The sequence below is a fragment of the Meriones unguiculatus genome, chromosome 16, assembly GCF_030254825.1.
Source record: "Meriones unguiculatus strain TT.TT164.6M chromosome 16, Bangor_MerUng_6.1, whole genome shotgun sequence".
Classification (NCBI taxonomy): Eukaryota; Metazoa; Chordata; class Mammalia; order Rodentia; family Muridae; genus Meriones; species Meriones unguiculatus.
Genome location: NC_083363.1, coordinates 23,870,303 through 24,010,161, shown reverse-complemented (window position 1 = coordinate 24,010,161; position 139,859 = coordinate 23,870,303). Strand labels below are relative to the sequence as shown.

At 50.6% G+C, this 139,859-nt stretch overlaps 2 protein-coding genes across 2 annotated transcripts in view; both read right to left on the bottom strand.

Annotated features, from left to right (window-relative positions):
- Window positions 1–18,342: 18,342 nt before the first annotated feature.
- On the bottom strand, window positions 18,343–90,014 carry Col13a1 (collagen type XIII alpha 1 chain). Its single transcript, XM_060369474.1, has 39 exons — window positions 89,994–90,014; window positions 86,914–86,949; window positions 83,579–83,605; window positions 81,473–81,523; window positions 74,990–75,025; window positions 74,428–74,454; window positions 73,912–73,938; window positions 72,560–72,586; window positions 72,440–72,466; window positions 71,711–71,737; window positions 70,054–70,110; window positions 68,890–68,955; window positions 66,138–66,245; window positions 64,543–64,569; window positions 63,538–63,573; window positions 54,934–54,978; window positions 53,667–53,699; window positions 52,921–52,947; window positions 50,094–50,147; window positions 49,003–49,089; window positions 48,397–48,450; window positions 47,265–47,309; window positions 46,871–46,939; window positions 46,031–46,054; window positions 43,601–43,663; window positions 42,665–42,709; window positions 42,238–42,381; window positions 41,604–41,702; window positions 40,025–40,069; window positions 37,361–37,402; window positions 36,603–36,629; window positions 36,162–36,242; window positions 32,685–32,720; window positions 30,434–30,487; window positions 29,656–29,709; window positions 28,731–28,766; window positions 22,640–22,717; window positions 19,991–20,029; window positions 18,343–18,621 (listed from the first exon to the last, which is right to left on the bottom strand). Exons 2-39 carry the CDS (start codon window positions 86,926–86,928, stop codon window positions 18,619–18,621), a joined length of 1,842 nt encoding a protein of 613 aa, XP_060225457.1. The 5' UTR covers window positions 86,929–86,949; window positions 89,994–90,014; the 3' UTR covers window positions 18,343–18,618.
- Window positions 90,015–132,102: 42,088 nt separating this feature from the next.
- The window catches only part of LOC132648258 (collagen alpha-1(XIII) chain-like), a 20,084-nt gene continuing 12,327 nt past the window's right edge, over window positions 132,103–139,859 (bottom strand). Inside the window, exons 2-3 of the mRNA XM_060368946.1 lie at window positions 135,665–135,734; window positions 132,103–132,410 (exon numbers count right to left, since the gene is read on the bottom strand). Coding sequence (XP_060224929.1) covers window positions 132,103–132,410; window positions 135,665–135,734 — 378 coding nt within the window. The remainder of the gene's footprint in view (window positions 132,411–135,664; window positions 135,735–139,859) is intronic.

Here is a 139,859-nt window from a genome sequence, read left to right as displayed (position 1 = left end):
AAAAGAGGACCGTCTATCCCACCCTTAGGTTTACCATCCATACGTCTGGATGGCTTTGGCATCTTCTTGTGTTGTTTTCCCAGGGACCAAGAAGAACATGATTCTGTCCCTCAGAGCCCTATGCATTATGTTTTCTGATCTCCCCCAAGGAGGGGAAAGGTCCCTGACAATTCCTTTGGGAACCTAATTATCATGAGATCACAATGCTCTTTTAGATTTCCTATCCCCAGATCTGACAAGAAAATCCCTCCCCCTCTACACTGGGAGGTATTCACCGGGAAATAGAAAAGAGATGCTGTAATGTGTACAAGCAGGTGAGCATCACACTCCCCAAACCCCCCCTCTTCACGCCCTAAGCACACACAGAGCCCACGCACCACAGTCCCCACAGACCCCCCCCATATTCCTCTATGTCATTGGTTCTCTGGGGGGATTAAATGGCCCTTTCATGGGGGAGTCAGGTCACATAGCAGATATTTTTATTACAATCCATAACAGGAGCAAAATTACAGTGATGAAGTAGCAACAAAATAACTTTATGGTTGGGGGTCGCCACATGAGAAGCTGTATTAAAGTGTCACAGACAGTTGTGAGCTATCATGTGGTTGCTGGGAATTGAACAGGGGGCCTCTGGAAGAACAGTCAGTGCTCTTAACCACTGGGCCCTCTCTCCAGCCTCCATGCTGGAACTTTCAACTGGCTCGGTTTGCACACCTCACACAAGCTCATGTGTATAGTATCCATGTCACGTCCAAGGACAGCATTTCACACACCCTCCCTCTTCGATGGCTCAAAGGGGCTTTTGCTTCCTCCTTAGACATCATCCCTGCATTTCAGGGAAGCTGATTTCCATTTGCTTCCAGCCCGTTTCCTTCCCCAGCCCTTTGATTAAGATGAAAATCTATTCTTGTTAAAATTTATTTATTTTAACAATAAAATAAATACAATTTATTTATTTATTTATTTAACCATGTATAACGGTTTTGCCTTCATGTTTGCCTGTGCCACCACATGCACTCCTGGTGCTGGCAGAGGCCAGAAGCGGGCATTGGATGTTGTGGGTGTTTTGGTTTATGATAAGTAAACATGTTTTTGTTAAATTCCAAATTGGGGAATTTAGTTTGCCCACACCTGTTAAGTGTCCTGTGTGCAGCGTGATGGTCTTTGCCGGGTGGAATTAGTTGAACCCTGAGGGCTTTGAGGGGTGTTACTATGACAGCCCAGAGGAAGAAGGTACAGCTGCTTGGAGGAGGACTGTTTGCTGCTGGTTTGTCCTGCTGCTGCATTTGCTGTTTGCTGATTTGCTGGTTACCTGGATTTCGGGATTTCTGGACGACTGATAGTGGTTTTGCTCCCAACAGAATCCTAAGACCCCACCCAGCGGGAAGTAGCAGAGAGAACTCCACCCTCTGTCCCCACTAACCTTCTCTCCCTCCTACCCAGTGTTGGGGGTTTGGAAGGGAAGTGAAAGCATTTAAGAACCCTAAATAAGGTAGGTTTGTTAAAAAAAAAACAAGGTCAACAATTGAATTTCTTGTGTCTGCAGTGCTCTTGGAGGCCAGAAGAGGGCACCAGATCTTCTGGACTGGTAGTTACAGACAGCTGTGAGCGACCAAGTGGGTGCTAGGTACTCTGCAAGAGCAACAGTACTTTAACTGCGTAGCCAGGCCCCGTCTTTATTTTTATAAAATGGCTCCATATGCTTGAGGGCTGAGCCATTTTACCACTGAGTCATCTCCCCATCTTGTATTTATTGCATACATCCTCATTCCATTTTTTTTCTCCTTTTTTTGGTCACTTGTTCTTTAAAAAACAAAAACAACAACAACAAAAAAACCAAAACTCTTACTGAAACGTTAGTCAGTTTATAATGTGTTTTACTGCTAGTGTCATGTTAGTGCAAGATCATTTTCTCCCTAATATAATTTATGTGATTGTTTGGAGATAGTGTCTCACTAGGGAGCTGACCTCAAGCTGACCCTCCTCTTGCCTTAGCCACCTGCCTCCTGGGATTAGAGGTCTACACCATCTCCCCATCTCTTATGTTACTTTATTTCCAGTCATTTTTGCACACTGTAGATGGGTTCATGTCAGAGTTTGAAGACATTTCTGTGACTTATAACAACTTATTCTCCCTCTAGCAGACAATGCTGGGTAAATACTCTTGTTCATTCTCTTTCAGAACAAGGGAAAGAATTCCTCTGTGGGAAGCCAGTGTGACAGAATTTCAAGTTCACAAGTAGCTATATTAAGTTTGATAGATCTTATACTGTCTTGAATTCATACTTTTTCCAGTCGTGTACAGGGCACCTGCTTCCCTTTGTTATCAAATTTCAGATTGTATAAAACTTCACAGTTTTGACAATATGGCTGTCAATGCTTTCTTATTCCTTATTTCTTCACTTTTATTTCTGGGGGAAAAAAGCCCAGGCTGACCTTGAACTCAGGAACCCCTTTGGACCTCTAGAGTCCTGGAGTTACGGATGTACACCACCACATCCAGCTGGTACATAACAAGCTTCATTACAGTTGGAAACTTAACCCGGGAAGGTGTCCCTGACAGTGAAGATGAGAACATCCATCTATCATCTATTTATCTACCTATCTATCAATCATCTATCTGTCATTTATTTATCTATCTTTCTACCTGACTATCAATCTATCAATCATCTATATCTATCAATGATCTATCTAGCTATTATCTATCTATCCATCCATACATCTCCCTCCTTTCTTTTTCTCTGAGACAGAGTTTCTCTGTGTAGCCCTGGCTGTCCTGGAACTCACTGTGTAGACCTGGCTGTCCTGGAACTCAGAGATCCACCTGCCTCTGCTTTCCCAGTTCTGGGATTAAAGGTGTGTGCCACCATGCCCAGCATGAGAAATACATCTTTTAAACAAAACTGAAAATTCTGTTTTCCATAGGCCTCTAAGAACACTTCCACTTGGCCTTTTTGTTTTCTGTATACTGTTGGGCAGTATGCCAAAAAGATTTTTTTTTTTTTTTACAATGGCTGCTGAGAATTTTGTTTGTTCTGGATTCTACACAAAACAAACAAACAAAAAACCAAAATCCTAAAAACAAAAACAAAACCAACAACAAAACCTGAAGAACAGTAATTAGTTAGACTTGGCCATATGTTTTACTATGTCCACAATGGGTTTCAGGGCCAATGTTTTTCTTTCCACATGATTATAATTTCTTTTACTAATTTGAATGAGAGTTTAATGACTGAAGAAAACATTCTGGGTTCCCCAATCTTGAATATATATTTATTTTAATAACTGAATAATTGTTAGAACACAGAATAGAAGTTCAAAATTATTATTTTTGTTCATTTGCATATGTGTGGATGTCAGAAGAAACTCGAGGTAGTTCGTTCTCTTCCTCCACCACAGGGGCCTCAGGAATCAAACTCAGGTCATCAGCCTTCATGGCAAGTGCTTTTACCTGATAAGCCACTTAACTGGCCCCCAAATTATTTTGTTTTAGAACGCTGAAATTATCTTGAAATTGTCTTCTTTTAAATATATATTTGACCTACTAGCAACCATTAGGAAAAACCATAATATAAAAGCTAGTCTATCCTCTCACTTAGACTTATACTCATTTTAGTATTTCCCACATTTGTCTTATTGGTGATTTTCTCTTTATCCCACTCTGTTTTTAATCATCTGAGAACAAGTTATTGCCACTTTCTCTTCTCTTCTAAATACATGGTGTGTGTTTTGTTTTTTAAACAATGCTTTCTTTATTACATTTTTATGTATTTCATGAGTGTGTGGACAAGCATGTGTGGAATTTGTGGAGGTCAGAGGCCAACCTGACGGAGGTGCTTCTCTTACCAAGTGGGTCCGGGGGATCGAATTCAGGTTGTTAGGCTTGTAGGAAGGTACCTTTAGTTCTGAACCATCTCTGAGTACTTTTTCTTTATTGTTGTTTTTATTGTTATTTTGAGACAGGGTTTTTCTGCATAGCCCTGGTTCTTCTGGAACTCTATAAACCAGACTGGCACGAAACCATAGAGATCTGTCTGCCTCTGTCTCCTGAGTACTGGGATTAAAGGCCTGTGACAGCATACCCGGCCCTTGTGTAATTCCTAAGAACGCAAGATACATCTTGCTGACTTTGGGTATGTTCAGGGGTTGCCAGCTGCACTTATTCTAGCTCCGGGTCCATTCTATTTTCATGCCTCCTTGTTGGTTTCATTGTTTGGGATCAGTTCTTCAGTCTTTCATGGCACTGATTATTAGAAAGAACAGGAGAACTTTCCATAGACCTATCCTAGGACAGGCCCTTCAGATGTCTAATGTCACTAGCATGGATTTGGAGGTTGGTGGGGCTGCACACAAGTGGGCTTAACTCGGCTTCTTCCATCTTTGCTTCTGCAAAGCTAGAGCAATGAACAATCTGCTTTGACAGTGTCTGATCCTGTCAAGCTTGCCTGTCCAAGCTTGGAATCCCTGGGAATGACCTTCGGCAGCTTACGGGTGGAGGGATATGGGGAATGGGGACAACTGATCTCAGTCCAGCTTGAGCCATCCAGGTCTGTTCCTACATAGATGTCTGAGGGACTGTGTATTCTGCCTTTTCTCAACCATGTTCACAGCTGTCAGCAGCAACTACAGTTACATCATAGTAAAAAGCCAATGGTCATACGGTGTGTCCAGCCATCGCGGTAGATATGGGAAGAAATTTAGAGTTCAGCCTTGGGAAGTAAAGGGCTGGGGGAAGGTTCCTTGCTTGTTAGTACGTGGCTACATCTTGAATTAATATTTTGATTTTTTATTTAATATGCTAAGGAAACTACTGTTTAGGTATGGTAAGAATACAGTGGCCACAGTAACTGATAACTAAGGCAGGAGGCTGGGGGAGACACGGCTCCTGTCTCCAGGCACTCAGCTGCCGCCATTCCTCACCAGACTAACTACAAACCCAAGAGAACGAGCTACAGGAAGTAGCATCAGATGGGATTCTTAAGGTCAAAAGAGAGACACTGCAATTCATTATCTCAGAGCATCCTGACTGTCAGCACATTGAATCAAGGGGTCAGAGGCAAAGAGGTTCTTTCCCAGTTAACAGCCCCCCCATGTGAAGAGTTAGTGGTGTTTAATTCAGAGGAATGACTCCGGTGGTATAAACTGAGAGATTTACTGCTCAGCCAGGAATGAGCACAGTGGAATCTAGGGCCGAAGTCCTTTACCACATCTGCTTTTGATCAGTCCTACAGATCTAGTTATTTATGTCAAGAGTTCTTAGCCTTAAGCACAGTGGGGGTGGGGATGGGAGTGTGGGTGAAACAGTGAACAGAGAGAGCGGAAGGGCTCGGAGGTCAGAGGTCAGAAGGTTCACATACATATAGGGCTCTATCAATATCTGCCCAGGGCTTTTTTCCTGATTGCTCACTTACCAGCAAGAGTTGAAAATAATGTGTGTTAACGTGTATGAAACAGGCTCGGGCACTGAGTAAAGCAGAGAGAGCTTTCCAGTAGTAGAGAGAAGACACAGTTTGGGTTTTCGTGGAAGGCCATGTACCTCTGGCGCAGCCTCTTGGCTTGCCTGCTTCAGGAACTGCTAGTTGGCCCTTGAGTCCTCCACTGTATAAAGTGCAGATTGCTGGTAGAGCTCTCCATCCAGTCTCGGCTGATTGGAGTAATAAGCGTTTCTATTGTGGTTCATCTCAATGTTCATGACTCCATATACACTGTGCTTTTTGACTGTTCTTCTGAATAAGCTTTAAAACGTGTATCTTGTCATATAATTCGGATAAAATCTTGAACATACATTCGCATTTACCTCTTCTTGAACATCCTTGTTGAATACTAAATTCTTTCAGATCCTGCTGACTTTCATGGAAAGGCTCAACTCTTTCTTTTCTTGTCTTCTGAGTTATGGCATCAAGTATCATCAAGTATCAAGTTTCTGGAGACTGTTTTTTTTTTGAGACCAATCTCATGTAGCTCAGGCTGGCCTCACATTTGCTATGTCGCTGAACTCCTGATTTTCCTGTCTCTGTCTGTTGAGCTGTTGGGATTATAGACAGCAGTCACACAAATTGTCAGTTTCTCTTCTGCAAGATGTGAGGGGTGCTGACATATTTGAAGGCTCTAATCCTACTCTAAAATGGCAAATATCCACAACCAAGTTGATGTGGGAAGTACCTTGACTTTCTTTTGAATTGTATGGCTTCAGTTTGTTCCTCTGAATGGGCTAAGAAGGTACTTCTTGATTCTGTTTGCCTGGGCTGTTCTATGAGATTCCCACTCACATTGGCTGGATTGTCAGTTTTAGACCTTTTTTTTTTTTTTAATTCTGGTTCAAACTGTTCTTCAAGGTATGGTAGAAACAGGTACATTTTTTGTTAAACCAAGAACATTTTCAAATTCTAAGTATTTAAAAAAATTATTAAAACTTACTTCTTGGGGCTGAATTGATGGATGAGCAGTTAAGAACACTGGCTGCTCTTCCAGAGGACCCATGTTCAATCCCAGCACCCACAGGGCAGCTCACAACCCAGAGGTTCCAACTGCATGTAGCACACAGACACAGACACTCACACAGACACACACACACACAGGAAAAGAGAGAGAGGCAACCCCCCAAAGCCCGTATTTCTTCTCCAAGTACTTTTAAAGTCTGTAAGATAATTTTGACTGTTAACCATGAATCTTTAAAAGTAGTAGCAGAAATTAATTATACACTCAATTTCTTATTGGTTTTGTTCCAAAATCAAGTTCAAGCAAAAACATAACACAAAATAGGTGAAGATTTCCCATCTCTGAAATACCTACCTCCCAACCAAATAGAGGCCCTGACAGTTGAGACTTAGCAGTTTGGTGTTTTTGAACACAATTTTTAACTTTCAAAGTATTTTGCATTCGCCACTCTGCTGTGTTTTAAAAGCCCAGCAGCTGTTTTTGCTTTTAGATGAAACCCCGAGAGGTTAAGAGGCTCAGTCAGGGTCCCACACCTGTTAATGAAAGACTCAGAGCTCATCTGTACCCCAACCCCTAATCCCCCGCTCCTTAGCTGGCGCCATCTTCCTTCCATTAGTCAGGAATGAAGGCCCTCTTTAATCAGCCTTTGCCTCCTGAAAGATATTAAAGTATATGATTTCTAAGAAGAAGAAAAAAAAAAAAGGAAAAGGAACAAGATGCAGATGATAAGTGATTTATTACCCAGATCAACTTCCACTTTAGAAAAGACAAGAACAAAATATACAATCAGTATTTACATTTTTTTTTACAGTGGAATATATTTACACCAGAGAGAATATAAAATTGGTAATGTGAAACTCTAGGATGATACAGAAAGCAAGGAGTGGGGTCCCAGGAAGGAGCTCCCAGGGTTGGCTTTTTTTGCCTCTTCTAAACTCTAGACTGACTTGGTGAGACCCCTGCTTGCTGGGTTAGGCAGTTCATGTTCTCTCTCGGTATTCCTAGGCCTTTCCCAAACTCGGTGGTTCTCAACCTGTCAAACGCTGCAGCACTTGAATACAGCTCATGTTGTGGTGACCCCCAACCACAAAACCATTTTGTTGCTACTTCATAACTGTAATTTTGCTACAAAAATAGTTATAAATTGTAATGTAAATACCTGATATGTGACCCTAAGGGGGTCACGATCCTCTGGTTGAGAATCATTTCTCTGGATGGTTCATCTTTGTCATTTGTGACACTGATGAACATTGTTGTGGTTGGAGTCACTACCCTCCTGTGGGTTTACCCCACCTGGAGGTGGGTAGGATTTCTCTCTTCTTCTTTTTTTAAATTTTCTTTTGGCAGTGTTGGGGGTTGAACCCATGGCCTTGAGCAGCAAGCACTCAACCACTCAACTATGTACTGAGCCCAAATACAGTTTTTCTTCCTTCTTTTCTTTCAGGATCCCCTTACTTAAAAGAATGGTGTGCTTATCTGGGCAGCATGCCAAGGCATATTTCAAAGAACAAGTTAATTTTCACGGTGAGGTTTTTCCATTTGGAACATTCCAGTTGCCGTGAACTTTGATTCCTGCCCTTTGTAAAGCTGAGGGTTGGAACAGAGTGGGAGATACAAGCCCCAGCTCTCCGGGAGGACTTTAGACCCACAGCACACTTCTGGGGCTGGTAGAGACCACACAGCTGGCCCTTCCCTGTCGCAGGCAGTAGAGTGCTAAGTTGAAGCCTGCCTTCCTTCCTCCATCCAGTAGGGAAGAGAGGAAGCAGGTAGTTTTAAACAGGAGAGGCTGTGTAGTACCTGGGGGTTTGTGCAGCGCTGACCCTGGCCACTTGGTGTTTCCCCCTAGGGCCACTCAGCCTGGAAGTTATTGAACAGAGGAAAGGGATGTGTCTGTCTTAGACCTGGAGCATTCAGGCACTGGCCAAATGAACCACTGATAAACATAAATCAAGGCAGAGATGGAGAGGGGAAACCCATCAGAGAGCCCAGGATTTTGAAACAGCACCTGATAACGGTGGGTGGTCCTTGAGAAGGACCAGTCCTGGAAGTCAGGATCTATCAGCAAAGTGCTTTCCTTCCTCAATGCAAAAAATGAACCAACTATCAATGTATCCCAGGGGATTAAAAAAACATGTTGAGTACACTAAGAGAAAAAAATGAAGAGTATACTAAAACCATACTGAAGATGATCCGAATAAAACAAAATAAAAGAAAGAAACGGAACTGAAAACGTCAAGACAGGTGAAAAGGTGCTGGTAAGCACCGCAACAGATATGAGATGGGTATGGAGAGAGTTAAAATCCCAACTCGCCAAGTCCGTGAGGAACAATGGAAAGGTCTATGTCACAGTTAGTTCACCAAGGAAGTGAAACGCTGGTTTAAATACCGTACCAAATGCACCAGATAGGAAAATGAACATTTCGACAAGAAGGTTCTTCTGCTGTGTAGCGTCAGCATGCTTCAGCGCTAGGCAGACATGCTGCCCGCAGCTGGGCGGACCTGCCTGGGGCGCCGGGTCCTGCGCAGTTTGCCGAGGGACTGTTGGGAACCATCACCCTTCTCTGGTGCTGCTTGCCTGCTGGAATGGCCTTCTCGCTAACTCACTGAAGTACAGGATGTGAAAACCTGGGCGAGGACTCACACGACCCCTGCTTTCACCTGGTCTACATCCGCTCTTACTCTCCGAGACGTCACACATGACGTGGACACGTGGACCAGTGGCAACACCTCTCCTTGGCCCAGAAAGCACAAGAATCTCAGCCGTTTTCTCAAGCATAAACGGTTTTCTTTCACCGTGGAGTGCACGCGCCGAGCTCTAAGGGCGGTGACGCCAAGAATGCTGCAGAATCCCGGTGGTTCATGAGAGACACCGGGGACTTCAGAGGGGACTCGATGGCCACGGTGCTCGCTTGTTTAGCATTGTTTCTTCAGTCTTCTCGTTATTAGAGACCTAATGCCCGATCCCAGTAGCGGGTGCACGGAAGGGAAGCTAGGTGCAGCCCCAAGAGAAAACAAAGAACACGTCTGGCTTTCCAGCGTGGGAGACGGTCGGTCTCCCTTTGTTCAGTCCTCCATCCTGCTTTGGCGGGCGTAAGCCGAGTTACGCGCTGCTTTAAGTCAGAAGGCGCAGGTGATCGCCTGGTTCTCAATAGTGAAACTTGCAGGCCCAAGGACAAATACGAACGAACCAAGGGAAAACTTCCTGAATCTTACATCCGGTGTCATTGTTTCACCGACGCTCTGCTTGAAGTTAGCCACCCTCTTCTGCGGAGATAGTGTCACAGGCCTAGGTTCTGTTTCCATGACAACTGAGCTAAACTCTAGATAGACTCCGCTTTTAATCACGAAGCCAAAATAAAGACAAGGCGGAGCGCCTCTTCACCAATCACAACAGGTCAGACTGAGAATGGACACCCAGCACAAAGCAAATACTAGGGTCTGGTTTTCTCTCCGGTGGGGGACAAATTGCAATAGATCGGTCAGTCTGTCTGAACTCAAGGAACCAGGAAAAAAACCAGTCAAGGTCAGACAACTTTCAAACATTGTAGCTTCTTTCTCCAAACCTTGCAGAACATCCACACTGAGGCTGAATTGAACGGAGTGGGGAAGAGAATGGGAAGGCCCAAAGTGACGCAGATGGAGGCGGGGCATAGGACCAAATGATCTTGGGGTGAGAGGAGAGAATTAGAAAAAGAAAAAGAAAAGGAGCAAAGGAGGTGCTAAGGTGAAGCATGAAAGCATCGGGAAGCTGAGGGGAGCAGAGGCAGAGCTGGCAAGAGTAAGGACTGAAGGACAGAAGAGACCGTTGAGCTGAGGGCCAGGGAGTGACCCTCCTTGGGGTGTGTGGAGGGGAGCGGATTGCTGAGGGTTTTGGAAACCATTTGGTGAAGTCCCAGAACAGCAGGAAGACGCAGGCCCTCTTAGCTCTCCCACCAACTGTTCTCTTGAAACAAGAGGCAAGCTCTGCATGGATGTCAAAACAAAGTATGGCGTCCAGGTACCTGACAGCCTGGAGGGGTCCCGGGTGCTGGCGAGCAAACTCTTGTGGGTAAGCATTGGGGTATTGATGCAGTTCTGCAAGGGACAGCAGCTCAGGTGCTGGGGTGCCATCAGTGAGGAGGTGCCATGGGGATTCAGTACCAGTGGCCTCAAAGGTGGCTTAGTCGATGAAAGCGGGGTTCAGAGGAGAAATTGTTCAAGGAGCAAATGAAAGGATATTTTGCTTGAGTGTCAAAATGGAAACACAGAAGGTGCCAGAAAACTGGATTGAAGTGAATGTTTTCTTCATTTACATAAAAGACCCACTGTCTGAAGTATGGGTGGATCCGCAGGAAAAGCAAAAACAACGAATAGTTCATCTTCTGTCTGGGTCCAACCTGCAGCTCTGGGCAGCTTGTGGCCCAGGAGAGTTATGAGTTCTGCCCAACACAAAATCATAAACTTACTTAAAATATTATGAGAACTTTTGCTTTTTTTTTTTTTTGAACTGACAGCATGGTTTTCCTATTTGAATTTTACAGTTGATAATATGCCACAAGGTCAGAAGTTTGGACCTGCCTGTGACTTTCAAAGCCTTTTTATTCCTGCAAACTGACTTATGGAACCATCCAGACTGATGCCATTCTGAAAATTAGTTTCTGATTTTTAGAAAATATACCCAATCCTCAGTTAACCGCATTGCAGAGGCAACGGAACCTGCTCCACAGACACTCTGGTGACAGGTTTTTAGCCTGAAGGTATTGGTTGGCCTTATGGAGAGTGTGCCCAGGTGTATGAAGAGGGCACAGACAGGCAGCAGAAAGGGGAAGCTGCAGGCAAGAAGGAAGCAGTGTCCTTATTCTCACCATAAAACAGCCTGGCGGCTGGTGTGATGTGGTGGGTGTTGTAGGTGAGGATGGGGGCTGGGCTAGCCAGGGATAAAAACCTCATTTCACCGGATAACTAGAATTTTAAAGCAAGAGGTTTTTTTGTTTGTTTTAAGTCACTTACTTTTCTCTTTCAGGAAAAGGAAAACAAAAACCCTATGGACATTTGTGGGATCCACTTTTAGAAAGCAGCTTCTTAGGGGCCAGTCCATCCTCATATCTGACCTATAACTGGCCCTGCTATTTCTATAGCCCAGTTACTCAGCATCCAAATGACTCACCCCCAAGCTTTAGCGCAGGTGTGAGGGGGAACCTCTTTGAATCTAATTTCACCAGAAAATGTAATGACCCTTCCTTGATGATTCTAGTTAAGTCAAGTTGCCTCCAAAGAAGAAAATTTTATTTTTCTTCCTGAACACCAGAACACCGGTGTTTCCTGCCCAGCCCCGCCCTCCCTGGACAGCTCTTTCATCTCCCACAGGCTCTTCCAGTGCTTCCATTTGTCACTTGAAGGCAGGTAGCCTGGGAGATGATGAGGCTTGTACTCAGGCTGTGCAGCCTCTTGGCCAGTGCCCCTCAGATAGCAAGCTGCTCCTGGGGCAAATACAGGACACTGGCGGGAGGAGTCTAGGGGCCGCTTACCTTGACAGATGCCCCCGTAAAAAACACTGTCTTTGGAATGAATGGAGTGCAAGTAAAAGGTCTCTTTAAAAACAGTTTCACAGTCTTTCTTACAAGGAGCCGTGGAACCCAGCTGGAAAGGAGGCCAGGAGGACGTGTGTGTGTTTCTCCACGGCGGCTGGTGTGGAGCTGGTGGCCGGTCGCCGGCTGGCGCACTACCTAGCTCGGACTCCCAAGCCCATTGGCATCGTATTGGATGCTTTCGCTTCTTACATGCCCTGGGGACGGCGGGAAGGCTGGAAAGCCGGCGGCAATCCTAGCATACCCACTAAGCCCCATGTCCTATGTAGACAGATCTACACCTGGGACTGTTGCCATGCCCAGTTACACTCAGGTGCCCTTGACCCCAAAAGGAATCCAAGACGGACCCATGTGATTTTTCTGTAGCCCTAGTCATGTTAAAAAAAAGAAAAAAAAAGGCATTGTTCTTACTGGGCAAAAGGATCCCCCAAAATGGGGGGAAAAGGAAGCTGCCACATGAAGATCAGAGTGGCACCCCTCAAGTTCAGACATGCATTTGTGAGGGGAAACCCCCTAAATGTGTTCGAAAGCATCAAAGAAAGATGCTGTCATGGGTTCAAAGCCAGAATCCTCAGAACCCCCTGCTGCCTCAGCCTCCATCCTGAGTCTCGGGCTGAGGCTCCTTTGAGATGGTAATTGATTCCAGATGGAGTCTCTTCCCTTTGAGTGCTGCTGCCCCTCAGACAGCCTTCCTGTGGTCTTCACTCCCTGGCTGGGGAGTGTATTCTAGTTTGACTTCCCTGTCAGAGGTGAGGAGACCTTTGACCTCTATGCAATGTCCGTCTGCTGTCTGGACACCTGAGGCCATCAATTCTGATTGTGGCTCTAAGAAAGAGGGGGTGCTGGAGGCTGGAGTTGTGTTTGGGTGATCGTCAGTATGACTCTCACATCTGTAGTCACTGTATAGTTAGTGACACTCCCCTCCTTCACTGGAAAGCATCGTGGACTGGTGAAGCAGGGAGACAACGGGGAACTGTAAGGTAGTCCATTGCTTCCAACAGTTTTGCCAGAGGAGTGGAGCTTATTCCAGACCACCTTGAAATGATGCCGATTGCAGCCTTGTTCCTTTGGTGTTGGCTCAGTAGCAGCTGGGGCATTGCACCATGTTACACAGAGGTGCCTGTGTGAGGTGACTGGCTCTGAGGGTCAGGCCAGGCAGCTGCCATGACTGTTTACCCTTTCTCATGAGTGTTTTTCTTCTATATCCCTGCTGCTTCTCTCCCGAGGCCTTTGTTCCTCTGATTTGGAAACACATGACATTTGAGAGAACCCAGGAACTGACAGGGTTTTTGGAGGCAGACTCCAAAGACGCATAAAGGGCCCTGTGGAGTTGAGGAAGACTATAGGACTCAGGCCACAGCCTCCTAGAAAGGGTTCTCCAGGCTCAGGACAGGAAGCAGCCAACCCGCCCCTCCTGTAAGATGTTGCTCAAAGACCAGAGTTCTTGCTGGAAAGGAGACTCTTGGTGCCCTTGACACCACAGCGCCCCCAGCCCACCTGGCTGCAGAGAGCACCAGGGACCTCTGCAGGTCTGGAGGCCTGAGGTCCAGTCGAGCTCCTGTGTGCGGGGAGGGCAGAGGCCTTGCTTTCCTGTGGTCACGTTCCTGTCAGCTCCTCAAACCAGGCTTTTAGGGAGGCTTCCGAAGATGACCCTCTGTGCAGGGCAGATCCTCCATCTTGGTCCTCCTCCGCAGCTAGGTGCTTTCCCCGTGGCTCAGGGCTGCCTTCACTTCTTGGCCACTAGCCAAGGACTCTGGCCCTTGAGGAGGCATAGAGAGGGGGATATTTGAGGAGGAAGGAGCCTGGCTGAGCACTGGCATATTTTATGGGTACCTTCTAGAGCCACAGATCCCCCCAGCCCAGCCACCAGCTCCTCACAGCTGGGATGGGCCCTCTCTGCCTCTCTCTTCTGCTGCAATCTCACGGGCACTTTTTGACTTAAGAACTGAGAGGCATCGGGCTCACGCTCATTCAAAGATTCTGCCACAGAAATGAACCAAGGTGGAGGGGACCACCTTCAGGAAGCTACTAGCTCCTCTCTCCCTGCTTTGAAAATCCTTGCTAAAGACATCAGCCTCTCCTTCCTGACCACGCTGGCACCTGGTGTCCTCTGTCCTCAGGAGCCACGAGCCCTGGTTAGCTGTGACTCTCAGTTAGTATTCAGCACGTGTCCTTGCCTTAAAGACTGTTTAACTCCTGGAGAATGGGTCTGTGCCTTCCACAGGGGCCCCTCCCTTCCAGAGTTAGGAACACACGCATGCTGCAAGCTTGCAAAGCCAGCTTCATGCAAGATGCTATTGTAGTCAAAAGACCCCAGGCAGTGTGTGTGGGGGGTCACAGGGTGCCCCAGTCATCCTGGGAGCTGCCCTGGTAGTGGAGCCAGAGCGCTTCAGGCTGTTAGAGATGATAGGGCCTAACTTCCTCACTTGAAGCTTGGACATACCATGGCCTAGAACTTCCTAAGACCAGTCAGTGAATGCTAGAGAAAAGGGCCAGAAGCCCAGTCTGTGGACCAGTCCATCTCGGTCATGTCCCGTTCTAGCTGTCAGGACATTGGGAAGGTGGTAAGCAGGATGCGTCAGAGATGGGGGTGGGGTGGGCACGTGAGAAGGGGCCAGCCATTCCTTGACCAACATGTGGCTTCTTTCAGCCTTCTGCTCAAGTTGCCAGTCATGGGGAGAGTCATTATCCCAGTCTTTGTTGATCTGCTTGCATGGCATCGCACACCAATGGTTCTCAACCTGTGGGTCACGACCCCTCTGTGGGCTGCATATCAGATCTTTACATTATGATTCATAACTAGCAAAATTACAGTTATGAGTAGCAACAAGAATAATTTTATGGTTGGGGGGTTCAGCACAACATACATTCAAGGGTTGCAGCATCAGGAAGGCTGAGGACCACTGACTTAGATGGTGCTGGGTTATATGTCCCCTGTGCCAGAGCATTGAGCAAAGGCACTGGGCAGGCAGCAGCTGGAGCTGCCCGTTAGCCCTGAGAATAGAGTATCTGGAGCGCTGCTTTTTGCTTGTCTATTTATTTATTGGGCAGGGTCTCATGTCATCTAGGCTATTCTCCGACTCACCACGTGGCTGAAGATGAGCCTGAATTTCTGAGTTCCTTTCCTGCCTCCACCCTCCCAAGTTCCAAGATTCCAGTTGTGCACCAACCAGGTTGGTTTAGACAGTTGTAGGGCTGGGCCCCAGGGTGTTGCACACACTCGGCAAATGCTCTACAGCTGAGCTAACCCCCAGGCCCAGAATCACGCCTTCCTCACGGCACCTGCACCTGCCCCTCTCCTGATGGCGCTCATCTGCGGGGAGTCAGGGCTGCTGCCTGGTGCCCTTCGAACCTTCGCTCACTGCGCTCAACCCAGTTAAGATCCAAGTGCAGAATGTAGGGTGAGGGAGGGGGCTGAGGTCAGGGCTCAGGTGCAGCTCGATGCCCTGTGTGAGATTAGGGGGTTCCTGGCTGAGGGGTGCAGGGGCACACAAGGACGTGGGAAGATAGTGTGCCTATGTGTACAGGACCGTGACCCGCTGGCCAGGAAGGAGGGGACTCCACAGCTAGGCTAGGCGACGTTCTTGTTTCCTGCCACTGTTGTTTCCTTCACTCAGATTTCTCTCTCTTTATGCGGAGCTGGGGATGGAACCCTGGGTCTCTCAAGTGCTGGGCAAGTGTCCTACCATTGAGATACAGCCCTGGCTCTACTCTTTTTACACACAGTTACATTGTTTGTCTTGTTTGTTCTTTTGTTTTTGAGAAAGAAACTGTAACCCATGCTGGCCTCTGATTCTTTATCTCTATACAGCCTAGTGATGTGATGAATGCCCCGTCTAAGGCCACAGTAGCCTTTCTGTGTCCCGGTGGGTGACTGGAATTCTCCTGGTGTTGTTAAGTGGGTGAAAAGCACAAGTTTGAAACAGTCCCGCTGTCCCCAGAGGACTGAGTTGATGTCGGTCTTGGATGGTAATGGTGTTCCTGTGTGGATTCACTCTGACTCTGATGACGTCATCGCTGAACTGTGACTACATTCAGAACCTGGTGGCACCCTGAGTTCCCGGATCCTCACTCAGGAGTAGGGAAGTTGGCACTGGAGGCAGGTAACTCCCAAGTCAGGGTGAGGGCCAGTTTCACAATCTTAGGCTGTGTGACTTTGGAGGGCCGGGCACACCTGCCTATGTGGATTCCTTCCTCCATAAAAATGTAGAACATTCTATTTTGCAGCTGCTGGTAGAAAGACATTTTGCAGTTGCTGTTACATTTCTCTTCTGAGAGTAAAGAGTGGAATTAAAATGTGTCCAGAGTCCCTGCCACTGGGTCAGATGGGAAGATGATGGGGTGGGGTCATGGGGCCATCCTGAGAGGGTTCATCAGAGCAGCTGGAGGCTTGGGCCTGGGTGGCTGCACACTAATTCTCCATGAGAAGGGGACAGAGAAATGCTACTGTGTCCACTGGGATTTGCTCTAGATCAGCAGCCAAGGTTTCTTTCTTTTCTTTCAAAACAGGGCTTTACTATGTAGCCCAAGATGGCCCCAAATTTGCCTTCTGCTTCAGCCTCTTGACAGCTTTATTTTGTGTGTGTGTGTGTTATGTGTATGTATCTGTGTGTATATGTATGTGTGTTATATGTGTGTGTTTGTATGCGTGTATATGTATGGGTTTATATATATGTGTCTATGTGATGTATGTACATATATGTGTATATTTATGTGTCTGTGGACACACGTGTTGCACTAGAAGACAACCTCAGGCATTGGTCCTCAGGACCCACCCACCTTGTTCTTTTGAGTCAGGGTCTCTCAGTAGCCTGAGGCTTCTTGATTAGGCTGGTTGGCTGGCTGTCTGGCTGTCTGGCTGTCTGTCTGTCTGTCTGTCTGTCTGGCTGGCTGTCTGTCTGTCTGGCTGTCTGTCTGTCTGGCTGTCTGGCTGTCTGTCTGGCTGTCTGTCTGTCTGTCTGTCTGGCTGGCTAGGGGATCTACGTGCTGAGCACTGGGATTCCAAGCAGGTACCCCTGCACTTAACCTTTTTACGTGGGTTCCGAGGACTGAGTCAGGCCCTCAGGCTTGTGCAGCACGCACATTACTGACTGATCCGTCTTTCAGCCCAACAACTCCGTTTCTTTAAAAATATTTCAATATTCTCATTTACTTGTATGCATGCTTGTACGTATGGGGCTACATTTGTGCTTGGTTCCCACAGTGGTCAGAGGAGGCATCAAATCTCCTGGAACTTGAGTTACAGATGGTTGCACACTGTGTGGGTACTGAGAACCAAACCATGATCCTTTGCAAGAGTGCCAAGTGAGCTAAGCACTGGGTCATCCTTTCAGTCTTCTTCCCCCAACTCTATTTCTCACAAAGTAAAACAACTCAAGCTTGTTGACTGTGGTTGGGGGTGGGATGAGGTGATTCTTCTTTCCTGGAGTAGGACAGCACAGGAGGCAAAGCCCCCTCCTTCAGCTAGCTGTGCTTGGACCTGCAGATTTCTATACAGTCAACAACACGCTCTGCAGTAACCCTTACTAGTGGTAATGACTCAAACGAGGGCACAGAAGTTGGAATGAGAAATGTCCTCCAGAGGCTAGAACCCTTAGTCTCCAGTTGGTGTGGCTGTTCCGAGAGGTTACAGAACATTTAGGAACCGTGCTGAGGGAAGTCCCTCACTGGAGGCCAGCCCTGACTCTGAGGTTTTAAAGCCTGGCCCCACTTCCTGTTCTCCTCTGTTTCCTGGGTGGGGCTGAAATGTGAACTGCCAGCTTCCTGTTCCAATGGCCATGCCTTCCCTAACAAGGAATTGAGAGCCCAAATCAACCCTTTGCTGCTCTAGGTTGCTTCTGGTTATGGTATTTTACCACAGCAACAGAAACAGTAACTGATACAGAAGGTAGAGAAACTAAAACAAATGAAGAAAAGCCCTACCCAAACCCTGAAGCAACATAATCGCCCTTGCAGCCCCCTGGAGGGGGGGGTGTCCCCCCATATTGCTGCATCCTCAGTGCTCAAGTGATGAATTTGGGCTATGACATAAGGACCAAGTCACCATCCTCCTTTCGTTGAGACTAACATTTCCCGGTATTGCCCCACACTTCTGACTGAGGGCTCTTGCTTCTGAGACTTCCTGCTTACACAAGACAGGATAGACTTAATTTAGAGATTAATCAGGATCATGAATTGTCACATTTCATTTTTTTAATAATGAAAGTTAAAGTTTAAAATATTGTTAGACACATCTAGTCTGGCAAGCATCACAGACCTCCACATTTTTGTGAATTCACACGTGAGCTTGCAGCACCTCTGTGCTGGCGGACCCCCCTTTGGCACCGGAACACAATAATTTATTAAGCTGTGGTATTTAATAAGTGTGCACAAATATCATGCAACATTAGGAGCAGACTCACAGACAGAAAGTGTATTAGAAACAGATTTATACAAAAATGTCTTGTAAACAAAAGGGAAAGGGTTATTATCTGTACAAAATATGCGGGCTTTCCTCTCTCTCTTAATGATCTGTAAGATGCATCATACTTTGGGCATTTTCAAAAGGTGAAAACTGTATAAAAATAAATATCCTATGTACAAACACACACAGGCCAATCCGAGGTTAGAGGCGTCACTGCAAAACAAAACCAGAACAATGGACAGTTAGTGTCAGGGAACCTGAAGGCTGACCCCCCTGGAGGACAGGAGGTGGATTTGTCTTTGGCTCCTCAGAAATTCGGATAGGGAAGCGTGGAACTCTAAAGGGAACACTAAAGGCTAAAGGGAAAACCCTCCTGTTCCTGTGGACTTCAAGACACGCCCACCCCCAGGGGGGAAAACCCGACTTTCACTTTGAAGCTACTCAGTGCTGCGGCCACTAGAGGGCACTCTCTCTATGCTGTCTTGGAAACAGCGCTCTTCACCACCTCCGTCCAGACACCACTTCTGGTTGTGAACCAGCCAATGAGGGCTTCTTTGATTGCTCCTGCAACATGTTGTAGCTCTGGACAGCAGCTGTGGCCCCCTTGCTAAGCTCAACATGTTCCATGTCCCGCCCACCAGCAACAACCTTGGAGGAGAATCTTTCTTTGGGGTTAGGGGATGGTCTTATTTAGGGTCCTCTGACAGCTCCTGGATGAGGCTGAGTGTGGTGTGGATTCACGGGGAGGCATCACCCCCTGTGCTGAGCTCTTCCTTTCTTTGGCTCGTGAGCGTTTTAGGTCCCCAGGTGGTTAGTCTAGGTCTGATGGATTGCTTGTCTCCCTCCTTTTTCCAGTCCTGTCCATTGCAAGATTTGGGGCACAGGGACGCCGAGTGCCATCTCTTTGTGCAGTTCTGACTTACACGTGACTGAACTGGCTAAGCACAAACTCTGGTGGGGTCTTGAGTCTTACTCTGGGGACATACGGATAACCTTGGGCGGTTGTGGGGCTGAGAAGATGCGGAGGGGGAGCTGAGGTGAAGGGAGACTGCGCATGCGTGGGGCTGCCCACCCGCCGCAGACTGCTGAGGACAAAGGTTGGCTTCTGCCCCTGTGCTGGGGAGTCCTGTGACTCGGGAGCTGTGGCTGAGAGGGATGGCCTTGTTGCCTAAGGCTGACTGCTTTAATGATGGCAAATGATAACGGCAGTGTTAGCCGGTGGTAGCTTGGTGTTCCGGATAGCTGACCCTCCTGGATGAGTGGGTGCCGAGATGACCCACACCATGCAGGATTTATGCAGGGCCAGGGATCAGGCCTGGGGCGTTGTGCATGCTAAGCACAATTCATCTATGTACCTAGCACCTTCAAAAGCCTCTAAGTGCTCTGCAGGTGGTGCCGTGAGGGGCTGTTTAATGGGTTTCCCCCCTCCCTCGTCAACTGCTGGTGAGGTAGCACCTTTTTTTGACCCACATCTAGCTGTCACATCTGCAGAAAAGCAGGCAGGAAACTGCCAGCTTTACGGCACCGTTGGGAAAGAGCTGCACCTTTGACCCTGAGCTGCACGGCTCTCTGGGAATCTTACCTTGTTCCAGCAGCCTTGGACTGGTAAGCCGTCTTCTCCCTGCAAGGAGGCAGAGAATGCTTAGACACTTGAAATGGTTGGCTGAGCAAACAGGTGACAAAGCACAACATTTCTATAGCTTTGCTGGGACACGGCCTACCCACTGTTGTCTGCTTCCGTTCTTGCTCTGGGTCAGAATCTTAGATGAGGGTGAGAAGCATTTAGATGCTACTGTTTTTCCCTTTGGCTAATGCTGAGTATAAGGCCTAGAGAGACCGCTACGGCCTGTTGGATGAGCCAGCACAGATGTCCATGAACAGCATGGAGGACCATCTTTTCTCTGATGGTGGAGTGCTCTTGGCACTGGGGCCTCCTGGTCTTCCTCCCCAAGCCTGGTGGGGATGGGATGATGTGCTGTGGCCCTCAGCTTGCCTGAGCTTGTTTCCCTTCCTCAGCAATGGCAGGTGCCATCCAAACAGTCCTAGGTAATGGTCAGGTGGTGGGAGGGACAGACAGCCTCAGGCTTTGATATTCTGGCCCTGCCTCAGACACTTCCCCCAACCTGGAGGGAAATAAAGCATCAGGGTGGGAAGTGGCTGGGTGCTGTCTAAGGCAAAGCCTCGGGATAGTGGGCCTGTGTGAGGAACCCTCACAAGACTTCTTGGGCCTAACATTCTGGCCTCTGTGGCATACCTAGAGGAAATCCAGTAACCTTCCTGAGGCCAGGGCTGGGGGTGGGAGGGGCAGGCAGAACCAGGAGCAGAGTTCTCCTGGTTCTCTGTCTAGGTATAGCCTAAGGACAGCCCCATCCTAGAACTGCAGCCTCTAGGTCTCCTCCATCCACCCCAGCAGGGAACCTCCCAATCATCCAGCATGCAGCAGCTATTGCTCCACCCCCGAAAATCCGAGCATCTGCTAAAGTCATGTCAATAGCTCCTGTATCCCGGTCCTGCCAGTCCAAGACAAAGAACACATCATTACTGGAGCAGATACCATTTTGAATAGTCAAATACTATGTTTCCCCTCTGGGCTTGGGTAAGGACTGTAGGGGGTGATGCATTCCAGTTTCATGGTGACCTTCAGTCCCTTTTGCATCCATCATGCCATGCCAAGTCACTGCCACAGCGTGGCACACTGCACACAAACTCTGGGAAGGAGAGGGGCCTTTGAGGCCACAGTAGCATTTCCATGGGTCCACGGATGGTGTCAGGGCGCAGTGGAAAAGTAGGCAGAGAGCGGAAGGGTCAAGGTGCCTTTGCAGAACTAAGGGTGTTCAGATGGGACGGGGGGATGGGAATGTGGGGGTGGAGGGCAACTGTGGTCCAGGAAAGACCCAGTTTTAATTAATGGAAGCGCTTTGGAAGTCAGGGTTGAGAAAGGCACCCATGCATGCCACAGGCTAAGGATGAGGAGGCAGGCCAGCTGTGTCAACAGGCTTGCTATTCTGTGTGTCTGGTCTGTGCTGGCTCCATTGCACTTACGCTCTAAGACATCTCTGGTCCCCTTCAAGGAACGGTATGATCACCCATACTTTCTAATGCCATTTTTCATCCAAAGAGAATTCCTGAGTGACAGGGTGGAAAGTTGAGGCTGGGAATTCTGTGGTGAGAGCGAGGGGAACAGAAGGCCAGCAGGAATGCCTAGACCAGTGCCTGCGCGGTCAAGTGTTGCCCTCTTTTTTTTTAATTTTAAAAAATGTTTTATGTTTTTATTTATAATGTACTCACTTTGTGTCCCAGCTATAGCCCCTCCCTTGTCCCCTTCCACTCCTGCCCTCCCTCCCTCTTCTCCTCCCATGTCACAGAGGAAGACCATGCAGCCTTCCATTTCTTTTACAGTTAGCTGAGAAGGTCATGCAGATACTCAGAAGTTAACACCTGGAGCAAGACTGGGCCTGGGGGAAGCCAGCTCTCAAGTTTCAGCTCCAGACATCTCAGGGTTACTTGGCCAACACCCACCTCCTCCTAACTATATTCTAGACCTTTCCACTTCTCTCTTCATAGTGAGCTTCCTTAAGATGAAGGACAGAGACACCGAGGAGTGCCTTCTGTGTCTTTAGCATCCAACACCTGATCCTGGACCATACTCTGGTTCTGGTGATGTCACCCAGGATCCAGTTTGGAAGAATGGACCCTACTGCCACCTTAATTATGAAAGTTTCCTGTCTAGAAGCAAGCCCTATTTTCCTTGCTAAACTGTGGGGTAGGGTGGATCTGGGTTTGGGCTGGGGAGGCAGGTGACTGGCAGCTCATTCCTGTGTTTTGCTAGTTCGCTTAGCTTGTGTATTGAGGGCTACATGTACTGGGGTGGAGGGAAAACAATTAGTTCTGAAAACCTGCCCGACTCGTGTGCTTCCCCAGCTTCCAGAATGGTCTCGAAGCCATCAGGCAATGAGGACACGATGTAGCCAGGACTGGCTCTGGGGTGGGCTGGTTGATGTTACAAGGGTGCTTCAGAAGCTGGAGCAGGGAGCTGGCCACCTCACATGCAAGGGGGGGACAAGGCTGGGAGCCACTAAAGCTCTAGGAGGCGAGCCTTGGTGTCTACAGAGTGAAGAAGCAGTAAGCCGAGCTGGGAGAGTGGAGCACGAGGACCGGGAGGCACACTGGAACACCACACACGTGGGGTAGCCCACACTGGCCACGCAGGCAAGGGAGGGAAGTGCCGTACCAGTGGGCATGGGGCATCCAGTCCGTCCAACCCTGGTAGCCCCGGCTCCCCTTTCTCTCCTTTAAAACCTCGGTGGCCCTGTTCATAAAATCAACCATGATGATTACTGAGGTCAGAGTCAGCCATCTCCAACGGGGCAGTGAACACGCCGAGTCCTACCCCGGCCAGGATGCAGCCCCTCAGGGACTCACTACAGGGGAAGGTGCAGCAATGGAACACAGCCAACCCTTTCTGTACTGAGACCACTGCTTGGCGTAACCACAGACACCCCCTGCCTGAGAGAGGCATGGCTTTCAGAGCCTTCCAGTGCTCTGAGGGTCCCTTAAGAAGCCAGACTTGGGGCTCTCTACTGATTTGTGGTCTGCAGATTTCTGGGTCTTAGCTGGGCTACTGGCAAGTGCATGACACGCCCCTTGTTTGGCCTGGTTCTGCCCAGTACTGCTTCAATGGCCCTCAGGAGACTAACCTTGGGGTTGTGCATCCTGACCGAGTGAGGACTCAAGATGGCCAGAGCTGCAGACCACAGAGGTGGCCATGAAACAAAGGATGCAAATCTGTGTGCCATAAACACTATACAGGTTTGCAAAGCATGCTGGGGCCAGAGCCTAAGACCTTCTACCCAAACCCTGTGGGTTCTCTCCTTCCACCCATCCATTGTTCTGAATCTTCAAAGGACAGGGACTCAAAGGCAAGGGATTTAGCAGAATGGCTTGCAGCTGTGGCTCTGAGGCCCACCCTCTGCAGACAGGACTGCCAAGGCACAGACAGCTCGCTGGCATCTGCAGAGCTCCGCCCCTCCTCTAGTGCATTTGCTTCCTTTGTTTCCAACCTGCAGCCTGTGGAAAAAACTCAGAACAATGCAAACAAGAAACGAAAACATACCAGTGGGCAGGGGGCGTCTAGTCCAGGTGCTCCTTGGTCCCCCTTATCCCCTTTAGGCCCCCTAGAGCCTTTCTTCCCCCTCTCCCCCTGTGAGCAATGGTTTAGTCCGAGGTAAGGGGAAAAAAAAAACATCATCAAAACGTTAGGATCATTCACATGTTAAGATCAGAGATAAAAAATGATACATAAAAGGGCAGAGGGAAAAGCAGTTTCCTAATTAAGTAAGGGTTCTGGACACACCCACCTCCTGGCTCTAGGTACCTAAGATTATGACAGAGGAGGAGGACGGGGAGGGAGGAGAGTGATTCGGGAGCAGGGGCATCTCTGAGCTGAAGTGAAAGACCCCAGTAAGGACAGCGGTGCCCAGTTTTGCTGATGTGAGGCAGGCATGACTACAGCCTGTACACACGAATGCAGGATGGTGTGTGTGTGTGTGTGTGTGTGTGTGTGTGTGTGTGTGTGTGTGTGCGCGCGCGCACCCTTGCACCTGTGCATTCTCAGCTCGATCCTCCCATATGCTGTATTTCTCTGGTTTATTTTTGCCTCACATCACTATTTAAAATTGTACTGTTGGGCTGTCATTGTGGCCCAGCAGGTAAAGGTGCTTGCCACTTAGCCTGAAGACTTGAGTTCAACTGCATATGGCAGAGAAGAGAAGTGAGTCCCACAGTGACTCCTCTGACCTCCCCAGTGCATGGCACACTTTATTCCAGCTAACTCAGGGAATTCACTTGTTTCTGAAACATCCTCCTCCCAAGTGAACCCCGTTTTGATGTGCTGGGGTTCATCAAAAGAAGGGCTCTGGGACATGTGGAAATGAAGTCAACTGGAAATAAATTTGCAGTTAAATTTTTATGTGTCTCAGTCCTTGAAAACGGGCCATGTGTGTCCTTAGGTGTCTCCTCAGCCACTCTCCTCTGTGGAAAGCAGGTTTATCTCAAGCCTGGGGACTTGTTATATTGCTGCTCCATCGTGGCAAGGCCAAAGGCTCAGCTAGTTCTGCCAGTAAACAACTTTTCATCCCTCTGAGCCTCAGGTTTTTTTTTTTTAACCTGTTAAATGGGTGCATCTCACTTGCTTCCCAAATTATTGCATGACCTTGTGTACAAGAAATGCTCACTGGTGGGGTATGGTATTACTCAGTGAGGCAGGGTTCTGCCAACTGTGGTGATTATTTTCTCCTCCTGCCTAGTGTGGGAACAAGTGTTCCCTGAGAGGGTCTTGCCCTGTCTGTAGTGTTCCTGAAGTTGTGGTCTGCTGTGTCTTAGACAGCAGGGGTGAGAAACAGTTCTGATGTTTCCTCAGATCTTTGAACATGATCCCAATTTTTCAGATTCCAGAGCTGTTTATAATTTCTCTGTCTATAATTTACACATTTCTCTGAACAGCTTTTCAGAATGATGGACGTTGAAGAGGAAATGTATGCATATGCAGTGATATCGCTTGAGTCAAAGACAAGCCCACCAGTGAAAAGGTCTGGGCATAAAGATTCCCTTAGCATGGACAAGCCAAGTCACCAGCTGTTTGGAATGAAAAGACCCACATAAGTGTCCTTACGAGAGTGGCCCTCATCCTCTGCATCATGAGTACAGTTTTCCAGCAAGGAATATGGGCAGGGTTGCTGAAGCATTGGTTCCAGGTCTCAGAAGATTTGCCCATAGGTCACAGAGTGTGGGAGCTACCCACACTAGGCATCACCCCACATCAGGTGTTCTGGAAGATTCTAGAGCTAATGCTTTACCTACATGTCCCCTACTGTCCACCCCAGAGTGGGACATACAAGAGGGGGGCAGGCAGTGACCCACAGAGGTCCCTTAAACATTCCTAAAGAATGTGGAAAATTGACTTCAGGAGGCATAAGCCTGAAGGTGGGTGAAGGAAGGGCATGGGGTTTTAGTGGGTACATATGTTCAGGGAAAGGCAGAAGGAACAAAAGAGGCTAGAGAGACTGGAGGAGGAAGAGGAGGAGGGGACAAAAGGACTCAGAAAGCAGGCCATGCACACACCCTATACCTCCCCCATCCCCAAGCATGGATGAGAAGAGGGGAAGCCGGTTCAGCGTGCTTGGACCTTTGCCACTGGCTAGCTTGCAGGCAGCTCTATGCTATGATAACATATTGTTACAATCTTGTGTGTAACCTTAGATACAAATAACAATATGGCAACAACCAATCAACCAGTGTCTTGATACATTGCCGGAGTAATGGTATCCTTATATTGACTCTTTTTTTGTTGTTTCAACTGAGTCTTCTATAACTAAGACTAGCCTCACACTTGCTGCAGTTGAGGATGATTCTAAACTCCTGACCCTTCTGCCTTCAACTCCCAAATATCAGGATTACAGGCCTGGGGAGCCATGTCTGGCTTCGACCAGTGTTTTTGTTGTAAATATGGTTCCTGGGCCAAGCCCACTGAGCCACTTAGAGACAAGGTGGGGCATAGGTTGAAGAAGTGTTCTCCTAGGGACAAGAGCAGAGCGCCCTTTCAGTGGTCTTATGTATACTGAGCCAGTTTCTTGTTTTGGATTTTGAGTCTTTGCCCATCATAACAAGGACCTTCCTCATTCCATGAACAGGGAAGAGGTGTGGGGCCATTTGGGGACACGACATGCGACAGGATAATTTTGTGTGTGTGGTGGTGGGGGGTGGTCAGGAAACAACTATAGCGGGCGTCACTTCTCTCCTACCACATGAGAACTGAATGCAGCTTATCAGGCTTGGTGGCAGGCGCCTCTGCGCGTGAGGCCATGCTACCACCCCAACAGTGTAATTTTAGGGTTGTGTCTTGGTTCAAGTAAGGTGGAACAAATTTCCAATGGATTCCCCAGGCATGATAAAGGAAGAGTTTACTGAGGGTGAATTCTGAGGGATGTCTGTGGAGTTTTGGAGTTTGGAGTTCCTCCGAAACTCAGGCAAATGGGTAGGGGGCACTAGATATCTCCTGTGGCACCTTCCCATGGGGCAACAAAGGCACTTTGAACATTACCTTAGCCTCTGACAGGCCACCTGGATCAAAGTGTCAATATCCTACATCTCCTTCTAGGCTTTTTTAGGGCTGGTGGCTCAGAGGCCTGAACGAGGTGGAGAGCTTTGTGGTGCCTTTTCCCAGCACATTCAGCCTCCCGAGAGCTGAATCTCTTGGGTGAGAAAATAAGTTCCTCCTTGATTTGGAACCTGGCTGTTTGGGACAGTTTGTCTGGTCCTTGTGTGCCTCATTGCTTTCTGAACTTGGCTTTCTTTTTCTTGGCTCTCTGAGGTAAGGTCCCAGGCTGGCCCCAGACAATATATAGCCCGAGACAGGCTTAACTTCCCGATCCTCCTGTCCTGTACCTCTCCTGAGTGCTCAGATCACAGGCGTGTGCCACTTGCCAAGCTTTGTGCAGTATTAAACTGGATCCTGGAGCTTTAAGCAAGCAAGGCTACCAACTGAGCTACACCCTCAGGCCCTGAAATTGACTCTGATGAAGATACATATTCTAACTTATATATAGGATTCAGGAAGGCAATCAAAAGAGCAGGAGGGAAAGCAGAGGAGAAAGATTTCCCCCACATTTCCTAGGACCTCCACGGATGATGAGTTAGTGTCAGAGACACTGGCCTGATCTATTTTCTCATCCTCCCCCATCTGTGACAAGGGTACCTCGCTGGCCCTGCCTTCCCTCTACACCACAAGCATTACCTTTATTTCAAGCGACCCAGTGCCTCTAGCCAACGGAAAAAGTCTTAAGAAACAGGCTTGAGAAATGTTAACTGAGTGTAATAAGGAAAGCCGGAACACATTAGAAATGAGTTAGGAAGGTTTGTGTGCCAATGAAGAAATGGAATGACCAGGTTCTGTAGACTCGGAGACCAGCCACACAGCGGAAGTGGGTCAGTTTGTTGTAGTGGATTCCACACACAGACTTTGTGGTAGACAGTTTGGTAGGGGTGGCTCTGCCTTCTCTCACTTGTTCATAGATTTTAGGAAACGAGTTGAGCTGCTTTTCTGTGGCTGCCAGTGAGGTGACTCTAGGTGTTTGGAAGTGCCCTACAAATACTTCTTAAATTGAGGAGAATGGATTTAATTGGGGCCGGATAGAAATATACAAATTCTGACATGTTCTATTCCTGGCGACACTATCAGTGGCCAGAGATTAGCCAGGTTCTGGAATCCACATGCTCTGCTTCTGTCTCACGGGGGGAACTCAGTTCAGCACATCTCACTGTCTGGACGCTGGCTCTTCGCCTGTTCTTCCCACTCCTTGAGATGTAAGGTCCCCGAGCTTTACTGCCTGTTAGCGGATGCTTTTAGTCCTCTAGGGCAGTGGGTCTTGATCTCCCTGATGCTGCGTCCCTTTACTATAGTTTCTTATATTGTGCTGACTCCCCAGCCATACTCATTTTTTTGTTGCTACTTCATAACTGCGATTTTGCTACTGTTAAAAATCATAATGTAAATATCTGTGTTTTCTGATAGTCTTAGGCCCTTGAAAAGATTGCCTGACCCCCAAATGGGCCGTGACCCACAGGTTGAGAACTGTTGCTCTAGGGTTTATGCACTTCGCACAGATGGGCACTGAAGGAGGTGATGGCCAGCTATAGTTAGATTATTGCTGCTGGGCCCGAACACCCAAGGCCATGACCAGTATATGGCTATGGTGCTGGGGATACTTAAAGTGTCCTGCTGAAGACTGCAGGAGCCAAGGGGAGGAGGGAGAACTGGAGGGTGCAGTTCCCTCCATCCCCTGCCAAGTCTCCAAGAGAAACAGCAGCTGGGATACTTTTTTTTTTTTTTTTTTTAAGGGCTTGGCTGTCTGTTCTTGGAGCAGGAATGTATTTTCTTGGTCACCAGTGGACTGGAATGCCTGACAAATCTTAGTTTCAGGAGGCAAAGATGAGGTGACGATGGATCTAAAAATATCACTAAGGGGCTAGTTATCAGGGCAACACAAAGAGGGCCGGGTAAGGGGCTCCTGTTACTGGAAGGCCACGCTAATCTGCCGGCTGCTGTGGGACTCACTCAGCCTTCTCTGGAAATGAGGAGAAATGCTGGCTTCAACCGCAGGACCGGGCTCTGGGCTCTCGGCATGTACGGCATGGAGCCCCTCAATTTAGGATGATTTATAAGGAAAGACTATTTGTCCTGTTAGGTCAGGAGTCTCCAACTGATCGTTCCATCTCATCATGAAGACATTAGTAACCAGATCCCCAGTGCAAGGGCTTAGACTCACCCGGTTCCCTTTGTCCCCGGGTGGTCCGTGTAAACCCTGTGTTAAATCAGAGAAATGAAGACACGTTAATGAGAAAACATGAAAACGGCCAGAAGGTCCTTCCTTTGGGCTCAGAAAACGTCGCTGATGCGTTTCAGTCCAGTGGAGATGGGCTTCATTACTCCCATTTTGCAGAAGGGGAACAAGGAAGCAAATGCATCAAGGAACTTGACCGAGAGGCTCATGGATTTATGAGCAAACACATGGACAAGGTTCTTGGTTTTCTTGCCCTGGAGCCCATCTCCTGGCTGGTAGTTGTGTTCTTCTGGGAATCATTCATGGGGTGAAGGGTGGGCATGGGTACTGTGGGCTGAATATTCCCATGGTCCGCTCACTCCACAGCTTCTTGGACCATCTTTTAAGGTGCAGAACACTCTAGGGGAAGAAGCATTGAGCCTTGAGTGGTGCAGACATGCTTGTTTAGTCAGTGTGCACATGAACCTCAGGTGGACGGGAAACGAAATCCAGGCTCCTGACACAGCCGTTTGGCTTTTGTAACAAAGCTACAGGCAAATTCATTGCAGACGGAAAGACGAGCTCATTCCGAAGGCCGGCACCTCCCGTCTCTGCTGTGGGGACTGGGATCTGAGGCTGTCCCCTGGACAGCACGAGTGGTGGCACAGCCACCATGAGACCCTACTGCACAGCACCAGGGCTAACGTGGAAGGTTCCAGACATGCGACTACACATGTGAGATGGTCCCTGTGATGAGCATCTGTCCCCTGAGATGCCACCCAGGGACTTCTAGCTCATTCCCCAGGTAACTCTGACGGCTTCTCCTTTAGCCTCAGGGATGGGCTACAGGCTCTGGGCTGGGTGTTTTGATCTGGCTTCTAGCTAGGGAGAGATGGACGGAAGGGGAAGCCTCTAGTTCCGGGAGACTCACAGGCAGCCCAGCTGCTCCCATTGGTCCTGTCATCCCTGGGTCTCCTTTGCTTCCCTGAAAGAGAGAAAGATGCCCCGTGAGCCCTTCCTGCTGCAATGACTTCCTTCCACGACCGTGCCATCACCTGCAGTGGCTCTCCTGGTTTCCCCAGGGACCAGCGATCTCAGAGAGGCTCTTGATCTCTGTAGAAGCCACCCATTTCCCCACCACAAGCCTGTCCTGGGACGGTAAGGAGCAGGGGTGGATGGGGAGCTCCAGAGACGCTGTGTGGGGGTGGATCGGCACGGAGCTTGCCCACTGGGATGAGCATCCTGGGTGTGTGAGAACCTGGCTGGCTGAGAGGAACAGATCCTTGCCACCTCCAACCTCTTGCACACCCATCCTGTGAGGAGTGTGGTTGGACTTCCGATACTGTGTGACTTGGTGACGGCCACTCGACACTAACTGTGGGACCCCTGCCCGATGCCCTGGCTTTCTGATGTCCTCTGGGTACTTTCTAAGTTTCCCACCCCAACCCTGGCCTCCTGTCCTGCACTGTTTCTCTAAATGAGCATCCCTCAGAGACTAAATGGTGACATGTGTCCAGGCACTGTTGGATAGAGGGAGCTTTCCCATCTTTCCTAAGTATCTGACTCCTTATAGCTATGCAGTGGTTTTCTTCTCCTCCAGACTGCTATGAGGGAAACCAGCAGTGATAAACAGAAGAAGGAGACCCTGGGGCTGGGTCCTAGGCACAGGGGATGAACAAGCCTGAACTCATGGTTCACTGAGCACTCACCCTCTCGCCCTTTGGTCCGGCTGGGCCTGGAACTCCAATTGGTCCTGGAGTACCCTAGAGAGGTGAAAGAAAGCAGAGTTAAAGGGCCAGTTGCTTGGAGGAAGCCCTGAGAATCCCACCTAAGCCCTGAAGATGTGCAAAGCCTGAGCCCCGGTTTTCAGGATTGGCAAAGTCAGGCTTATTTAAGGAGGCCATTTGACCGAACCATGATCCATTTTGTACTTAGGGGCCTTGAAGGAGAGTTTTCCTTCCCCCTCCTCAGAGCCAGATTCATGGAATGAAAACCTCTAGAATCACAGCCACGCTTGCCAAGGCTGAAAACTGTACAACGGTTGCTTGGTTTGCCACCAACAAGCACTGGAGAGGAAGGTGACCCCATCGGGAGTGGGGGCTTAGAGCTGGCACCCCTTGATGTCACAGCTCCACATGCAGCGGGAGGGTCTTCATGCCACAGAGACCGATGCGGAGACACACTTAGAGGCAGGTGTGAGAGGGCCATCCAGCACCCCTCCCCCAACCCACTGCAGACCCCACAAAGCTCCAGGCCTGAGGAGCAGGCAAAATAGTCATGAGTTAGTACCCTCCAATGTCAGAACCACACTGGCTTTCAGGGAGTAGGGACAGGTTCTCGCCTAAATTGGGGTCCCAGGGAGCTGGGAGCCACTGCAGTAAGCTGGGGTTGCTATAGAATCAGCAAGCATTTCTGCCAGGTTCCCATCTGCATGCCAACTAGACCAACTCCTGGTTATTAGCCTGTCGGTATTTGTGTGTCACTACTCAGATCAGACTGTAGGGCTGGGCCTAGGAGGATGCTGCCTGGTATCAGACTGTAGGGCTGGGCCTAGGAGGATGCTGCCTGGTATCAGACTGTAGGCTGGGCCTAGGAGGGTGCTGCCTGGTATCAGACTGTGGCTGGGGAAGGCCGGGCATGAGCCTGTGGGAGACAACAGAGCCAGAAGAAGGTCTTGGTGTCCTCTGTGTATGAGGAGGAAGAGAGTACGGACCGCAGTAGTGGCTCACGCAGAGCAGAACTGGGGACCAGCTCTCTGCCTCTGCAACCCACAGACTCCTCAGTACTGAAAGGGTACCACAGACCGACCCAGGCTTCAGTTTCCCCTCTGTAAATCTAAAAGTCAACTAGGGAGCCTGTTCCAAGGCCTCTGGGGATAGAAAAATGTGCAAATGCTGGGCCTGACCCCCAGCTGCTGGTGAGACAGGCCACTCCTTGGCTCTTCCGTATAAGGAGACAGAACTGGCGTTTGGTAGGATGTGGCTCAAGTGGGTCACCTGGGCACCACGCTACCTCTGAAAGCTCTAGGCTGTGTCCCACAACCTGCCTGAATGTCTCCTCCTCCGTAAAGGGACCCACCTGGTTTTCTTCTCTCCCACTTGGCGCTCTAGCCAGGTAACAATAGCCTTGACTATGGGGTGACAGATGTTAGAAACAGCCATCAAGGCATAGCTGGTTGGATACAAGTGGCCAGGCACACAGCCCTGGCATGGCTTCCACACTGGGAAGTCCTGTGCCCTGGTCTCAGAACCAATGCTGGCAACTCGGCGGGGTATTCTCTGCATGTAACATGGAGGGGTGTTTCCTATGGCCCTTGGGGACTTTGTGTTTGCAGAAAAGATAGTGAGACATCTTTTTTGGAATCAGGAGGAGAGGCATAAAAGAGGGTACAGGCGTCCCTCGTCTGTTCTCTTACAGACCTCTTGTTTGAGCAGTGAAAGGTGTGGTTAGAGTATACCACAGGACTCTGAGCTGAGACTGGCCTCCAAGCTCCTACATACTGCTCCCATCCTGACCCTCCATGCTCCCACCCAAAAACTCTGAAAGGGGTGGCTACATGTGACCGGGAGGCCCTCACGGGCAGACAGGAGATGGACAGAGTTCACAGCATGACAACACAGCGTGAAGGTCACACACAGACACTTGTGTTTGCCAGGGACACATCTTGGCTCAAGCCCCAGGGCAGGGTTCCCAGGCTGGAGCCAGCATCAGCATCACTGTTGCTAGAGTGACTTCTGCTGCCCCAGGCTTGGCATGTCTGGGGTCCCCGAGGGCTCACTCAGCGTGGCCTCTGGAAGGGCAGAGACGGGGCTTTCTGTGTCTATGGCAGGACAAAGCATGGTCACTATCACTGCAGGGGTGGGGAGCGGGGAGGGAACAAGGCCACGGCAGGATAGACAAGAGGTATCATAGGCCAGACAGGGATGGGCAGGGGAGGGGCAAGGGAGTAATGACACTCACCGGTGGCCCAGGCCTGCCGTCCAAACCTGAAGCTCCCTGGATCAAGGGCACAGTGTGACCAAAAGAAAGGGAAGGGAGGAGAGGGAGGGAGAAAAAGGAGACAATGGGGAGGGCAGAGGTGAGTAAAGCGGTGACTCTGGACAGACACAAATGCCATAAACACGACGAGGGGAGTAAGCTTGGGAGGACAGGGGTGTGTTTACACGCAAACCGACACGAACACGGAGACACCCAGGGCTGTGGCTGGCTGCTGAGCTGAGCTGACGTGAACCGTGAGGACAAACACTCTGACTCTCTACAGTTTCTGTCCCCTTCTCTCCCTTCACCCTACAGGAACCCCATTTACCAGGGTGCTTTAATGCTCCAGGAAGAGGCTACAGAAAGGAATTCCTGGAGGGACATGTGGACACAGAGCTGTGCTTCCTCCCCAGGGAAGGCTGCACGGAGGGTATCCTGAGGGTGTGCTATCCCAGCTTCTTTTAGAGGCAGGCCGTTCTGCACATCATAACCCCAGGAGCAAGTTTAGAAATTGCTCTGTGTGTGTGTGTGTGTGTGTGTGTGTGTGTGTGTGCGCGTGTGCAACTTATGAGAGTTGGTTCTCTTCTGCCATGTGGGTTCCAGAAACCGAATTCAGGTTTGTAGGCTCAGCAGCAATTACTTTCTCCCACTTAACCCTCTCACTGGCCCCAGCACTGGCTTTTAAGCCCAAGTAGAAGCGGACTTAGTTCTGCTCCGTCTGGGCAGGCGGAGGCAGTGCAGCCTGAGCGACGATGATACTGACGACGCCTGACATTTCTCTGGCACTTTACAGCTAGACACAAACTCGGCCCATTCACGTGCTTGCAAGCAAGTGTTCCTTTACAGACGCAGGTTTTGGAGGCAGCTGGTGGGATCACAGCTCTAAAGCTGCAAATCTGTGGCAAATTCAGCCTTGGTGCCCTGTGGCCTCATTATTCCCTACTGACCGATGACGCACTTGGTGGGAATGGGGCCTTTTGGCTAGTGCCAGGCTCTGAAGTGGTCTTTGGGGCTGACAGCAGGGGACACCGAACCAGTAAGAACAGAGTTCTTGAAAACTGCTTTCGACTGAGACTAAGAAATTAGCCTCTGTCGCCGGGTTAGGGAGGTGAGGGGAGAGAGCAGGAGATGATGAGCACGGAGATCGTCCTGGAAAAGGGTACCAGTGGGATGAGGCTGCAGGGCTTTGTACTCAGTGTTAAGACCACCGGTCCAGGGACTGACTTTGACCCCAAGCTAGAGCAGAGGGGCCCAACTTTGGCTGCACACATAGCGTCACTCCGGGGGCTCCATGCTGGTCTAGTTGCACAGCTCTCCAAGCATGAGGACCCTGGGTCAAGGCCTGTTTGGAGAGCTCCCAGTAGACTCCACAGGGCAGCACCAATGGCTAATGGGAGTGGGGAAGCCGGCAGGACCCTGGAGGTGAGTCTGCTACCTGCCTCACAGGGATGCTGACACCCAGCTGCAGCCTAGAGGCGTCCTGGAGCAGAGCAGCCACAGTTTTGCAGATGCAACAATTCAACATCTTTGCCAAGTGCACTTGAAAAGTCTGAGTCAGGGGGCATGGACCACAGCTCTCAGGCCCTTGGTGAGCCCCTGGCAACACCCTCCCAGAGCTATAAATGCTCATAAGATACAGAAACTGCCTACAAAATGTCAGGCATCCAGCGGAAAGATTCAAACCTACTGGGCTCTTCTCTGTCCAAGGCCAAGGTCACCTGAGCTAAGAGACCCATCCCCCTAGGAAGGGTCATATGTTCTCCAGGGCGCCACAATCACCGCCACTCCCTACTGCCTCCCCCAAAGTCCTCGTGAACGGCTTTCTGAAAACAGGCTTGCTGTTTCTGTTTGGTTTGTTTCTGTAGGTGTGAGCATGGAGACATTCACGCACTCACAGAGGTGAGGGCGAGCACATGCTTGGATATGGAGGTCAGAAGACAACCTCCAGTGCCATTCCTTAGGCACCTTCCTTCTTTTGTGTGAGACAGAGCCTCTCATGGGCCTAGAACCTCTCTACATAGCCTGGGCTAATGGGTCTGTGAGCTTCTGGGAATCTGTGGTCACACATTGTGGGGGGATTACAGGTACACACCATCACTGCCCAGCTTTTAGCCTGGCTTCTAGGGATCTGAACTCAGGCCTCACTCTTGCAAAGCAAGCACTTGACTAAGTCACCGACCTCAGGCCTCCTGTCCTATTTTTCAAGCTAAGGAAAGGATTTCTCTGTCCACATGCCTCTACCAGACAGTGTCGGAGAGACAAACACAGAAGGGCTTCTCTGTCACTCATCCAGCACTGTCTTTGTTTATGTCACCCGTTGGGTCGCTGGGTTATTGGCATGGGTACCCCTAACTGAAGCCTCTCACGTTCACTGGGCGCAGTGAAGGTGAACAACAGGTGATCTGTGGTGGAGGGGGGTCAGGAAGGTGCTTCCGTGTGTGCTCAAGTCATTAGAGTCACGGCTTCTGACGTGGGAACACATCTGCTGAAGCCATTGCTTTTCTGTGCTCTGTCAAGTGAATCAGCTCTTCAGCTCTTCCTACACTCGCTGCACCAGTGAGAGGGAAACAGTCGCTTTGACCTCTGCCGTGCGTCTGCTGTGACTGCACTGGTTTCCCATGGCCCCTCCGCTGCACACAGCTACCTGGGGTTAGGTGCTGGCTTGGAGCTGGAAACAGAGGAAGCCCCCTGTGGCTTCAACAGAAGAGCAGCCTGTGGCTCAGTCTAGCCTCCAACTTCATCTGTGACCTCAGTAAATGACAAGATGGCTTGCTTGCCTGAGTTTTTCTAGCTCTTGAGAAGCAGATTCAGAGAGTGACCTGTGAAGAGCTACCAGGCCACCGGGAGGATGGGACAGAGACTCACTCAGCCTGGTCAATATGTCTAGACAAGCAGAAGCCTGGCTGCAGGCCTCAGAGGCCGATGGGGGTGTGGGAACTTTTAGCTCTGGAAGGCTGAGAACGCTGGCTGGTGGGGCAGCCTTAGCCTGCTGAGACCACAGAGCCGGCTCTGTACATGCCTGGGTGCTGCGACTACTGTGTAAGAGGAGAGAGCTGGGGTCTCCCTTGGGGTTACTCAGGGGAGGTAGAGGAGAGAGTGAGAACAGCCATGGCCGTGCCAGCTCAAGTGTTCCACGCTTGCCACCTCAGGGCACACCTTTAAGGCTCTGAGCCAGGCCCCAGAAGACCGTGAGGCTGCTTTTAGGCCGGTCTGGCTCTTTATCAGGTTGTTCCTCAGGTGTGGACACTATTCAGTTAGCGTCACATCAGAGTTGCAACACTAAGTGGAGGCTTAGGAAAGATGCTGAGGGCCCGCACCCCTCCCCACTATGAAAGTGGCAACGTTCAGAACTTGGGATGCACAACTGTTGTCCTCCCTGGTCCCTGCCCAGCAATGAAGCCTGGGGAGGGCTACCTAGGGCAGCTCCTCCCAGGAGACCCATGGCTCCGAGGTACTTACAGGCAATCCCAGAGGCCCCCGGTCTCCTTTTTCTCCCTGGGAGCCCTTTTCTCCTTTGGTGCCATCTAGGCCTGCTTCTCCCTGCAGGAAAGGAAGATGGGAGGTGACAATGAAGGCCCTGCCACAGACATCCTAGTCTTTTGCCCTGGGGTCTTGGTGGCATGGCGGTCTTGTCATATTTTAGGATGAGGGAAGGGTCTGGAGAGATGGAGCAAAGGGCTTGACCATTTGCAAAGCTAGTCACTTCATATAGTTCAAGAAGTGGATGGGGAATTCCAAAGCAGGCCAGGTGTTGGTGGTGATGTCAGAGGGACTATGGGACCTCATTCTGCCCTGATGGCCTGGCTGTGCCTAAAGGGTGGTACCATTTAGGGAGACGGATCAGCTGGCTCTCAGAAGTGTGTCCCACCCCATAGCATCTGTCACATGACCTTTCCTTACCTTTGGTCCAGGAACACCTTGGAGGCCCTGCATTTGGGATCAGAATAAGGAGCATTAGAACCAAGTATGTAGGTGATCACAGAAAAGCAAGGGTTTGGGGTGCTTAGGTTCAGGACTCTGGTCCTGAGAGGCAGAAGGGAATGTGGAGGAGGTTTCAGCTTGGGGCTCCCTGGGGTGGAATCAGAACCATCTGCCTAGCCAGGGGCTGATATAAAATCTCTCTGTGGCTGACTTGGAGTCTCATGAAGGGAAGGAAGTGAAAATGGGGTGAATCGAAGTATGCAGAGCACTTAGTGTGGGACACGGGAACTTTCATTAAATGGTGTCGACTATCATTATTGTTGCTAGTGCAATGAATGACCCGGAATGTAAGGAGCACCGTGGACCATGAAGAGGCACAGACCAACAGCTGCTCATTTGAGGTGTTTGGGGACCATCTATTTGCATCCGCCTGAACTGGTTTTAGTGGGTCACTTTCTTAAAAAATCACCTTCTTGTAACTGGAAGGAGGAAAGTGCAAAGACAGACATATAGCTTCCATGCCAGTCAACCAGGCAGTGTCCGTGTTCCCTGGTGTGTGCAATGGGATGGCATGTTTAAGATGAGAGGGAAGAAGGTGAGGAAGGTTTGTGGAACTTAAAATCCCCCCTCCCAGGGAACTGGGGGGGAGGGATAAAGCTGAGCTCAGCGACTGTCAGAGGAGGGGACACTGTAGGTCCAACCACAATGACTGAAATGACCGAGTCCTTGACACTTACCGGAGGTCCTGGAGGACCCTCTGGCCCTGGCAGCCCAGGAACCTAGAAGCCAAAGGAAAGCTTTGTTATGGTCCAGCTAAGGTCCTGGAAGGACAGGATTGCCATGCAGGTCAGGCCAGTACACACCCTAAAGGAGACTTAGGACAAGAACTCAGGGCAAACTGCTGGCCTCACAGTGTTGGCCTGAAAACATTTTCAGAACACCTACTCCTCCAGGTTGCCCTGAGACACTGCTTAGCTTGGCAATGGATTCATGCCATGTTGTGCACAATAAGTACTACCCAGGAAAGCAATAAAAGCTCTGTCCGCTAGCTGGGGCATGCTTTCCAGTCTGCCCAGACTCCATCCCCTGCTGTCTTGAACTCTGACCTCTTGGCATTCATCTGTCTCCTGGACCTGGTAGACACATGAGTTTGAGATCCTCAACTTAAGGGAGCTGAGGCTGGCTATCTGAAGACAGGGGAATCTGAGATGTCTTTGAAGAATATTCTTCAAGACTAGCTCTACCCCAGGTTTGTAACAGATAGGCCAGGGATCGTTGGTTGTATTTTCTTCGAGGGCTGAGATTCAGGCTGGACAGGACTGTGACCTTTCTGGTCCATGTGACTCCTTGTAGAGAACACAGTCTTTGTTTTCAGTGAGGGATCATTCACTTTGGGTTGGCCCAAGGCCATCTCTGCGGAAGGTTAATGAGGTAATTGATGTGGGAAGAGCTGGCCCACTGTGGGCAGCACCATTCCCTAGGCAGGGGCTGCCTGAACAGCATGAGTATAGAAAAGAAGCTGAGTGAGCAAACTTTCATGCATTCATTGCCCTCTGTTCTTGACTATGAATGTGACTGTGACTACCTGATTCAAGCTTACACAATCTTGACTTCCCTGCAATCATGGACAATAGCCTGGAATTGTGAGCTAAACTAAATCCTTTCTCCCCAAGGTTTTTTTTTTTTTTTTTTGCGGGGGGGGGAAGGGTATTTTCACTAGGGCATTTGAACTGGGGTTGTAGCTTAGTGGGAGAACACTGGGCTAACATATGTGAAGGCTCTAGATTTTATCTCCAGCAACACACACACTTACCTATTCTAAATAAATAATGTATGGATCTGATTGTAAGAGTGCTTGTAGAAATCCACACCCCATTGAGCATGGCAATGCACTTGGGAGGCAGAGGCAGGTGGATCTCTGTTAGTTCAAAGCTAGCCAGGGCCACATAATGAGACTGTGCCTCAAAATAAATAAATAAATAAATAAATAAATAAATAAATAAATAAATAAACTACTTTCATTTTAATTCATTTTAAACTTCTACATACTCTCTCATAGCCCATTTTCCCTGCACAGCAACTTAAAAATGTTTAAAAGTAACATACTTATTAGTTTATAAATGAAAGATAATTAAAAGGAAGAAAAATAATACTTTTCAATTTTTTTTTTTTTTGAGACAGGGTTTCTTTGTGTAACAGCTCTGGCTGTCCTGGAACTTGCTCTGTAGACCAAGCTGGCCTTGAGCTCACAAAGATCCGCCTGCCTGTGCCTCCTGAGTGCTGGAATTAGAGGCATGCGCCACCACCGCCATTTCTGTCATATTTGAGAGAGATTGCTAATATTTTGCCTGATTTCCTCTCTAGCATTTTGGACATGTCAGCTATAGCTGAATACATTTATGTACTTTCAAGAATATATAAACATAATTTGATTTTCTAGTCTTTTATAGTTTTTGTAAAACTGATTTTATTTTATTTTTGGGTGTCTTCCCCTATGAGCCATCTTCTGTGATGACACACTGGCCCTAGAGCAGGAGAGCAACTGTCTACTTGAACAGGGCCAAGAGCTGTGTTTGACATGAGGAAGGTCTCAACCATGGACAAAGCTATTACTACTAGCTTATTAGCCTAAGGATTTTAATCCCTTCCTTCTTGCTAGGGACATTGTCTGTTTCCAATTTTGACTTGGAATACTTCTGGAGGGAACATTTGTGTGTTTAATGCTCGTCCAGAATTTAGGATCACTTCTTCAGGGTGCAATCCATTCTTAAATAAGGAACAGCAGTAGTGTACAATTAGGTTTGTTTCACTTGAGTCAGATGGGGCTGGTGACATTAAAGGGTGACGAGCCAGGGGAGCTCGCAGGGGACCATAAAGCTTGGTGGTCTCTCGCTTTGCTCTGGGTGGCTAATGGGCTGCCCAGGCCTTCCTGCCAAACATCCTTCGCTCCCATCTCCAAGATCTCTTGCTTCTCCTGTACAAACATGCACAGCGCTCTCAACTTCCGCACAGCCTGTTTCCATACTGATTTCTTGTTCCTCACCCTTCTTCTCCCCGTCTGTTACACCTCTCAAAGAATCTCGCCCCTCTGGAAAGCATTCCCTTGAAGCTTTGTAACGAAGTCCTATGTTGCTGTTTAGAACCTGCCCAAATGGCTCAACCTCTGTGGCATGGGCCGGGTGGTTGCACTTTCTTCCTGTGTCCTCTGTAGCCTCAGGGTGGTCTCTGAGTACTGCAGAAACTGGGCAGTTCAGGGCAGCTTTGGGGCTCAGTAACCCCGACAGCTACCCAGTTCCCAGCCTTCCCCAGTCAGAGATGCTAAGCAACTTGGAGAAGAACTGGTATTTCTATTGTGACCCTTGTCAGAAGATCACCCAGAAGGAAGAGCAGGGCCGACTTACCTCTGCTCCCGGGTCACCTTTCTCCCCAGCTTCTCCTTTCTCTCCCTGTGGGTGCAAAAACAGTGTGAGAGCTGGTAGCCAGGAGGTTGGCCACAGTCCACCCTCACATCTGTGACAAGCTACAGAGATGAGGCTGCTGGGTAACTAGCCTGCAGGACAGTGGAGCAAGATGGCAGCATGACAACCATCTTCAAGACTCTAAGACTAGCGGTAGGAGAAGTTGGAATGAAAATGCTGTATTTGGTTCCTGTAGCAGACTAGCTGCAGGATGGAACTGTGACTTTTTTCTCAGTCTTGAAAGAGGAAATGTGGCATCATGATGCCTGCCATTCCTGTGACTATCTTATCACATACATGTGTTGTACATAGGAAAATATAACACATGCTAAGACATACCATACTTATATACACAGAGACAGTTGTGCACATGGTTCTGTCTTGCTAGTTCTAAACTCTTGCTAACCTTCAAGAAGTGAGGTGAACTGCACCCGTGGGGAGGGGCATGTGGCGGGGAGCTAGGGGGCTCAAATCTCATCAACATCTAGTGATTTGGAAGAGGACCACAGGCTCCAGGTCAGAACACAGACGGTCACTGATTTGGCTGTGGCCTTGAGACCCTGGTTGGGGAATCCAACTCTGACAGGGCCTCGTCTCCTGAGCTGCAGGATATACGTAATGATAAAGGTGGGTCATCTTAGGTGGCTCTTTCTGATGGTTTATGGTACATTGATAGGAAGTGAATATAGCTTGGATCCCACAGCCTCAGGGGTGGGGAAGGAGCTAGCTGGGGAGGCAGAAAAGGCAGAGACCACACCGGGCCCAGAGGCTCGGCTTCTGCCTGAGAAGTAGGTACACTGAGAGGCTGTGAGCCACCTACCTGCCTGACCTTGCTAGGTGTCATTTCAGGGGTCCACTGAGTCACAAATCTAACCTCTGAGGTTCTTTCTCCTTTTTTGTGTTTGTGTGGGTGTCCTGGAGTGTGGGTGTATTATTGTGTTGTAGTGGGGGTATGTTGGTGTGTGTATGTGTGTGTGTTAGTGCATTGGTATGCAGCAGTGTGGATGTGCCGGTGTGTTGGGATATTGGTACGTGTGTGTATGGGTGTGTTGGTGTGTGGGAGTGTGCATGTGCTGGTGTGTTGGTGTATCAGTGGTGGGTGAATGGGTGTGCTGGTGTGTGGGTAGAGACAGAATGTCCACCTCAAGTGTTCCCCAGGTGCCTGCCTTGTTTGCTGCTCACTCTCCCTGTTTTTCGGGGCTACCTGAGGCTCACTGATTAAGCTAGGCTGGCTGGACTGCACGCTGTGGGGCCGGCCTGTCTCCTTTAGTTCTAAGAGGGGAATTTCAAGTCCAAGTCCAGCACTCTTGGGCTAAGAAGCGCCTGAATATAGAAGCCGCTGCACTGGGGCTTCTATTAGGATCCAATCAGGAGTCCAGGCCAGCTGACAGGCCCAGGCTAGTGTAGCCTAGCATGTGCCAGGCACTCTGAGGCTGTTGGCCCCAGTGAGGAGTCCCCTGCTCCTGCACCCTCATCTGCAGCTGCCTGTGGTCACCCTGGACACCCGGTCCTCTCGCCTTACTGTGAATCCCGGGAGCCCGATGGGCCCAGGCAATCCTGTCGCTCCAGGCCTCCCTTCATCACCTGGTTCTCCTTTCTCCCCAGTTGGGCCATCTAGACCCTACAGATCGACAAAGATCTCTGTCAGTGAAGTTCAGAGTCATCGCACTGAGCAAGCGCGCCCACCTATGGCATGCACACATGCGTGAGTCCCCTTCCTCCAAGGATGAGTGCTCAAGGGTGGTGCCATTCCACACAGCACTACTGAGGCTTAGAGAGCGCTCCTCAGCTAAGTCAGCAGCCCAGCTGGACTGGGCAGGGGGGCCTTTCCACTCATGCAAGCTCTTCTGATTCAGGGCTTCCACATGCTCCAGGAGAGGCAGGCTCACATCCCTGCCTGTCTTTTTCAGCACTCAGTGAGAGGTCAAGGAAAGGCATTGCTATCCCCATCTTAAAGATGGGAAACTGAAGCAAGGCTCAATGCTTTCCCAAGGACACAGATGAGGTCAGCACAGGACTCCAGCCTTCATAAAGCAAGTGGCATGGCAGTCAGCAGCAAGTGACCCTTGGGTCTCTGAACTTGAGAGCAGTGGCATGCAGAGCCCGTGTCAGAAAGGAGGTGGTGCATGCAAAGTGCCAGCTGCCCAGACACTCACCGGTGGGCCTGCTTGTCCTGTCTCCCCTTTCTCCCCTGGACTCCCTGGGGGTCCGACCTCTCCCTTCATTCCTGGAGGCCCGTCCTTTCCAGGGGGTCCTTGGGGGCCAGCAGGCCCCATGTCTCCTGGTTTTCCTCGAGGTCCCTATACAAACATCAATGGCACTTCTTAGGGACATTAAATTGAAATAAGAGGAGGAAGAGAGAGCCATCAGAAAAGGCTTGGTGGTCAAGAGACTGGGTTCACTGGCACTGGATGGATGGTGCTGATAAAGATATCCCCAGGTGGGCTCTTCCAAGATACATCTGGAAGCTCTCCTCCCTGTCCTCCTTACTTGCCCTGGCTGGGCTTGCTCCTGAGTCCGCCTGCCCAAGCTCCCAGGGTAAGAACCACTTTTAGAATCCTTGCTGTAGACACGGTTGCTTACCTTGTCTCCATCATGTCCTGGAGGGCCTGGCAGTCCAATCTCCCCCTGCAGCAGTGGCAACAAATAGTTTAGAGCAGAAACACCAATGCTTATCTCCTTGGTACCCTGGCCCCAGAGCTTCTGGAAGGTACACCTTTGGTTGCCTTGGCGTCACAGATCAGGACCCCAAATTCTGGTGGCGATGGGAGCTGAGCATGCTGTGACCCATGTTTTAGCCACAGTCTCATGATGCTGTGTCTGAGAGCCCTGAATGTCCCATGGCTCCTGGTTACCTCAGCTGAATCATCCTGTCCTCTTTGCCTAGGAGGAGCTCTCTCTTATCAACTTGACAGCAACCTTAGACCCTTTTATATTAGGGGTGGGTTGGGAAAGGGTGTGGGAAGATGATGTAGGAAGGAGCAAGCGAATGAGGCTGCCAATTCTGCTGGAAGGGTCTCGAGTGACTCCCTGGAGAAGTATGTCTGGAGGAGGGCAGGCTCTCAGAGGAAGAGGACAGAGGGGGAAACAAAAGGTTTCTTCTAAGAAAAGCAGAGGAAAGAGTGGGTAGAGGTTTAGGATAATGGCAAAGGCACTGAGTGAGGTGGTTGAGAGCTGGAAAGCTGGTTTGGTGGCTGTGACCTGGGGTATGTTCTAGATCCCACTCTATCTGAGTTTTCTGGAGCACAAGACCCAAGACTAACTACCAGGGAAGAATGGCAGAGCTTGAGTCTGTGAGTAAAGGGACTGGAGTGTGTGGTAGCGCTTAGGGTACAGAGAGGAATTACAGGGAAGTGTGGTGGTCCTGGGAAGATATTGGGGTCACAGAATGTAGGGAGGCCCCGTGGTCATTTGCTCAGAATGCATCTTCCCTTCAGCATCTTAAACACTTCATAGTGTCCCGTTGCCCCCAATTCCCTCACATCCCCAGTCCCCACCCTCCATCAGGGCAAGTTTTACCCTTTGGCCTGGAGTCCCTGGAGGTCCAGGTGGGCCTGCTTGTCCAGGAAGGCCAGGAGGCCCCTAGGAAGGAAAGAAAGCGCATTCAAGCAGAAGTGCTGTCACTAGAGGGCTGTATGTGGGGCTGGTTTACAGGAGTCAGTAAAGGGCACTTTTTGGTGTTTATTTTTTTCGAGATAGGGTTTCTCTGTGTAGCCCTGTCTGTCCTGTACTCACTTTGTAGACCAGGCTGGCCTCAAACTCAGAGATCCGCCTGCCTCTGCCTCCCAGAGTGCTGGGATTATAGGCATGTGCCACCATTCCCGCTGTCACCTTCAAACATAGCATTTCCTCAGCTCTGTTTGTGTTTTGTGTGTGTCTGAATGATAGGGCCTCATACAGTTCAGGCTGGCCCTGAACTCATGATAAGAGTTGAGGCTGGTCTTGAACTTCTAATCCTACTGCCTCTACCTCCGTATGTACACCAGGATGCCTGATTTAATGCAGTGCTGTAGACTGAAGCCAGGGCTCTGTGCATGCTAGGTGAAACTTTAACCAACTGAACTACATCCCCAAAGCCTTTGGTTTTTTTTTTTCCCCAAAGTAAATAACATGGGGAACACTGGTGTGTTTGGGTAGTAGTAAAAGTAGAGAGAGAACGTGACTTTTCCTGACAGGGAAGAGCCAACCATGGAAGTATCTGTAACAGGCAAAGTCACAATTTGTCCACATGATGGCTCTCAGCAGGGGATGCAACCAGCCCTGACCCAGGCCATGACAGATTAGGCACATTATGTTGTGAAAAGAGGCCAGAGTGACATGCATACACTGTGATGCATGTCAGTGGACAAATTGCATGTGCAATTTGTCCACATGATGGCTCTCAGCAGGGGATGCAACCAGCCCTGACCCAGGCCATGACAGATCAGGCACATTATGTTGTGAAAAGAGGCCAGAGTGACATGCATACACTGTGATTTCGGCGATCTGGGCTGGGGTGGGTGTTTCATGACTGTCATGGCTCCCGGGGAACTTCCTGTGCCTCCCGATGGCACCTACACGCCATACACATTGTAATGGGTACATTTCTCTGTAAGCTATCTCACAGAATATGCTACTTCCAGGAGACTTTTTCTTCACAACAGCCACTGTGTGCATGTGTCTGGTGGTGGGGGTGAGTGTCTTGTGGGCGTAGGTAGGCGCATGCGTGTATGGAGGCAGAGGATCAGCCTGCTGTCTTCCTTGGTTGCTGTGCAACTTGTGTTTGTTTTTGAGACAGGGTCTTCATTGGCCTGGATTTCACCAAATAGGCTAAGGTGGCCAGGAAGCCTCAGGGACCCACCTGCCTCCTCCTCCCGAGAGCTGGGAATATGAGGTCATAAGGTCATATCACTGTGTCTGGCTTCAAAAAGAGGAGAGAGAGAGAGTATGTGTGTGTGTGTGTGCGTGTGTGTGTGTGTAGTCACAAATACACATACAGCATGAATGTTGAGGTCAGGGGATGACTTTGAGGAATTGGTTCCCCAGACCCCCATGGTTCTATGGATGAAATCCAGGTCGCCAGTCTTGTATAGTAAACACCTTTACCTGCTGAGCCATCTCCCTGGCCTAACACTTGGCTTTTTATATGGGTTCTGGGGATAAAACTTGGGTCCTTGTCCTTATGTTCAAAAGTCCAGCAATCATATTACTGACTGAGCTTATACCCCTACCACTAATGGTCTTTTAAAACTCATATATTTCAATGTTCCTAAATGAAATTCTTGGTTCCAGAACCTTGTGGTTTGTACCAATGTCCAGGGATGAGATGTTCCTGGAAATGGAGTTTGTTAGAGACAAGGTCTTGTAGGCGGCTCCAGAACTCACTACACAGACCAGTCTGGCCTTGAACTTGGGGTGATCCTCCTGCATCTGCCTTCTGAGTGTTAGACTACAGGTGTGAGCCACTTTGTGTGTTATGCTGCTCTGTACAGTGTTCCAATATTAGAGGAAATGAGACTTGCTCAGATCCAGAACTTTGGGTTCCTTCCCCCTCCACTGTGGAGCTGGAGACAGCTGTCACAACTAAGAATGTTTCCTTCAAGCTGGTCACTGGTCGGCACATGTGCAGAACCCAGCATGGAATTCCAGGGTTTTTCCAGACACAGATACTGAGATTGCAAAGACCGCTGCTACTCATTTCTCAGAGAGAGAGAGAGAGAAATGTAATGTACCCCTGGAAATGCTGTGAATAAAGCCCGGAGTTCATGTTGTGCCCATGTGAACCACTGTGCAGATGAGCTATCACTACTGAAAGCCCTGGCACAGCTCCTGCCCCTGTCCAGGCTTGGTGCTCCTTCTGCCTGGTAGGGTCCGGAAGCTCAGCACACGCCTCCAGAGATCAGAACTCTGGACTGTGCTCTTCATGCCCAGCCCAGTGCCTGAGGGAAACCAGGGAGGAAGGCAACTCACCATCAAGGCCAGTGTCCTGATCTCCTGAAACAAACAACAAAACAGTGCAATCAGCTTGAGAGCGACAGTCTCCTACTGCAGTCTCTTCTGCCTTCTAAAGGACGGAGTGTGGAGGAAGACACTCACAGACCAGCCCTGTGGCCCTCAGCCCCATGCCACCCTGCATCTCACAAAAGTTTGCTGCCTGGATTGAGAACGTATAGACGGGGCCTCCCAAAAGCCTGATGCTGTTCCAGGCTATTCCAGGTAGACTAGCCCTGCTTCCTATGGGGTTCGACCTCTCAGCCTCACACACCTTGGCAGTTCAAAGGAGCAATTCTTAACCAGGTGTAGTTTTGCCCCCAAGGAGAACCTTGGAACTATCTGGTTCTGACTAAGGATGGGGTGCTACCAGTCTAGTGGGTTGAGATGCATTAAAAATCCTTCAGCACACGGGGCTGCCTCTCCACTCACCACCACCATGATCCAGCAATGAATAACTGTGCCAAGATAGAGGCACCTATTTAAAAGAGGGGAGGCTCTTGACCTTGAAACAGGATGAAACCCTGACTTAAAGTTGACATATTTCAGGGAGGAAGTTGACCAGGTGAAGGGGGTACCCAGAGCCCTGATAGGTGACACTTTATGGGAACCAGTGTATTCCCAATGGGTCTTTGTTTAGCCAGAGCCAAGCATTTACCAGCTAGGCTAAGACATCAGGCCACCTGATGCCAAACAATGGGGCCATTTGCTTGGAGGCTCCACAGAGGCTGTCAGGAAGCAGGGGAACCACTCTTCTGGCATTGCAAAGGTGAAGGCTGAGGTCTGCCAGGACCTGCCTACAGAGGACAGCCCACTCACCTGAAGCGCCTCGTTGATGTTTCCATTGTAATCCACCATCTCCCCCTTGCCGGGTTCACCCTTGGAGCCCTAAAAGGCAGAGGAGTGTTCAGCCAGAGCCTGGGACAGGAGGGCCCTGAGGCCTGTAGCCCACTGTGGTGGTGCCTGTACCTGCCTAGACACAGGGTGGCATAGAGCACCCAGGGCTGTCTGTCAGGGTGCTGAGGCTTTGCAGAACAAACCAGCAGCCTGTGCTTGAGCATTTGAGACTAGACAGGCCCAGAGAGGGCTGAGTCCAGGCACCACGGCCATGCAGACCTCCATCCAAGGGCCAGCACACTCTTCCCTTACCACCCTCCAAGAGCTCAGGGTCAAGTCCCTTCATGCCATAACTCCAGGTGACAGATGAACGTACCTTGGGGCCAGCTGGTCCCTGTTCCCCAGCTGCTCCTGGCTGCCCCTGTTGCATGATAAGTAAGTGAAATGGACTGATGAGGATGGATGTAAGAACCCCTGATGTCCTCAGTGAGCTATGCTATAAGGGCCATGGCAGAGCCAAGAGGACACAAACCTCCCTGTTTGTTTCAGTGCAGGCTCTGCCCCCTTCCAGAGGCATCTCTGACGCCCATCCAATACTCTTCTTCCTTTGAGTTTGAGATTCTCGGGGTGGGGGTGGGGAGATGATGGGGGGGCTACTCCCTTTTCAATTAATGATGTTCCTTCTTTTCTGTCCCATGTCTGTCCCTTTGGCCATCTTTCCCCAGTTCCCTACACTGTGACGGGTATCCCGGATCTAGCCCTTTGTGTCTTCTGGTTTCTATGCCACAATGGTAGCGGAGATCATAGCCTGGTGTTCAGTGATTGCCACATGTGGTGCTTTTAGGGACCAATCTCCCCAGAACACAGGGGACCCCAGGGTGAAACCCAGAGGCCAGGAGTGTCAGGAGTGAACAGCTCAAGATCCTTCTAGCTGATGTCCTAGAGTGGACCAGGGGCTGGGGGTTGTTCCTACTGGACACAGGACCTAGTGATGTGGAATAGATGGGATGGTAGTGTCAGGCCACACATCTAGGTTTTTTTTTTGGGGGGGGATGTCAACTTAGAAGAAAAACACAAAGTCAAAGATAGAGGGAAGGCGAATGCTTTGTCAGCTCAGATGACCTGCCATTGCCCCTGAGGATCTGCTGTCTGTGTCCCTCCCACCTCAGCATTTTGGTTATCGTGTGCCTGTGAAGGAGGCAGGGGCAATCTGGACAGGAGGGAGTTCTCTGTCTGGTTCTGCGGTGTGAGCAGCAACTGCAGTGAGTTCAGACTCATTTCTCCGATGAAGTGTCCTATTCTCCAGGAAGGCGTTTCATGCCCATTGTCTCATCAGATGGATCTCTGAGATACAAGTTAATCATAAAAGATGGAATCCAGGAGTCGTAGCTGGCTAGCTTGGGATCAGCATTGGGGTTCACTTGGCTAGGGATGGTTGGCTTTCTGAGCTGTGTTTGAACACCCAAGACCACCCTTACCTCGCAGCACCTGACTGTGGGGGACACTACCTTTTCTCCTTGCTGTCCTGGGGGCCCAGCCTGGCCATCAACACCAGCTTCTCCCTGGGAAGAAGAGAGAGGAGGTGAGGACAAGCAGAGCAGCTGGGTTAGCTGCTAGAGAGCCAATGAGTCAGTTGGCAAGACACCCCTACCAGGTCCTGCCTGCTTGGGCAACGGAAGGGGGTATAAAGGCCTTGGGAATGGGGTGGGGGAAGAGATCTCTAGCAGTCCAGGATGGGCTGTGTCGGAAGAAGAATGAAGGCAAAGGCCAACTTGGCACTTCTCTTTGTAGTACTGGAAAATGGACCAGAGTTTGGGAACACAACCAACTCTCCTTCCAATGGTGGCTAGTCATCCTCAAGTCCCCCCTTGAGACTGAAGCTGTGGTGACCTCATGACCTATGACTCCAGCCCTACGAAGAAGCAAGAGGTGGTGGTTGTATCGTGGTTGTGTCTGGCAAAGCCGCAGCTCCTGCTGGGTTAGGTTGAAACTGTTCTATGATGCCAGAAAGGTAGCAACCACACTCGCTTGGCACCTTACCCTCCCGGTTCTGTCTATCTGCCCCTCCTTGCAGCTCCACATCTCTCTTGACACAGATGCCAGGAAAGACTCACCTTTGGCCCAGGGGGTCCAGGGAGCCCTGGAGGGCCAGGCTCCCCCCTGCCTCCTCCAATGGCATTGCCAGAATCACCTTTTTCTCCCTGGGAATGGAAAACAGAAATTACATCACCGGCTTCACAAGCCAGTTGGTTGACTCCTGTCCAAGAAAGAAGAGCAGCAGGCAGGATGCAGCCCTGAGGCCAGGCCAACTGTAAGGCTTGGTTTCTTCGTCAGCCCTGCTGTGGGACCACCATAATATTGGTGATTTCGACAGGTGGTGGGGGCACAAATCGCACTGGGGCCTTGAGCAGTGAGTGTTCTTGGGTGGGTTGAGACTGCGGTGTGACAGGAAGCCTTGCCTGTCCCTTCAGTCTTAGATGCTCAAGAGTCTCTGGCCCTGGCTCTCCTGGGGGGCTCTCTAATGTAGCTCTCCCCAGACATACTGGACCCCAAGTCTTTTTAAAATGACTTGACTTTAAAAAATAACTTTAAGGAACCTCAGCAGATATAACTTAGTTGGTAATGTGCTTGTCTCACAAGCTCAAGGACGAGAGTCTGGATTCCTAGTGCCCCTGCCCATCCCCCGACTACAGTGAAAAGCTGGATACATGGCATGCATTAATAATCCCAGTGCTTGGGAGGCAGAGGCAGGCAGATCCCTGAGGCTCACAAGCCAACCACCCCATAGAGAAACACAGTCTCAAAAAAAAAAATGTAGTAGACATCCCTTGAGGAACGACAACCAAGTTTTAATCGCCAGCCTCCGTGTTTAAGCACCCATGTGCGCCATGCATAGGAGCACACACAGGAACACACACGTACTTATGAATGCAGATAAATAAAGAATTTAAATGGCTTCAAATGAGCTGACTTTCAGAGCCTGTGGGCAGGCTTTCTAGAACCTGCACAAAGAAATCCAAGCCAGGTCTCACAGCTACTGGATTCCAAAAACTGGTGCATTCATGGACCATCTGGGCCTATCTTGTGCGACACATGTCTCAACCTGGCTGTGTTCCAGCTGTGTCCCCTAGTCTGGCAATGTGCAGGCCCAGGGGGACACCGAGGCTTGCAGAGAGCCCACTGCTGAAAATGGGTACCCACCTACCTTCTGCCCCAGGAGGCCGGAGAGCCCAGGCGAGCCTGTAGCCCCCTTCTCGCCCTACAGAGAGAGGGGACAGGGTTAAAAACAGCTTGTTCAGGATGTCTGTGAGGCAGCACCCCTACCCTCTTAGCATACTGCTCCTTGGCTCTTGTCTATCAGCCTCTCCTGGGGCCTCCACCCTGACTGGTACTTTCCTGAGGCACTTCACATGGGCAATGAGTCACCCCTGCTCTCTTCCATGTGAGCCTGGCTCTTAGGGTTCTCAGGATGGAGAGAAAACACTGCCCACAGTCCACAGCTGAGTCCCCGTCTCCCGGGAGCCCCTGGGAGGCGGAGGAGAGCAGTATGGAAAGCCAGAGCTTGGGAACTCCCCTCTCTGCTCTTCTTCATGTCTTTGCCCCAGCACCGGCCCCTGTCTTTTCTGTCACCCCCTCCCCCTACCTCTAGACAGAACTCATACACCAGAACGTCCTTTTTGAGAAGCTTGGGCCAAATTGTGTGTTCCAGGAGAGTTTGGCGTTGAAGTCCTAACTTTTAGTACTTCAGAAAATGACTTTCTTTTCTTTTTCTTTTTTTTTTTTTTTAAATAGGGTCATTGAAGGTCAGTTACGATCAAATGTGAAGGGAATCACGCTGGAGGACATCATAGAACCGGGAAGTCTGGAGACCGTCAGAGAGACACACAGATGCTATGTGAGGTGAAAGCAGGCAAGGTGATGCTTCTGCAAGCTGAGGGAACATGAAGACTGTCATAAACTCTCAGAATGCGCTCCTCTCCTAACCCTTTGGGCTTTTGGCCTCTAGGGCTGCTAGAGGATGCAAGTTTTTCTGTCCAATACACATAGTCTGTGGATTGCTGGTGCAGAACTCCCTGACCGGGCTTTGTCTGGTGTTAAGGAACTTGCCTATCTGTCCCCTACAGCATGAATCTGAGTTTTGTAGGGTTACCTGAACCCAAGCTCCATTCTACAGGGGGAGGCAGCCTGCCCCATGACATAGGTGGCTGTGGACAGCCTTTTACTGAGCTAATGACATAGCCAGTCTCACCAAGTTCCCCCATGGTCCACCTTTTAGGATACAGTCCTCCGTTTGCCACCACAGTTTCTGCATGAGTCAGCATGGCTGTCATAACAAAGTACCATTGCTGGGGGTGGGGGCTGAGATAGCAGAAGTCCAGCCTATGCCAGTATGCCAGCTGGGTTCCCGTGCAAGGGAGAAGGGAAGGGCTCTCTGTCTTGTAGACGGCTGCCTTCTGTCTGGGCTCTCACTTGGCAAAGAAGAAGATTATCTCTCTTTTGCTGTTGAGGCCACCGATGATGTCAGATTAGGGCCCCACCCTTGTGACCTCATTTAACCTTTGTCAGCCCCTAACAGCCCTGCTCTCTAGTGCAGAGACCTCAGGATCTGGGCTTCGGGATATGACTTTGGGAGGGCATAGTTGAGTCCACAGCAGTGCCCAGTGGCAAATGCACCCCACCAGCAGAGAGTTTGATGCAGGTTAGCATTGGCATTCTTGCCTCTGTAGTGAAGAGTGTAGGAATCTGATTCCTACACAGGAGAATATGATTTGGGGGTCCCGGGGCCACAGTATCAACGGTATTTCCATTTGGAGCCATGAAGGATGCCACACCAGTCTCTAGGTGTCGTGTGACTGCTGCTTGCCCTTGGGGACAGGCTGCCTGGCAAGCCGGCATGAAGACAGATAAGGAGGCAGAGAGAGCCAAGCAGAGCCTGGTAAGACGAGCAGGGGTGGGGAAAATGAAGGAAAGCCGTAAGGACTGCCCCTGGGCTTTAGCCTGAGCAACCCCAACAGCAGGACCAGAAGGGGCAGGTCCTACCTACAGGCAGGCCTAGCCACAGAGATAGCGAGGTGGGGTCCCTGCCCCTGATATCCCTGGCAGCCAAGGACTTCTGGAGGGCTTTGTGTCCCCATGTTTGATGGTGCATGCCACATTCTCTTCTTCCACAACATGCCTACCCAGCACAGCAGCTACAGGCTGGGGCCCCATGGCCAATGTCCCCTGAGGCCTTTTGTCCTAGCCTCTGTCCTGCTCACCTAGCACACCTGGAACCCTGGCTTCCCTGCATCTCTCTTGGGGAAAGTCACTGATAAATGGACAGGGTGCTTGGGGCAGGGAGGTGAGGTGCAGCCAGAGTTCCCGGGCAGCTGCCCTCGGGCTCCTATCAAACAGGTGTTCAGGGTTATGGTACTGCATACTATATTTAGGATTTCCTGGGGCACATTTAGTATATCCAACACCCCCCACCCCCCATGTTCACACACAGGGCTCACATCAAAGAAACCTGAGTACTGGGGATTGAACTTAAGGCCTCCAGCACGCCAGGTAAGTACACTACCACTGAGCTATACCCTTGGCCCTCTGAGAGAAAGTCTTGCTAAGTTCAACCGTCTTGACTTGAATTTGGGATGTTCCTACCTCACCCCCTAAGTAGGCAAGATTCTAGGCTTGGGTCACCTAGCCTGGCTCTCTGGAAGTAATTTTCAAGTTAGTTTAACGTTTCTGTCATGCTACATCCCTTATTGTTCTAGATAAGAAAAGACACTTGTAAATGCAAGGGACAGTGTATCGTGTGCCCCTCCCCTCCCCCACCCCAGCAGCTGATCAGGAGAGAGGAAGGTCCTTGCAGTGAGTTCCTGACTGAAGGACTCAGCCAGTGCCTCCCTAACACACACACACACACACACACACACACACACACACACACACACACAGCTGGCCTCAGGGGCCCAAATGGTGACCCCTGTCAGCCTCCTCCCACCGCCAGTCCCATTTCTCTATGTCCCACAGGATTCCCTTTCCATCAATACCTTGGCTCCTGGAGTTCCTGGATCACCCTGTGTGGGAAGAAAGAAGACATCCGTGAAGAGAGGAGAGAGGCAAAGCAGGAACAAGAGCCCCCTGCCTTGGCAGAGAGGGAGAAACCCCAGGACAAGAACCTTCTGAGAAGCTGCTCCTGAGGGTCTCATTTCCCCCCTAGAACAATGGTTCTCAACCTCCCGAATGCTGTGACTCTTTACGACAGTTTTCCATGCTGTGGTGGCCCCAACCATAAAATTATTTTTGTTGCTTCCTCATAACTGAAATTTTGCTACTGTTATAAACTGTAAATATCTGTGTTTTCTGGTGGTCTTGGGCAACCCCTGTGAAAGGGTCATTTGACCTCAAAGTGGTCATGACCCACACATTCAGAAACACTACCCCAGAAGGGTGAGCAGGTTAATGGCATCTCAGGAGGACGTGGGAAGGGGTGGTACCCGTGAGCAAAGATCAACACTGGGCACTTCTCCTGCCGAGATGCTTCCATGGTGCCCACTGGCTTAGTTAGGGGTTCAGGGCAAAGGTGTTGGCCCTCCTCTCAGAGGCTTCAGAAACCCACGGCAGCTAGTTCTGGAGCAGCGGACTAAGGAGGCCCTGAGTGGAGGCTGCACACCTGGCTGAAATCTCTGTCCTGACCTTAGTCCAGCTGCCATGCTGCTGAGCCCCTGGGCCCCAGCTCTGTGGTTTCATGACACAGTTTTATCTTGTCCCTGACATAGTGACAGTGTTTACCTACCTTCATCCCAACCACGGCTATCCCAGGAGACCCCTGATATAGAGAGAGAGGAAAAAAAAAGGTATGAAGGTTTCTGAGGTCAGAGGCAGCTCTGCCTGGCCTTAAGGCCCACTCATTTCTGCTGACTGATAGCCAGTACCTCCCCAGAGTGCGGGAGATGTTAGCAGCTGAGCTGGGCACCCCAGGAGTGCACCTGGGGATGAAGAGTGGGTTTTCAGGGACTTCACTGGGATGTATGGTGGGGACAGTGAGGCTTGGGCTAGGCCCCTGTGCTCAAAGTGTGGAGACTGTCAAGCAATACCATAGGAAGGCATTGGGTTAATCCTATCCATGGCTCTCCAGACCCCGCCCTCATGAACTGGAAGTAAACCCCACCCCTTCTTTTTGTGTGTGGTATGTGTGTGTGCGCGTGTGCGCACATGTATTTGTAGGGGTATGTGCCCATGTAGACACATGTGGAGGCCAGAGGTCAGGGTCAGGTTCAGGGTCAGGTTCGTCCTCTATTGCTCTCTACCTTACTTTTTGAGATAGGGTCTCTTGCTGATCCTGGCACTCACTGGTTGTTTAGACTGGCTGGTTGGCAAGCCTATAGGACCCTCCTGTTTCTTCTTCCAAGTGCTGGCATTACAGGCAGGTACCACCCCATTTATGTGGATGCTGAGGATCCGAACTCAGTCCTCATCATTGCAGTTACACAGTAAGCTCTTCACTGAGCCGCGACCCCCGCTCCTTTTTAAAAAAAAAAAAAAAAAAAAAAAAAAGACAGGCTTTCCTGTAGCACAGGCTGTCTTTGAACTGGATATATATTCCAGGATGGCCTTGAACTCCTGATCCTTCTGCCTCCACCTCCCAAGGGCTGGGATTCCATGGGATTACCCCCAACACCTGGTTTAAGAAACTCATTTTCATTTTTCCCCAAGAGCACATACTTCGAGGTAAAAATGTTGTTCAAAGTGCCACTTTGAGGAGCCCAAGTGGAGGCTGTTGGGGCTCTTGTATTTTCTTGGGGTCTCAGGACCACACTACTCAGCTGATAGCTGAGGAGGATTTTCATGATCTAGAAAGCTTAGGCGATGGTTGGAGCCAGTGGCTCCACCTGCTCATGTGAGACAGGATATACAGAAACAGGAATGGAGAGGGTAGAGGGGGGAAGTGTGTACCTCGTGTTCCCAACAGGTTGTGTGTGAGAAGGAAGGAACCCGAGAAGGAACTAAGATTCCCAGAGTTTGGGAGAGGAACAGGCACAGGGACAGGGAGGGATGGGTACCTTGGCTCCGTGCTTGCCTGGCATCCCGGGCATGCCCCGCTCTCCCTGGGAAGTGAAACACGAGAAACCATAAGAAAAAGACCAGACTCAGCATCATGGCCTGAAATCTAAAGCATCGAACCCTCTATGAATTCTGAGGATCCTGCCACGGTAGCAGCCACATGGGCCGCTCTCCTCAGTTCTATGGCACCATCTTACAGGAAGACCCAAGTCACAGGTGTAGAGCAGAAAGGTAGAGAAACAAAGAGAGAGGGGGTTAGGGAGTTGAAAATAATAACACACACACACACACGGGGAGTTAGAACTTAGCCAGGGAGAGGTGAACTGGATATGCAGGTGAGGATGACCTTGAACAAGTCTTTCTGCCTCCACCACGATGGGCCTGAAGTCAGGGCTGTGACAAGAGCAGCTAGGTGGCTATTTACCTACTACAGACCTGTCCTTCTCCCTGTGCTCCAGTTTTATACCCAGAAGCATGGTACCCAGTGGCAGGGCCAGACCTGAGCTTCTCTCCTTTATCCTCCCAAGCTCCCTGGGCTTATGAGCTGTTCATTTTTCTAGCCCTCCCCCCGACTTTGATCCTGCCTGGCCAGACACAGCAGCATGCTGCCGCTTTTCTGGCATTTGTGGGCAGGGCTGCACCATCTCAGCTCTGTCCCTCTTTACTTTCAATGTCTTCCTCTTCCCCGTGACCGGAGATCAACAGGAGGAAAGGGCACCAGGAAGGCAGTCATACCATCATGAGGTGGGCCAAGAGATGACGGCCAGTGACAAAAGGGGGCCAAGAGAAGGTGAATCAAGACTGTACTCCAATTGTCTAGGGGCGGGGGTAGCTCTGGCTTCATGCGCTGAGCCCTACATGGCACCCCAGTATGAGCGTGCAGCAGCACCCTGCCAGCAATTCTGGAGAGCCCAGACACACCGACTCCCACTGTAGCTCCCACCTGGCCATATGCTTCATGTGCGCAGGCTCTCGCCTGCTATCTCACAGGACAGTTCTGCCTTCCCTTCTGCAGACAAAGGCTAGAGTGACTCCCACCGTCTTCCTCCACGCTGGGCCTCCCAATTGGTATCTGCAAGTCTCCCAGCACACAGGCTAGATAATGAGGCGCCCAGCTTCACAGTCTCCACCGCCCACAGATAAAAGACACGGGGAATCCAGGGCTCTCAAGTCTGCCTCCATCCTAGTTTCCTGCTGCTGATAAACTACTGTGTTCCTAAAAGTGCCACCCACTTCCACAGCCTCATGGCTCTCTGCTGCTTCCCTTCACTGTCCCCACATCCCAGTGCTGGGTCCTCAACACAGCAGGGGCCACTTTGTATCTCCCACCCTCAGAACTGGCGATTGGACCCAGGACTTCATACATGCTAGGCAATTGTTTGCTCTTTGTTTGCTTGTTTGTTTTTTCGAGTCAGGGTTTCTCTGGGTATCCCTGGCTGTCCTGGACTTGATTTGTAGACCAGGTTGGCCTCAAACTCATGGAGATCTGCCTGCCTCTGCCTCCTCAAGTGCTGGAATTACAGGTGTAATTCCACCACCACGCCTGGCTAATTGTTTAAATCTTGAACTCTATCCTCATGGGATGTTTTTACTTTTAATCTTGAGATGGGGTCTCACCAAGCTGTGCAGTATGGCCTTGAGCTCACTTTGTAGCCCAAGCAGGATAGTGATCCTCCTTCCTCAGCCACTTCGCACTGGACATCTGTGTACACATTCACACCTATCCATGACAGAGACTGCAGCACATCTATCTTCTCTGAGCCTGAGGTGCCTGAGGTCTACAGAAGGCCCTAATCTTTATGTGCAAACACCGAGGACATGGCCTGCCCAGGGTGCCAGAGGGGTCCAGCCAGCACAGGCAGGTCTGCTCTGTGGCCAGCAGAGGGTGCAGGAGGACCTACCATCTTGGCCACAGTGGTCTTCAAGGCCCCTCAGGGTCCTTGGTGGTAGCACCCATCTCTAGGAGACCAGGGCTCCTGATAACATTCCAATGGACTCCACCATGCCGACTCAGCCAGAAGTTCTAGACAGAGTTCCCTGGTGTGTGCAGAGATGTCGGGATGTTGCCTTGGGAGGCCCCGGCTACTCAGAGGCTCCTGCTGTCTCTCTTCCCTTCTGTTTTCCTTAGCCTCCTGCAAGGTCTCTGAAATCCCTCGTCTCCCAAGTGTGGCGCCCGAGTGACTATTTCCCTCTCTGAGTCCATGTTTCTCCTCTGCACGGTGAACTCAGCCTAGAGCTATTCTCCTACCCAGCCCTGCCCTGGCGCAGCTCTTGGGAGGCAGATCAGCCAGAGCTGGAGAGGAGGTGCTCCCTCCAAAGTTCCAGAAGAAGGGCTCTCCTTAGGGAGTCTTAGCTTTAGGTAAAAGTCTAGGAGGGGGCACGGTGGGGTTCCACTGTTTCCCTTCTGAACCTCCAGGACAGCCAAGGACGCTGCTACTGGGGAGAGGCAGTCTGTGGCTGGAGGGCAGCACAAGAGGCCATGCACACAGTGAGGGCCCCGGGCTAACCCACACTGTCTTCAGCTCATGTTGGCTTGGCCTTGGGAAGACATGCCTGTGCAGACAAAAGTGCCAGTCGCCCATACTTCCTTCTAGGGAGCATTCCTCCTTAGGGAGCTGATCCACCTCTTCCCCCCCCCCTCGGTTGATCTTGGTCTAGGGGCCTCAGGACCTCCTTCCCTCCTGCCCTTTTGCTGGGCAGGAAGCAGGGGCGCCTGGCTGACCCCACACCAGGGCTCGCTCCACTCTCATTAGCCTCACTGCTCAGCTCCAGCCTAGGGGCTTGCCCTGTCTGACCTCTGGAGAGGCCAGAGAGCATTGCTCTCTGGATGGGGGTGAGGCATCCTTCAGGACCCAAGACTGTTTCAGAAGGTGGAGCAGGGGCTGGAATGGCCACAGCTGAAGGACAATCCACAGTGGCTGTGGCCTGCCTCTGTGACATGTAAGACTCCCTTTTCTATTGTCGTCTTGCAGTTTTCAGTCCCTAAGGTGCAGGTGGAACTGTGTTCTGCTTGGCCCCACTGGCTCGGAGCCATGCTTGGCTTTGTGGCTTGGATCTCACAGCTATTCAAGCCTATGGTCCTGATTCCTCTCTGCCTCTGTCTTCCTCTGGGAATGGGATCCCAGAGGCCCTGGAGGTGGGGTCGGGGCTCTTCACAACCTATCTGGACCATCCTGTGGCTGGGCAAGTGGGTGCTCCAAGTGTCCTGAAGGGTCTTGGCCCCTCTGCCCAGCATATGATGCATAGACTGTGATTCTAAGAAGCCAGCCACCCTTGGGGCAGTGGTGCTGGCTGTTTAACATGGTGCCAAGAAACAATGAATGAAAGCACAGGTGGGGAGTGGGGAAAACTGTGGCTCAGGAGACAAATGGGTGGTGAGGGCTGCACTAAATAACCTTGAAGGCCTGTCTTGGCAACTAGAGCCCCCCCATGGACCCCTACCCCCAGTATCAACAGGTTCTGTGTCCTTTGAAGTTTCTAAGTGGGAGGATCCATCCTTTCTAAAGATGACAGGATGGCACAAGCTTGGCCAGTGGGTGTGGCCTCCTAATTGGTGATTTACTGTTTGTTGAACAAGCTGCACAGGGACTTGGCAAGCAGTCTGTCTGGAGGGAGTCGGGGTGGGGCATCAATGTCAGCTCCACAGTCAAGCAAAGGGCCGGCAGGCTGGGGAGATGAATGGGTTTCCCTAACTTCAGGCCAGGCCTCTACTACAAGGGGTCAGTGAAATAGCATCTTTGTTCTCTGCAGGGGATGGGGTGGATTGCCTGGCTGAGAAGCTGAGAGGGCTGGGGAGTCCCACCCTGGGTTGGAAAAGCTGGAGAGATGAGGGTAGAAGACACAGCACTTTGTCCCAGGACATAGTTCTCAGTCTGTCCTTCCTGGAAAAAGGTGACTGAGTTCCTGTTATCCTGCTCAGAAGCAAAGACCGGAACCATGGAAATCTCAGGTCCTCCGGTAATTAGGGTCGGCAGGAAGTGATCCAGGGAATTCCTGGGTCGGGTGCCCCATTAAAGGCTCGGGGCTTTGGAAGGATGGCTGGCTTGTAATCGCAATTTGAGATCGGTTGATTGTGTACTCAGTAGTCAGTTCTCATTAATCTGTAGGCTTTGGAGGGCAGAGCAGAGCCCCAGAGGTCATGAAGTGGGGGCTGGGGGCTGGGATCCAGCCAGTCCCCTTGAGGCCGCAGATCTGGGGCCCATGTCTCCCTGTTCTTATCTACATCTATTTCAGGAATCTAGATGTCCTCATTGGGACTTCCCAACATTGACAGAGAATGCCGAGTGTCCTCTGCTGCTTGGAAATGCCACAGAGAGCTTGGGTCACTTGGACCCTCTGTAAGCCGGATGGCCACAAGGATCTCTCAGGAGTGGCTGAGACCTGAATAAGCTGTCTTAGAAGCAAGTAGCAGCTCAGCTGTCTAGGGTCACTTCACTGGGCAAAGCACACTCTCAGTTCGTCTAAACGAGGTACTCATGTGCCTACTTACACCCTCTGCCCTACAAGGTCATGGGCCCAGGCATGATCTCTGATTCCTCTACCCTAAGCCCAGCCATGATCTTTGATTTCATGAAGAACATCTCAGCTTTCACCTTATTTCCTTCCAGGGAAGAAGATGGAGAAAGTCTTTCAGAACGCTAACTTCCCTTGGAGACCCTAACACGTAGGTAGCAGTTCAATGACGGGTGGGGCTGGGGATGAGGCTCAGTTGGTAGAATTCTTGCCCAGCAAGCACAATACCCTAGGTTCAATTCCTGGCAGCACAGAAACTGGGTGTAGGGGTGCACAGCTCTAACCCCAGCACTTGGGATGGCAGAAGGATCAGATGTTCAAAGTCACCCTCAACTAACAAGTGGGTTTAAGGTAAGCCTGGGCTCAAAACTCAAAGGTGGTGGGGCATAAAGTGATGCCTGTGAAGTGTGGAGTGCCTGGTGCCCTGTCTGGCATGTGGAAGATTCCTAACAGTGCTCATCATCATTCCTCAGAACTCTGCCTCCTCCAGAATGTGTCCTAGGTTACGGTCCTCTACAAAAGTCATGCAAAGGCTATGGGATGCACAAGATGCTGTTCTAACTTCAATGCACTAGGAGATGCACTCCCATAAGGTCTGTGACCCACGGTGGTCTGAGGGAGACCCCAGGCTGTGATGTGTGGTCTCTGAAACATGCTTTGTATCATGCAGTAGAGTTAAGGTAGATGCTTGCCATAAATTTGGGCCAACCAGATACCACATGGATACAGAACAAAGCATGCGATGTCTAGGCAGGACAGTTGGCCCCTGGGCAAATGTAGGGGCTGCCCAAAGGAGCTAGCCACCCTGCGCTTTGATCACAAGGAGCCGGTAGAGAAGTTAGCCTTGCCGGCCTGGCAGAGAACACATCAGGTCTGGTCCAGCCAGCAGGGTGACGGAGGGAGTGTCTCCTTTTCATACTGCATAGGCTTGTGTGCCAAGCCAGGGAGACAGGGCACGTGGAGCTCATGAGGCAGGTCCACCTGCTACACCAAGGACTCCCACAATGGGCCGGCCGAGGAGCTGTCTCAGCTCAGTGTGACCATCGGTGGTGGCCACTCCTCCCTGGGGGTGGGGTGGGAACATCATTCTGGCGCCCATGTCCATCCCTCCTCCAAGCTAATTTCCCTTCCTTACACCTTAACTGAGCACAGAGTGGGAGGTAAGCAAGAGAGAGAGGGAGGAAAGAGAGAAAGGGTAGACTGATGGTTAAAAGCGGGGGAGGGTCCTCGTTCAGCCTTCTCCTAGGGAAACCACAGGAAGGGAAGGCGCTTCCAGACAGGCTGGTGAGACCCTGCTTCTGATTCCAGCACGGCTGCTCACCAACTGTGCAACTTTAGGGGAAGTGCTAACAGCTGGACCATGATGGTCTCTCTGCCCTGGCTGTGGTAAGGACGGAATGAGACAGTTGAGCACTTTGGCTAAACTAAGATGTGAAATGTCACTGCAATTGATTTTGGGTATGTGTAACAATCGCTTCACGTCACGATTGTGAGGGAAGCAAGTATATATTTGGATGCAACGCTTGCTGGGGTCAAGAAGCCACGGTCCCAGTGTGTCTGTCTCCTTGCAGGGGACCCTTCTGTTAGCAGACCACGAGGCACTGAGGAACTGGTGATAGGACAAGGGCAGCAGAGAGGGAAGACAGGCTCAGGAGTAGGATGCTGAGGCTAAATGGGAGGTGTCTGGGAGGGTTGAGGGCCGAGAGAGGTGTACTGGGAAGCTATGGCCTTGGCTACTAGAAAGCATAAAAAGAGACTTCTATAGAGGAGCATAAGGGCATGGTCTAGCAAAGAGGAGGGGTAAGAAACTCAGCATGAGGGAATGGGCTGAATCCTATGGTTAGGGAGGCTCTGACTGGCCCAGATATAAGATGAACAGACGGGAACCGCGATGCCAGAGGCTAAAGCTTACAAAGCTCTAAAGGCCTCCAGGAGACATGTGCGGTCAGTCTGTGCCCAGGAAGCCTTCCCTGGGCAAGAAGGGATTGTAACCTTATATGCTGCAGGTGGGGCTGTTAACAGCCCAGGCCAGTGGTTCCAGCCCTCTGGCTCTCTCCCTGGCCCTGGCCTTAGGAAGTGTCTCTGACTGCCCTAGAACTGCTCTTTCTGGAGGGCCATACTGCTCACTTCTAGTCTTGAGAGAGCAGCACAGTCCTGTTCTCCTGTCAGGCTAGAGTTCCTGGTGCCTGATGCAGCCTCCTCTCCTCAGGAGCCACCCCCCAAATGGTACTGCAAACACAGGGATGGATGGATTGAATAAAGCTTGCTATCACCTGCCCACATGGAAGATGACCGTGCCCTCCAGTGTCATGGCACCCCAGTCCACAGCTGGGCCCTTTCCCCCGGACTGTTTCTGAGGCACCAGACTTCTGGTTTGCAGCAGAGGAAGACACCACTCATCACAATACAGTACCAGCCAAGGGCATCGCCATGACCCTGAGGCACCCTCTTCCAGAGCCCCCACCCTTTCACAGCGTGAAAGAGCTGATCTGCCCACTAATGGGAAAACCGACCCATGCTGCACCAGGAGGCAATAAATTTTGTGAGTCTGAGTGAGTGGGTGGAAGCAACCGTGGGGGCTATAATTTCCACTTCCTGACAGAATGCAAGCTTCTCAGTTTATGTAGAACTAATTAAAGATCTCTCAAATCTCACCATTTCCCCCCACCAGGCACCCATAAAACACCAGTCACCAGAACCCAGACAGCGAGGCATGTACTCCTGGTGAGTCTTTCCAAGATTTGTTCTCCTGCCCATACTGTTCTTGCTGCATTCCCCCTTCCACAGGGTTCTGAAGGATTCTGGAGTGCCCCAGCCATAGTATGTGGTACCACGAGAAAGACCCAGACCTGACTTGAATTCTTGTTCTGACTTCTAGCTGAGACTTGAGTGAGCCTCAGTTTCCCCCATTTGCCGGGTGGGAGAAAGTTACAGCAGCTCCAGGGGGTAGAGGACTGGGAAAAGCGCAGGTTGTGCTGTGGGACGATGCCCGGCCCACAGCTGGCATTCAACAAGCACCGGCTGCCGTTCAAAGTATTTATGGCGACTGTAGCGACTGCTTCAGGGCATCAGCTCAAATGGTTTCCTCGTCTAAAATACTGTTTTCGTTCTGATTTCCTTTTCTACCCTTCTAATCAAGCGGTTAGAACTGGGTCTCCTCCTATGCTGTTGCAGGTAACTTGGCTGCATAACCCATTTGAGCAGAAGGTGTACAGGAAATGGGGTATGCCATGACGCTGGGAGAGTGCCCACAGATTGGAAACTGCCCACCTTGAAGGCTTTCTTGGGCCGACCTTGTTATGGGGAAGTCCATCCAGCCCCCTGGAAGATGAACAACTCCCAGAAAGCAGAAGCCACCGGCCAACACCACCCACAGGTATGTTAAATAGGCTACCTCTGCCCTCCTAGGTACCATACAATAAGCCTCTACTCCTATGAACCCAGGTGGAACTGCAGAGCCCCAGGCCACCAATCCACAGAAACATAAGAAATCATGATTTTAAGGCAGCCAATTTGGGATACTTTGTTACACAGCACTAGCTAGCTGATACACCCACTAACATGGTTTCAGCTCTTGGCTGCTTTATCCCAGGAAGCCCCCCAACTCTGCCCACTTGCTGTCTATGTCTCCACCTCACTTTCAGCATGCTTTGTACTGGTAGCACTTAATAGTTGCCAGTAAAGTGATCTGTGCAGGAATCCTTGTCTATGAGGCCTGAGAACTGCCCAAGAACGGGGCTGAGTCTGTCTACATCCTCCTCTAGGCTCAGCATGGAGAGTGTGTTAGAAGGGACCAGTATTTTGGCTCACCCAGTCAAGTTACCAAACCCAGCCACCCAGATCCATATGAGAGACACTCCCTTACATGAGGTTGGGTTGGGCTACCAGCCTGCCAAGGCCCTGTCCCATCTGTTCCCATCCTTTTCTGAGTGTTCCAACAGCCCTATAAACACCGAGACTCAGGTGGCGGCCACAAGTGTGAACATACATTATTCCTCCCTCAGCCCTGGTCTGTGTGTACCCCTGTAATGAAGACCCTCTTGGGTTCCCCCACGGAAGAGGTCGTGCCTCCCCCTCCCCCTCCTGCTTACCTTGCGGCCATGGTAGCCCTGGATCCCTGGGTCTCCCTGGGGAGGAAAGAAAAGCCAAATGGTTTTCTATGCCACACCAGCTGATGCTCTTTGCTACACACTGTCACCTTCTGCCTCCCCATCACACCCCTGTTGTCTGGAGGTTCTCCAGACCCGGCTATCCCTGGGGCAACAGCCCTCAGTGACCTCCAAAGTCCCCAGATATTATTCTGATGGCTGAAAAATTCTGGAGGAGCCATCTTGTTGGGGGCTCAGAACATCCAGTTTGGGTTTACCAACTCGAGTCTTCTCCCGCCCCGGGCCCTCTGCTGCCATGTCTACAAAGTGGTGGCCACCATCAGTGCTTTATGGCCTTTGGTCCCCAGGGTTTCTGACTTCAAAGTGACAGTGTCTTTGTCATCGTGGGCTTCCAGGCAAAATTTCACAAGAGATCTGACTACTCTGGAAATTTTTCTGTATTTGACAGTTTTGGGACACTGTGACCATGCCACGGCATCTGTCTGCCTTGTGTTTCCAGCTAGGACACAAACTCTCAGCCAGCCAAGATTGTGCATGCTTGCTTGCTTGATTTCTTTCTTTCTCTCTCTTTCTCCTTATTTTTTTTCTCCTAAAGACAGGGTCACATGTAGGCCAGGCTTGCCTCTAACTTGTTATGTAACCACAAATAACCTTGACCTTGTGTCCCTCCGGCCTCCTCTTTGCAGGCGAGGGGCATAAGCCAGGTCCTCATGCAGCCCAGGCAAACACTCAACCACTACACTGCAGCCCCAGCCCAGGAGTGTACTTCCAACGCCGACCACAGCCCTTGCTCAGTCAGCCTGAGCACCCAAGATTTACATATTAGGATCAAAACAGTTCATAAGAGGAGGTGATGTTTTAGAAATGGACCACAGTTAATCCTTTACTCTGCTTCTGTCCCTCTCAGCTCCTTCCTCAGCTGACAGCCCTCCTCCCCCTTATGGGAACGCTTCCCCTAAAAGCATCACCACCCAGGGGAATGCTTACCTTTGGTCCGGGAGGCCCAGGTAAACCCTGCAGAATAAAGAAGGTGAGTGGGTGCGGTTAGCCATGCTCATAGGGGGGCTGGAGCAGAGAGGGCCCGATAGCTCCGGGGTGTCCTGGAGAGTAACTGAAACCTGGGAGGGCACATGGGGACAGCAGGCTAACATCTCTGATTGGAGCCACGTGGGCACTGTGGGCAATTCTACTGCACTCACCCGCTGGAAAATAGGTCAGGCTATTGGCTAAAATAGCCTGGGGCTAAATTGGCAATGTGGCTTAGGAAAGATCCTTTGCCCATGTGTACCTCCTAATTGAGGACCCTTGCTGGAAGGCTGACCTTGCCCAACAAGGCCCTGAACCCCTGAAGAAGAGCCCACTGGCCCACTCTCCCTGGAGCTAACCACAGAAGCTGGCCATGGTGAGCTGATGTGGGTACAGGGCCTGTGGGTGCCAAAGGGAGAGGCCAGGGGTGGCTGAGCACTGTGGTCTTGGGCGGAGGTCTAGGCAATAAACGTGGGCTGCAGAAAACCACATAGGTCTAGTCTGTTTCAACTCGTGTGAAAGACACTGAGGGTTCACTTTCTTTATAAACAATCTAAGAACAAAGAAACAAACACCTGCCTATCTGCCATGCAGAGAGTGAGTGCCCAGTACTGGGTCGGAGGGTAGTAGTTGGTAAAACAGTTGATTTGGTCTGGCTCAATTTTCTAACTTCATTTCCTTTCGGTTTTTCTATTGTTCCATCTACAGACTGATGGAGGCAAAACTAAACTGGCCCCTGGAGTCTTCGGGGGGAAAATTCTGTGAATATGCCTTTTGAGGACCAAGCTGAGCCAACGCTGAACAAGGCAAGCTGTCACTACAGTACAGCCCTCCCAACCCAACCAGAGATGGTGTAGTTCACAGGGGCCTTCTACGGTCTCAAGATGGCTGAATGTCAGAGCGACTGAGGAGCCTGCGCATGAACTTGAGTGATTTTGATGTCACCTCTTCCAAGATACTTGGAATATTTTATCAGAGATGTGCACAAGTATTTCTGTGGCATTGTGGCTGCAGAGGATGTGGCCTTGGCCAGGGTTTGAGAGTGAGTGAGTTGGGGGTTGCTGTGCCACTTGAAGGGGGTGTCCAGTCCTCAAGACCCCAGGATGCAGGACCCCACTGACTGGGTGGCTTGCCTAGAGGGTAGACCAGCAGCATGGGTCCTGTATTTACCTTGAAAGACATAGTTAGCCATCAGACACCAACCCCTTGTACCTTCCCAGAATCCACTGCTCTGACTTCGGTTTCCCTAAACCAGGGGCCAGGGACAGCTGCCAAAGGCCTTTGAGATTTTTCCCAGTTACTCTGCAGTAACATAAGGTGGAAGCTTATGAGAGTGGCCCCTCGAGGCCATGAGTGACACAGCCCTGCAGGTATGCCTGTAGAGTTGGGAGGGCAAACAGGTGAGTAGAGAGAGCTTCGGGCATGAATAGCTTCTTGCATAGGTCACCCATATTCAGGCCCTTGACAGGATGTTTCTGTCATCTGGTCACTATTCAAGGTTTAGAGGGTTCTGGAGATTACTTGGAAGCAAATGTTGGAGAGGGAGAAATACTTACAGGTGGCCCGATAGGCCCTGGAAGTCCTGGGTGTCCCAGGGGGCCACTTGGTCCTGGGGGACCTGGTGGCCCTGGAGGGCCTTGGATGCCAGCCTGGCCTTGTTCTCCCTGAGGTTAGACAAAGCACACATTAGAGAGGTCTCAGAGCAGCAGTCAGACTCCCCCTGTGCCATGCATCACTGAGGCCTCCGCGGCTCCTGCTGTGAAGGCGGTGGGAGCAGGGGGTGGATGGTGGGGTAACGACGCCATGGTGGCAGTGATGGTGACTGCATGCAGCGGCTGATGGCAGCAAGAAGAGGACCAAGACATGGAGTTACTGAGCTGGGGAGGGGCCTTCGAGAGAACACGGTCTCCAGGGCAGCGGGCCTGGCAGCAGTGGCAAAGGCAAAGAATGAAGGAGAAATGACCGCTGGCTGGCAGCCAAGCCCTGCTCAGCGCAGGTGGTCTCCAGCCTGCCTCAGTATGTCTCTTCATGTGGCAAGAGCGCCTCAGCCCCGACCTCCCAGCCACAGGGTGGAGTACAGCATCCTTGTTTCCTGTCTCAGCGTTTGCTGGTTTTGATTATCTGTTCTAGGGGATCAAATGAGACCCCTAGGTCAGAGGCCACGGGGGTTTGTCTGTCTCACCGCTCAGTTGAGCAGGGCTCGTCAGCCAACTCCTTGCACTTTGGAAGTGGCTCCAGCACCATCTGCTAAGCACATCAGCTCTTGCACAAGCTTCCCCTTTCTGCTAACCTGAGACTGTCTTGCATAACATGTACAACCAATATGGATTTATCAATAGGAAACAGGTAAGCTTCTCATGTCCCATGAAGGCTGATGGTGTAAAATCCTTACCTCCTAGAAACTGCAGCAGCCATGAGGCCAACTCCTACTGGCTCTGCTTTGGAAATCAGGTCAGAGCATATGGAAAATTCTGGCTTGGCCATCTTTGTGTCTGAAGACACAGCAACAGGTGGTGGCTGGGTCTACTCCTGGACCCGTTAGGGCAGAGGTTCTCAACCTGTGGGTCGCAATCCCTTTGGGATCATATGATCCTTTTGTGGATGCCACCTGCACTTCAGATATTTATATTACAATTCATAACAGTGGCAAAATTAGTTATGAAGTAGCAGTGAAAATAACTTTATGGCTGGGGTCTGCGCAATGAGGAACTGAAGTAAAGGGTCGCAGCATCAGGAAGGTTGAGAACCTCTGCTCTAGAATCTTCTTCTACCAACTGGAAGTAAAGAATATGACCCAGGGAGCTGGTTATGCAAATTAATCATGCATGACTGTTGTGTGTACATATGTGTGTGAAGGACAGACATCAATCTTGGGTGTCATTCTTCAGGGTCTCTTCTCGCTGCTCTTGAGATGGTCTCTCTCTCTAGTATCTGGAGATCAGGTCAGGCTAATGTGGATTGGCCAGAGAGCCCCAGAGAGCGATTCTTCCATCTTTCCCATCCCAGGGCTGGGATTACAAGTATGTGCCTGGGGATCCAAATTCCACCCTTCCTGTATATCCAACAAGCTCTTTACTGACTGAGCTACCCCTTACAACCCATCAGGTAGTGTACTGGGCCTAGAAGCCAGTAAATGTCCAGCAAAGAGTGGCTAACAGTGGTTCTGTGTGTGTGTGTGTGTGTGTGTGTGTGTGTGTGTGTGTGTATGTGAGCTGCATGTTTAGAAGCACCACCTCAGCTTCCCTAAAGTAGGGCCTCTCTGCAGCAGGATGAGTGACAGAGTGAGGGGGCCTGGCGCTGCTCCGGGCTGTTAGCGGCCTCCTGAGAAGCCTTTGCAGTCTCTTGAGGATCTGGTGGGTAATGAGATCCGCAGCCTACAGGAATGGCCAGAATGCTTAATAGGCTGCACGTGTATCATGTGACATTGTATTTTTTGCTGATCATCGGTGTGAGTTTTCAGCCTATTCAGTCAGGTACTTGGGTATCTATCCTCCTGAGCTGTGGGACTCACCAGGCGGGCTCAAGGCCCTGCCACTCCCAGCTCCCTGGGCCCTGGGGACACCTGGGCTGTAGAAGGCAGATGAAGGGTAAGACGGGCAGCCCCTGGCCTCATGTGACCTAAGACTGCAGGGGGCCAACCCTCCTTGGAAGCAGTAAGGCAGGAAGATATGAAAGCAGTTGTTTGCCTGTTGGTTGTGGGCCATGCTGCTCTGCAAACATGTTCAATCCTCGAACCCAGGTTCTAAGTGGTCAGACTTAGCAGGGTGTCTGAGCACAAACGATGTGGCTCCCACAGAGGACATGAGCAAGGGCGCCAGAGACCAGACTATTAGGCCCTCTTGCTATTCCTGTGGCTTTGGGTGAGTCGGTTCATCCTCTGAGCCTCAGTTTCCTTGCCCTATCACGGTTACAGTGCCTGTTCTTATTTTACAGAGGAGGAAGTTGAGGCACACTGGTAACAGGCAGAGAACCTGGGCTTCAGGCAACTTACTGAACCTTTCTTGAGCCTTTATTTCTGCATCTGTGCAATAAAGACGATACGATGGTGCTTGACTCATGACCCATTGAAGGACTTAAAATCAGGCCAGCAAAATAGATGTCAGAATGCCTGTTGTTGGTTCCTGTTGGGCGCCATGGTGTGGTGGGGCCTGTGTATTGGGTATTTCCACAATTATGGCATCACCAGGCCAGTGTCTGTCTAATTTACTGTAATCATTATAAGCAGATTCTGATATAGTGGATAATCCAGCTGCCCTGTCAGGACCCCAAGACGTGCCAAGCCCCTGGGGAAACCCACATGGTATCTACCTGAAAGGTCCGTCTTTTAATGACTGGGGGTGGAGCCAGCCGAACTGAATTGAGGAGAGGCAACAGCTGAGGAAGGCCAGAGGGCAAAGGCCAGAGGTCGCAGGTATTCAGAACGATGCAGGAAGTCGCCAAGAAGGCCAAGGGAAGACCAGGAGAAGAGAGAAGAGAGATCAGTGTGAACACAGTCCCAGGATAGATTGGGGAGGGAGGATCACTCCTGAGGTTCAGCTCAAGGGACAGACACCACAGTGCTGATCTGCCTTCGGCTGCCTCAGCTGTCCTGCAGGATTGCCTCATTAGCCCTCTGCTTCAGCCCTGGATACTGGCTAGCAGCCCCCGTGAGTTGAGGAAAAGGGGCTCTCCCTGGCTAAGCCCACCCTTGAAGCCAGGCCAGGCCACCCAGGCCATGTGACATACCACCTAATGTTGCACTGCCCTACCCGGGGCTTCTGGGTGGACAGTGGCTGCCGGGCTGAGCACTGGGAGCCACACAACGAGCTAAATTGCTATGTGGAGCCAGGCTGGCATGGTCTCCCCTGTGGGTTCTTATTTGGTGGGACAATAATGGCTGATGTCAGCGAATCTGAAGACCGTGGTCAAGGGAAGCTAAGCCTGGCTCCCGGGGCTGAGTTGGCTGAGGGCGTGGCTTGCGTGGCACACACTAAGTGCTGCTGAGGCCTCACTCTGGGGCTGGCACACTCAGTAAAGACATCTTGGGAATGGCCAACCACTTCTAGGGGGACAGGCAACTTGTGGTCACGTTCTCTAACAAGTCTCACAGTGGGTAAATCCTGCTGCTGCTTGTCTCCCTGCTCAGCTAGGCTAAACTTGAGGAAACAGCTAGAAGGTTAAAACCTCTAAGAAGACAAAGGCCTTGGGGGATGCAACACATGTGTTTAAGGCCCCTCAACTCCTCAAAGGCCCCAGGGCTGGACGTGACAAATCATGACCCATCTGGGCTGAGAACACCCAGCTAGGGAGGGAGGAGCCCACCCGGGGACACCTCTGGGTTATTCCGGCTGCACACAGGGGAAGCCGCCACACACTGAGCCATGCATAGCCCCATCCTTCCATGCTGGGGGCCCAGGGATGTGCAGTGTTGAGCTCCATGTCCAGGAAGCGTCTCAGCCAAGAGAAGCTGGAGCCCATCTAGAACTGACAAACCTTTAGGGAAATTAGCGGGTTGGAGTACAGAGCTGCTAGCATGCCACCTGGATGCTCCTGGTTTGGGAGGCAAAGGAGGGAAGCAGAGATGGGGGTCACACGGGGCAGGAGAGAGCCCACAGACCTCCTAGCAACACTGCCCGATACCAGGGACCTCCCACTCATAAGGCCTAGCCCTTTCCTTTCCCGCTAGACAAGAGGTAGGGACTAGCCAGGCTGTCCTGGGGACCTGTCAACACTCCCACCTCTGCCCACTCCCTAGAAAGCCAGTAATCAACTAGGTTCCCCAGACTGCAAGCCTTAGACTGCAGGGCTGAGGGGCGGAGGCCTGTCCTCCCAGACCTGAGCTTCTCTACACGCTCAATGACACACTGCAGAAGCTCTTGCAGTTGGGTTTTCTCTGGGCCGGGGGTGGGGGATGTTGTATTTCTTTTGGATAATAAAACCATCTTGCGAGAACCATCGTTTCAAATAAACACAGCTGGCCTTCTATTGTTGTATCAGGATCAGGCTGGCCGGAACAGCAGGGCCTTGCATCCCTGAAAGCACATGCCTGTGTGACTGCTGGCCTGGCCTTCAAACCTATTCCTACCTCTGATACATCAAACCCAGACAGCCTCTCTCTGGTCCAAAGAACCAGGTGGCAGCGACTCCCATGGTTTTCTGTGTTCTAGAAGCTGGACAGAGGCTGGCCATACTAGCCACACCTTTCCAGAGACACTGAAGAATCAAGTACATTCTGAGCCTGGTTTGTGTAGGGGTTAGGGGTGTAGTTAGGGTCTGTGATGGACTCTACCCTGCCTGGCTGTAGCAGGAGCCAAGGCAACAGATTGTGTCTTTCTGGGTACCCTGAGGTCCCTATGGATAGAAGGTCACCTAAGATGCTCTTCTTCATACTTGCTGCCTAGGCATGAACATGACAGAAGTGGTCTACGGGTCATTTCACTGTGTCCCACTGGGGCTTCAGGGGGGAATAAGGGAAGGGCTCTGTCCGCCTCTCTCCCCAGCAGGAGCTCTGCTTTCAGTGCACAAGTGAACCTTGGATTCCCTATGCTTAGAAGAGGCCAGGACAAGACAGGATCAGGAGGGGTGGGGAGGAGCCATCTCAGTCCAGAAACACCCTACCCTCACCATTAACGTTCCTGCTGAGAAGGGCTTCCTGTGTTCGTAACAGGCAAGATACTCACTGCACAAAGGATGCAGCGGCCAGATGACCTCCCCTCCTGGAGAGTTGGGTCATTTGAAACCATGACTAACTCAAAAGTCCCTCCTATTTGTCCAGGACTGCCAGACAAGCAGACATAGTTATGTGTGCACACGCATGCTTGTGTGCTCACACACAGACACATACACACCGACAGGACAGAGAGGCAGCACCCAGACCCATGCATGCCTCCTGGCCAACCGAGGGCAAAGTGACACACACATTCAAGAGACTCTCAGACACTTGTTCATCAGACAAACATGGCCATACGAGGCCGGTTCCATGAAAATGGACACAATGACCTCCAGGACACAGTGTTGAAAGCAAGTTGTGGCTAGCTGTAGGGTGGACCACACTGGACATCACACACAGGGGTGCAAGTTGTCCCCCTCCCCCAGGTAATGGCTGGGCTTCAGGATGGATAGAGCACCCTCAGCTTCAAGCATCACTTACCCGGTGTGGGTACTCGCCACACTGACCCTAGGGAGGGAATAGAGAGGGAGAGAGGGGTGTTAGGCATTTATGAGGGGCTCCGTACCCTCATAACCCTCATGTATCTCACCCACTGCTGCCAGTGCCCTGCTCTGGGCCCTCTGAGGGAGAAGAAGTGATCCCCACTTTCTTGCTGTTAGCAGGCAACAGGAGGAACTCCTTACAACCTGCCTGGAGGAGGCTCCTCGGGGTGCAGGGATAGGACCCCACCCATGCCCGCCTGCCACGGTGGTAGGAATAGGAGTTACTTCCAGCTTGGTTGTCAGCCCATGCCCCTTAATCCCAGCACTTGAGTGGCAGAGGCAGGTGGATCTCTGAGAGTTTGAGTCCAACCCGCTCTACAAGAGTCCCAGGACTGCCAGGGCTATTGCACGCGCACACACACACACACACACACACACACACACACACACACACACAATCCCTGTTTTGAACTGCCCACCCCCCAAAAAAAGTTCGTGTCGCAGAGTAAAGGAACCCTGTGGGATGGCAGGTGGAGAGCGCCAAAGTGCACACAGGTTTCAGACTCAAGCCTGACATGTGAGGGTCTGTCATCGTTTTTTTCTTACATACTGGGTTTTCTCTGGGGTTTCCATAAAGCTCAGGTCTACAAGGGCCACTGTGACCCCTTTCTGCCTAACGGAAGGATTTTCCTGCAAATCAGATCTAGGAAGCCTCAACCGCACTTACCTTTTCTCCCTTTTGTCCCTGAGGTCCCTAAAAAAAGAGAAGGAAATGACAGTGTCAGGGTTCAAATCCCAGGCCACATGGTCCCTAGACTCCCTGCCGGGGAAAAGAGGAGCTACCAACCGGTTGTCCTCGGGGACCCACCAGGCCCTGTGGAAGAAAACACACGTATCAGCAAGTGGTTAGATCAGGGTCACATGCCTGGGTGTGTTGGGACAGATCCTGGGCCTCTAGGAGTTGCTCAGACTGTCCCAAAGTCCTATAGGTCAGGACTGCATATGTCCAACTCATCTAAGATGGTATGACCTTATATGCCAAGGCTCAGTGGGTGTGGCCAGTTGCTGCCTGTCCCCTTCACTCATTCCTCCAGCTACTGACATCTCATGAAAGGCTTGGATGTTGGGGTGTTTTTCTCTGAAGGACCCCGCATCCTGCATTTGGGACCTCAGGAGATCCCAGCACAGTCTGCTTCCTGCTGTCCTGGCCACTGAACCAGAAAGGCTTGGGGGCATGGGTAGGACAGACACATTTTGAGAGGCCCATCGTACAGACAGGAAGCTGGGATAGACACCCTAATCCGTGTTCTAAGCTCCTTGGAAGACTCAAGGGGACGTGGCATTTCAGTCAAGGTTGCCTTATCATTTGGTTCAGCGAAGCAGCAGGGCTCAGCGTGTGGTGGGCTTTCAGAAGGCGGCCCTGGCTGAGGAGACCCATACTGATGTGCAGGGAAGAGAGAGAGAGAGAAGCATGTGTGAGCTGACTCCTCTGGGTCAGGCTCTGAAGACCCTCATGAGTCCAGAGAAGAAGGGGCTGACACCACCTCTGCCTCCCAGTGCCAAGAGAATGGCAGTGTTCACACCTGGCTCAAGGTGTGACCATGGAAGGTTAGTCATTTCCAGTCCAACATGCTCTGAATTTGAACCCTTGCCTGAGCTTCTGAGGCTGCTGTTAGCCCTATGCTGGCCTATAGGGAGTGTCAGTCTCTGGGCCCCTGGGCATCTGGGTGAGTGGCTTCCGTATGGCAAGATGTGGATAAGGGTCTCTCTCCTGCTTCAGACTCATAACTGGGTCTACCTTGAAACTAGAAAACTTTGAGCAGGCTCACAGTGGCGGGGCTTGAGAGTGGTGGGACAGCTCAGGGGAAGCCACTGTGGGAAAATAAAGAGCCACCATCTCCTAGGGACTCCCTCCCCTGCCCTTGAGAGCGCTGATGTCATCATGTTGGAAAAGGCTTGCCTGTGCAGTCTGGGAGTGTGGGCTACTTACTAGTTGACCTGCTAAGCTACGTGACACAGGTCAAGTGTGACACTTTGGATGTCTCTTGTGCAGAGAGGAAAGGCTTGCCACGACTCCCTGTGTGGTGTGGAGACTGAGGGCCTGGGGGTGTACCCAGCTGGGGGATGACTGTGACAGGCAGGCTCTGTCCCTTTGTGGGAGTGATTTGTCTTGCAAAGGAAAAAAGTAGAGGGGCTTACCGTCTCCCCTTTAGGTCCGGGGTGGCCCTAGAAGAAAAAGGGTTTCATGTACATTGCTTAAACACACAAGCCCTCGCCTTGCCTGCCACAACATGTTCCTCATACATGACAAAGCTGGCTTCATTCCTTTCTCACAGGTCACTTGTCACTCACTCATCTGCTCAGACCCTAATCTGCAGGTTGACTGGGTCAGGGTCAGGGTCAGGGTCAGGGCCATTTCCCCTTTCACTTTCCCTGTCATATGAGTAGTCACCAGCTCTTCAAAGGAGAACAGAGGTGAGGCTGTCTCCCTGGACCCCAGCTACATCTAATATGTATATGTAATATATATATATATATGTATGTATATATATATATATGTACACACACACATATATGTCCCATTAGCAAAGCCAGTTTTCTTTCTATGGAAAATATCTTTCAATGACCTGGGACCAGGAGCCCCAGGTGAGTGAGCTAGGCAGAGGCAGGACAGAGTCCAGCTCAATGGTCTACTTACCCCAAGAATCCACTTACCGGCTTGCCGTCAAGACCAATGGGACCCTGCAAATAGAAAGGCCCAGATACAAAGACCAAGCTTCAGGCCTCCTGCTCAGGAGGCAGCCTGGGCATTGTATGCTGCTTGAGAGCTAATGTTGGTCAGCATTGAGGCAGCTGCTCCCCTGGTCCTGCCCCCTAGTTCTATCTGGGCTCCATTGGCAAGGGTTAAAGGATACTCCAGTGGCCACCCTACCACCACTTCCCTGGTAGGCCTCCGTTCAGTGCTGGACAGGAGGTTAATCAGTTCACTTCCTTGTCCCACCATCTGCCCACATCCTGCTATTAAACGGCATGTATCAGTTGCAGATCACTCACTCAGCTCTTGCCACCAGTATGTGGATGTCTCCATCCTTCCTTGTAGCAGGAGCCCGGAGCCTGGCCCTGAGCTACTGGCCCACGAAAGGTCATAGAATGGGCCCTTACTGCTTAGGAATCAGGAGGGAAAATGTAGCCTCAGGAATCATCTTGGTGGATATAGTTTAACCCAACCAGGCCCAGGACCTACCCATCTCTGTTAACCTGAGCCCTCTGCACTTACCGGAAATCCAGGAAAGCCTCGAGTGCCCGGCTGGCCCTGTAACAAACAGAGCAGGGGGGATGAGTGAGGAGGGGTAGAGCCAATCCTATCCTTCGGATTCATCCCTGTGCCCATCCCTGACTCTGTTATCACCTGTGAGAGATGGCCTGGGAGGCTGGGGAGGAAAGAAAGGGAGCATCACAGCAAAGCTTCTGCTGGGACCAGGCTGAAGAGGGGGATGAAAGCAGCCAGCATTCTTCGGGCCTATTTCTAAAAGTAACCTGGGATGCTTCTCACAGCTCAGGCACCTTGAGCCTTCACATGTAAAGAGACAATAGACCAATGGGACAGGCAGGACAGTGGAGGCTTACTCTGAATTGCACAGTTCTGGACCAAGACTGGGTCTGTTGACTGACAGGCTTTACTCATGGCCACTAAGCTAAGGATGGCTTCAAAGTCTGCAGAACTCAACCTTCACTGTGTATGTTGTTTTCAGATTAGAATAGGTCAGACTGCTCCTGTTCCATAGGCTTCTCCAGGCAGCTGAGCAATCTCTGGATGCCCTTGTCTCTCGGGGACGAGAGACATTCAAGCGCATTTCCTTAGGGGTGCAGAATGCCATAGAGACTGTTGGCGACTAACTATGCTTCCTGGTCACAGCCCAGTGGCTAATGGTCAGGATTCCCAAGGAACACAAAACTGTGGCTGCAAGCTGAAAGGCTGACCCCAAGGTCAAGGGTAACAGAGCTGAGAAACCTAAAGCCTGGCCACTTCCCTCCCTGGAATCCAGCAAGCGTTCTCTGCCACTCATGTGATTCAAGGCTCCAGCAGGATGGCTCAGCAGGTAAAAACATTGCCATTAAGCCTGATGACTTAGTTTGATGCCTGGGACCCATACAGTAGAAGGAGGAAATTGACCCCTGTAAGTTGTCATCTAACTTGCTTACACACACACACACACACACACACACACACCACAGAGAAATACATGTAATAAAATTTGTGGTTTTTTTTTTTTTGAGACAGTCTCACTATGTAGCTCTGGCTGTCCTGGAACTCACTCTGTAGACCAGGCTGGCCTTGAACTCACAGAGATCCATTTGCCTCTGCCTCCCAAGTGCTGGGATTAAATGTGTGTGCCATTATACCTTCATAATTGTTTTTAAAGACAAAGCCATACCCCACTGCCTCACAGTGACCTGGTTACCTCTTTTCCTGTCTCCTCTATGGCTCTGCTGCCTGCCCAGGAACAGTGCCTCTCCCGCTGTTCCTGAACGACAAGCTACCTCTCATTTTGGGATACCCTCAGCTTAGATGGACTCTTTGCCGGTATGGACTGTGGGTCTGGCAGGCTGAGTTCTAACCCTGCCTTCATCAATAACTGTGTGCCACACAGCCATTGTGTAACCTCCCCAAGCCTCAGTTTCCCCATTCCTAGAATGAGAATAACCATGTAATTTCATCAGGTCACAGAACTACCAATTATGCTTAAAATGCTCTGGAAAGAGAAGCTGTACCATCGGGCACTTGCTGAATTAAGGTGACTAGAGGGGCACCAGAAACCAGCCAGACTGCTTGTGTTGACTGCAGGCATGTGCTCACGAGTATGTAGCTATGAGCCTAGAGGCCGGTGTTCAATGTTGTGTCTTCCTCTATTGTTCTCCTCATGAGTTTCGAGGACAACGTGTCTCTGCTGAACGCAGAGCACACTGATTTGGCTAGACTAGCTGGTCAGTGAGTTCCGGGGATCTTTCTGTTTCTATCTCCGGTCTGTGGTTTCAGACATGTTCCACAGTGCCTGGATTTAAATGTGCATGCTAGAGACCAGAACTCAGGTGCTCGCTGCTTGCAAGGCAAGCACTTACTCACTGAGCCATTTCCCCAGCGTCTAGGGATCCAAGGAGGTCTTAAGCAAGAAGCAGTTCCAGAACAAGATCTTTTCCAGGGGATAGTTTCCCTGAACTCATGTGCTATGATCCTGGAATATTTCCAGGCTCCTGGATCCTTTCTGAATCTGGGGATAGAGGTACCCAGAAGCCTCTGCACAGAGATCATGTCACCTTTCTGGTCAGGTATAACAAGACCCCTTACCATGTCAGGATAAGGTGCTGGTCCATAGAGAAACTAACTAGCTGAAGTCAGCTGCAGGCTCAGGGTGGACTTGTGGCAAGCGTCCAAAGGCAAGGGCGCAGAGACACCACTCATATGTCAAAGGCCCTGGCCCCTCTCCTCTCAAGGATAAGTGGTGCTAAGAATAGGCCTAAGGAGAAACCCGGAAACCACTGCAAAGTAATCTCTGAAACCTCCCAACTGTAAACTTTCTGCAACTGCTCTGGACATGGAGAAACCTGAGGAAGAGGTCAAGAGGGAAGGGTTCCAAGAAGCGTGCATCTTCATAGCCATCTCAGCTGATATTTACGTGGCTGGGATAATCATAAGCTCTGCTAATTACAGAGCCTGCTCTGGTAAGCAGGGTGCATCCTTCCAGGCCAGGGCCAAGTCCAGGACTAACCAAGGCTTTTTCAAGACTCTGGGGAGAAATGTTGTCATTGACCACATAGAAATGGGATTCTGCTTCCTGGAGAGGCTGAGCATGGAGAAGGCAGTTGGGGAGACTTACAACTGGACTGTAATTTACATCTCAATTTATGCTGAGCTTACAGCCTCCTCCAATGTTTACTGGTCATGCTGACTCCAGGGTAGGGAGCTGGCTGTTTGAGGCAATATATTATTATGGTATATATTTAATATACTATACTAGTATAATATATTATTTATGTAACATGTATTATGTAAATAGTATAAACAAGCAAATATATCTGAGGCAGGATCTCTGTCATCCAGGCTGGCCCTAAACTCCTGAGCTCAAGTGATCCTCCTGTTCCAGCCTCTTGTGTATGTAGGTACCATCCTTCCTGGGATGGTAGGTATGCCAATGCCTGGCTTGTTCTACTCTTTTCTGTTAGATTGTTTATCTTTCCTGATCTGGTCTGCTTAAGGCTATTTGCTAAGAACATTTCCTTGCAAAGGCTAACTATCTAAGGCTAAATTCACCTTTTGCCCTTAAATTGATTAAAGTATATTTATACTAACCCAGGATTATGTTTATTCGGACAAACTTTCCCTGTGGCTTTTGGATTTTTTGCCATGTTCAAAGGGGCCTTCCCACTGGGAATTATCAAATATTTGTTCATATTACGCTCATATACTTTATGGTTTCATGTTTGACATCTTAGCATTTTGTTGTTATTTTTTCCTTTTGTTTTGTTTTGGTTTTCTAAGACAGGGTCTCATGTACCTCGGCTTCCTGGAACCAACTATCTAGATTAGGCTGGCTTTGAACCCCTCCTGATCCTCCTGCCTCCATCTCCCAAGTGCTGACCTTACAGGTGCACACCACCACACCCAGGTTACATCTGAGAATCTTACTCACGGACAGAACGGGTGAATAGATTCACTATCAAGAAAGAATCAGGGGCTGGAGTGGTGGCTCAGCAGGAAAAGCTCTTGCTGCATACAACTGATGGCCTGACTTTGATCCCTGGAACCTACAGCTGGAAGGAAAGCACAGACTCCACCAATCTGTCCTCTGACCTCCACATGCTATACATCATGGCAGGCACACGCACACACACACACAGACACACACAGAATCAAACTTTTTTCTTCTATTTGCCTTTTCCCACAGGACCTGTCACGTGCCTCAACACCCATTCCAGAACAATCCACCTTTCTCTTTCTACTATTAAACGAAGCTCTTATCACAAACCAAATTCCCACGGGTATTTGGTTTTGTTTCTTGTCCTTCTCTTCTGATCTAGCCATTTGTCTCAGTTGCCCTGCTCTCTTCCCTAATGTAGTCATGAACTTACCTTTTTTTCTGAAATAAAGGCAGCATTTGATTGGACAACCAGGATAAGACACACATTACATTTACAGATAAAGGATGTATACATGATAAGGGAAAATAAGACACATCCACCCATCTCTGAAATTCATCTTGCTCTAAGGTACCTCCCTCTCTCGGCAGCATCTGGTCCTTCTCCTGGGAAGGGTATTGCCATGCACGGGAAGGGTACTGCCATGGACTATGTGCCTCAGAAATGTGGGGTGTCCAAGACGTCTTCGCTTCTAAAATCCCTTTCTATTGTCGCCAAAACAATATCGTGGCCACCTCTAAATGGCGTGCATGCACACAAACACACACACACACACAATCAAATACATATCTGGAGCAGGATATTTAAAGCGCACTCACCTGCCACTTCTGTTCAATGTGCTCCTCCTGTACTATTGTGTCCCTCATCCACTAAACACAACCCTGGGCCCCCACACCTTGGGATACATTTCCTGAGTATCGTGTCCTTCATGCAAAGCCCTTGCTGGCCCTTCCAGCCTTGCTTTCCTGTCCAGTCCTTTCCAGGTGTTCCTCCCGACTTAGGGGCTTGGCACCCCTCCTGACCCTCCTTCCCTGGTGGACTCTGTAAGACTGTGAATGTAGTTCAGTCACCCCTTCCTCCTGCAGCCTTTCCTTCTGGCCATGGCCTGAGCACCATAATTCCCTTCCTCCATGTACCCACTATTCCCTGCCACATGGCAAATGAGATGGCTACCAAGCAGTCAGACTCCTGTCATCTCCCCTGCACCTGGCAGGCATCCAGCAGATGTGTCTACCTGTCGTGGGTGAGAGCAGGAGTCCATGGAGGAGAGAAGCCCCTTGACAGGCAGTCATCCCTAACTTGGTCACAACCTGCCTAATGTGCCTTGGGGTCCAGCTCCCACTCTGTGTCATGGGGCTGCTGTGAGGACACCCAGACACTGGATTCCACCCCTCCATGCCACGGGATAGGGGAGGTCATCCTTCTCCAAGTGCCTGGCTGGCCCCTTCTGTTTGGACTATTGATCAGGCTTCCGAAGCGTGGGCGGGTAGCCCTTAAGAATGGCAAGGCTGGTTCTGATGAGCCATATTTATTCAGGACACATGTTCCCACGTCTCCAGCTGTCACCTAGGACTTGCCTGCTTGACCTCAGCTCTTAATGTCAAACAGATCTTTGTCGGCCTATCTCCTGCGCCTACCAGGTGGGTGTAGCAGTGGCAACTGAGGGGCAGTTTGGTATCACTCAGCTAGGGTGGTTTGACCACCTGGCTGATGATCAGTGGCCAATGTCAGAGGATTCTGGGCATGATCAGGACACCAAGTGTCATGAAGCACTGCCAGCACCAATGGAGGCACCAACAAGGACTGTCACATTTCCCTGAAGGCAAAGATCCTTTATATACAGTGACACTTCAAGCTGGAAGGGAATGTTGGGACAAAATGCCCTTATCACGTAGAAGCCTGGTAACCTCTGTGGGCACGAGATTCCCAGGCTCCTCCTGGGATGTGTTGGGGAGTCGGGGAGAATACCTCCAGCCTGTGCTGGAGGCCTAGTATATAATTAGTGCCTGTCACTGTGATATCATCTTGTTCCTTTACTCCAGCAATTCTCAACCTGTGGGTAGAGACCCTTTTGGGGGTCATATATCAGGCATCTAGCATATCATATATTTACACTATGATTCGTAACACAAGGAGCACAGTGAGAGAGCGGGATGATGGGAAAGTACAGTAAAGGAGCAGTGGTTCTCAACCTTCCTAATGCTGCAACTCTAATACTGTTTCCTATGTTGTGGTGACCCCCAGCCATAACATTATTTTCATTGCTACTTCATAACTGTGCTCCCTGCTCCCCCACGCGCCCTCATCACGTGGCAGATACCTCATATTCCTCATCAGAGAAAGGGAGGTCCATGACCACACAGGACCCTAGCCAAACCCCTTCTCAGTGGGCCTGTTTCTGCTTCAGAGAGGCTCTTCTAGACTATGCTGAATCCTGCTCCCTCCCTGACACAGGCTTCATTGAAGCTTTGTGAGTGGGTACCTTGGGACCTCACTCATCCTCCTCCCTGTAGCTGTGCTATCTTGCTGGATCCATCACCCACATTCCAGGAAGTCCCTAAGGATGCATGTCAGAGGGAAGTCGGGAGGTGCTAGTTAACTCAGAGGACCTGGTACTGACAGTGATGAGGAGAAAGCTTGGAGGGCGGGCTGGGGCTTCACCAGGAGCGGGGTGCTGGTGTCAGTGAACCTGGACTTCGTCATCTGCTCCTGGTTTTGGGGAGCTGAGATTAGTTCCAAAGAAAGCTGGGCACCCGCTCAGGCCAGGCAGCCCTCTTCCTTCGTGTAAACAACGGCAGCCACCTCTCCTGCCTCCCAGCTGCTGGAGTCTTGTGGCTAGAGGCTAGGCTAGGAGCCCTCCCGGGAGTCAGTAATTTAGGTATATTTAGTCAGCCCACTCTCTTTAACATCAACAGCAATGCTGAGAAGCAATGCCACACGGGATGGCCGCACCCAGAGGCCCACGCCAAGGCTCACCCTTATCCCCTAGAGCTCTTTTCATTAACTTTTCCAACCTCCATAACCACCCCCCCCGCCCCCCGCCAAAAGAACAGCAACAACTTACAGGGGGGCCTCGAGGCCCGATGATGGACATCCCCGCATCTCCAGGGGCACCCTGTGGGGAGACAGAGGGTGTGTGGAAGGGTAGGTAGGCAGAGGGGAGAATGGTGGGAAAAAAAAGAAGCAAAGGGGGGCAGGGAAGCTGGCAGTCAAGGGAAGGGATGCCAACCCCACAGACCAAAAGGGAGGCCAGAAATCAGTTGGAAACAGGGGCCCAAAGGTGGTGATTGGAACATCCCACAGGGGCTGAGAAGGGCAGTGGAAGCAGCAGACATGAAGAGATGTGAGTGGGAGAGGACAGTGGGCTTGGAAAATGCAGAGAGCGGGGTCCATGCCGCTGAGAGGCAGGAGGGGGACACAGGAGAAGGTGTGCTTCAGTGGTGAGAGTCCACCTGTTTCACCTGGTAGCACGCCCTATGATTGTTAAACAGGAACTATGAGAACGGACAGCCAGGACATATGATACACTGGCTTATGGTTTCTACAGCCCCGAGCCCAAAGGCTGATGATGGTCTCGGATGTCCCAGGGAAAGCCACAGAAGGCTGAAGGCTGAGCCCAGGCTGAGCCCCTACGGCGTGTCCTGGAGCTAGCTGGCTGGAAGCCCTGCGAGCTATCACAGGTGGCTGAAGCAGCTGGATAAATGCGGATGTGGGTGTGCAGGGATTGTAGCAGAGGCAAGAGGGGAATGAAATGCCCAGGGCCCTGAGTTAAAGTCATGGCAGCTTTCTGAGCTTACACAACCTCTGCCCCCCACATCCCCCGGGAGCTGGAGCTTGGAATGCTCTATAGACTTTGAAGGGAAGGGATCGAAATGTATTTTGTAAAATGTCCTACCTCACACACAGGCAAGCAGTGATTTCAAGCTAGCTGTAGCACTGTGAGGTGGCAGAGATGGCTTAGGGCAAAATGCATGCTTTGAAGGGCAACTCAGCCAAATTTCTTGGGATAACACTGGAAAGTGCTTTGAAGCACCATGTGGTCTGGGGAAGGAGACGTGTCTTTCCTGGGCACCCGCCCCCCCAGAGGATGGGACCAATAGTCCTGTTTCATTTGGAAGACCTCCCAGTCCTATGAGCAGCAGCCTTGGAGTCAGAGCATACAAGCTTCTCCCCAGCTCTGCTGCCTTCTAGCTGTGTGACCGTGGGCATATGACTTTCCTTCTCTGGGCCTAATGCTCAGAGTAAAGCTTCCAGGAAGGGCTGTCAGCATCAACCGAGCCAACCGAAACAAGAACACTCACAGCGTGCCCACTCCTGAGGAGCCACCGCTTTTGTTAGCATTTGTTCCTTTGGAGATTAGATATTCTGTTGCAGTATGTGTGCAGTACCTGTGTGTTTGTGTATCTGTGTGTCTGACTATGTTACGTGTGTCTGTGTCTATGTGTGTGCATCTGCCTGCGTGTGTGCCTGTGCATGTGTGTGCGTGCATGTATGTTTAGGTATGTGTGTGTGTTGGGGGGGGGGTCTTCTGCCTGTAAGTCCAGCTCTCAGTAGGCAGAGGTGGGAGGCAGGAAGATCACTGTAAGTTTCAGGTCAGCTTGGGTACACAGGGACTTCTAGGCTAGCCTAGGCTACAGATCAAAACCCTGTCCAAAAAAAAAAAAAAAAATTCCACACGTGCCCAGGAGGGAAGAAAAGCTGAGGACCAGGACTCTCAGCTTCTAGTCCCTGCTCATGTTACTGCTGGGGATTTTGGACAAACCTCAGTCTATCTCCCTGGGTCTTACTTTCTCCACTGATTGGAGTAGTTACTCTGAAATCCCCAGAACTCACCAGGCTGCTCTTTCCAGGATGTCCCCTTCCTCGACCCAGAAAGAATGGAGGGTCCTCTCTTGGACTCTGGGGTCCCCCATAGTCAGTCTAGCTACACAGCAGTGATAAGCCAGTCTCTTCCTTAGGGGTGGGTGACAGCCCACAGCTAGGAATTGGAGTAATGGCCCTTCGCACGTGGTTAAGGCAGGGCAGGGCAGGGCAGACTCATGAGCTAGGACAGCTCAGGCCTCGCCCAGGAATCCCAGGCCCCACACCAGGGTGTGCAGGGCATTAGCCTAAAAGCCTCCCGGTGAGAGAGAAGGCTGGGATAAAGATGGAAGGGGCAGCAAGGACTCACCTTCTCGCCTGGTTGACCTTTGATACCCTGGGCAGGCAGCCCCATGAAACACAGGGCACAGGGAAGAGAGATGGGGCGAGAGAAAAAAGAGGGTAAGAGGCAGACACGGACACAGGAATCCGTGTTAATGGCACAGCAACTGAACAAAAGAAATGGCCGTGAAATAAGAAACACAGCAGGACAAAACACAGATGCAGACACGCGACGGCCCTCTCGGCCAGCAAGCGAGGCCAGCTGCTCTTCATCACCGGGAGGGAAGCAGCAGACCCTGTCCAAGTGCTGCATGCATGAGCGAGGCGAGGGGGGCGATAGCCTCAAACCAGCCAGAAAATCTCTCTGAGAAACCAAGGCCATGGGGAAGATGTTTCCATAATCACGAACCCCAGGGGCTCTGAAGGCCCCTCTGAGCACCAAGTACTGAGCCTTTCTAAATGAGGTAACACTGGGACCATGAGGGCTACCCACGCTCTATGGAGGGAAAGCTAGAGGCATGTGGAGTGGTGGGCAGAAGGTGGCTCTGGGGCCTGGGTGGCTCAGGCCTGTAATCCCAGCTACTTGGGAGACTGAAGCAGAAGAATACAAGTTCAAGGCCTCCCTCAGCTAGAGACTGAGTTCAAGGCCAGGTAGGGATAACTCTGTGAGATCCTGTCTCAAAGCCTGAAGAGCGTTGAGGATCGAACTCAGTGGTAGGATGCTTGCCTCATATGCTCTAAGCTCCACGTTCAATCACCAGCACTACGAAAAAAGGTAGCCGGTGGTAAGAGGTGGGAGACACAAATTCTGCAAGGACCGTTGAATGAGAATAAAGCTAGACACCCAGCCAGCAGTCCGTTATTACTACGTTGGCCAGCAGACAGGCAGCCTCGGTCTACCCAGCTCCCCACAGGCCAGTGACGCCACCTCTGGTGAGGTATGGGAATGACCCAGGAATTTCACACCTACTGGTCATTGGACACTCTAGTCCTTATCTTGGCTCATGCCGGGATCCCTAGTGAGCAGCCAAATGGGCCATTCCACATTTAAAACAGCGCCAGCAGTGAGAAGTTCCAAAGCGGCTGGAAAGCAGCACTGCCCTGGAGGTGGGAGCCTTCCGGTGGTGGGGGCTCCCCAGCCTCTCCCGTTGCCACCACACAGGAAGCTCAGGTGGGGGAGGGCAGGAAGGAGGAGCCGGAAGTACATTCTGCACTGGCAGAACTTCCTACAGGCCAGCTGCTGCACCTAGTGTGGGGTGGGGGTTCGGGGGAGAGGGAGAAGGGAATGAGCTCCCAACACTTTACCTAACGGGAGCAAGCACTGTAGGCCAGTTGACTTGGGTACAAAAATCAACTCTATTTTACCCATAAAATGGGAATGAAGGCTGTAGCCTTTGCTTTACTTAGGTGCGCACACTGCAATCCATCTGGCTAGATTGGCAGGGCAAGGTCTCATCTCTGGGTGATAGAGAGCACATATGGACCCTGTGTCTGACGGGGATATGGCAGGCAAAGTGCACAGGGTCCCGGGATAGAATCGATGTGAGGACTCCATGGAGGGGCCAGGGCTCTCACACCGACAGGTCTTGACAGCCTTATGACGCTGAGAATGGCAGCACGCTGGTTATACGCACTGACTGTTTTTCCACACTCAAGCCTTGTTGAGTGTGTGTATGGAGGGGCAGATGAGGCAGCAGTAGACAGGAGCTTTGAGGTTGCTGAGGTCACCCTGAGAGACCACTCGGGGAAAGCCTACGCCAAGAACCTGGTAGATGGTGGGCGAAATGGTGTGGACTAATGTGACCCCAAAGCACCAAGAAGGTGGCCTCACAGCTCATAGGCTGCACGAACTCTAGAATGTTCCATGCCTCTGAGGGACAGGGAGCATCCGTTTAAAGTCAACCCCTCCTTTCAGCTGTGTGTTATGGGTGGATTGCCAGGGTCAAGGCTGGAGCCCTGTTGCCTGCCTCAAGTATCTGCTCACTCACTTCCCAGCGCACAGCCTTGAGAAAGACGTTTATTTACCTCCTTCTTCGATTTGATACTGGAGGGCGGGGAGGGGGGGAACTGAACCTCTCCATGTGCAGTTCTCATGGGCCTGAATGAGCTGATTTGTGAAAGCTCTTTGGTTCAATTCCCAGCATGATGTCGGCAGTAGCAAGGGATTGCCTAAGCTTTGGGTACCCAACTCCCTGCTGGCTCCAGCCATGCAAATTCACACACAAATGCCACAGCCATGCTTACGGCCAGTGCCAGCACAGAGAGGAGAGTCAGGCAAAGCCAACAACGATGGCGGTGGGAGCACGCTGGAGATGATGCTGGCGGAAAGTGAGCGGTCAGAGGAGGGGGCAACCTTGCCTACGTCACTGTCCTGGCTACATCTTAATTCAGGAATGCCCTTTATCACCTCAGGCACTGTCTGTCTAGACCAGTGATTCTCAACCTTCCTAATGCTTCAAACCTTTAACACAGTTTGTGTTGTGGTGACCCCCAACCATAAACTTAATTTCATTGCTACTTCATGACTGTAATTTTGCTACTGTTAAGAATCATGTTGTAAATATCTGATATGCAGGATTGTCTTAGGTGACCCCTGTGAAAGGGCTGTTTGACCGACCCCCAAGGGAGTTTTGACACGTGGGTTGAGAATCACTGTTCTAGACCTTGGAGACCTTCATCCTGACCCCGGTGCCAGGGACTCAATGCCTGGAGCCAGCTTTCTCATATCTTCTGACCAACCATTCTCATCTCCCTTTAACTCTTTCATCACTTTTCACAGATGGAAAATTTAATGGAATTCACCCTTACGAGGACCTGGAGGAACTGCCTGGAACCGAGGAACTGCCTTCATTGTTTCTGTACATCCATTGAGGACACCCAGGGGAGATAGTGGCTGCTCAAGAGACAGCCACAGAGGCAGCGGGTGCCTTGAGATACTCAGGCCTTACCCTCCCCCACCCCCTGGCACATTCAGTGACTTCCTTGTAGTTTTTCCTCTGCTCCCAATAGGTGCCAGAAAGACTGGTTTGTATGGGATCCTACACATTATATATGTATACCTGTGATAAACTTTAATTTATACATTGGAAACAGTAAGAAATTAAAAATGACAACTTGCAATAAAATAAAACAAGTTTAACCATGTTTCCTAAGAGGTTGGGTCTCTTGAAATACCTGACTGTGGTAACCAATGCTGTGTTCGCAGATGAACTGCAAGTTGCCATTCTGTGTAGCCTATCTCCCCTTCTCCTTCCTTGGACCTCCTGAAGTTGCCCTGAACAGCACTTGACTGTGCACGGAGGACAAGCCAGCAAGGAGAAGCAAGCAATGGCCCCCCAAGCAGGGACATGTGTGTCAACTCACCACACGTCCAGGCATCCCGATGGCACCCTTGTCCCCCTGATGAAGGAGGTGGAAACAGTCAGTGTGGATGACACTTGCCAGAGTGTCCCATGTGCTCAGTGTACACCTGGCTTGGGGACGCGGCTAGCCAGCTTTGTTGGGGCAGCTAGGATAACATCTGGAGAGGCACCAAGTGTCACATGGATATCACAGATGGACTTCCCGGGAGACCTCAGTAACTAGTGCTAGGACCCCAGTGCCTGGAGCCAGACCTCTTATCTCCCATGTATGGTTTTCTGCAGTCAAGCAGGGTGCTAGAGAATAAGGTAAGAGCAGGTGGAGGTCACAAATCTGGACCTCAGTTCCCTTTGGTTGTCTGTAAGGTCCTTTCACCCTTAGGCATCTGTCATTGCAGCCCATCAGCGATAGCAAGAATGGGCCTAGGAGTCATCTTCCATCTTTAAGGCATACAGCAGGACAGAGGGGTGAATGACTTCCCTTGGTCTGTAAGACGGAGCCAGGGAAGTGATGCTCGTGCTCCCCCTGCTCCTCCCTCTCCCCTTCCGGTGTCCTGCCCTGCCCCCTCTCCTCACAGGCTGCTTCAGCATGTGGATTGAGATGCTCTGTTTTGTAGCCAGGGTTACATCCTCTAGCTCTGGAAATATGCTTACAAAATTTCAATCGTCCCCCTTTCAGGAGAAAATATTTTTTTGTAATCATAAGCATGCAGACCTCATAAAAATCTGGGGCGGGGCCTCAAAGGATGGGGAGCGACAGGGTGTAGAAGGTAAGGTGATGTCTGGCCTGCCAGGCAGGAGAAGACTGCTCTGAACTCTCCCCTGGGGTGTGTGTGTGTGGGGGGGTGTCCTGGGGGTGACTCTGGATCTGCTGACTCCAAAGAGGCAACCACAGAGGCAAAATGCATCCCAAGCCCCATCCCATATGTGGGAAGCCCAAGAAATGCGGTCAGTTCCTGTTAGGCTTGCACTGTCAAGATCAAGGGCATTGTTCCTTTGCTAAGAATGGCACAGTGCTGGTTGTAAGCTTCAGCTGCCTCACCATCCTCCCTGAGCACCAGCCTTACTGACTGGGAGACGAGGATAAGAGCTTTGAGGTTGCCGAGGTCCCTGTGAGACACCGCTGCCTCATGCCAACCTGGCATTTGGTAAACAGTGGGCAAAATGGTATTGACTAACGCTGAAACCCACAGCACCTTGTTCTATATGTGTGTTTACGATTCCTGTCCTTTGTGTCCTAACACAGGGCCAGCACATGTGCACCTGCCTGTGGGTCACCTCAGGGCCCTTCACATGGAAGCTTAGACCCTCAGCCAGTAGATCTGCCCCTCCCACGAAGGACACGCCAGGCCTGTGCCTGTTGTCAGCTCAGGCTCTGACAACCTCATAGTCTACTCACTCTTGGGCTTTTGAATGATATTGCAGAGTGCATGTGTGTTGGATTATTTTTCCTTTCTTTTGGAAAATAATGTTCTTTGCAGCCCTGGCCATAAAATGCTCAGGTTAAGGACAGCATGGAAAGGCCAAGAGGCTGGAAACTCGGCAGCATCCTCCACTCTGTGAATCGCCTCTTAAATGCCTTTTAAAGGTGGATGTTGTTATTAAAAAAAAAAAAAGAAAGCCTGCCTACATTCCTTTCGGTCATCTGACTATCCCCTGCTTAGATTTCACAAGACCGAGTCACCGTCCCCTTGAGCTGCAGCCCTGGGAAAACCTCTGCTTTCAAGGCTGAGTTCAAGGAGACTTCCACGTGCACTTTACTGAGACAGTCACTTGACATTGATTCTAGAAGCTGTTGGATTAGTCAAAAAGCCTTCACATAAGGTTCTAGAATCCAATGGAAGTGGCCTTTAGCAAAGGAAGACAGAGGAGATGGGTATGAACATGTATCCCCTGGAAGGGCCCCTTCTCTGCCTTCCTTCCACACCCTGCCTAACTGTCTCCTCCGTGCCCTACTTAAAAAAATAAAATAAAAATGTAAGCCCTCTGGATGGCTACAGCGTCTTGTCTGAGCCACACCAAAGAACAATGTCCTGGAAGACTTTAAAGATGGTGCTCAACTAAATGTCAGGCGTGGGCCACAAGAAACCGCTGTACTTAGTGGTGTATGACAACTCACTAACTACTGAAACTCGACAGACTTGGACGGTGCATTTTACCCTTCTGAGCCTGAGCCTTGCTTTCCCAACACTAAAATGAATTTGGGAATACCCACTTCTCTGAACTAGTACCATTTTTCTCTGAGTTATCGACCAATCAGGGCTGGGATGCCCAGATTGCCTGGCATTTGCCAAAGCTTCCAGAAGAGATGGCTATTTGCATGGCTTCCACCCACTCCTGTCCAAAGCCCCTGTGGTCACTCAGCACAGCCTTCTTATGGCAACTGAGGAGAAACAAAGGGCTTGAGTCCGCCTTTCAACAGGTCACAGGAAGACTAGAACAACAGTTTGAATGTCATCTGCCATGAAGAAGGATGGGAATGACCCAAGGGCTGGCCAGTTGCTCCAGTCCCCCATTACAGAATTATCTATCTGGACAACAGTCCTGTGTTGGGAGTGTCTGCTGCTGAGTCTGCATGTAAAACACATTAGGGGAAACCGGGCGCGGTGGTGCACGCCTGCGATCCCAACACTCAGGAGGCAGAGGCAGATCTCTGTGTGTTCGAGGACAGCCTGGTCTACAAAGCAAGTCCAGGACAACCAAGGCTACACAAAGAAACCCTGTCTGGAAAAACCAAAAAATAAAACAAACAAACAAAAAAGCAAACAAAACAGAACAACCTAGGAGAGAAAGCGAGAGTTGCAGCCACAGACCCCAGACATTCTCCAGCGTTCCAAGGTGGAGGGGATGGGAATGGTTTCACTCTCAGCCACAGATTAGGGACTCCAGAAGGAGGTCCCCCTCAGAGAACCGTGAGAAGAACTGGCCACCCAACCTAGACTGCCAACAGATCGGGAAAGAGGGAGTGCTGGGGGCATAGGGTGTGGCTCTGCGGGAGAGCACTTGAAGCATGCATGGGCTCTGGGCTCTATCCCCAGAGCCTACATGGAAGGGAGGCAGAGAGAGAAGAAATGAGTTACTTACTGGGAGTCCAGGCCTTCCAGTGGGACCCTGAAATAAAAAGGTGGACAGTAAACCTGACACAGGTCAGAGTTATGAACAGTTAATGGTGGAACACTGCACGTCAGCCGTGACCTCAGGAAATTCCCCTGTACTGTAGGAGCTTGTTATTTTGTTAACTAAACAAGGATGGGGCCTTCCTTTATGTCATCCATCCATCCATGAAACCAAGTGACCAGGACCTCCTATAAGCCAGGCCTAGGAACAGGAACAGGAACCAGAAAGATGATATGTCCCTTCCCATGACTCAAAGGTCACTAGGGTTGGGCTTTTACTAGCTCACCCCCATCTCTGAGGCCTCCTGTCGCGAAGTACCATTTCTGCCCACTGACCCTGACTGGGAAAGGGTAGGGATAAGAGATAGTCAGGGCCCTGTGTTCCCTGTTCCACCACACAGGAGAAGCCAGGGGCAGGGCAAAGCCTGTCATCTGCCATGACGCCCCTGGTGCACAGGCCACATCTGTACTGCGGGACGAGGGTCGGGGGTGAGGGCTGTCCTGCCTTCCTGCTAGAACACCAGCTAGGCACACATCAACCTGAAGTCATCCTGGCACTTGGGAGGCGGAGGCAAGAGGATAATGAAGTCAAGGCCAACATGAGCTAGAGATAAGGCTGTCCCCAAATAAGCAAAGGTATAAATAAATAGAAATTATCCAACAAATAGTCTATCAATATGCTTTCCATTGTAGCTATATACACAGGGAACCCCCCAGGAACCTGAAAAACCCAGAAAGAGTAGTGTTTTTCTAGATCTGGATCCTGACCTCAGATGGGTACGACCCAAGAGGGCTGCCATGGTGCTATACTGACAGCTGCCTTCTGTCAAGAGGGGAGAGACTTCTGAGGTACTCTTAGGAGCTAAGCTGCATGGATCACAGGACTAATGTGCAAATGGCTATCTACCAAAAGCAGTCTGCAGACTCAATGCAATCTCTGCTGAAGCAGTACAACAATACTTCACAGAAACTTAAAAAAAAAAAAACAGTCTTCAACTTCATATGGAAACACAAATACACACAAACAACAATAACTAACCCAGGACAGCTAATAAGAACCGTGGGAAGTATCACCATCCTAGATTTCAGACTGTATTACAGAGCTACAGAAATACAAACAGCATGATACTGGCATAAAAACAGACATGTTGATAATGGAATTGAGTTGATCAATGGAATTGAACTGAATATCCACACACAGTTTCACACACCAATGGACACCTGATTTTTGACCAAAAAAAAAAAAAAGGTAAAAAATATATACTGGAGAAGATAGCATCTTCAACAAATAATGCTGGTCAAACTGTTCAAGACTGCACATAGAAGAATGAAAATGAAGCCTTTTCTATCACCCTGCACAAAACTAAATCCAAATACATCAAAGATCTTAACATACAAACGGACACCCTGAATGTGATAGAAGAGAAAGTCAATGAATGGGACCTTATAAAGCTGATACGTTTCTGTATGGCAAAAGACACTGTCCTTTGGGCAAAGCGGCAGCCTAGAGTGGGAAGAGGTCTCTACCGATTATCTGATAGAGGGTTAGTATCGAAAATATATAAAGAACTAAAAGAAACTGAACATCAGGAAACAAATAACCCAATTTTACAAAACGGGGTAAAGATCTAAAACAGAAAGTTCTCAAAGGATGAAACACAAATGGCTGAGAAACACTTAAATGTTCAACTTCCTTAGCCCTCAAGGAAATGTAAATTAAAATTACTTTGAGATTTCATCTCACCCCAGGCAGAATGGCCAAGATCAATAAAACAAATGATAACTCGTGCTAGTGAGAGTGTGGAGTGAAGGGCCCACTCATCCTGGGGGGATTGCTGGTGGTGGTGCAAACTTGCCCAGTCACTATGGAAATAAGTGTGGCAGTTCCTCAGGAAGATGGAAACTGATCTACTTTAAGATCTAGCTATACCACTCTTGGGCATATTTCCAAAGGACTCTATATCCTACTACAGAGACACTTGCTCATCCAAGTTCCTTGCTGCTCTATTCATAATAGCCAGAAATTAGAAACAGCCTAAATATTCATCCGCTAATGAATGAACAATGAAAACATGGTATATTCACCAAAAATATGGTACATTTGCCCAATGGAATATTACTCAGCTGTTAAGAAAAATAAAATCATCAAATTCACAGGTAAATGAGCAAAACAAAAAACAATCATCCTGAGTGAGGTACCCCAGACCCACAAAGACAAATATTGTATGTTTTATCTTACATGTGGATGTTACCTTTTAAGTCTTCAATATATGTGTTTTAATACGAATATTCACAGAGGTTAGGTTCCTAGTAAGGAGCAGGGGGAAGAAAAGGAGCTCTCAGAGAAAGGGAAACAGATATCCTGTTTTTGGTGGAGGGCAAAGGGAAAAGTCCAATAGGAGGATTAAACAGGGGTGGGAGGAGAAGGGCAGTGCAAAGGAGGGAGTATGTGGTCTAACAGCTAACACTAAAGGCCATTTGGAAAACCATATAGAAGCCTACTACTGTGACCACATGAAAGGAATCGAAATGGAGTTTAGATAGGGGAGATAATGCCTCAACTAGACATATTATGCCATCAAGGAAAGCCCCCAGTACCAGGAATAAGTTATACACTACTGAGCTGCCGGCTGAAGCCCCAAAGGAACACCCAAACATCCCGGGCTGTTCCCAAGGTTAGCGGTTGCTAGCCCCGATCGCGGCTAAGGGCCTGTTGATGAAGACAACACTTACATGTCACTGAACACAGAGAAATCAAGCTGGTGCCTAACCAGCATCTTCACCCCACTGACTAGTGTTCATGGTACTGGGAGAGATACTCTGCCCAGAGGAGAAAGGGAAACACCAACCCAGGTATAAACCCTGAGACCAGCAACAACAACCCGAAAGATACACTTGTGAAATAGTGGCACAAATGCTACAGAAGTAACCAACCTCTTTTGGATTAGATTTAAGGCCCATTCCATGAGATGGAACACCTGACATTGTCCAAAATCTGGGACTACATAGATCATGGGTCTAAGGCAAAACGTAGTACTATTGTTCTGGTAAAGGAAAAAGCAATAAAATGACACACTGCATAGAATGAGAGACACTCAGTCCTCAACGGTGATGTCTTCATCAAACCCTCCCGTCAAGGTGAAAGAGGAGGAAGAAAGAGTCCAAGGGCCCAAGGTAATAGATGACTCCAAAAAGAAACAATGTCTCCTAGACAAACCAGGATCAATGCATATGAACTCACTAAACCTGCATAGGCTCAGACCAGATGGGGTCAAGAGAGGGGAAGGGTACACAGGGTCCAAGTCCTACTCAAGACGCTATCTGCAACTGATACCCAATGACAAAGAGAAAGCAGTTTTCCTCCAGTGGAGTCTGCTATCAACCACACATCAGCACAGGCTCCACGCCCAGGAGTAGCTGGCCCACACAAAACAAACTCAATGGTAATTTTGTGGACCTTTTGTTTCATTTTGCTTTGTTTGGGTCCTTTTTTTTTTTTTTTTGTCTTGTGGGTCATTTGCTTTGTTTATTTTGATTTTTTCCGCTTTTGTGTTTTTTGAGGGTTTTTGTATGTGGTTCTTGATTGTTTTTATTTTTGTTTCTTGTTTGTTTTTGGAAGCAAGTGAGAGAGAAAAGAATATAAAGTCAGTGGCTAAGGATTTGGGGAGGATCTGGGAGGAATTAGAGGAGGGTAAACATGAACAAGATACAGCCTACAATTGTTTTTTGGTTTTTGGTTTTTCAAGACAGTGTTTTCTTTCTGTAGCCTTGGCTGTCCTGGAGTCACTTTGTAGACAGTCTGAGGCTGGCCTCAAACTCACAGAGATCTGCCTGCCTCTGCCTCCCTGAGTGCGTAATACAGGTGTTTGTCAACACGCCCAGCTAAAAAACTTTTTGTGAAAAAAGAAAGAAAGAAAAAGAAAAAAAAAAGCAGCTGAGCCTGAGCCCTGGTATTTGGGGCGGAAGTGTTTCAGTAGCAGAGGTGGACTCTTCTTGATTAGAAGCAAGCACTGTGCAACCAGCCCACCTGTGCACAATTTGGCTCTGCAGGTACTACATGAGTAATGAGGGGGACCTTAAGTAAGTGGTTTTGCTTCCTTGTGCCTTTGTTTCCCCAGCTTGAAAACCTGAGAAGAGTGACTTGAGTAACTGTCTGTCTTTTATGATGAATATAAACTGGTGTATCACAAGCCCTGGACTCAAGAATCTGCATACAGCAAGTGCTAAGCAATTGCTGACATGAGCCATTATTAGAAGGGACAAGTGGGGGAGGCACAGGACCCCACTTGTGCCCACATGCTTCACAGGGTGTCCTGTGTATTCCTACCTAACTGTAGCTGAGTTTTACAAAAATGGTTTCCTTTTTGCTTGGACCAACAGGGTGCTTGAAGCCCAGATTTTCTGTCTCTTCTGTTCAATTCCCCACCCTACTTCCTTACCTAGTTCGATTTCTATTGCTGTAATAACCACCATAACCGAGGCTGCACCATTTACTTGGCTTACACATTCAGATCTCAGGCCATCACTAGGGCCGGTCAGGGACTCAAGGCAGGAACTGAAGCAGAGGCAGTTACTGGCTTGCTTTCCATGGCTTGCTTAGTTTGTTTTCTTATACAACCCAGGACCCTCCTGCCCAATGGTAGCATAACCCACAGTGGGCTGAGCTCTCCTACACCAATCACTAATCAAAAAAAATAACCTGTCTACAGGTCAATCTGTTGGAGATCCCCCCTTCCAGTGGAGACGCCTCTTCCCACATGACCTGAGCTTGTGTCAACTTGACAAACACCTGACTAGAGCATGCTTTTAAATCTCTTGCCCCCAAAGTGAGGTGGGATAGAAATAAATGAAATGAATTAAACAACAGGAATTACAGAATTTAAAAAAAAAAGAGGGTGCTGTGTGTTCTTATAACTCAAGTGATGGAAAACGGGGAACAGGGAGACAGGCTTCTGCCTTGGACACTAGCATGGGGACAGTGGGAAAGGACACTTTACTATCCTTTGCTAGTTCCTGCTACCACATCAATGCATCTTCCACGGTGAGTGCCAACCCTGTGCCCACGGGAACCTGGATATTCCCACTGGAGTACAGAGCCATCTCCTGAGAGTCTGACTGCCCAAAGAACAGTCATCTGTCCAGCCCTCACCCCTCATGGCCAACATCCTTACTTTGCAGGAAGCAAAGAGAACAGGGCCGAGGAGGCTTCCCATCCCTATTCCTCCTTCTGCTTTTTAGTTTTTTAGTCAGAGAGTTGGGCCAGGTCCCACAGCCTCTCCTCTGCAACAAGTTTGGGAATGCAAGGAACTACCTGGCCCTTGCCCCTTGCGCTACAGCTCAGGTAGGTTGAGACTGTAAGTAGGGGCAGGTACCCCTCTTCCTTTGCCAGTCCCCGAAACCCAGGAGTGATAGTACCCACTCTGGCTGGGAACAACATGCCAGAGAAGCTGGCACAACTTTCAACATGCCAATGTTCTATTGAGGGACACAGGCTTAATGCTACCTCTGGAGTGTCCTCAGGGTGGGGCAGGTGTGGATTCTTGCCTTTAATCCCAGCACTCAGGGAGGCAGAGACAGGCAGAGCTCTGTGAGTTCGAGGCCAGCTTGGTCTACAAAAGCAAGTCCAGGACAACCAAGACTACACAGAGAAACCCTGTCTTGAAAATCCAAAAGAAAAAACCCAAACAAAACCAGGAAGGATACATGCCCTCATTCCAGCAGGTGGCCTGTCATAGTTCCTTTAAAAACAAACAAACAAAAAGTCTTAGGTACCCAGGCTGGCTTTGAACTCCTTATATAGGTGAGGATGACCTTGAAGTTTGGATCATCCTGTCTCTACCTCCCAAGTGCTGGGATTTATTCTTAATATTGAACCCAGAGCTCCACACTTGCCAGGTAAGCGCGCTAACAAACTCAGCCATGTCGTGGCTGCTGACATTTATTTTGGAAGATGGGTGATGGGAATGACCATTTGATGCTCCTTAATGAACCATGATAATGTGCCTTCCTTCTTGGCTGCTCTGCTATCTGAATCCTACCAGACAAGCTGGTGGCAGACAAGCTGATCTTGGGGGAGGGGGCTGGAATTTCAGGGTACCTACAGAGTGTTAAATGACTGTCTCTTTAAGGATCAGGTGCACTGCTTCACAAGCAGGGTACTCTCTTCCTCTGGCTTCCACTGGTTCCTCACAGCCCCAGAGCCACCTCCTAGCAACTCAGAGGGAGTGGGTTAGATTTTAGTAACCTTGAGAAAGATCTGATGCGAGGTGGCTAGGCCCTTTCAGAGCCAGGTTTCCCCCAGTAACCTTGGGTCTTTTGTAGGCTATCAAATACTGTCCCGCAAACAGCACATGATTCTGGTTTTGAGTCCTTTACCTGAGGGAGGTGTTTCCTTAGGTTCTTCTCCAGGATTGGAAAAGGTCCAACTCCCTGCCCACCATGGGACGAAGGCCCAGAAAGCGGGACACATTGCCTCTAGTACCATTGCCACTACCAGACTCAGCTGCCCCTGGGGGCCCCAGCCAGAATGGAACTGCCCACGCAGGGGTGTGGATGGCACTGGTGAGTCTCTAGCTTGGAGCTGTGCCCTGGCCTGCTTTCTGCATGGGACAAAGACACTGGGGGAGGGAGGTAGAACCTAGCAGGGTGATCTTCCTTCTTTCTGATATCTGCCACTTTTTGGACTGTTGTTTGAGTGTGTTTGAAGAGGGGAAAACAAAATAGCCAGGTCAATAAGGGGTAGCCAGATTTCTAGAATGAAATAATGGACAGAAGGCTAGGGTGGTACACCCCTAAGGAGATATAGAATCCTTGATCTGTGGGACATTCGGAGGGACCCTCCTGGAGGACAGCAGGGGGCTGGCTGTCAGCGCCCCACCCAGGGCCCTGTTACCATAGACGACACAGGCCTTTGAGACAGACGCACACGCAGGGACCAGCTGCAGCCCGTACTTACAGGAGGTCCTGAAAGAGAGAGAAAAGGGCTGGTCAGTGTCACTGCTGCCAGAGGGAGGGGGTGGGGAGGTCACCTTAGAAACAAGGCTCAAGAATTCTTTGGCAGAGGGGTTTCCATCTGGTCTTCAAAGTTCGTCTTTTCCTGGCTCACTCTTGCCAGTGTAATCCATTTCCTCTTTATTTTCTCTCCATATTTTTATTATTGGATGAGAAATGCAGGGTCTGGACCCCAGGTTCAGCCCTGAGAGGGGTCTAGTGGTCCCCACCCCTCACCTTCCTGCCTGTCAAATGGCATTCTTGGGGAACTGCCAGCATTTGTGTTCCAAATTGCTCCATGGTGGCCTCGGATGCATACTCAGCGGGGTCACAGAAGGTGCTGGAGAGATCGACGCTCACTCCTGCAAGCTTTCCCAGGACATGCAATGGAAAACTGGCGCAAGGAGCGGGCTGGGGGTGGGGACCCTCTCCAGCCCTCCCCTGATGTCTATCGGCCTGGCCTGGTTTCTGTTAGGCATTGAGTCAGACGTCTTGCCCTGCTGGGTCTGCCGCCCACTGCTGCTTTCCTGACACCCACTTCTCAGCCTTCGGCCCAGCCCTCTCTCTCTACGGACTCCCTTCTTCCCTCCCTCTCCCTGTCCGCTTTCCCTCCTCCTGCCCTGGACTGCAGCAGCCCTGTCTCATTACTAACAAGTTCAAGCATTGTGAGGGTGGGAGCCAAGAGGGCAGGAGAGGAAGGGAGTGACAGGAGGAGGCAGCCTAAGGGGCATTTCCGAAGAAGGGAGCTGTGGAGGCCCCACAGCCACTAGCAGAGGGGTCCTGGCGGTGTAACTCCTCAGCCCCTGCTGACCTGACCATGTCAGCTTAGAAGTGACTTCATTTGTCTTTCATGCTCTGCCAACGTGGTCGCCTTATAACCCCCTCCTCCCCAGGCTTCTTATGACCCCAAAGCCATTTTCTTCTCCCCTCTCTCATCTGCCAGTATCATCTGTGTTCTGGTTCCCATCCAGGAAGAAGTGCTAGTCTCCTGCTGGCCTCTGTCAAGCCATCATGTTCGGGTGAACAAAATGTTTCAATTAAAAACAATAACCAGAAAAAAAAAAAAAAAGAAGAAGAAGAAGAAGAAGGGGGGGGGGTAAGGTGTAATGGCTGGATGGGAAGCCCTGGGCCAGATGGCAGGGCTCCAGAACAGGCTGGGGGCAGCAAGGGTCAGAGAGGGAGAGCATCTGGGGCCTATTAGGCGGAGGGACAGGGGAATGTCACACAGAATCTGCAAGCCCGTCTGGGTCGTCTGTACCTCCCCATTTGGTGGACAAGTATTCAACACTGACAAAATTGAGCTCTGGGAATTTCTGGATGGTTTGGACATATGAAGGGTAGCTATGCTGAGCCTGTCAGCTCTGACAGGGTCCTGTCTCTCAGTTCACAGGACTGGGGACACCCCTGATGAACCAGCGGGGAGCTCTGATGTCAGACTTGCCTGCTGCCAGTGAACCAGGAGCCCTTCTTGACCCACCTCTACACTGTGCTCCTCACTCAGAATGAGACTAACACCCTGCACGGCCACCTGTCACTCTCTTCAGGGCTTCTCTGTAGATCCTAGGGAACTCTGCTTTGTCAAGCTTTCACCGCCTCAGCCTGTCAGTCACAGAGACATCAGTGAGGCGCTGACACTGGGCCGTAAGAGGATGTGTGAGGGGGCAGTGCTAGTATTGACTGTCACCTTGACAGGATCTAGAATCTCCTAGGAGACCAACCAACCTTGGAGCATGTCTATGAGGAAGTGTCAGAATTCATCCTCTGCCTCCTTCCTGACAACAGACACAATGTTACCACTGACAGGAAGCTCCTCCTGCCCTGGTGTCCCCATCGTGCTGGATGACGGCCTCAAACTGTGAGCCAAAATAAACTTTTCCTTCCTCAAGTCGCTTTTGTCAGGTATTTTGCCACAGCAACAAGAAAAGTAACTAGGACTAAATGGGAGGATGAGATGGTTAAGCAGGTAGAGAGGGGCTCGAGCTGCCAACCCTGATGGCTCAAGTTTGATTTCCAGGATGGAACAGACTCAGAGAGCTGATGGACAAGGCCTTTGTCCTCGACACTTTTATATCAGCTGGGAAGATTGCCATCAATCCCACGGATCCTTCTGGAAGACTGAGGGAGAATCCAACTCTTACCGTCCAACCTCTCATCTTACAGCCTTCGGTGGGGATCCCTATTTCACAGCAGAGCCCTCGCCCAGTGCTGTGTTCAATAAACAGTGGGTGGATAGGTGATGCTCTTGCAAAGTGCAGTAGTGCTGTCATGCCGCATGTCTGTGCCCAGGAAGTCATCTGACTCATGACTGGCCCATCCTTCTATCCAGGCACTCAAAGGACAGCCATCCCAAAGCATCATCGACTCTACTGTAGACAGACTAAGGACAGAGAGGCCCAGGGGGTTGGGTGAGGATATGAACGGAGTCTGGCCTCTTGACTCCTCATCTGGGATCCTTCTAACAAAAGGCACCATCTCTCATGACCTGAGCAGAGTACTTTGCAATAACTGTCCACATCAGCCCATGTGAAGAAGGAAGAAGCCACCTCTGCCTGCTGCAGGCCACAGGGACAGAAGATTGATGGGAGAGCGATGTCCCAGGACACCCAGGAAGGATGGAGTGCATGCGCTGCAACAGAATGTCCAGGGATGGTCCACAATAGACACCCAGAGTAGAAACCTGTCTAGGACCTTCCGCCTCAGACTTGCCACTTTGGCTTCTTTGAACAAGGCAGTCTTGCCTCTTTAAGGAGACAAGCAGGGGCAGAAGCTGTGAAGAAACCTGGGGCAGCCAGACTTGTAAGTGGCCTTTCTTCAATAAATTCTTACCAGGCTATGGCTTTACAAAGATGAAGAGCACACAGGTGCCCTTTGAGGAAGAAAAACTGTTAAACAAAAACGACAACAAAAAGCAAACCCCTGTGTTATCTAGAGGCCTTATGCTAATCTCTGGTGACATAGACATGAAGAGCTTATTTCCTCCTGTTGAGAAGTTAGAGTATCATATGTGAGAGAGCTGGAGAAGATCCAAAGGGCCCTCGTGGATTGTAGGGCCCTGGGAAAATGCCTGTTGTAGGAGGAGTCATTCATTCATTCACTCACTCACTTACTCAATCAACATTTACCAAGTGCTCAGAGCCCTTCATTCATTCATCAAATCACTAGTTATTCTATAAGTCAACATTACACGGGATACACAAGGCATAGAGTAATAAGGCCGCTATGACATCACATCTGCTCTTGTGACAGGCTTGGGGTAGGAGTGACAGGCTCACCCTTCTCATTAATGTGGAAACTGAGCTTTCAACCCTTTTTGCTCTCCTGACAGTGCCTCACAATATTGTTATCAGAGGAGTTTCTGCTGGAACACTGAGCAATCAAGTTACAAAAAATAAAATAAAATAAAATAAAATAAAATAAAATAAAATAAAATAAAATAAAGACCTATAAGGTTTGGAGAAAGTTGGGCTGCACTCAAAGCGTTCACTGGGGTTAAGCACCTTGTCTAAGGTGACTCATCACTTGGGCTTTCCTTGTTTTGTTCTTGCTTTAAGACACAGTCTTTCTATGTAGTCCTGGAGCTATGCAGACCAGGAACTCGCAAAGCTTCTGCCCCTGCCTCCCAGGTGCTGGGATTAAAGGCATGGGCCACCACACCTGGCCTGGCATGCAATTCTTAACATGTTACTTTTTATGCTTTAAACTCTCCTCTGCGTAGACTGGCTTTGAGCCAGGCCATACAGACTATGTGTTTTCCAGCTAGAATCAGGTGGTCTTTGAGGGCAGAAGGATCTGCCCTCTCCAGATCTGGTTCTGGTCCCGGGCCAAGTGAGTGGAGTTACAGTGTGCTCTGCAAGCTCACCTGAGCCGTGTTCTAACTCTGCCTGACTGCTGGGCTTCCAAAAGCTGGAGCTGAATACTGTTTCACACTTCGCTGCCTGACCATCTCTTCCAGGACAGCCGTGGGTAGCTCGGTCTCTCCAAGGATCTTGAGTTATTTACGACACCAATCATACTCTGCCTGTGAGTGGGAACATCTCAGCCTGGGGTGTCTTTACTTTCCAGAGACGGTTGGCCATGTGTAGGGAACCCTGATAGTGAGGACTGAGGCCAATTTCTGGGTAAATCATATGGGTTAGTTATCCCAGGAACACACTGGGAAAATCATGCTCTGTGACTGACGCAATGAGCCCCAGCCTGCAGATGAAGAAACCTCTGGCTATAGCTTGCCAGAGGTTCACAGCTGGTGAAGGATCTTGAATACTAGTTCGGAACAGCTTGGAACTGGTAGAGCTCTGGGGGAGTGGCAGGAGGCTTTAGAAGAGCCAACAACTGTTCAAAATCAGCACATTCTGTCTCCATGAGCCAGTATGCACAGCTCTCCTTGGTTTGGCGTTTTATAACCACGTGCATCGACAGCTGAAAGCTGGCCACAGTACGAGTTTGCGCTATGAAAATTGGTAAGTATGACAAAGCATCATCTTTCCACCCCACAAACCAGTGGCTAAACACTGCAGCTCACATCTGTCGAGCTCTCTTCAGTCACGAGCACATCCAGCCATTTCAGGTGAAGGCAAGTACTAGGGCCTGGGAGGTGCAGGCAACAGGTGCAGTGTCTGTTTGTCTCTCTTCTTCCCTCCCTCTCTCTATGACAGAACACAGTCATCAGAGTAAAATGGTAAGCCACCATCTTCCTCAGACTGGCTGTTGCAAATACTCCTCACAGCCAGGTCCACTGTCAGGATCCCATCCTAGAAGGAGGCGATGAGGAGAGCCATTGAGCTCCCCTCAGATGCCATCTGCTCCTTCTAGTCATTTGTATGCACTTCTTCCCTAATTGCACACAGCCTTGGGTGCAAGAGTAAATAGGTCGGAGGTGGTTAAGGGAAGGGACCTCCCATCTATGTAGCCAGGGGAAGCTGCCATTCATGCTGGGAAAAGACTTTTCCATGGGGGTGCTTTGGGATCATTCAAGTTCCTGCCTGTAGCCCCTTACCATGCTCTGTATGTAAGGCTAATAAACTCATTGGTTGCCCAGAATGATCTTTGATGGAATCATATTTGTCTCTGGGATCTTATGAGGGAACGGGAGATACTATTTATGTCTCCCCAGGAAAGGGATTTTTGAAATACACACTCTTGTCCTCACAGTAGACATTATTAATCAGCTGTGGTGGCTTGAATAAGAATGGCCGCATAGGCTCATATATTTGAATACTAAGTCATCAAGGAGTGGAGCTACTTGGAAGAATTAGGAGTCATGTCCTTGTCGGGGTAGGTGTGGCCTTGTTGGAGGAAGTGTGTCACTGGGGGTGGCCTTTTTTATATTTCAAAAGCCCAAGCCAGGCCCAGATGCTCACTACTCCTGCTGCCTGTGGATTAGGATGTAGAACTGTCAGCTACCCTGTCTGCCTGCATGCCGCCATGCTTCCTGCCATGAGGGTAATGGACTAAACCTCTGAAACTGTAAGCCAGCCCCAATTAAGTGCTTTCCTTTATAAGAATTGCCATGATCATGGTGTCTCTTCATAGCACTAGAACACAGACTAAGATAACAGCCATTGTTACTTCCCCTAATGAGCCTAGACAAGGCTTTTCAATGTTCTCTTCTGCCAATCAGCCACCCGGGGTGAGACATAGGGATGAGAGCTCTTTTCGTACTTCCCAGGGAGGCCTGGCACTAGCCTTGTTGGGCAGCAGAAAGGCTCCCTAGCATGCCTGTACCAGATGCAGGATAATATTGTACCAGCCTTTCCTCCTTCGCCCACCCAGGTGTTTAGATTGGCAGAGTGGTACCTGGCGATGTAGCTGGGTTGGTACAGTGCCTGCTTGACATGCAGAAGGTTTGACCCCAACGTTGTACGAACTGATCACGGCCCAGCCCTGCAATCCCAGCACTCAGGAGGATCAAAAGCTCCAGGTCATCTTTAGCTACAGAGGAAGTTCAAAGCCAACCTGGGATGGGTGAGGGCCCATCTTAAAAAAAAAAGAAAGCAGACAGGGGCGGGGGAATACTCAGCTTTGTTCCCAAGACCGCAGCTGAACTGCTGCCACCCATAGTCCCCTGAGGGCAATTTCAGTGACCACTTTCCACTTTCCTGCGGAGCCCACAGAAGTGAAGTCCCTGCCTGGCAGGGTGCTTTGCCTGCTCTGCCTGCTCTGCCCTTGGCTGCCCAACCCTTCAGTGTAGAAACCGTCCCCTTTGTGTTCTCATTTGCTTCCCCACCTTGTATTGTGAATGCTTGGGGATGGGCTGGGGTAGGTGGTTGGCAGGAGGCCTAGGATGTGCCAGGACAGCAGACTCACCACTCCACCCCCCCCCCCGCCTACCTCCCAGGCATCTGTCCTCCCTTCCAGCCTTTCTCCACTACCACAGAGCCATGTACCTCCAGTACAGCTAGCAAACAGCTACTGTGAATGACTGGGGCCAGGCACCCTTATGACGATGGCACTGGAGATGATCTGCTAGAGCCCACAGCGGAAGTAGGGGTCCCTATTGCTACCTCTGCAGTTTTTTTCTACCTCAAGCAAAGCACCATCACACGCATGCACACACCCCCCCACACACACACACACCACACACGCACGCACACACACCCGCCCAGAGGCTCTGGGAAGTGGCTGCAGGTGGTCACCGGCAGCAGGCCTGGGTATGGGGTCTTGCCTAGGTGAGGTCAAGTCTAGACTCTGGCAGGATTCAAAGGGGCCAGTTTGGTGAGAGAGGGAGAGAGGGAGTAGGAGGAGAGAGCAGGAGACTGACTGAGGATTGCATTTAGGCCAGACTTGGCAGCAAGCATTTTACTGGCTTTACTGGCTGATCCATCTCACCTGCCTTCAAAATGGGCTTTTTAATGATTGTATCACATGGACACCACCCCGGGGGGCAGGGTTGGTACCGTCCGAATCTTTCGTCTCATCACTATCTCTGCATTGTTCTCTCTCAGTCCTCACAGCATCTCTCTAAGATAATGCTACTACAATCCACACTGGGCAGAATGGGCCACTGAGGCAGCAGGGGTTGTGTCTGCAGCCCCCGACATGACAGGCATGCCAGAAACTGTAGAGGAATGCATGGCCTCAAAGCCCTGTTGCCCCGTTTTGCAGAGGAGTCTTTTTCCATACAGAGAACTTAAGTAATTCATTCAGAGTCACACAGCTGGAAAGTGGCAGGGCCGGTGGCTGGAATCCTCTGTGTTCTGAAGTTTGCCCTCCTGACCCCTGTATGTATTCCTTCAGCTGTCAAAGCAAACTCAGAAGCAAGATGTAGGTAGGTAGCAAGGAGAGGTTTAGACGGCTGAGGGGCACCTGCGGTACGTCCTTCCAAGTCCCTTTGAGGGTTGTATGGCATCATCTCTGGGCCATCTTCCAATCATTGTCATCTTTGTCCTAACACTGGAACCACTACTGAGGTGGGAATGCTAACCACATCCAAACTTAGCCCTCCCGGAAGAATGGCGGCCATCCCAAGAGCACGTGTGGCCTCCCACTGTTCGGTCAGCAGTGACGGGACTAGACGGCTCCACAGGCCACCTTCAGAGGCCCGGCAGTCTCCAGGGCTTTCTAGGAGTTCACTGGTCAGACCAGGATTCCTGGCTTCACTGCTGAAAAGACTTTCAGGACTAACCAATACAGGTAGTAAAGAGAGTTGGGGAGATTGCTTTTTACGTTTATTATCACGGGTGTGCATCCCGCAGTATGCGTGTGGCGGGCAGAGAACCTCTAGTCAGTTCTCTTGTTCCAGCCTTCTGTGGATTCTGGGGAGCAGACTGAGGTCTCCTGTCCTTTGTGGCGAGCACCTTCACCCACTGATCCACCACATCGGCCCACACTTGGACATTTTGTAGAAGAGATTTCAATACAGGCTTTGAACATAGAGGGAAAGAGACAGAGAGGTTCTAGGAGAAAGGAGGACACACTGAGTCCATGAATATGAGTCACCAGGAGTCACAGCGCAAGTGTCCAAAATACATGAACACCTTGGCCTTGCTACCTACTAGCTGTGTGACCTTAGGCAAACTGCTTAACCTCTCTGAGTCTGAACGTTAGCATTCTCCGTATTGAATTTGGAGGAGCAAATGAGTGACTGAAAGCAAAGGGCCTTTATGGCGCCCAGTTTAAAGTGCAATTATAAATGGTGCTTCAGCAGCCGCAGTGGTTATTAAAGCAGGCATGACAAAGTGACATCCAATTCTAGAAGCATGTGGCACACTTAGAAAGCTCTTCTCACGTGCGGGCCACCATGCATGGTGTTTTACTGACGTTGCCACAGGCAGCCCTTAAGAGTCTGCTGTCATCTAGGTGCCAGCAGTAGCTCATTTTACACACACAGGGCCTCTGGAGCACACAGAGAGATGCTTCCTGCTGGGACCACAAGCTAGGGAGCGGCAGACCAGCCCAGCTGCTGGCTACCCTGTGAACTGCCTCTCTGAGGAGATGTGGGACTCTGGAAATGCAAACACAGCAGGCAGGACTCGGGAGATAAGCAGACAGGATGGCTCAGGCTGGGTGAGCCCTGTTTAAAACAGATGCGACTGATCGGTGTCCCCAGCTCTGGACAGTGGGACATACTGTCTATGTTCTTGTTTCCTTACCCCCCTCCCCCGTGCCCTGACACTTCCAGGCTGGGGTCAAGAGTGAAAAGTCTTGAGTGATGGAATCTTGTGTAGATCTCACGGGTTGTAGAGATTATGGCTGGGTTCTGCAGACTCAGTCCAAGGGCAGGCATTGTTCTCAGGCTGAACAGTTTCCGGGCACAGCCCCACCCCATCTCACAGCCCAGCACAGAGCAGAGGGGCTGATAGCCACACACAGATGGGGGCATCAGGTCTGATGGGGGATGGGCTGTGTGGCGAAGATGAAAATTAAGCAGGACTGGGGCTTGCAGGGTGGATTCAGCCAGCTCAACACAGCTTTATTTTGATAAGCATCTGGAGTCCCAGGGTCTCTAAACTTGAACCTGTCACTCCTGACTGAATCTCCCTGGAGCAGCAGGGTCCTCCCTATGACCAACAGAGGTCTTCCCAAGGAGGGTGACTTCCTGCCCCATCCCCCCACCTCACCTCGGATCCTTCCCAGGAAGTCAGCAGTTATGCAAGTCAGGGTCCCCTTTCCATGACCCACAGGGACAGCCGGTTCTCTGGCAAACAAAGCGCGCACACGGCAGACCACAGCTCCTCCTCCAGGCTATGGATTCCGACTTACCACAATCACATGATATCAAAAGGTTTTTTTCCTTATTCTCTTATCTCTGTGGGGTTTTCTTTTTTTCTTCCCTTCCTTCCTTCCTTCCTTCCTTCCTTCCTTCCTTCCTTTCTTTTTTCCTTTTTCCCTTTCTTTCTTTCTTTCTTTCTTTCTTTCCCTTCCTTCCTTCCTTCCTTCCTTCCTTCCTTCCTTCCTTCCTTCCTTCCTTCCTTCCTTCCTTCCTGTCTTTTGAGACAGGGTTTCTCAGTGTAGCGTTAGCTGTCCTGGACTCGAACTCAGAGATCCTGCCTCTTAAATATCATTCTTGACTTTGTCTCTCTATTAACCACATTTCGAGCAGCTGTATAATGTACCCATCAGATCATAGTCAAGGTGTATACATGGAACTGTAGTCAGGGAGACATAAAGGAAACAGCTGCCAAAACTGAAGCCTGGCCCCACAATGGCCCCAGCAAACCTGGGTCTCACAGGATGCTAGCTGCTTTGTGTGCCACAGGAGGCAGGGCTCATTCCATTACCTATTTCTGATCCTCAGGATTCACATAAGCAATTATTTTAACTCACAAATGAAACACCCAGACACCACAGGAGAAATAGCTTGTCCAAGGTCAAATAAGAAAATGAATGGTGGGGCTGAGACTTAGGCGTTAGCCCAGGTGACTGCAAAGATCATCCTCAGTCCATGCCAGCACACTGCTCAGAAAAACGGGAGCCTTTCCTTCCTCACAGCCAGGACAGCTGTGCAGCAGCCATTGAGAGGGAGGAGCCCTGCTTTCCTGCCAGTCGACTCTGTAACAGCAAGTCCTGAACACAGTCCACCAGAACCTAAAATGGGCTCCATGTAGACATAACCGATTGATTTCGGTATTGTTTCTTGTACTTTGGGCAGCCATGACTAATCAATCAGAGCTGCCATACTTGACCAGGGTCTTAACACAAATGTTCACATCTGAAGGTGCAGAAGTTCTTTCTGGGGTCTGGTGGCTGGTACAAGTGATTGTCTTTGAACTGAAAGGGGCTTATGCCTGTGGGAGAAGAGACAGGGAATGAGTGGAGTAAGTGGCACACCAACCAAGCCAGGCAGGGGCTGGACGTCGGTGCCAAGGTCAGCTGCGTGCCCTGCCCGCAGCATGTTGGGTGAGGATTACTCAAGTGACTGAGGAGCCAAGAAACTGGGACCATCTAAGCTGAGAAGAGCAAAATCTATTTGGATCTTCCATTAGGCCCTTCCTTCCTATTGTTTGTTTCCTGACATTTATTCATTGTTAAAATGAATAAATAATAAAAGCCATTAAAGGCCTTCTGTGAAATAGTATCATTCCTGGTCCCATGCCTGCTGCCACTACAATGTCTCCATTTTCTGCTGTCCCTCGGATGCTCACTGACACTATGGGACCAGCCCATGCTTCTTTCTTTTTCCCCCAGGCAAACACATTCCCACATGCTTGCAGCATGTATGACTACATAGGAGACCCGGATGACGAAGGCCTGGATTATACCCAGGACACGAGAAGCATGGGGGTCACAGCATCCAGGAGAACAATGCCCCTCTGGTGGCTTCCCCAGCCACTTTGGTGGCTTCCGACCAGCTTCCCGGTCAGACTGACTACGATTAAAAGACGATTAAAAGACGACACTGCATGGAGGAGCGTCAAGTGTCATTTCCCTCGATGGGGTTCCCACGCCTCGCACTCTGCTCCGCTCAGGCACCTCCCAGGCTTGCCGCTGGACAGCTCTAGAGGGCAGAGGCATGAGAGCTGTGTGCACAGGAAGAGGCTGGGTGGTCTCTGCACTGCTTGCCCCAGGCGCTAGGAAAGCACAATAAACCCATGGTGAGCAGGGCCAGCCCTGTCACAGCCCTAGCCCTGACACAGCACCAGGCTGGACATGGTGACAGCTGCCCATGTTCCCGTTGGGCCTAGCAGCTCTCGCTGTCTAGGAGTCAGGCCTGACAGGTTTGGGCAGCCAGGTTGATTTCCCTCCCTATCCTGATGTTTCTAGAAGGGGATGGGTCAGAGGAGGCTGTACTCTTGAGTCGGAGCTGTCTGGGCCACCTATTGTGGCAGTTTCATCCAAGATTGAAACAATCCATCCGCCAGAGAAGCTCCTTAAGTAGGAAGTTAAGCAACTCATATGAGCTTCAGGAAGTCCCTGAAACTGACCAGATTCACTAGGCCCCCTCCCTGCCAGAGCAAACAGTAAAAGCTGAGGTTCCTCTCAGGCTAAAAAAAGCTGAGCTGCAAAGAAGACTCTTAGGCAAAGTTCCAAAGACCCTGAAACCAGACCAGCTGTCTGGAAGAAGCAGAAACCAGGTGAGCTGTCCTAAAGAGGTATAGACCAACTGAGGCATCCAGAAAGTGCATTCTGCAGCTTGTAGAGCTGCCTGCAGGCTGTGCAGTGTGCTGGAGGTTCCCCAACTGTCTTTGAGTAATTTCTGCTCCTGTAAGTTACCCCAATACAACTCACTGGTTCCCCACGCTGAAATTTGGTGGTATGGACTTTGGTTTGTCACGGGTTCACTATCTTAGGTGAGCAGATGTGTGTGTACCCTCTCCCCCAGGAAAAGTTGTGTCACATAACACCGGCTGAGGCCACTTAGCCTCTCTAATTGCCTAGGCCTACCCCCTCTCCTCCCCACCTTCAAAACAGCATTGCAGACAGCAAGTAGGCAGGCTCTCAGCAGCAGGAGAATTGGAGCCCAGTCCTCTAACAGTAGGTGACAATTCAGGAGTCAGCAAACATGAGTCACATTAAGCTCTGCCCTGGCTAGACAGGCAGAGTTCTCCAAAGGAAGCTTCCTTCAGATCGGGGGGTGGGGGGTGGGGGAGGGAGAGATTACTGCTAGGGAGACTCCAAAGGCCCCGTGTGTTGGACCTGCTTCATGGGGTAAAGAACACACCTATAGGGTAGCCCTCCCCTCCTGGGCAGTTTGCACATGTATTCCAGGTGTCTTTGGAGATGTGGCCATATTTCCACCTGTCCCACTAGAGACAGAGCAAGACTGAAAGCCGTACTTCCTGAAGCTCTCATATGTCACAAGGGGGGTTCAAACTCAGGTCTTGCTGACTCAGACACTCCTTTGTGGGAGGCACCACCTTAGACTGTATAGTCAGAGCTCCGGGCTCAGGTTTAGGGAAGGTTGGCCTATTTTGTTGTTGTTCTTGAGCTAGGGTATCATATAGCCCAGGCTGGTCTCAAACTTGCTGTGTCTAAGGATGACCTTGAACATCTCATTCTAGCGTCCACCTCCTGAGTGCTGGGATTAATGGCATGCCCAGTTTATATAGTGCTAGGGATCAAAACCAGGCCATTATATGTGGGCAAAGACTCTAGGGACGATAGACAGCCTTTCAGATAGTCAAGGTCTAATGGAACAGCCTTCTTCTGCTGCACTCCACTGAGCCCATTCCAGCTACTGCCCAGCTACTGGCTACCAGCTCATGTCCTAGTTACTGCCTCTCTAGCTAATGAGGAGACTAGTTAGTAAATCATCAAGCAGGGCCAATCCACTTACTCTTCTGACCTCTGACCTCACCCAGGAACTGGTTGGGGGACCACTGCTGTCCCAGCCAGCACTGGGATAGAAAACGTGTTTAAGGGAAACTAAAATCAGCCAGGCAGTTCACCCAGAGCGAGGAGCCTGGAAGTCTGTCTGGAGAATTGACGCTGCAGCAGATGGGGTCCCTCAGGGGTGGCTGCAGCCAACCTCCCTAGTGACAGTTGAGGCATCCTGGGAAGACTGCAGGTGACATCATCCTTGTCATAACAGAAGACTATACAGTTGGCTTCTGAAGATGGTTCCTTGGCTACTAGGGTCAAAAAGGTGAGCAGAACTGGGGCAGGGTCTGGACCAAGATCAAAAGATGTAAAAAAGAGAAAAAAGAGAGAAAAATAATATCCTTTTCATGTAATAAAAATAAATAAAAATGGAATCTTGCTGTTGAGAGAGAAGAAAACCACAGCTCTCCCCTAAGACAGGGCAGGAGACTACTGATTTGGGGCCCCAAAACAGGCCTCCACGATGGAGGGGGTCACATGAAGTGACGGAGGTAGTGCTGGTATGGGATTGGAGGCGGCCCCTGTAGGAAGCAAAGCCATTGCTCTGCTTGGAGCTCAGTGGGAAACCACTCTGAGGGAGAACAGAGGGAGCACACAACAGGCCTGGCGGCTGACATTCCATCCCCTCAGCTGTCATCTAACATGATGGGGTACATGGAGTGACGGGGCATAGCAGCCCGAGGCTTCCTAAAGACCAGGCTGGTGGCTGAGGCGTCTTGGGAGAGGTGGAAGGGGATTCTAGGTGAGGGCACTCTGTCCATCTCTAATGGGACAAGAGAGGAGCTAGGCCTGCGCATGACTTCCATCTGCTTGGGGTAAGGAAACTGTCCTCTGTGAGTGCTATGGTGTGATACTGTTGAGAATTGAAGCCATTTTTAATTACTGACTTATTTAGGTATTTGTATGTATGTATGGGTGCATGAATGTGGTGTTCAGAGGACAGCTTTTGGGAGTCTGTTCCCTCCGACCCCATGTATGTGGGTCCTAGAGATCAGATTCAGGTCATCATGTTGGCAGTAAACAGCTTTACCCTTACAGATCCTGGAAGCTAGGCTGTGGAGAAGATGGGAAAATGGCAAGGGTTAGACGGAGCATCGAGCTGGAGAGTTTCTCTGCATGGACCCCCTGGTCCAGGCCACCTCCAGCTTTCTCCAAGCATCCTGCGTCATTCTGCAGGCCCCTCAAAGCCCTTGAAAAGGATTTTAATGGTTCCCTTTGGACCTGGTCAAGTGGTTGAGAAATTTCCACCTGGCTGGAGGTCCCAGACTGTGGCTGTAAAAATGTCCACAGTGCCCGGTGATCTGGGAATAGGAGGGGTGATGCTATGGGTCCCGCCCGTCCCTAGGCTGCCAGCCTTAGTGAGGGCTGTCTCTCTATGGTTTTGCTTTAGTCTCATGGGGGTGTGGGACTGTCCCTTGCTTCAGTGGTCCAGTGATCTTAATACATTTGCCTGAGCTGTATGGGAGAAGACCCCAGTTAGATGACAGCTGAGGGGATGGAATGTCAGCCGCCAGGCCTGTTGTGTGCTCCCTCTGTTCTCCCTCAGAGTGGTTTCCCACTGAGCTCCAAGCAGAGCAATGGCTTTGCTTCCTACAGGGGCCGCCTCCAATCCCATACCAGCCCACATGGGCTCAGGCTGCCTGAAGCAGAGTGACTGTGATTTGTTCCAAGCCTTCAGCTTTAGATATTCATTGGCAATCTCAGCGGCACTACCTTGTGACACGCCCTCTTCCAGGGAATCTCTGACTCTATACCATTTCCTTTCCTGGGACCTTCCAGTGCCAGCTGCTTTGCTGACTTTGGTTGGTACTTGAGCAGATGACCAAGAGACCCTCTGCTCAGAGAACCCAGGCACTGCTGAAAGAGGATCAGAAGTGGAGCTGGGGGCAAGAGGCCTGCTTCCTGCCCATTTTCCAGTTACACAGGGTCCCAGGCTCCTCTGAGCCAGGGTCCGGCCTTCTCAGAGTGACCCTAGTCAGCAACTCTCTATTTCCTCCCTGATGACCATCCCAAGCCCCCATAAAGACCTTGATGTTGAGAAGCTCTTGAACTCTCTTTAGATTTCTTGCCTGGGGGCTTTTATCAGTCACAGATGGAAAGAGGAAAGGAAGAGTGATTAAAGCCTCTTTTTTTTTGCAGTCGGGGTGGGGCCGTGTCCCTGCCTCCCAGGGCTCCTGAAGCTTGAGCCAGCAAACTCCTGTCTCCCAAGCTGAGATCCTGCAGACTCCAGAAACCTGTTATTTATTGGAAGGCTTAGCGCTGGGACAAGGGCTGGAGGCCACAGACCATCCTTGCCTGTGAGGAGGGGAGAGAGAAAGGGCAGAACAAGGGAGGAGACGGGTGAGGAGAAAGAAAGAGGAATATGAAGGCAGAAAGCTGAAGGGAGGAAACACACAGCCGTGTTGGGGGCCTGCCGTGTGTAAGTCCCCCAGACAGGGTGCTTCCAGGGAGACATCATTTAACAGACCACAGTTAGCGACAGAACTGCGAGCAGTGCAGGCTGTGTTGGAGAGAGGATAGATGGCGCCCAGCAGCAATCCTGGCTCTTAGGGCTGAACTTATATACAAAGACAAGTACTCCACCCTTCTGGGCCTTGGTTTTCTCCTTAGTGCAAAGGGGCCAAGAATTCTTTTCCCTTAGGGTTTTGGGGGACCTGGGGTTCTGCCTATACCTTAGCATGAGCCTTGAACACTGTAAGGTATTCAGAAGATGATAGCTGGAAGGAAGAAGAAGGGGAGGGGAAAAGAGAAGGAGGAAGAGGACAGGGAGGAAGAGGAGAGACAAGAGGGTGGGGATGAAAGGGAAGGAAGGAGAAGGAGGAGGAGGACACAGATCCTGGAAGCTAGGCTGTGGAGAAGATGGGAAAATGGCAAGGGTTAGATGGAGCATCGAGCTGGAGAGTTTCTCTGCATGGACCCCCTGGTCCAGGCCACCTCCAGCTTTCTCCAAGCATCCTGGGTGACCCCACCTGAGCATGACTGAGGGTAAAGCAGGGAGCTCTGAACAGCCAAGCTGCTTCTACCCCCAGTGCCTTCACATCGGACACTGCACAGAGGAGCCTCCTGAGGAGTGGGGGTGGGGTACTTAGGCCTCCCTAGGGACTCCTTCTGAGAATGAGAAAAGCGCCCTGTGTCTTTAAGGAGGCTCCAGCTGGGAGTGCAGAAGGGAGGAAGGTTAAGATGATTAGCTGGTGCTAACAAATTTAGGATGTGGAAGAAGTCTTTTCTTGGCTGTCCATCAAAGGAAGGATTGAATGTCCCTGAGTGGGGAGAGAGCAAAAGGGAAGAAAGAGCTGGGGGAGGGGAGCAGAAGGGTACCATCAGATCAGCCAAACACACTCCCTGGGCAAGCCCGCCCAGGCATTGAGGGTACAACAAGTAGGGTGTGTTAAGTGTGGCTGGCCTGCCCGCTTTAGGTCCCAGCACTGGCTGCCCCATAGGCTGGTAAGTTGCCACTCCTCCCCCATGCCCCATCCCCAGCTCAGGTTCTGTCCAAGCAGCTGGCTGAAAAGTGATCCTGGAGGAAGAGGCCCTTCCTGTTGATTCGGAACCGGGACACTGTCCCTGAGCCCCCTCCAGTCCCACCAGACCCCTCCTCGTTCAGGCTCCCATCCTGGAGCCACTTTGGCTCCTTGTCCTCCAGGATTGGGCAGCTATTCCTCTAGGTCTCTCTGCAATCCAGGAGACCTGCACGTCTACCTAGAGAGACTACAAACCATGCCAAGAGCCTTCCTGCAAGTCTATTTCTGTCAAGGGCTGCAAGGAGGGAGGGCATGGGGGCCATATCAGGTCCAGGAACAGTTCATTCATCCTACCCTGGGGCTTGGGGAAACAGCAGCACTGTCCCTGTGGGTACAAAGTCTCTGTCCTCAGATCCCCTGTCTAAAGAGAGATGAGAACAGAGACACACTCAAACAGCATACACATACAGAAGCAGCTTTTGGAACACGATGGGCAGAATGCTCTCAATTACAGGCTAAATGAAGACCTCCAGGCCCAGGGCTACCCTAGTTTTAGGAGCAGCAGGTGGGCGGTGGTTTTTTGTTTTCTGTTTTTTTTGTTTTGTTTTGTTTTGTTTTGTTTTGTTTTTAAAGAGGAAATCTGGTGGCAGGAACCAACACCTGAGGCTGATTGCTGCTTCACTGGAAGGAGGCGGGTGGCAGGCTGAGCAGGGAGGCTTTGGAATGCTTAGCTATTCCTCAGAGGCCGGCACTGGGAGGAAGGAAGGGTTGCCTGACTGGCTTTGCAGTATGGAAAGCTTGTCTGGTTTGCCTAGTGGGGATGGTGCAGCAGCAGTGACAAGGAGGAGGAGATGGAGAGGGGTGGAGAGGGTGGGGGTTGGGAGCGGAGGGTGGTTAGGAGGAGACAAGCATGGACATGGTAAGGAGGAAGGTAGAATGCAGGGGGCAGAGAGGCTGGCAGGGGTGGAGGCACAGAGCGCAAGATTTTAGGATGGTTCTGGAGATGCTATGCTAGGTATCAGGTATCACCTGACTGTCCGGCGACTGGGGACATACAAGGGTGACACAATCTATTTTCTCTGCAACCTAGTAACTGTATCCTCTATGGCCATCCTGATGGGGCGTGAGGATAGGGGTGGAGTCGTGGATCGCTAGACCTATAGATCCAGAATGCAAGGACAAAAAATGAGCCCAGAACACAGATCAAAGAGCTTGTGACTCTGAGTGTATGAATTTCCAGAGTCTGACTATCAGTTAACAACATCCAACTGGGACACCTCCCCAGGGAGGAGGGCAGTGGCCTTCCTACGCACAGTGCATCTGAGATTTGAGACATCATCTTTCTTCATTGGATTAACCTTAAAAAATGCTGATCACAAGTCATCCAATTGATTTCATAAGCCAGTAAGTTGTGACCCAAAACTGAAAAATACTGATCTACATGGAAACAGGAGTCCCTAGGGGTGGGGGCAATAAGTTCACAATGAAGAGGGTGTAAGAGGCAAGTGGGGTTCTGGGAACCCCAACACTTAAGGCACTGGTGAGAGACACAGAGGCCTCGAAGACACCTGAGAAGGGAGGCCCGAGAAAGCCCCATAGCCTCTATCTTCAGTGAGCAGAAGGCCTTAGAAGGAAAGATGGGCAACTGTGGGGTGTCCCGGAAAGGACCTGGAAGCCAATGGCGTGTGGCTTGGGTGTCACAGACACCCAGAACTCTCAACCCAGGAAGATCAGCATGAGTACAGCTTCAGAAGTCCCCTGGGACATGCAACCCAAAGGGAATGAAGTCCCACGGGAGTGTGAGGAGATGCAAGACTTACTCTCTCACCCTATTCCCCTTCTCGCCTGGCCTGTGAGGACCTGCCATCTTGCCCCATCTCACAGTCCAAATCTCTGGTGGTCTTGGCAGGCAGGTGTGTTCCTCTCTCATGCTCAGGCTGCCTGGCTTTGAACAGGACATGTGCCAAGGCTCAAGAGCCGGTCGCCTCAGCAGAGCTGCATACCACACTCTGAAGACCTACTGTGAGCCAGGCCTACAAGGCAAGGGATTTAAGCCACAGAGGTGGGAGCAGAGGCAGTGCTCCCTGAATTGGAGGTTGTGCTGTTAGTGCTGAAGAACAGACATGAGCGTCACAATGACACTTTATCAGGACTCTGGGACACAGGGTCTTTGGGGACTGACAGCCTTGTGACTGAGTGGGCCCTGGGGAAGTGGTGGGAATTAGGGGTGTTATCCTGGGCTCCAAACTGGGGGTGTGAAGAACTAGAGACAGGAGGTGTCAGAGGCTCAGGGAGATCCAAAGACCCGAGCAGCAGCCTCTTTTGCAAACAGCACATCCTTCCAACCTGGAGCTGACTTCCATTCACGACTTCTCCATCCTCCGGGGAGGTCTACCTCTGTCGACCACAAGACAAGGGAGCCTGTAGACAGGGCCTGAAGTCTGACCCACATGGCATTCTCTAAGAGAGGAGCCCTGGGAACTCTGGGGCACCCCTGGGGAAAACCATGAGTGTCTCCCACTGGATACCCCATGCTGCAGAGAGAGGTGAGGGCAGAGACTCATCACATGTCGGCTCTGAGCATAAACGGTGTGTTGGCAAGCCTTTCTGACAAGCCTGGAGTGCTTTCTGGCAAGCTGCCTGTGTGTTCCTCCACACTCATCTACTGTGACTCTTGATGGTGACATCAATTGATATTAATTAAAACTTAAGTTGGACATGGTGGCACAAACCCATAATTCCAGAACTAGGGAGGGTGGGGCAGGAGGATCAAGACCAGCCTGGGCTACATAATGAGACCCTGTCTCAGGATCAGTAAACAGCTACACGTGGGTCCAGTTCATGGCAGTCATAGTGAGGGGATATTTCAGTATAGACAAAGACTCAACAAGTCAAGAAACTAGAAAGTGACCAATTGGAGGTTGTCTGGTTTTGCTCCGCCCCTTAAACCCCATCTCCCTTTCTCACCTAGAGATTATATGTGGAGCAGGGAGGGACTGCATGTCACAACCACAGTACGGGCAGGCAGTAGAACACTCTGACCACGTGATCAGTGTGAAGCCACTGGTCCTCTGGACCTCACTAGACTCCTATCCTGCTGTGACAGTCAGGGCTGGAGGAGACAATCAGCATCTTCCAATGTGAGCATCCTAGGACCCACTATTTCTTCTCAAGAGCCTCTGATCCTAGGCTTCGCTGCAGGCAAGCATAAACAGTTGACTCCCTGCACTGCTACGAGGATCTAATTTAGATGGGTCCTGGCACCAGGTTCCACACACATGGATCCAGGGCACACAAGGGTCACTGTTGTACCATCAGTTTCGCCATGGAGTCCCAGCAAGGCCCATCTGAACCCTGTTTCACCCCATATGACAGGGACCCCCAGCATGTATGATGGGGATCCCAGCTCTCTGCTTACAAAGGGTGGTCCTTGAATGCTGGGATCTTACCCAGTGAGTTCTGGGGCTTGTTTGGATACCCACAGCCTGCCCTGCCCATGTAGCAGAGCAAAGCAGCATTCAAAGTCTGCCCCTCACCTTCCAGTGGAAGGAATGTTTGGGTCAGAAAACCCCACAAGCATGGGCAGATCAGTACTTGGGATAGGATAGGTCCTTGAGGGGCAGAGATCCAATATGGCACATACGGGACACCAGGACCCTACAAGGAGGGGCTAAGCATTGGGACGGCTTGGGGTCTGGTCCCTGCACCAAAAAGAAACTAGTCTCAATGTTCATACCAATGTAGTCAGGCCCTGGCCATACCCAATATCCCTCAGTGGCTCCCCATTATTCTTAGGATAAAGTGTCACATGTCCTAGCTGTTGCTGACTTGGCAAATTTCATCCATTGCCACTCTGTTCCTAAGCTCCCTGTATCTGTTCCTCATTTTCCCTCCTCTCTCATCAGCCTCAGGGACTTTGGATATTCTGTGCCCTCTTCCCTTTACCTGGCCAACTCCTATTTCCATCTCAGATCTCTGATCAAGGACCACTTCCTCAGGGAAGCCCTCCTGGACCTTTGTCTGAGGTTTTTTTTTTTGTATTTTGTTTGTTTGCTGGTTGGTGGGTTGGTCTGCTTTTCCTTCTTAGCTTCTTGTGCCATCACACATGCTCTCTGATGATGCCAGTCACCACTGTGGTTTTATATTCACCAGTGCCAGCCATAGAGGATTTTCCCTTACTAAATCCTGAGAGGAAAAAGATTATGTTTTATTCCCCTAGAGGCGGCAAGCCCTGAGCCGTGGGTGCTCGGGGATACGTGTTGTTGAATGCTCACACATCTGAACAGAAGAAATGTCATTGGGACTGGGTGAAAGGGAAGCCATTCTCTGGGCCTGAGAACCTTGAACTTGGGGAGGCCTACACTAGGCCAGGTACAAGGGAAGACTTGGTACTGTCACTGTCCAGCAGGAAGCATAAAGTAAACATGCCACCTTGGCACAGCCCGGTAAGGCTGTGCTCAGAGGCACTCTGGCAGTTTTTATAGCAGTGAGTGGCATGTGACCTGAAGCTGAGGAAGGGGTCCTGATCTGGGAGGAGGGGGCCACCACCCAGGATATTTCCAACTAAGGCCAAATCTGAAGGGTGATCAGAGCTCATAGGCAAAGGTGAGGAAAAGCTGTTGTACCCAGAGAAGGGAACAGTGGGTACAAAGGCCTTCAGGCTGGAGGCCAGCTGCCTTAGGCCTACGATGGCTGGGCTGTAGCCAGGTCAGCAAGTGCCATGGCCTGGATTAAAAAGCCCGGTGCCACTGTGAGGTTTCAGCAGAGGCCTGATGGAGGATGGAGCAGAATACTTCTGGGGGCAGTCTGGGCCCCTTCCAGCTCTGGCGCCTGGGGTCTGGGAGCCCCGACTGGGCTAGGATACGAAGGTTCCCTCCTCACTGCCAACAGAGGCCCCAGGAGACTGGTTTTCCTCCTTGACGTCAACAGAAAGGTCACAGAGATCCCAGCTTTCCTCTCAGGGGCCCTTCAGAGCCCCTCATTCTGTTCCCTCACCCCGGTCTTGTAGGCATTCCATGACGCTCCCAGCCATGACTACCTCAGGAGGTCCAGAGACACCGTGAGAAGCAAGCTCCCTCCAGCTTGTCCTAAGCTCACCTCACTCAAGTTTCAAGAGGGGCCTCATCCTAGTGTCAGGGGGCTGGGTGGCGGAGGAAGGGCAGCCTGCACTGTCTGCCAGGGTGGGAAGGGATCTCAGGCCAGCCGGCTCCAGCAGCCCCTCCAGCCCCCTAGATAACAAAATCCCCAGGGATCGCCGACAGGCAGCCGGCACTTTCTCCCTGGCCTGATCCTGTGCACCTCAGCCAGCATGTCCTGATGACCTGGAAGTGAACCAAAGTGTTCAGCCTCTGACTTCTTCCTCCAGCAAAGGATTCCACAGCAGGGGATGCTGTCTGCCAGACCCTGAAGTCCCCAGCCACTTCCGTGCTGTTGCCTGGTACTCTACCCTCTTTATCTAAACAGCGTCCAGTTTCATCCCTGCCTGCTCGTACAGGTGAGACAATTCCCCAGCCATGCCCCGCACGCACCCCCCCCCTCCAGTGCCCCTTTCCCCCTTTAAACTCTACTCACTCAAGAGTACCAGTCAGAAGGCTTGGATCTGCCTATTTCGTGTTTCACTCACGATCTACAGTGCCTGCCAATGCCACCCCAGACCACTGTACTTGCTCCATCTCCCTCCTCTCCCACCCATACTCTCCACTCCGCTTGTTGTCCACTCTGCCCATGCTAGAGGAACAAGAAAGAGGAGAGAGCCTGTGGTGTCCCCATCTCCTCTGCCACCGCCCCCCCCAACTTTCCTGGTTCATGGAAGGAGAATTTTCTAAGCTCCACAGACCAGAGCCCAATCGACCATGGCAAGGCTGTCCCACCACCTCTGTGAGCCCTCCAGAATTTCCCCCATCTCACCAGAACTCCTCCATCTGACCAGCTCACTCAGACCTTTCTTTTCTCCTTCAGAGACGCTGAGCTAATTCCTACCTCAGGGTCTTTGCGTCTGTTGTCTGCTGACCCAAGGCTCAGGTCCCACGCTTGGATTTATTTATCTGACACATTTGATAGGTATCTTTACAGTGGCTTACTCCATGTCACACTCTGCCCAAGAGCTTCTCACAGTCTAAGAACTTCTGTTAACTCCTGGGGTAGCTGACTCACCTGTCAATCAAAAGCCCACTTCTTATGGATATTTTCCTGAACACTGTCCAACATGGATGGCACTGCGCTTCAAGCGGCCGGCCTGCTGGAGTTTCCCCACCTGATCCAGTTGCAAACTTAAAATACATTCAGTGTTTCATAGCTACTCCTGGTCCGACAAAGCTGTGGAAAGGAGGGAACACTTTAAGATGAACCCCTTGGCTAATATTCTTCCCAGACAGCCAGTATATCTTCCTCCTTCCTCCAATCCATCCCCTCCCTCTCTCCCTTCCATTTTGTTTTCCCCCAAAAAGATTTCATGTAGCCAAGGCTGACTTCAAAGTTGTTATGTAGCTCAGGATGACCTTGACTTTCTGATCCTCTTGCCTCTACCTTCCAAGTGCCGGAATTATAACAACGTACCACTACAGTCTATGCAGTGGTGGGAGTCAATCCCAGGATTCCAAGTACGGGCAGCAAGCAATCTGCCCACAGGCTATATTACAGTCTCCTCACCCCACATCTTTGTTTTGTGTTTATTTTGTCTGTTGGTGGCTCCAACAGAGAAAGACGTGCTCATCAAGTTGATCCTTGGGAGCCTGGAGCCCGAAGTCTCCTCAGGCAGGTGTTGATAGATAGTTGTTGAGTGAGTGAAAGAAGGGTCACCTGCTTCAGGGATGCTGCTGTGGCCAGAGCTCTCTCAAAACACCACAGCTGCCAACGCACAGACTGCAGGATATAATTGGTGAGACATTTCCGGTGGACACTGCTCAGAGGCCCACTTGGGATGGGTTTCTAGAAGGCACAGGGCAGGTCTTGTCCATCACGCTGTAAATAACAGCTGGCCCACTTGCTGAAGTCTGTTTTAGATCTTCCAAAAGTGTTTAACCCTTGTGAACTCACCGGCCTCTCAAGGCTCCTGGCTGAGGCCGACAGCCCCACTTTACAAACACGGGGGCTGGGCATCAGGAGGTCACATAATGCTGGTGAGAGCCAGGCTTAGCCGTGTCTCACAATGTGCACCCAGAGCCTTTACCAAGGCCCAGACCTGGGTGCATACATGTTCTGTAGGCAGCAGGCGCTGCATGTAGCTGCCTTTACTGCAACCAAATGGCAGCTAAGAGGCCCTACTGCCCAAACAGAATGCTCTGGAAAGCCATTCCCAGAGTCAGGGAGTGTAATCGGCATGGGAGGAGGGCAGTGAGAGAGTGGGTAGAAGATTGAGCTGGAGTTCAGGAGAGCTCAGTGCCATTAACCAGGCACCTCTCGTGTGCCAGGCTGACTGTTCCTACCCCTATTTCACGGGTGAGGAAGCCGAGACCCAGAGAGTTAACTCACCTGACCACAGTAGGACAACCTGGATAAAGCCCTTTATCCTTTGCCTACCAGATCCTATCCAGGCCTCTCTAGCTCTGACAGGATGTGACGGGGAACACAGTGAGCTGTAGATACTGCTTCCAGGGGACCCTCCGACAAGAAAAGAGGCCTGCTGGATGGCTGGGAAACCACCTCCCAGGGACTCAGCTCTCTGCACTGGCTGAATAGAGAAGGACCAGGACAACCTAGGCTTTCCAAGACCAGGAAAGTGACCCATCAAGTCCCAGGGATGCTTGGAGGCCAGTAGATGCTCTGAGTAGCACCCAGCTCCCCTCCTCCCCCAGAATACTATGGAGATGAACATCAGGAAGCAGCTCCAGCCTGAGCTGCTTTAGAATAAAATCTGGTTCCTGGGAGGCACTGGGTGACATACTTGCCACACAAGTGCAAGGTCTTGAGTTCCATCACCAGGACCCATGTGAAAAGCTGAGCTTGGTGACGCAACAGCACACCCAGCATGATAAACGAGTCTCAGGTCTTTAGGGAGAGACCCTGTTTCAAAAAAAAAAAAAAAAGGATTTCCTCCCTCCCTCCTTCCCAGACCCCCCTCCCCTGTACCCTTCCCCAGATGTCTATTCCTTTGTTCGCTCTCTGAGTCTTTCTATAGACACTGCACAGGGTGGAGGGAGGAAAGGATCAGAGTCAAGACCAAATGGTGTCTATCCAGGATGCTCCCTGGACCCCAGTGAGTGGGACAGAGGACTGAAAAGTAAAGTAAAGTAGGAGGAGAGATGGTTGGCTAGGACTTCGCCCTAGAGATAGTTGCTGGGTAGGCAGTAGCTTCTGAGGCCAGTTGGTAGCATCTTCTGTTGGGCTTTACCCAAGGTGTTGCCTGTCAGGAAGAACAGGCATTTAAGGGCTACAGGAACCTGGAACCATTAGCCTGGCTTGGCCTAGGAACCTCAGGGGCTGTGGTGCTGGCTGACGTCTACTCTGAGCTGTCCTTATCTTTTCACCTGGTTCATCCAGTTCCTGCCTTGATGAGACTCTCACAGTGTCTCTGTGGCCATTTATGGGCTAAGACACAGTAGAAAACCTGGTCAGATTAGCATACACTTCTATCCCTGTGTGGCCATGAAGACAAGGATAGAGTCCCTTCTCTCATGTGGCCACCCTTTCCTATCAAATGCAAGCATGACGGCATCTGTGGGCTTTGTATTGCATTCCCTGAACTCTGGCACTGTCCCCTGATGCCCACAGGGAGACACTAACCCCATCCTAACCATGGGGCTCTGCTCTTCCTTGTTCCTGACATACATCTAGGGCTGTGGGCTCCTGTAGGGGGAGCCCCACTACTAGCCAGGGGGGCTATTTGGAGCTAGAATGAAAAGAGCATTGTTCCATGATCAAAGGACCCCAGCCTTCCCTCTCTTAGTGCAGCTTGGGAACCCCCTGATCCTTCCCCCACCAGGGTGGGGAAGGACCTGGCAGGTGCCACTGAGCTGGACAAGGCTGGAAACTGGTGTTTGAGAGCAGTGGTTCTCAACCTGTGGGTTGTGATGATTCACTCATTCACAGGGGTCACCTAAGACCACCAAAAACCAGACATTTCCATTATGACTTGTTCATAAGAGCAGCAAAATTACAGTTATGAAATAGCGACAAAAATAATTTTATGGTTGGGTGACACCACAACTTGAGGAACTGTATTGAAGGGCCACAGCGTTAGGGAGGCTGAGAGCTGCTGCTCTACAGTTTAGTGAAGCTCTCAAATTCAGTTCTCTTGCTCTTTTATTCTGGTTTGGTGAAGGAGAAACAAAAGAATGGGGCGGGAAATGAAATAAGAAAGGTGTGTTGGGTACCAAACCTTTCTCAATTACCCAAAAAGATACCACAGTTCCCTGGACCACCACCAGGATGTGTGGCTACCGGGCCCTCTTCCACATCAGGGTGCAACTCTGGAGGGTACACAGCCAGGCTACTTGCACACGCTGCCTTCAGGACACCCAGGCCCTGTCCCGCCTGCTGCCCAGTCACAGTGAGCTAGGCCACCCTGTGACGGCACACATAACTATGTAGAAAGCTGGCGTCTGCTTATACACACCGGGCATGTTATGTCTGCTGGACTAGACCACTGTGTTCCCTCCCTCCCAACTGGAGTTTAAAGTGGTCCTCATGGGAACAAGATTCTAGTGTGAGTCATGACCTCAGAAAGATGATGGGAGGGTGCAATGAGCTGACAACGTGCACAGCAGAGGCCATGAGGATGTCCTGATAGCTGAACAGGTGGAAGCACCTGAGGTGAGAGGCCGGTGAGGGCTGTGACTAGGAATAGGAGCTACGACCAGGAGTGGGGTTGATGACCAGGAGTGGGGTTGATGACCAGGAGTGGGGTTGATGGCCAGGAGTGGGGTTGATGGCCAGGAGTGGGGTTGATAAGGGAAGCTCCTGGGAAGAGTTGAAGGTTATGTCCATGTGCTAGATGCAGCCTGCTTTGTGGTCCTTATAACTCCTTGATCATAGGCACCTGGATTTGTAGGGAGTTCCTTTAATGTCACTATGGAAACCTTCTCTGGGGACTCTTCAAGGCAAAGCTGGTCATGACCAGCAAAGCGCTCACCACTGAGTGACAGCAGGGAGCTGCTTGCCTCTGCAGCCTGGCATGAGTGCCACAGCTCCCAGGGACAGATGCGGTACTGGAGCTCATGAACTGTTTGGTGAACACGTTGGTAAATGAACAAGAGAGCCTACAGTGAGTGAAGCTGTGGGTCCTGGGCTATTAGGAACTGTTTTGGACCCTGTTTCTCTACTGTAGCAGAAGGTCTCCAGTCTCAGCATCTCTAGCCAGTTCCCCACAAGATGCACCCTTTATATCTTCCCAACCAAGCAGTGAAGCTGGGAGCCAGCCGGATGGTGGCTCATGGGAGGCCTTTCATTTTCCAAGGCCATGGGATCAGAGCTGGCCTCTTACCCCTCCCATGACCAGGGGAGCCTTCCAGCCCTGCCCCTACCCCCGAATCTCCACCTGAGCTTTCTGCATGCCCTGGCCTCCACCTCCAGCTTGTCCCAAATCCAGCCTCATTACCTTTCTCTCTGGGATCCCCCATTCTATTTTCCCCTCCCCCATGGCAAAGATGCTGCCATGCTATGTTGCGGTCCTCCGCCTGGTTCTGCTTTTTAGCCATGCATTTTGGTTCATTTCATAACATTAGGGTGTGTGTGTGTGTGTGTGTGTGTGTGTGTGTGTGTGTTTTGTCTTGTTTTAAGCCTCGCAGTGGGGTTAAGAATAACCTGCGTCCCAGGGTGACGGAATCGAATAGAATCAATGCTGTGTTTAAAGCAGTAGGAAGTGTTCTCACAGTTAAAATATATACCAGAAGAACCGCGGCTACTTGGCTCCCTTGCCCACACCTAACAGGTGATCAACCTGCCAAGTTTCTTTCTGAAGTATCCCCTCACCATCTCCTGCATCTCTCCCATAGACCACATTTTCTCCTGGTGGGAGCCTTGTAGTCCCATTGTTCCTTAGGCTTTGTTAAGACAGTGTCAGATGTGGCTGAGGCCGGCTCCAAGCTCCGCATGTGACTTAAGACCACTCCTGATGCCCCTGCCTCTGCCTCCCAACTGCCAGGATTACAGGCATGCACCACCAGGCCCATTTTCCTTTGTATCCTCTTGAAGACTACTTTTATTGCTTCACATTCTTCCTCTTTTCTATGGATACACACAACTGGGCCATGTTCCTTCCCTTCTCAGAGACCTCTGTACCCTGCTGCCCACTAAATGACAGTCATTTCCCAGGCTGGGGTCCAATTCCCTCCACAGATTATCTCTTCCAGCATCCAATGTGTGTGTGTATGGTCCTGGAAATAGAACCCAGGGCTGCACACACCAGGCACATACTCTATCCCCAGCCCTACGTTATTGTGATCTTCCTTGTCTTTCAAGGCCTGCTTCAACCGTGGCCTCTTCTGTGAAGACGTTCCTGATACCCTTGCAAGAATAATCATTTGAGATGATTAACTGCTGAGCCATCTCAGCAGTTATGACATTCATTTGCTGCTCTTCCATAGAAGCCAGGCTTGATTCAGAGCACCCATATGACAGCTCTGGTTCCAAGGGATCCAGTGCCTTCTTCTGGCCTCTGTGGGAAGCAGGCATACACATGATATACCAATGTACAAAATACCCACACACACTTTTTAAAATCTGCCTCAGATTAGTACATTCTTAACCCTGCGAGCACAAGAAGGATTGTCTCTTGACAATCCCACAGCACCAAGTGCGTCCTACCCACTCTCTACCCACAGGCAGGATTGGGTAACTTGCCAGCGTTGCTCACAGGCAGCTTAGAGCCCCAAGACTACATAGGCAGTCCAGAGGTCCAGCCATGAGCTCCTGCACTGTCCTGATAGGCGGGGTGAGTGGGCAGCAGGAGGGAATTCATGCTGCTCTGGGTATAGTTCCTGCCGTCACACTGCAGGGTCTAAAAAGGCCTCAGACAGGTGCGTGTGTTATACACACCCTGTGTAATCCAACGGATACAGGCCCCGCCTCAGCTGTGGGGCAAAATGGCCTCTCTGTTCTCCACGTGTTCCTCCACTGCCCTCTCCAGGTAGGTCAACCGACAATGAGGCATCACCTGTGTGTACCCACTGGCCAGCTGTCCAACTGTACCTTATGACTCTCCTCGAAGTTCCAAGACAATGGAGTTTCTACAAAAATACCATCACACTGATCCTAACAAATTGCTGTCAGGAACTTAGCCCATGGCATCTGAGTACACAGTGAGGCTTCAGGAGGAAGGGCGTGGACATGGCCTCTGAGAAAACCCTGTCATCCAGGGGCTCGCAGGTCATGTGGCTGGATGGTAAAAGAAGTGGGGGTCTTTATAAGGCAGGGTCCAAAGCCCTGAGCCTCCAGTGAACTCCAGTGAACGCCAATGGAGGGGCCAACCTGTGCCCTTAATCACTATTAGCTCGTGACCCTTTCTTCATTTCCTGTAGTCTGTCTTCTACTAATAGCTGGGTTGTAGCTGAGTCTCCTCCTCTCCCTGACACCGTCCATCTGTACTGCACAGGAACATAAAGGGCATATTAATATGTAAAAGGTGGCCAGTGGAAACTCAGAGATAGCGTAGGTTTTCCAGGCCCGGGGAAGCAGACACATCAAGATGAGACTCCAGCAAGGGCTTCTCACCCAATGATACATGGGAGAGCCATCTCATATGCTCTAGCTCTCTGGTGATGGCTTCTACATGATCTGGCCTCCAAAGGTGCAGAGAGGGAGAGAGGAGTGAACTGGGAGCCCCTTGAGGAGCCTGGGACCTATTTTTCACTTAATTCTGTGGGAAAGGTGAACTTGCCTCATAGGAACCCATGTGGCTGGGTGCAACTGGACCTAGGTCCTATCCTCTCCTGTGGCGCCATGTCACCAGAAGCTTCTTTGCACTCCTATCACCATCATCCTCACCATCATGATCCTCATTGTCACTGTCATCATCATCATCATCATCACCACTGCTTAAACCAATAATACATTAGTCCAGTATGTGTCAGGCTCCATGTTGACCTCGTCAACCCCAGAGTCCTATACCATCCTTGTCTCCCATTTTAATGAGGTTGGAGATGACTTACAGCTCCGGACTAAATGGGAGTAGAAGTGGGGTTCCCTGAAACTGCTGGGTTATCCTGCCTGCCTCAGGGCATGCCAACTGCTATCCACTGCCAGGCAAGCATCATTCTATCGACAGTACGGCACTGGCAGGACTATCCTCCTGTACAAGGGGCCAGAGACCTTAAAGCAGCCTTGCACTCACTGACTGCAGTACCCCGGGCTACAGGCTTCATCATCTTCATCTCATAATGATATAGACTGACGCTTACAGACATCAAGGACCTCGTTGTGTTGGAAGACTGGATGGCTGTTGCCTCACGTGGGATCACTCTTTAAAGGTACTATAAGCAAGTCGGCCGACAGAGCCACCAGCCATACCTGGAGGACTGATGGGAGATATCTCAGAAGTGGTGATGCTAAGCAGGGGAAAATGGGCAGGGGCAGAAGGGAGTCCATGTTGGGCCCTGCTGAACCCAGGCAGGGTTTGTCCCGTGGTAATATTGTCACCAGCCCAGAGGTGGAAACAGAACTCAAGCACCAAGACTGATGCATCACACTCGTTGGAGGATCTCTTGGGAGTATTTATTAATGACATCCACCACTCCAGTAATCTAGTTAATAAATGTTTTATCTTGAAATTTTTCAGCTGGCCAAAGAGGCTTAAAAATCATGCCAGTGATGCCCTGACACCTGCTACAATGTGGATAAACCTTGAAACTGTTACATCAAATCCACAGTGCTAGGAAGGAGGCTAGGTTGACCTAGGGCTGAGAAGGAAGGGGAATGATGGAGAACTGGAAAAAGGGGACCAGGTCTCTTTGTGAGGTGGTAACATTGACCTAAAATTGGTTGCAAGGATAATGACAGGACTCTGCAACAAAGGATACTAAAACTGTCGAACTGTACAGTTTAAATGGAGGAGATACCTATGTGGGTTATATTTCAGTCCAGGTGCTACAAACCTAGGCAGGAGCTCTGGCATATTCAGCACCCTGCAAATAGGCATCTAAGCACCAAGCACCTTGGGGGTCCTCAGTCTCCACAGTGTCCACCCTCCCCACTGAGTCCAAAGCTTATCATGCCACACATTCAGTTATTTTATTATTTTATTTTTGAGACTGGGTCTCCCCAAAGTGGCTTTAAAATCACTCTGTGGCCCCGAAGGCCTTGAATTTGTAATCCTCCTGTCTCTGCCTTGGATTATATACATAAATCACAACACTGGATTACCATGCAAGTTTCTACACATGATCTATTACTACGAACACTGTGCTGTCTCTGACTTTACATAAAGGTTTACCCAGCACTGTAAACCTTCTCCTGGCGCTGCTTTTCCTCTATAGCATGAGATCCCGCTAAGGAATTGATCGTCTCTAGGTCTAGCTGATTCATGTTCCCTATAGATGGTGTTTCTTTGATGTCAGTGTTACACTGTAATGCTCCATCGTATCTCTGGACACTTTCTTGTCAGATCACAGCCCCTTTTCCCCTCCTGTTTTTTTACCTTGCGATAGGAGTGCTGCCCATCTGTCCTTTCATCTCTCAATCTCTCTCTCACACACACAAACACACACACACACACTTTTCTTTGTGGTGCCTTGGTGAAGAGCAACTGTCATGTACATGTGCACTTCTCCAGGCCATGTGTCAAGGAGCAGGGCCACATGGCCAGGCAAGCCTTCCCTTCACCAAATGCTGCCAAGTTGGGGTTCATCATCACCCATTCTTTATACATACATACATGGATATCAAGGTCCAGAGACAGAAAGCCACCTGAGTGCCTCAGGGTCTGGAGAAAGCTTTCTGCGTGGGACCCCCCTCCCGGAACTTTCTATTTCCTTATTTTTATTTCCTTACAAATCTCCGTGACCACCCGGGTGGATGTTATCAGAGCTCATCTAGGAGAAACACATTATCAGCATCGTTTAGGCTATCTGGAAATGCTTTCAGGAGGAAATGCCAGAGAAATGAACCTCAGAGGAGTCCCCCAGGGACCCTAAAACACAGGCCAAGGGCGGGAGAGAAGACAGCAGTGTTTCCAGGAGCAGAAACTGCACTCTTGCAGCTAGACAGCACCTGGCCACTCAACAGCTGTGGGCTGCTGGGGCTCTCCCACGCTGGTCACCTGACCTGCTTTCCCATGAGCCGAGCAGGGGCTGCTGCTGCGCAAGGGCTTCTGCAACACAGAGCCCTTCCCGAATTACAAACCGACCTCTCTTCTGTAAGATCTCAGGGCCCAGAGTGCTGGAAATGACAAGGAAACACCTTATTGGCAGCTGCTTTCTGGGCTGCTCATCTCTAAGGCCGGGAATCCCTGTTCCAGGTGGCCAGGGTTACACAGCCTTGCCATCTGAAGAGTGGCCAGGTCACCAGGAAAGCAGAGGTCCACCAGATCCTGCTGGGAGTACGTGGAGGACAAGGGTGAGGGTGCTAAGGATTTTTGTCTCTATCCTATGGTCCAGTGTGGTGGGGCGGAGTTTGGGGACAGTGTGCTTGAGTGCTGGGTTAATGATGGCTGTTCATTAAGAATACCATCTGGCTTCTGTGTGACAGACTGGAGGTGGCCAGGTAGCAGGCTCCTTGCAGCACATGAGGTGACCTGTGGTGTCAGTCTGGACAAAGCGGTTCTTGTGGATAAGGAAAGATCAACAATGGGACCAATGATTCTTTTTTTTTTTTCCCCCTAAGGTAGTGCCTCACTTTGAGGCTCAGGCTAGCTTAGAACTCACTATTGGCCCTGGCTGGTCTCTAACTTGCAGCAATTCTCCTGTCCACCTCCTGTGTGCCAGGAATACAGAGTTATAGCTATGGGCAACCAGGCCCACCTTCAGTGAGGGAAAAGATGGTATCAAAGAAGCCTATCTAGGGCCAGCAAGACAGCTCAGTAGGTTAAGGTACTGATCAAGCCTGATGACCCAAGTTTGGATCCCCAAGACCCACAGGGTGGAAGGAGGGAACTGACTTCTGCAAATTGAATTGTCCTCTGACCTCCAAACATAAATCACAGTGTGTGCATTCATGTACACACGCTCAAGCACACAGACACACACACATTTTTAAACCATGCTTGGGTACTGGGTAACTTGCAAAATTTTGAGGAGACCTGGTGCTAAGGAAGATGCTGGCTATGACTGTGCATGCCCTGTGGAAGGATGGCCTATGAGACATGCCTTTAAGGTGCTGAGGAGGCTGTCAGCATGATTTGTGGGTGGGGCATTTTCCCTGGCTGGGAACCCACCCAAGGGGCTCCTCTTTTATCCCGTGCTGAGATTGCTCTCAAGCATTTATAGAGCTCATATCAGATATGGGCCAATGACTGTAGCCTAGGAGAAAGTGTGTGAGCCTCTATGTCCCTCTGTGCATATAGGTCTTTATGTACTTCATATCTGAGACTAGGAGCTTTTGCCTGGATTACACACCAAGCGTTCTCTCAACATGATCATATAGCAGAACAAAGGGACAGGGCTAAGGTGGGAGGTGATGAATGCAAGGTGCTATGCGGGTGACATGAGAGGTTGTTAGGGTTGAGGGGCTCAGCAGGGAGAAGGTGAGAACAGAAGCAGAAGGGGAACCGGTGGGGCAGTGTGGGGTCTAGCAGCTCCAGCACAGGGAGCAGTGGAGGTTGGCAGAGATCAGGCTGGAGAGAGAAAGGCGTGGCATTGGGTTTTGAGTACAGGGGAGTCACAGATGGTACTGCAGCAGGGGAGTACAGTGCAGAAGGCAAGGGTGAGGAGCCACTGAAGTGGCTGTCGCTGTGGGACCGACATGGCTGTTAAGGGCATTCAGGAAAGGGAGGAGTGAGACTGACATTGTTGGCGAAGGCACAGCCTTCAGGCTGTAGCAGAAGCAGAATGAGTTTGAACGTCAATGATATCAGCAGGCATGTAACAGTGATCCTGGCTAACTGAGCATGGGGAAGTGCTTCAAGGACTAGATTACTCAGAAGCAACCTGGCAGTTATTTGCAGGTTCAGTGGTAATTTAGAGCTCCGGAAGACATCATTTCTCTATTTGATGATCATCCTGCAATAACCATCCATTCTACAATCCTCTTTAGTGATGGCACCAAGGGACCCTCTGGTCCCTAGTCTCCCATTTTCTTGGCTAGCAAACATTGAAATAAGGGCCCCTTATTTCAAACAAAGAGAGGGACCCTGGATGTGGGTTTTCTCTGCTGCCACTCAGAGGTGGTGACAGGAACCTCGTTGAGACCAAAGCCCTGGCCACAGGCTCTACCCTTTTGGCTGTTGGGGGTGAAAATCAGGAGCCAGGAAAAACAGGGCAGGGCTGGCCAAAGAAAAGGTTTAGGGTGTGTGGCAGCAGCTGTCACCACCCATGGAAAGTAGCCAAGGCTGGAGGGGCTGTTCTGAGCCAGGCATAAAGAAGGGGTTAGGAGAAAACAAAGTCCTAGTCCTTGGCTCACAAGTTTGGGTGCTGGAATGGGCTACTTCTGCCTTGGAGGCATCATCCGCAACACAACTACTTACTGTTCTGAAATAACACTGGACTGGACCACATCCTTCCTCCCCAAACCTTTCCTGATGCTACATTTATGCTCTGTGGGAAGTGCAGCCTGGGTGCAAGATGCCGCTGCTCACCACTCCTGCACCCACAGCAGACATTATTAAGCAATTACCAATCTGGTGCAAGACAGCTCAGCACTGGCCTCTAGGCAATCATTACCAATTGCTCTGGTTTGGATGTGAAACATCCCCTGTCAAACGATGATGTTTGGGGAAGTTGTGGAACCTTTAGGAAGTGGGCCTACCTAAAGGAAGTGATTTAGCAGGGAGTGAGGCTTGGAGACTACAGCCTACTTTTATACTTCTGACCCAAGCTCTGTTTTCTGGCCAATGCCATGTGAACAAACAGCCACTCACATTCCTGCTGCTACCAAACCTAAGAGCTGCCCACAATGATGGACTGTGTCATCCCGAACTGTGAGCCAAAATAAGCCTCTCTACTATTAAGCTGCTTTTGTCAGGTATTCAATCAAAGGAGAGGAAAGTAAATAACAAGCTGTCAATCATCCGCAACATAAACACATAGGAACTGAGCCTGGCTCTTTGCAGTTTTCTACCCTAATCCTTATTCATTCATCTGTCTTCACTTCCTTAAACTGCTGGTCAACTCCAGATGAACCCGTCTCCTCATTCCTCAAAGCTTTCGTTCTGAGTGTTCCCTAGAAGGACCTTAGATCTGACTATTGCTAGATCTCCAAGGTTGTTTCTCCTGCCTTCCATGGAAATAAAGACTTACTGTCTTTTTGAGATGGGGCTGGCCTTGAACTTGCCATATAGCTGAGGCCTACCTTGAACTCCTGATATTACCGGTGCTGAGATTACAGGCATGTCCCATGATTTTTAAAAGGTTCTATCTGTATGTGAGCCACCTAGCACACGTCTGCCTGGCTTTCCCTGGGCCATCCTGTAACTAAAGTCTTGCCAGAGGTAGGCGAACAGGACTGAAATGGAGGAACCTGACTCAACTTCTGACCATCTGCTCCCTGCTCACCCCGCTCCTTTCCTGCTGGTGAAAGCCTACACAGCTGCCAGGCTTCAGAGAAGACACCAAAGGACACAGTGGAGCCACCTCCCTGCCCTGCACCATGCTCCTGTGACACACTCAGTAAAGGATACTTTCCCTCTGAAGCCCCTTACTTAGACTCTGGTCATAGTGGCAGATAAGCCTGTACCCTTATGGTGTATACCCTCTAGCTTGCTTCCTTGTTCTGTATGGCTGACCTCCAATGCCACCTCTTAGTGCTCCAGACTTCTTGGGGCCTCTTGGTCCTTCGTAGTAGCCCTCACAGAGTGTCTGAACCACATCCACTGGCTTGGCCAAACTTCTCCTCTCCCCTTCCATCCATCTTCCAGCCATGTGCCTGCAGTGGGACTGACATGCCGGTGGATGGACTACATCTCCCTGCATTCCCACTGCAGCTGCCCAAACTCTCCAGACTAATGTTGGATGTCCCAGCCTCCCAGTCCGAGGCAGAAGGGATGGGTCCCACAGCAGCACTCTGGGCGCCAGCCCCACCCAGCTCCAGCACGACGACATGCCTGAAGGAGCTGTTTCCTTGCCAGCTGGAGCCTATATTGTCCTGCTTCTCATCTGTCGGTAAGAACAGGGACAGAGAATGGGTGAATTTCCCTGATCTTTGTATTGGCCTCAAGTGGTCTAGGAAATCCCACAGTACGTATATCTTTTCTCAGGACCCACCCCCTGCCCTTGCGCTTTGCGAATGGCCCACACCCATTTCTCAACTTCTGGTTGTTATGACCTTCCTCCCTGAGGCTTGACCTCTGGCATCCTGCCCCAAGGCGGTGAGCCCATCACTGCCCTGGCAAACAGTATATGTGGCAGGATGCTAGGAGAGAGCTATTTTGGGGAGGGAGGATCTCAGGAGGATGCTGTCGAGGTCAAGGGAAGGAGGCAGGTTTTCTGCTCTCGATTGTCCTGAGCTTTCTGGATGCTGCCCAGGGACCCAGGGCTGCCACAGGGAAGAGCACACCCACCACAGGACTCCAGCTTTGGCCTCTCTTGACCACAGAAGCCAAAGGGGGCAGGAGTGGGTTTGCAAGACCTGAGCCATCAGCCACCGTAGGCAGAAAGTGTTTATTTGCTGTGACCAACAGAGGCAATTTCAGGACAGGCAAGACTAAAAAGGTACATGCAGGGAAACAGATGAAGTGTATTTATGATGGGTGGAGATTAGGAGGAAAGCTCTAACCATTGATTTATCAACATTCATTGAGCAATTACCATATACAAGGGTATACAGTATAATAATTTGTGTTTGTATATTTTACAATAGCATCAGGAGCCACGAAGAGATTTGTAAACTCTGACCCCAAGACAATGACCTAAAATGAAGGGTTCAGGTACAGGTGGGGGTTGGGGAGGGCTTCCCTGATCCATTTGAGGCCTTGCATGCATCAGGAATGCTCGATTTCCCCTCACCTCTTCTGACCATGAGTTTTTGTTTTGTTTTTCACAGCAGGGTCTCATCTTGTGAGTCCCGGGCTAGCCTCTGACTCACTGTGAAGCAGAAGATGGCCTTGATGATCCTCCTGCCTCCACCTCCTGAGTGCTGGAATTATACGAACGAGCCACCACACTTGGCACATATGTGCTGGGGGCAGAACCCAGGGCTTCACGCACGCTGCACCCCGCCAGTGGAGCCACATTCCCAGCCGTTCTTTATCATCTTGAGGGAGGATCCCCACCACTATGAGGCACCTACTGCTTGCACACAGTAGGTGTCACCTGGGGACAGTGACAAGAGTGGCTGTTAGGTAGAGCAGTTGAGAGTCTTGTTAAGGGAATTCTTTTGCCGTGGGGTGCAATGCCTCTGCTTTCTCTCGTCAGCAGTGGCCGGTGACTACCAGCCAACACTGTCCCCAATGCCAGGATATGATAGTTGAGACAAGAGACAACTGAGGAAATTTAATAATAATAATAATAATAATAATAATAATAATAATGCTTAATATCAGGCAAGGCACTAACAAGTCGGGTAACAAGCCCAGTGGCCTTTATCCTTGTTTCAAACAAAGCAACTGAGGCACATAGTTCAGAAACTCTGAAGGGCTACACAGCAGCTAAATGTCAGAGATAGATTTCAAACCTGTCTTCCATGGTACCACTCTTGTCTAAGACAACAGGCAAAATCACACAGAACTTGGGAAGCCCCAGGAACCTGCCCAGACCCTGTCACCTCATCATCACCTACATTTCAGCTCCTTAATTTTGGCATCTCACAGATCTAGCACAAAGCTTTCTTGGACTCCAGGGCCCAATCTCCCAAGCTCAGAGAGAGAAGCTGGCCTCCTGGGGTTCTGGACACCCCTTTAATTAATGCAGGCAAGCAGCTTGTGATTGACCAGTGACCCTTATCACACCCTCACTTCTGGATAGTGCACCATCCCATTCACATCTGGCTACCACGAACCTCCACTGCTTGTATGCTTAGCATGCTGGCTAGTCATTACTGTCAGGTACAGTGGGTTTAGACTCAGCATGGAAACACATATCTGGGTGTGTCTGGGAGGGCATTTCCAGAGAGGCTCAGCTAGACCCACCCTGGGCACCATCCCCACAGGCTAGGATTCCAGAATGAATAGAAAAAGAAAAAAAAAGCCGAGAACCTACTTCGCTCCCTCCCCTCCCCCAATCTTCTGGGATATGGCCGAATAGCCTCTTGCTGCCCTAAATGGGCTGATCCTGTGGTCAGGCCTTGACCATCATGATGGGCACTTTCTCCAACTGTGAGCCAAAACAAGCCCTTCTTCCCCTAAGGTGCTTCCTGCCAGTTATTTGGTCACAGCAAGGGAAAAGACAATTAATACATTTGACATCTGTCAGTCATGCTTCCCTGGTTCAGGGACCCTGTGGAGGGTTTGAGTTTCTGAAGCCAGGGAGCTCACGTGGAGCCTTTCCAGGGCCATCTGCCCTTCACAGGAAGGTAAGCTTCAGTGTGCACTAGGAGATCCTGAGCAAGACAAAGCCTCTAGCAGTTATTTAAGCATGTCTCTCTGTCTCCCTAACATTTTTCTCTCTGTTCCTTCAAAGACTTACAGTCCAGTCCAGCTACTCAAGCAAACAGTGCCGCCTCCTCTTCTATCATTAGCTTAATGAAGACGGCCGGAATCCCGGAGGGGTCCTCACACACACTCACACACCAATGGCGTTACCTGGTAACAGTGCACTAGAACCCAACACCAAACCTGATGCCTGCTCTGAGCAGTTGCTCCCCACACAGCTTTGAATACACAAAGAGACGGTTGAGGAGGAGACGGCGTGAGCCAAGGCCCCGTGGCATCCTGGGTCGTGGAAGCTCAGAAAACAGCAAAGGCAGAATTTGACTCCAGTTTATACATTCAGCACCGTGGGGCCACCCACTCATTCAGGTGACACACATTCTTGTGCACTTACTATGCTGTCAGAAACCGGAGGTACAACAGAGGCGTGGTGAGAAGAGTCCCCACATTTACTGGGCTGATTTTCCCTCAGACTCTGCAAAGCTCGTAATGAATTTCAAAACGCCACCACGTCCACCAAATGCTACACTTTCAGTTAATCTACTTCAGAGAGTACTGGTTGTGCAGAGGAATTAATGAATGTATGTGTTTAGGTTAATGAATGATGGGTGTATGAATGGATGGAGGGGGGGCAGGGAGAGAGGAATGGAAGAAGGGAAGGATGGAGAGAAGGATGAAAGACAGGTAGACTCATCCACAGGAAGATGGAAAGTAACTAAATGAGAAGTGGGAGCCAGCGGGACAGGAACACAAGAAGGACTTCTGGGATGTGGTGGCTGACCAAGAGAGACCAGTCTGACCTTAACCACTCGCAGGGCTCCTTACCTGGTGGGCAGTTGCATCCTGGAGACATCTTCGGGGCCTCCCGGCGCCTGCGTGAGTAGAACTTCCATCTCTGCACAAAAAAAGACACGAAAAATCACCAGGAGCTCATAAAGCCTTGGGAAGTCAGTGTGGGGCACGGAGGGGAGTGTAGGTGGGAGGAGGGACCAGCCAGGGGGTAGGGGCGAGGAGGAAGGGACTGTTCTGGGATCGAAGCCCTCTGCCTGGCTCATGGCTCTCCACTGGCCACATGCTGGCCTGATGGCCTTTGAAGAACTCTCAAACACTGTTCATGTGGGTGACAAGAAACACGATCACGCTCATCGTGGTCATCATGGCATCTGATATCTTCAGCACGCCCTGCCCAGCGTCCTATGAACTAGTGCTTACCATGGTGACTTAGTGGCACATGTTTCTTAGCTCTGTGCTGCTGTTCTCCTTCTCCAGTTAGGTGCAAAGTTCATCCCCACAAGGCCAGCACAGGAAGGTGGACAGGGGTGGGTGATAGGGGTCTGGGGTCCCTGAGTAGGCGCTATCACCCCTCTCCACCAAACCTCTTGGTGGAGAAATCACAGAGCTTCGGGAGACCCAAAAGAGGTGGGATACTTCAACTTCCAAGGAGTTGTGTGTACATGACAGCAATCACTTTTGTGCAAAGTGGCCACACATGGTAGAGTCTTTATGGGCCAGTGTCTGTGGGCCCTCTCTGTAGAGGGCAGTGTGCTGTATGCCTTATGCCTTACATAGGACTTTTAGGTTTTGGTTTTGTTTTGTTTTTGTTTTTTTCCTTTGAAGACAGGGTTTCTCTGTGTAACAATCATGGCTGTCCTGGAATTCCATTTGTAGACCAGGCTGGCCCTGAACTACAGAGATCTGCCTTCCATGAGACTCAAGTGAGCCTTGTGTCTTAGTTAGGGTTTCCAGTGCTGGAAAAAGACCCCATGACCAAGGCAACTCTTACGGAGTTCACCATTTAATTGGGGCTGGCTTATAGTTTCAGAAGTTTAGTCTATTACTGTAGACATGGTAGGAAGCATGGCAACATAAAGTCCAACATATTGCTGGAGATGGAGCCAAGAGTTCTACATCTTGATCCAAAAGCAGCAGAAGGAGACTGTGTTGCACTGAATGTAGCGTGAGCGTGCACGCGCACGCATACACACACAGGCATATATGTGACACCCTAAAGCTGCTTCCTCCAACAAGGCCACCTACTCCAAGAAGGCCATACCTCCTAACAGTGTCACTCCCTCTGGGTCAAGCACTAAAACACATGAGTCTATGGGGCCATTCCTCTTCAGACCACCACACCTCGCTAGGTGGTCAGCCTGGGTAGCTCCGGGGTTGACTGAGTCTCTACTTCTCCAGCTCTGTCACTCACAGCACACACTGTGTGTTTCATAGGCTTTAGGTCAGTTCCATACCACAGCTGTCCTTAATGGTCATCCTCTGGTCCTGGCATCTCCACAGGTTGCACCATGACCAGCAGCCTGTGTTTTCTGACCCTGCCACAAGGCAGCAAGCCTCAACTTTTCCCCATGACCCCATCAATCTTAGGGTCTCCACTTCAGCTGAAGCTGTACCTTCTTCACCAGTGGCCTCATCTGGCCTCTGGTGGTGCTAAGCCTTAGCTGCGGCCCATGACCCTGTCAGTCCAGTAACATGTTGCCAAGACCAGTAACATGTGAGTGACTCTAACACATTTACCGACTTTGGCCTGCCACATGAGCTACAGCCTTGGCTCCTCTGGATAATCCCCAAAGATTCACCTCCATGATGCTGGGCTCTTAATTCCTGCTACTTTCTTAGCTCTAGCTGAAGAGCTTTGACTGTCCCAGCAAAATAAAGGGTTCACTTGAGTGGCACTGGCCTCTTGTTAATCACAGCTCACCAGACACCAGAGATGCTCAATTCCAAATATCACATAAAAGCCATGACAGGATCTTTGAAGAACGTCCTTCTGAAGCTTCATAAGCTGGCCTCCACTGTCTGCACCGCCTTCATCATCCTCTTCCGAGACCCCACAGATCAGCCTGGTAAGCTCAAGTATTCAACAACTTTTCCAGCCCAGTTTCAAACTCCTTCCACAGCCTTCCCCCAACAGCATAACCCCCCTCTCCTACTGATCATTAGTTGAGAAAATGCCGTACAGGTAGATCTCATGAGGCATTTTCTCAAAGATGCTCCTTCCTCTCTGATGTCTCTAGCTTCTGTCAAAACCGACAGTATACCTGGCTACCTTCACCCCTCCCCACCTGGGGGAAGCTTTCCTTTCGGTTGCTGATCACCCCTCTGGGATACTGAGTCTGGTGGTCAATCCTCATCCTCCTTGACTTGTGGCAGTATTTACACACTTCTCCTCCCCCTCCTCTGTGCAAACAGTTCTGCACTTGGCTCCCAGGAAGCCATGCTTTCTACATCCCACTTCTTCTACCCTGGCTGTTCCCTCTCTTTCTCCTTTGCTGGGTCCATCTTACCTACTCACCACCTAAATGTTTCAGGACACAGGGCCATGGTCCAGGGCCTGACCTCTGTCCTCTATACACTGGCTCTCCAAGACATTGCCTAGTCTAAGGTCTTCAGTGTTGTCTATGGGTGTCTTGGTGTTGTATTGCTGTGAAGAGACACGATGGTCAAGGCAACTCTTCTAAAAGAAAGCATCTCACTGGGGCTTCTTACAGTTTCAGAGGCTTAGGCTGTTATGATCATGCAGGGAGTGTGGTGGCAAGCAAACATGGTGCTGGAGAAGTAGCTGAGAGTTACATCCTGATCCTCAATCAGAGAGACTGAGAGAGCGAGAGCCAGAAAGTGAGAGCAAGAGAGCGGGAAAGCAGGAAAGAGAGAGAGAGAGAGAGAGAGAGAGAGCGCGCGCCTGAGCCTGGCATGGACTTTTGAAACTCCAAAGTCCACCTTCAGTGACACACTTCCTCCAACCAGGCCACACTTCCTAATCCTTCTAATCCATTCAAACAGTTCTACTCCCTGGAGACTAAGCATTCAAATATATGAGCCTATAGGGTCTATTCTCACTTAAACCACTATAAAGATTAAGGACAGCCCCATATCCCCACCTCTAGCCTAGACCTTCCTCTGGGGCATATGACCAGCTGCTTTTCTGACAAGTTACTCTTTGCCACCTTTGAGCAGGTCTCCTTAGACTGAGCTCCCAGCCTGCTGCCTTATCCCTCCCATACAAGTCTCGTCAGAGCCAGCTCAGTTTCTCCCACTCTTCAACACGGCACCGATGACTCCCTTCCCACCACACCCAGCCAGCGAACACCTCCATCCTCCGCCTCGTGGACACAGGGCATCAGCCTTTTTCCCCAACCCCAGCACTGCCACCTGCTCTAGACACAACTCAAGCCCAATGACCTTCAAAATCTACTGCCCACACCCACATCCAACCTGGACCCAGCAGCCCCATTCTCAGCAGCTGCCCTAGTCTCCGTCTCTCCAGGCTCCCTCCTACCCCAGGACCTTTGCACTACTGCTTACTCTCTTTCTAGGATGCTCTTTTTCAAGCTGTCCACTTGGCATTCTCCTGATGAGACCCTCCTTGCTTCCTGTCCCCAGCCCTACATACTTCTTGTCCCCTTTCCTCCTTTATTTTCTTCTTTACAGTTTTCTCTCTCATTTATTGTCTCCCCTTTGCCAACAGAAGGCACATTCCACAGGAAGATGAACCATACATTCCGTGCTCTTTGTCACCCTGTGCCCAGTGCCTACAACAGAGTCTGACTCACAGCAGGCATTTAGTAAACCCCGGCTGTTTACAAATCAGATGTCACAGTAAGCTTGACTCAACCCCTGCTGCAGCAGGGGGCTAGAGGCCATGGGCTCTGACTCACTCAGTCAGGTGCTATGTGTGGGCCAACCCCACTCAGATGGGAATCAGTGACCCAGGTCACCAAGACACATTCTCCAAGTGGCCGGCATTGGTTGCTTAACCCATTAGCTCTGGCCCCTTAAGTATCAGAATTGGAGGCCCTCGTGAGAGACCCCAGAGGCAGGCTGGAGGTGGGTGGGACCCTTTCTGCAGTTCTGGTGGGGGGATGGACCCCAGCCCCTTTACACAGAGAGGCCCTTTTGCTCTCTTGGCTGGTAGCCAGAGCCTCCTGGAATGCCCTGTGCAGCCAGGGTTGAAACACCACCAGCCTGATGGGTCGCAGCTATTAAAATGCCGGTGTCAGTATCAAAG

What these genes read in the sequence shown, in the direction of transcription:
- Col13a1 (XM_060369474.1), bottom strand. An exon ending in TTGGTCTTGACGGCAAGCCG is followed by an intron (nt 73,939 to 74,427) that starts GTAAGTGGATTC and finishes TTTTTCTTCTAG; the next exon opens with GGCCACCCCGGACCTAAAGG. An exon ending in CTGGGCCTCCCGGACCAAAG is followed by an intron (nt 63,574 to 64,542) that starts GTAAGCATTCCC and finishes TTTCCTCCCCAG; the next exon opens with GGAGACCCAGGGATCCAGGG.